This window comes from Spermophilus citellus (assembly GCF_964194105.1).
Source record: "Spermophilus citellus genome assembly, chromosome: 7".
Lineage (NCBI taxonomy): Eukaryota > Metazoa > Chordata > Mammalia > Rodentia > Sciuridae > Spermophilus > Spermophilus citellus.
In genome coordinates, this window is record NC_138188.1 from 127,382,605 (window position 1) to 127,526,783 (window position 144,179).

Consider the following 144,179-nt stretch of genomic DNA (forward strand, 5'->3'; position numbering starts at 1 on the left):
GGCAAGCGCGCTACCGCTTGAGCCACATCCCCAGCCCCAAGGTGGAATGATTTTCAAGATACAGACTAAGTAGTGTCTTGATATTTTTTTTCTTTCCACTTAATTATTTCCCAACTTGGATTCCTTTGTTATCAAATATCTACAAAGTACACTAGATCTTAAGAGCCATGAAATTCTGCAACTCCAGTGAAGACTACAAAAGCAAAACAGAAAACAAAACAACAAAAAGGCACTCAACAGAGAGAGCATCCTTTGTGGCTCAGGAATACCTTCAAGGGTTAGAGGTAGTGATAGATTGTAACAAATGCTGGCTGGGTTTCCAATGAGTGAGGTACTGTGTGAAGTAAGGGATGACAATTGCTATGTGTCTTTTGGGTCAACAATATATATTTAGTCTCACTATTCAGTAAACAAATCAAACTATGAGAATTAAGAGCATCTTTATTACTAATTGCTACAGATGAAATCCCAGCCTCCGAGTCTTCAGATGAGCTCTTCAGTTTGTAACTAGCACTTTGGAGTTCAATACTACAACATTACAAGAGGAATTAATAAAAGCAGGCACCACTTTACTACTGTTAAAAATTATCAGGATAAAATATATCATCTTGAATCAGAGTACAATTATAATCTCTGCAAGAAGTACTATCTAAGAAATACTTGCATGGGTTTTAAAAGACAATTACAAGCTTGCCTATTAAATCTTACCAGGCTGGAGAGAATAGAATAATGCAAAACATAGTAGGCATGTGACATGCATTACACACAAGTCTGAAACCTTAGATTATTTTTAATTGACAAAACTAAATAGTGTGCTTGTGAACAGTTCAATCAGAACTCTTAAAATGATTCCCAAATTATACTTTTAAAAAAGGTTTTTGTTGCCCCACGATTCTAGACCTTGGTCTATTCCACAACTTTCCAAGGTAGTTATTTTAACAGGAAAACAAACAAATGTTTCAACATGGGTCATATTCCACACTACGAGTCTTATCTACATTATTTATCAATCTACAGAGAAGCCCTATTAATATTACTATCCCCATTCCGAAATGAAATATATATAAGAGGATGGGGAGATAAAATTTATGATAAAGAAGCAATGTAGTCAACATTGAACCCAACAGAGAATAAAATTAATGTGGGAGATGTGAGTCTGTCATTCCTTGAGTCATCTAAACTCTCCCATGCCTCTCCTACATTATGTGTATTGCTAAGCTGAATGAGATTTTAGCATTAGCATTTTTTAAATAGTATATATCTTTAAAAATGGCTTCTAAACATGAACCAATATTTCATCTGGTGGTGGTCAACCACAGAAAATAAAGTCTTTTCAATGTTAGAATCCATGTGAAATTTATTGATACACAGTATGAGTGTATTTAACTCTTTGTAAGGGATTGGGAAAACTTTCAATAGCAAATCGAAATAAAATAAACATTTGGGTGTGATGGCATATGTCTTTAATCCCAGAGACTCCAGAGGCTGAGATAAAATGATCACAAGTTTAAGGTTAGCTGCAGCAACTTAGTGAGATCCTGTCTCAAAATAAAAATTAAAAAGAACTGGGGATGTAACTTAGTGCTAAAGTGCCCCTGGGTTCAATCCCAGTACATTTTTATATTATAATACATACAAATATGCATAAGTAATAATTTATAGTATATTATTATATATAATACTACATATATATAAAATAAACATATAAAACAAAATACTCCTTTGGGCCATGCATGATTATATTTGCTCTTATTTATTGATTTCAGAACCCCCATAGGGAAGCATCTCTTCAAGTCATGTGGTCTGAGGAACCCTCTGGGTGGGAGGTTAATTTTCTAAGTTATTGTATATAGGGGTAATTCAAAGATGCATGAGATCTCTTAGGATGAGAGTATAGAATAAGATGAGAAAGGACCATATGCACTATGGAACTCTATATTTAAAGTTTAGGTAGTGAACAAAGAAAGCAGAAAGAATGTCAAAGTAGAGGAAAACAGATTAAAAGAGGAGGATGTCAAAAACAGATGCCAGGAGAAGAAATTTAAGGAGAGATTAATCCACCATATCAAACATTATGAAGTATCAAATAGGATGAGGTTTAAATAATCAACTTTATATTTTTTAACATGTGAATTACCAATGATCTTACTGACTTTTGGTGGTGAGATGGGGCAGAAGAGTATTGTGAAAAGGAAGAAAGTGAACAAAAGTTAAATGTTAAAGATTTGAGACTGGTGAAATAAACAGGAGGTGACAAATATTAAGAGGATATGCATAAGTACCATGAAGTTGTGGGCATTGAAGAGGACCGTTTAAGGCAGGGGATGTGAAGGACACAAAATAAAAAGCTCTTATTTGCCTATACATTTTGAATTCATATTTTATTTTCTATTGCATTGGTACTACCTTAAGATCCAGGCAATCAGAATCCCTCCCTGATCTCTGAGATTCAGAGTCCCTCTCACTAACCACCTTCCCATTGCGCATCTCCTCATGGAACATTGAAGGACCAAGGGAATTTGCTCCTCTAAAGCCCTCCTTTCTAGTGACCCTTGACCCATGAAACTATTGTATCATTTTCCGATTGTTGCCATAACCAGTAACCACAAACATAGTGATTTTAAACAAAGCACATCTATTATCTTACGTTCATACCTTGTCAGAAATCCCAAGCTTCAGCTTGTTACTGATGTAACATGCATTTCTGGAGACTCTAGAGGACTCCATTTTCTTCCCTGTCCTGCTTCAGTTGACTGCCTCTTTTCCTCTGCTTTTGACTCCCTTCTTTCTGCCTTCAAAGTCGGCAATGACCTATGGAGTCTCTTACCTTATTTCCTATCAATGTGAGTGTGACTCCTCTCTCTCCTACCTCTTTTTGTTTTTTTGTTTTTTTTAAGAACCCTTAGGATGACATTGGGCCCACCCTGATAATCATAATTATCTTTCTATCTTAAAATTTTCTCCATAGCAATCTTCATTTCATCTATAATCTCAACTCTCTTAACTATGTAAGATAACGTGTTCATAGATTCCAGATATTAGAGTATGGAAAACTCTAGCAGATCATTTTTTCTGCCTAAAATAATCATGTTTTTATACTCCTAACCTGATGATCCTCTCCACAAATGATGGACATCCATATCCTCAGAGCCCAGAGCAGGCTGTTTTATCAGTGGGCTCAACTTAGGCCAGAAGTTGCCTCAAAGTCGCTGTTTAGTGGCTGGAATAGGTGGGGAGGGGATTTGGATATATAGCCTGGGGTAGCCATGCAAATGTATTTACAGGTCCTCTATGTTTTCTTACATTGGGACCCTACGCTGAAAACAGGCTGGCTGTCACCACTCAAAAAAAGAAGTTCCCCCACTTTTGACCCTAACTTATCCCAAGAGATAATTGAAAATTCAGTTCAAGGGCTGGGAATATGGCCCAATGGTAGCGTGCTCGCCTAGCATGCGTGAGGCACTGGGTTTGATTCTCAGTACCACATAAAAATTTTAAAAAGATATTGTGTCCACCTAAAACTAAAAAATATATATTAAAAAATAAAATTAACTCTCTAAAAAAATGTAGTGGCTGTAAATTACTGAATCTGAAGAATTGGGAACATTTCAGGTCATTTGGGTATTTTATTAGTATTACAGTGACTGGGATAGAAAAAAGTAGAGGGATAAATATCAGACCAGGTAAGATTCGGTTCCATATATAGATTCAATCAGAAGAGAACGTAAATAGTGCTAAAGAAAGAGAAGAAAATACCAGAGGGCAAACTTTGAGGAACACTGGCTGAGAAGTTCATAAAATCACATTACCTTTCATTGTTCTTTCCACGAAATTGTGACTCTTGTACATAATAGCGATGACAATGAATGCAGTGGTCAGATAGTATTATCTGATCTGAGTGACTCATTATACACAGCTAAATGCAACTGGTCTGCACTCTTGCCCACACATTCCAAGGTGACCAAAGGATAATGTAATAGGAAACCTCTTTTTTTTTTCATGTATGCTTGCTTGCATTTGCATAAATGAATATGCATACACATCTATAATGTGAATATAAATGTGAATAGAAGTGTTTAGTCATATATCCTTATTATGTGGTGTTTATTCATATATCCTTATCATGTGATGATGGAAAGAAAATTGAATCAAGATTCAAGAGACTTGGAGCTTTGGTTCTACCACAAGTCCATTATGAGACCTAACTCAGGTCATATGTTTACTTATCTATGAAACAAGATGTTTTAAACTAAATGACTCTTATGATTCTTTTCCATTCTAAAACCCTTAACATCCTTGGATAAGTCAGACATATCTCCTTTTCTACCAGAATTCTAACTTAGTTCTAACAGGAATTATCTTAATTTTTACCAAGGAGACAACTAATACTACAGCCTTGGACAAGATATTTTCTCTCTCTTTTCTATGTATTATTCTCTAGATTCTAATTCTAGACAAAATTTATCTTTACTTTCTCATTTTCTTCTTTCAACAATAAAAAGGGAAGCTATCAAAAAAGATATTACATTGTAGGAAGATTTTATCAATTACTTCCAGACATTTGTGTCCATGACTTTAGGACCTAAGAACAATATCTTTGTCACAAAATGAAGATTTGCAAGACCTTTGGGCACTTGGAAAGTACCACAAGTGGGGATATCATATCTTTAATCTAGCTCTGGTTTCTCAATCAACAAATATATACTTGAAACCTCCTAAATGTTAATTGTAGTAGTAAATAAGATAGAAATGATCTCTGCAAGATTCTAGAAGAGATAGACATTAAACACATCATTGGAAAAATGTAATTAATTATAATTATATTATCTGAAGAAAAAGTTGGAGCTATTAAGTGTTTTGAGAGGCTGTCCTAGCTTTGTGGTTGAATTCAGTCACTTTATCCTCTGGGTCTTGAATTTTTTCTACCACCAGGAACTTTTCATTCTCTTATTTGAGAGAAAAGCAGAAACATGTTCACCGTTTTAACATTCATTGATTTCATATATGCTTGGATTTTTTAGATTCTTCTAAAATGTTTTTTATTCCTTCTTTTTTATAATTTATTCAATGAATATTTATTAAGCCACACTTTATAGGGTTGAGATTCAGAGGTAGAAGTCACAATCTCAGCTCTTAAACAGTTATTGTCAGGACAAGCACATAAGCAGTTTCAAGTCAAGTAATTGATTATTAGTAAAATAAGATCAGTGTCTATTGAGAATAGAGGCATTAAGGCTAGCCTTCATTGAATCTTCTAAAAAATAGTTCCTTGAAGAGCAAGAAAGAATTAGCAAGTGAAGAAGACAGGAAGTAGGCTGTTGGATCAGATGTTCTGCACACCTATAAAAAGACATAGTGGTAGAAGATTCTATGGATCCTACCTAGAATGGGAGCACTTGATTCAGATGACTACATGGTAGTCACAAAGGCAGAGTCCATGATTGGAAGATTAAAAAAAAAAAGTAATGACAGATTTTATGGAGCTACTATGATTTTTTTTTAAAGGAATAAAAGCTCATTGCTCTGTTTGATTTGCTGTGTTTGGATCATAAAAGAATAAATAAAAATTGCTCAGAATGGATCTGTGCATGAGGCCTGAAAATCAGCAAGGAGACTCTTGCAGAATTCTGGGGAAGAGATACTGAGAAACTCAAGATCATAGCAACAAGAGTCAGGAAAGGAGAGGAGATTGTCAGCTTGTCAGCGTCAATGTAAGATTTGGGATCAACTGGACTCCAAGACTGGAGGTAGGGACTCTGAGGAGAAGAAAGGAGTGTGTGAAGATTCTAAGTTGTCTACTGGTATAGTTGATCACTGATGTTTCAATATCTGGGATAGACATGAAAGCAGGATCAATTTGGGGTGTGGGGGGAGCAGTGCTATCATGACCAAAGTCCTTATGGAGCACCTGTGTAGAGTGGTCTAGAAAGAATCCAAATAGATGAGTCTGGGGTATAACCAAGGAGAGTAAATTTGGGGAAATACAGTAATAAACAGTTGAAGTAAATTTGTATTTATTTTATTGATAAAAATGCTACAAAAAGCATAATTTAAAAGTCTAACAGTGTAAGTCTCTGATAAATATATTTTTAATAATCAAGGGATGATAAAATGAATGAATTAATAGGAGATGTTATGGGATAGCAAAATGTTCCTATTCAATTTTATACTTTATGTATAGTTTATGTCTTTGTGTGTGTGCATTTGTGTGAGAGGATATAAAGATTAACAATATATTAGAACTATACATGTACATTGATATGCTGGGTCTGGCATAACAAAAATACCACACACAGACTGGGTGATTTAAACAACAGAATTTATTTTCTCTCAGTTCTGGAAGTTACAAATTCAAGATCCTCCTGCAGTGTTGATTTTAAGTTAGGCTTTTCTTCTTGGCTTGTAGAGACAGCTACCTTGGCATTGACTCTTCATATGGACTTTCTTCTCTGTCAGTGGAGGGGTGGGGGAAGAGAGAGAGATATCAATCTGAGGTGTCTTCCTCTTGTAAGCACACCAGTCTGTCCAATAAGTTCCAAAGCCATGACTTCTTAATTGCCTCCTTAAAGGCCTATGTTCAAAGACAATCATATTGGGGGCTGGGGTTTCAATTTGTGAATTTTTGGTGAGGGACGCTATTTAGCTCATTTGACATCCAAATTGACTTTCTTCTGAGAAAGGACAGATCAAAAACAAAGAGATCACTGTGTGTCATAAAAGAGGTGAAGGTCAGAACTAGAGTTTGCTCATTTATAAAATATGTATAATTCTTTTCTAAAACTGATTATATCGGAAAACAATTATATTCCTACAAACATTTTTTTCCTTCTTTTTGGAGAGGATTTATAAGCCAATTGCAAATCAATACATCTTTAAATAGTAGCTGAATGGGTTTGATCAATTTTTCCCCCTAGAGCTCTATGGAAACCAGGTGGTAAGAGCCAGAAAAGGTACACATCCCACAGGAATGTCTTACCATGAAGATTAAATTTAAAGCGGAATTGCTTGTAGAAAACCGTGTTACATTCTTGGCATGTGAACACTTGGGATAATGTTAACTTTCACTTCGGGGTATTTTTAATGTTTGGAACTAATCTCAGTTTATTTTGCGCCTGCGAGGTTTTACCTCTTTGTACATTTGACCTCCATTTGGCTCTAGTGTCTGAGTTGATGCGCCCCGTAAAAGCTTCTTGGAATTGCGAAGCTCTGGCCCTGGTGTCCAGGTGACAGAGACAGGGTGGGATCCCGTGGAACTCTGAGGGCGCGGAGCCTCTAGCATACCATTCTCCTCCCACCACCATCCCATGCTGGGAGGCGGAGAGGGCTGCAAACTTCGCTCCAATCCGCAGCCAGCCCTCCCCAGGGTCCCCCTGCTGGGCGACCCGCCCTGCGCAGACAGAGTTGAGGGAACTTTGCAAAGCTCGGCGTCAGAGCCTGGGGAGGTGAAGCGTTCCCCCTCCTCCCCAGCCTTCTTCCCTCGGTGCCCCCGCCTCCCGGTCCTCGCCCAGCAGCTAGCGCTGGTGATAGGACGAGCCCCGGGCGTGCATTGTGTATATGCAAACCAGTGTCCCGGCTCCCCAGGGCTACCTAACTCGGGCCAGGTCTGTGGCTGCTGCTGCCTTGGGCATCTCTGCCCTCTCCGGAACCGAGCACTGTCATGCTCCCGTTGCAGGGCGGGCGGCTGCGTCCTGGAGTCGCTATATAAGCGCGGGCAAGGGGGCACCCGGAGGGGCTGAAGATGAAGGTGCCCGCGCATGGGCCGCAGCTGATTGCCAACCCCTCCCGAGCTCGCTCCCGGCGCGGAGCCGGAGGCCGCCGAAGACCCGCCTTCGCCGCAGTAGCAGCTGGAGCAGCCACAGAGGCAGCAGCTGCGGCGGTGGCAGCGGCGCCCCTCGCGCCAGCGCGTAAAGCGGCGGCTGCAACTCGGGGTCCGCCGCTGCCCCTGCTGCCATGAGTTGTGCGGAGGTGATGTATCACCCCCAGCCGTATGGAGCGCCCCAGTATCTGCCCAACCCTGTGGCAGCTGCAACCTGCCCCACAGCCTGCTATCATTCGGCGCCCCAACCTGGCCAGCAGGTGAGTCACCGAGCAGGCAACCTGCCGGGGGCGGGGGCGAGGGGCACCGAGAGTATCGGTCTGGGGCTCCTGCGACATCCCGTCCGGCTGGGACGGGTGGCGCAGAGGATGCTCTGGGACCTGCGGAAGCGTCCCTGAGCAGAAAGCTAACAGAAGATAGGAGGAGAGGCTTGGGGAGGGAAGAACAGCCAGGTGGATGGGTGGGATAAGAGGCATTACCTGGCTGGGGGCTTTATTGAGCTGTTGTCACCAGAGCTCAGAGGCTGATCCTCAAAGCCACCCTGACTCTTAGGACTCAGTTCTCTGAAGCTCATCAAGGGCATCTGACTTAGGACTATGTGAGTAAACTTCCTTTAAATCAAATATTTTGTTTCTTTGGAAAGGTAGAGTGTGCCAGCTAGGTTTTTCGGGATTAGGAGAACGAAGTGTGCCACTGAGGTATAAGAGGCTACCTCAACAGTGAGCTCATGACATGAACTTTTTGGGGAATTTTAGGGTGGAACACTGGCCTAATGCAACCTATATTGAATGTTTCTATAACTTAGAGCTTTTTCTCTGTGACTGTGACTTAGATGGCAGGGATGTCAAGGTTCTTCATTCATTTTCTAATTCCATCAAAGCACAGAGCCTGTTAACAGTGTTTTGTCTGTTGAAACGTGTGTTCCCCATTCCAGAGGTAATCTTGAGTCCCTGGAAGCTGGGTTTCCACCATGCTAGGCGACTGAATGCGTCCTTAAAGGGGGACTCAGAACCAGGAGATGATCTAGTTTAGAAGGGAGACTAGGGCTGTGTAGAATCAGACACTAGGTGTCCTTGAATATTACTCACTGAACACAACAAGGTTTAATTAACACTACATTAAAAAATATATGTGTGTGTCAAGGGACTGTACCAAAATAGGATCCTCCTCAGATTGTGGGGTTTAGGGTCTTAAATGCAACTAGATATGGTTAGGGGTTAGGGCTTTATCATTGACAGAATTTACTGATTTCCTTGACTTTTGTTTCTTAGGAAACAAATGTTTTATTGTGGCTCTATGTACTTGACCCTTTAGTTAATTCTCACCTCGAGTTTTTATATTTCTTTTTCTGTCCCTTTCCTGGATTGATAGGTTTCTTTTGAAAGAAAGTATGACTTTCTGTTTAAATTTTAGGGGATGTAAAATTCAACTGATTCTGTAAGGGTACATGCCCCAGATTCATCTGCAACACAGAACCAACTTAACTTGTACCAGATAGAGTGAAAAAGGAAGAAGCCCTACTTTCTTGCTATTATTTATTTATTTGTTTATTTGTACTATTCAACAGCTTCAGCATTTCAAGGTGAAATTACTTTTGAAGAGGAAGATGGGGAAACATTTGTAATTTGTACTGAGGATGAACAGATTAAAACATTTAGTTTAGCTATTTGTTTTTCTTTGGTATATGCAAAATATCAGTAATAGAGAAACCTATGGGAGTTCAAGTGGGATAAGTGAGGCAAGGAGACCCTGGGTATTTTTAACATCCAGTCTAGAATGAAGCTCTTTTCCTCCATCTCTGAAACTCTAGAGGACTTCAGTTAACAGTTGGAGTGTAGATAAGCAACAGACTCAAACTTTATTAAATATTCAGAAAGATAGTTCCCCCTCTTAAAAAAATCTGGTGAGCTAGAAGTTGCAAATAAGATCTTTTTCTAGAGTTGTGAAATTAATTCAGTGAACCTCTGTAGAGGGGTTAGTATTGTAATACTTTATTTGTGCTAGAAAATGCAATCCATTATTAGAAAAATTATAAATTACCAATCATAAAATTAGTTTTCCTTGAGGAATGAATTCATTCTTTTACTAAAAGCTATCAACAAGCTGAAGAATGAGCTTAAAAAAAATGTTTGTAAACCTGAGTTGTCTACATTTAGGTTGTACTGTGTTCAACTTCTACTGTATTTGAGCTCCTGTAGACATTGCTTAAGTAGAAGTTTGGCTGAGTTGATCATAAGAATTGAGTTGAAAGGGGTGCTTGGAATTTTCATGTTGCTTTTACTAAAATGTCTTGTTCAAATCTCTCTCTCTTTTTCTTCCCCCCCCCCCCCTATTTGACATTTGACTGGCTAGGGAACTAAAGAGAGACTTGAAAGTATAACTACTGTTCTTTTACTGTCAAGAGTTTATTTTGATGACCTATATTTTCTATTGGAGAAAAGAGTAAATCAGGAAATTCTTATCAGGCTGACAGCATTTTTAGACTATGCGGTGCGTGGGTGAAGTGGGACTAATATTGACTTGGCCCTAATGCAGTCATCCGAGAATACATATTTTGGTTGTTTTTGCATTCCATAAGGTTTTATCATTATTGTCCAAGAAGATTGTTTTCACCGTACATGGGAAGTGACCCCTAATAGCATCTTGCCTGTGAGACAAAAATATGGGGCTTCAACTCCTAGTGCTCTTGAAAAACTTATTTATTGAGGAAATAAAAAGGAAAGGAATAAAATGTCTGACAGTGTAATTAAGAAAGTTTAATGGTCATTTATAAAATTCTAGGAGAGAGAACATTAAAGTTTTATATTTTTTTATTCAGTTGTCCTAATGTATCTTTGCACTGATTTCTCCTTCAAATCTGCATAGCTCTGAGATGTTTTTGCCTCACACATGCTAGACAAGTAATCTACCACTGAGCTATACCCCTAGTTGTGAAGTCCTTGTAAATTAATGTATCAACATGGTTAATTATCATTATAATGAATCTTAAGCATAGGTATGCTTTTTTTCTCAATGCCTGATCATATACTGAACATTCTTTGTGAACTAACAGAACTTTATTTTCTAAGCAAGTGTATTCTCAGCCTTTCCCCTAACAGCTGATATTTTAAGTTTAGGTTTTTATAGAACATATTATATGTTGTTGGTGAGTGTCTTAAAATATAGAAAGCTGCACACACCTAGGCTGTTCTATAATCTGTTATGGAGGCATATGGTAGACTACATGAATCAAAGTAATTTGTAAGTGTCTGAAGAGTAAATTAAGTCCTATAAATTACATGCTCTGCATATATCTTACAGTGAGTTGTACAGTGCCAGGTATTTCTGAGAGATGCTAAGTCACCTATTCCCCATGCCCACCATCTCATCATTGCCTTCACTCATCCATCCTAACATCTCCTCAGGAGAACTCTTGACTCGTGTTTCTTAGCACATGCTCTGGAGGCTGATGACACTGCAGAACGTGTGTGGAAAGGAATGCACTTGTATACCAGCAGTGACAGTAGGAATCAACAGAAAATTTCGAAATATGTGTCAGGAAAAATTGAAGGCAATGATATGAAATCATAGATTCCCTTCATACCCCGTGGACTTCTCATTTAAATGCAGACAGTCTGTTGTCTACCCACCCTACACCATGTTCATAATGTTCACATTAGGAAGATTCTTAAAGGAAAGTTTTCAGAATTAAGTAGTTTATAAATGAGATGACAAAAGCAGAAAACAATCACCAAATTTCTAATTACGCTCAGAAGTTTTTAACAATCACATTTCCGGCTTTTTGAAAGTTAGAACATATTTACTCTGTGCTTTTCAAGGGTAACAGCTGGGTGAATCTGCATGAGTGCTTTCACTTAAAAGAATTCCCTTGGGAAGCAAAGCTCCAGTTATAAGTTTGTAGAGTTTTTTTTTCAAACTCTTTTTCTGGACTCTGCCACCTTGGTTAAGTCATAAAACTGCTCTGAGATTGTTTGCCATGGAAAAACCCTGGAAAAAGTACTTCACCCTCTCCTTTTGCATATGGGAAAATGCATTTTCGCAGAGTTGAAATGCCTGGCTAGAGATTTAAAAGCTGATTGGAGAAAAAATCAAGGCCACCAGATCCCCTTGCCTCAGTGTAGCATCTTACCACCATACCATGTGGTCTCTCAGTCTTTTATATATATATATTCTCTCTCTCTCTCTCTCTCTCTCTCTCTCTCTCTCTCTCTCTCTCTCTCTTTTGCTCTTGCACAATAGGCTTATTTTTGTCTTTAGTGCCCCACTCCACTTTTTTTTTTGATAAAGAAGATTAATATGCAGTGGATTTTTGGCCTTGAAGTTTGAGATTCTTTCCAAGTCCTTGGTAGTGTACTTTTTTAAGTTTAGGCATTCCAAAGGCCTTTTGCAAGCATTTGTATTATGCTCATTTTACTATCCATGTTGCATCTTTTATCTATGAGACAGAATATTCACTTAGCAAATGAACATTTATTTATTGAAAAGAAATTACAGGCAGTGGCATTAACAATCAGTTTTAAGTGCCTTGTATTTGATTGCTATTTGAACATAAGTTTATATTCATTAAAAAGAAAGAATACAATTATAACTTAAATAGTTTCAATATACAGTCAACTTATTTAAGGCAGAGGATTTAATTTTCTTGCAACTGTAAGCAAAGACTTAAGTGGATTTATAAGAATTAATACAGGACTCCTTTGAGAAAAAGCAGCCTCTACCATTCCACACTACACAAATTAACTTGACTACAAAGACTTAGATTAATCTGTTCCATGGCTTTGCGTTCTCAGCAACTTCCTAGCCAGAAAAATTCAAAGACAGAGGAAAAGTTAAACTTTCAAATAACTGAATTATTGGCTCTGGCAGTCAACTAGAATGGAGATTACAATAATTATGGAAAGAGGAGGATTGAAATCTATCATGCGGAGTGAGGATATGTTGGCTAACAAGCCAGATACACCCACATGGTGATCCTAGAAATTTAAGTGAAAGATACTTTGACTAAATGCAAGGGAGTCCTACTTCACCTAGCACTTGGTAAAATCTCAAAAAGTTTAAGATGGCAGGGAAGCAAGCCATGGCAAGGGAAATGTGGGTGTTCAGAGCAAGAACCTTGCTCTTCTGCTCAGCATCTCTTCAGGCTACTGCAGAAGAGACACTAAGCTGACCCCGCTGAGTAGTGTGTGTATTTCTGTCTTGTATCCATCTATAAAAAGAGAATTTTCAATGAGAGTAAAACAATTATGCATATGATGCCTAGGGCAGATCCTTAAGCAAGTTTATCAATGAGATGAGCATAATTTTAAAACAGCGTGCTTAACTTGAATCTCATTCTCACAGGTCCTATTTCTAGTTAACCTCTTATTTTTTTTTTTAATACCTAAAGGAATACATCAGCTAATAGATAATAATTTAAGGTATCTCCAGAAAAATATTTTAATTCAAGAAACAGAGGCTCTCTAATTGTTGAATTTCAGGCTTGGGCAAAGATAGTGAAGGCAATAATTTTGGGCAAAGCTCTGCCCTGAGCCTTTCAAAATGCACCTCTTTAAACAGCTGTTTTTCTGCTTTAACTACTCATTTAGGAAGACCCTGAGAGTGCTTCGAACCATTAGATCCAAACAGCTGTTGCTAGAACAACTCATAAATGCCATATTTATAGATATTTCAGTGGATACCAGATTTGTGCCAGTAATTTATAAGTGTGGTCTGAACTGGGGTAACTGAACTATTTTTCACTTGTCTCTTAATATTTGTAGAGGAAAAAAAATGACCTAAACTCAACAGGTGTCTTTTCTTCTTAAAGAGATACCATTTTAATATGCCAAATTACTTGTCCTTGGGGACTGGAGTAGGAGGATTCTGAAGACCTTCTTCTTTCTTGTTTATATGAAGATAAATATAGGAAGCACCATAAATAATTGCTAGGAGTTGGGCTAGATGACCCTTGTCTAGAAATGAAGTAGTTTTTTTTTTTTTTTTTAATGATCTGTAGATTTCTTTTCTTTTTCTTTTTTCCTTTTTTTTTCCCTAGTGTCCTGCAATATCAGAAGAGGTAGCCAATGTAAAATACATCTAAGTGTGAATCTGTCTAGAGCTCCAGTGTGTTGCTTATTATGATAGCTTTGGATGAGACCGCTGAGATGAAATCGAGTCAAAATTCCTTAGTTTCTAAAGGGCCAGAAGGCTCAGTGGCTTGCTCAGACTCATGGAACTAGTTTTGGTCAAATCCTCTTTGTCATTTCAGCCTCCTTTGAAACTAGAGAAAAATTTATAGTTTACTTCCCTACTTTTTTTTATTGTTGAATATTAGCTCCTTGGAGAAATAACACAATTCACTATGTAGTTAAACCAGGAGGCCCACTTTATATACTATCATCCTTACTATCTCTTCCAACCACCATGAGCAATTTCAGTTTAGGCACCGGCTACACCTTTTGTCTTTGTATCTCCAGACCTCTTCGCAATTACTGACACAAAATAGGAATCAATGGACGATTAGGTGAATTAATGAATAATAGATAATTTGTTTAAAAATCATACACTAAGTCTAGACAAAGGATTATAAAAAACATACCAGAAATTTATACATGGAAACTGTTGTTTCATTCAAAGTAGTTGGTTTGAGAAAAAACACATACCCTAATGATGTGATCATTGCTTAAAACATTTTGGGAATGCAAATTTTGAAATTGCTTCTAAGCCTGTGGCACATTTTTTTGAACATCATAAAAATGGAAAAGTTTTCATCTTTGGAGGGGGTAGGTTGGAGTTTTGATAATAACCAGAATCATTTAGAGGCACAGTGCTCAAAAGTAGTTTGTAGTGCTAAGTAGTAGCATTTCAGATTAAGAAAAATAAATAAAAAATAGAGGATCTTGAGGTGATTGTTTCTTATAAGTTGACTCTTCTCACATTTCCAAAATAGGATTTCCAGAAAAACTGTAGGCCAGTGGATTATGTGTCTGATTACCAAGGAGACAGTACATTTTTAGACACTACATTTCACCCAGGCATGCATTTTTTAAGAGCATTGCATTACTTAATAACTATATCCCTTATATGTTTATAATGTAATTTTTAATGCTATAAATAACATTAGACTATCCTAATTGCCATGCAATGTCATATTGACCGTGGAGTTATGTTTGTTTATTCCATCAAAATAAGTTATGTTATTGAGACTCACCTTCTCCAGTCTGTTTTCCTAGCGCAGTATTTGTATTAATACAGAAATAGGTTCTAATCCCATGTCTGCCTCTTATTACTTGGGTGATCCTGGCTAAATTAGCCAGATTTTGCATATGTAAATTGGGAATTCTGGCAAAGTATTTCTGCGTGTGTGAGAGAGAGAGAGAGAGAGAGTAAATGAAATAAAATGTATAAAAGGTCTGTGGCATGTTTCTACTAACCTAACCCAGCCTTGCATTTCCTGATCCATTCACCTCCAAACAGGTGAAGATCTCAAAGCTCAAGTCTCTCTGAGATATTTTTAAAACTCTGTTATTAAAGTAAATTTTAAAAAAATGATGAAAGAGCAATGAGCTTCATAGTTTTGAAACATTTACTAAAAGCCAATGGTTCTTTCTAAAAGCACTGCTCATGTTTTTGAACCCCCCCCCCCAAATCCTTGCATTTAAAGAAGACAGCTAGTAGAAGAAATTTTTAAAAAATAAGAAAGGAAGAAAAAGAAAAAGCTATTTCTAAATATCCAATGATTGCAGTGATTCATTAAAATACTTTTGTTTCCTTAGGAAAAAAAGTTTCCACATATGCACAGTAATCATTTGGCATTTTTCAGGCTTAAGCCTTGGGGAGTTAGTGGTATTTGGCTCCTGACATGGAAGTCTTTCTCTTGTCAGACAAATCCTTTCCCCTGCACATTCCTGCTGCAGTTTGTTTCTGTTGCGCCCAATGGCAGGCATTGAGGTGGTGGCTAAGGCTTGCACTGCCTGGGCCAACTCTCCTTCACTCTCCTGCTTTACACCTTTGTGAGTTAGCTTTCACTGTGTGTCAGTTAACCCATTCATTGCCTCACCTAACTCCAAAGTAATACTACCTGGGGAAATATTGTCATTACTAGGCAGTGACAGTGAGACATATATGTGCATTAGGTGAAGTGATTCTAGTCTTTTAAGGCCACCTTTGACAGCTTCTTGATTTCTGTTAACAATTCTTCAGAGGCTTATAAGGGAATTATGAATACTTATGAGATTGAGTTGTTATTAGGAAGTGATTGTGTATTTGGGGAATAATATAAGTGGATTACATTTCTAATTTGATTTTGGAAGTTTAGGTTCTGTGATTATTAGATTCCATATCAATATTTTAAATTTCATATGATTCTCAAGAAAGAATGTAACTCTAGGGAAATTTCATTCCAAAAAATAAACATTGGTAAATACAGAGTATGGCAAAAGCACACACAAGTAGTATGCTGGATTTAAAAAAAAAAAAAGCAAATAATTGATTTATAATCACCAAAGCACAGATATAAGAAAGTAGTTAAGCTCAAGAGTCTATAAAGAAGAAAATTAGCGTGGTGTGAATGTCAGCATATGAGTTCATTTCTATTTCAATTTTGTTTTTGTATTCTTTATGCTCACAATTAATGTTGAAAAAATTATACTAATTCAGATTTAGCATTTCAGGTAGTTATCAGGTCATTTGGATACTTTGAAATTTTTCTTTTAAACAGTGATGTTAACTGTGAGGCTATAAGTATGTGAGTTTTGGAGATATAAATATTTAAATTGGTTCTGCATATTTTATAAAAATTTAATCCACTTTATTCAAAAAAGTGCAGGTGGGAATGATAAATATTCTTAAATACTGCTTATTGATAGGAACATCATAGGCTCCTTTTTTTTTTTAGAACCACAGGTGTTTGCAATATCAAAATGAAGTATTTTGACATGCATATTTATAAGAATATAAACAGAGATATTACATGTGTGTGAAATATAAAAGATATAGAGAATCAATGCATGAATGGGCAGAAGAATGATTTCTAAAAACTAGACTGACCGCTGTTTTGATACAAGGGCAGATTTTGCTTACTTTTCGCCCATGTGTATTGAAAAGTATATGCATTCAAGCATTAATTTATTTGTACTCAGTCATTCAATAACTGAGAGAAAAACCCCCACAAAACTAGTGCAGCATTTGGAAAATTATGTAATCTTAAATAGATTGAAAAATCTGTATCTCGAATTCAACAGCCATCAATTACAAATTAAAATATTTTATGATTGCTGTTATTGATCACGATATTTTACATTTGTATCAGGATATGCAGTTTTCAAATTTTTTTCAGTATATATAACTTTAAATTTATTTTTCTTAAGAATTAATTGTTGCTAAGTGAGGATAAAATAAACTCTTGCCTTTATTTGGATAATTAACACAGCCAAGGCTATTTTACTTGAAGAAAAAATATTAGAATTAAACAAGTGAAACTGTTATATGCATAGCCTGATTCTCACAAATTGTGCTGAGAATCAGTTTCATAGATTAGAATGAACACTATGGACAGTGAGTGAAGCTGCTCTGTAGATTAGTTTTAATATCCCTTCCATAAAAATGTAGTGCTTCTTTCTAGTATGCCAGACTCTTCAAGAAAATGTGTGTGCATATCCTTCAACAAAGCATGCTTTGAAAATATACATATATATATATACACACACACACACACACACACACAAGAAAACAACACTGTGGTTTGACTAATTGATCACAATATCTGTTTAATTTTTTAATGGAATTTGAAACTAACTTTAGAGCTGATTTAGTTTAACCCCCTCCTTTTATACATAATCTATGTTATTATGTTGTTTTTACCATTCAAGTAAAATTAAACAGGCTTAAATCTGTGCAAAAATAGATTATAAGAAATATTTTAGGCAGTCTTTGCAATTACCTATTCATTATCTATTCATTAATAAATGATACCACAATAACACAAAGTTTAAATAAAAAAGCAACACATATATTGTGTAAATAAGAGCCCCAACCTAATAACCACACCTCACAATGTGTTTAAACATTCAGGGTCCACCTCACCAAAGAACATCATTTATAGTTTGGTGCTATGGATTTTGAATCTAGTAATTACATTAGAAACATAGAATCTAGGTTACATGTTTTGGTAACATTTGCAGAACTAATGAGTAGTATTTTTTAATGATTTAGTTTAGTTTTGTCTATTCACACTCATTTTCTAGCATGTGTTTTTTTTTTTTGTTGTTGTTGTTGTTGTTTGTTTGTTTTTTTCCTGAAATAAGAAAAATGATATGAGAAGGGATGGGGTTTTACAAATAAACAGATGATATAGAAAGCTTATTTGGTCACTGAAATAATGCATTTTATAAGCTTTAACAATACAGTGTATATTTAATTCATATTGAAGTAGATGATAATACAAATAATACGTGCTCAGTGAAAAAATATGTGGAAATATCAAAATGCAAGAATAAAAAAATAAACTACAGCTTACTGTTCAAAGAAACAATACCAAATACAACATCTTGGTGACTTTTCTTCCACCCTAGATATTCCTCTCCTGTTCCCTGTAATGCATATGCATGCACATCTCTCCCCATGGATGTTTTATTATGCATTTTGCCTCCATCACTAACATGCTCTGTGATTTTTGAGAAGTCACTTAACTTCTCTATGCCTTAATATCTTTTCTCTAAGATACAGATACTAATAATAACCAGGTAATAGAATTGTCAAGATTAAATGAAGAACTAAACACAAGGTTTTTAGAAGAGTATCTGGCTTAATATGTATTAATTGTTATTGGTGTTATGATCATATATTTCAAAATATTTTTTTAAATTATAAGGCTTTTCTCATTTTTATTTGGAAAGTTAGTCCTTTCCAGCATTTTGTATTATTTTCAGTAAACCACAATAAAATCTTTTTTTCTCTCTATGTAATGGTGGTAAGTGGAACATCTGAAAAATATGTTCCATGCAAAATGGATCTTCACACAGACTTATTTTGTCATTTTAGTTTGATTTTTGAGAAATGAGTTCAGCACATCTGCCAAATCCTTTTATAAGATGCTACATTCCTGTTTTTATTTTAGTTTATTTCGTTTATGAAAAGCTCTTTTCTTTTCCATCGTGCCCTGAGTAAGTTAGATCTCCTATCCGCTGTTCTTCCCTGTTTAAACTATAATGCTACTGTAGATTACATCTTTAAAAGTCAATCAAAAGTGGGAAGAAAAAAATATAAGGAATCTGTCACTTTTTTTAAAAAAATTATTATCTTTTGTAGTACAACTAAATTAAAGAAAGACAAACAAAAAATGAAATTCTGACACTGAAAATATACAATTTGAAAAAGGCTTTTTTTTTTTCCTTTAACTGATTTGGAATAGTAGATTTTTTTTTTTTTTTTAGTGTGGGAAGGAGGCAATTGGTTTGAGGAGGGAAAAGATGGAATAAAGCAGATGAAGAAGAATCAATTTGCAAACATATGTTAATATTTAGATTCTTTTTTTTAAGTGAAAAGTTAACTGGTTAATGCTTTTTTACAAATGGTCTTTGATACTGTGTTTTGTTTATTCCATCCCAGAAGAAGTTAGCGGTATACAGCAAGATGCAGGACTCTCTGGAAGTCACCCTTCCCAGCAAACAAGAGGAGGAGGAGGAGGAGGAGGATGAGGAGGAGGAGGAGGAGAAAGACCAGCCTGCCGAGATGGAGTACCTTAACTCTCGCTGTGTCCTTTTCACTTATTTCCAGGGAGACATTGGGTCAGTAGTGGATGAACACTTCTCAAGAGCTTTGGGCCAAGCCAGCACCTTCCATCCAGAATCTGCCATTTCAAAAAGCAAGATGGGGCTAACCCCCCTATGGCGAGGTAAGAATTCAAAAGCAGATGCTCTCCAGGGCACTGTCTCTGTTTCGCAACTGCTTGTACCAGGTTCCAGCTGGAGACTTGCCTCTGGAGGACGGATATCACTTGCTTTTTAATTTTTAAGGACAGCAAGGAATTTCTTTCAGACAAACAGCTGGATCAGTTTTGTCACATGTGGAATGCAGGGTTGGAAAGGATGCAGTCACACCCCTTAAATTCCTCATGGAAAGTAGCAATGCAACCGGCCTGAGTTTATAGTGGCCGAATCAAAAAGCAAAGCACCATTCCTGAAGCCCCGATGGCCCAATTTTGGATCTCTAAATAATAGGCGTGCCGGAATCTCTTCTAAAAAAGCTAGCTATTGCCCATTCCTGTAGGTGTTTCGTGGTGACATAGTGGAGATTTGAGTCTGACCCAGGGACACAGTCTGTGTTCTCTCCATAGCTTGCTTTTCAGCCAATTTTGGATTAACTCTTTAAAGTGTACAACTAGGCATTGTTGGCAGCATTTCTATGATATAAAGTGATGTTTCACCATAATAAAGAAAACGCTGCAGATTGAGCATCTTCTTATTTTCTTCTATACTGGAGGACACAGAGATTTATTTGAGTCTGATTTCTAACAAAATAAATCATTGGGTGACATTTTCATGGTAATTACAAGGTTAGAAAAAAAATAATACATCATTCCAATGATAACTTCAGAGAAATGTGGTACAGATATTTCTTACAAATTCACCTGGTTATGAGAAGTGCATATAAAATTGATCTCAAAGTTCCTGATCAGAACCCTGAACATCACAGGGAACTTGTTAGAAATGTAAATTATCCACCCCATCCCCTAATCTACTAAATCAGAAACTCTGGGATAATGTCCACTTGTGTTCAGCCAATATGCCCAGTGATTGAGAGGCAAACTCAAATTTGGTAATCATTGATTTAGTGTTGTTGAAGTCAAATCAAAGGCCACTTGCCTCAAGTCTATTGAAGCATAGTAGTTTCTGGAAGAAGACATGGGGAATCACATTTTAACAAGTGTCTTGAGTGATTCCCATAATAAGGACAGGCTGGCCATCTTGGAGCAGGTCAAGTGAGAGGTAACTAATATCCTTCTCAATGTCAGAGGAATGGTTTTGCTCTATTACAGCCAGAGAAGTGGCCTGGAATTGCTGAGCCTGATCTGTAGATCTGTAGATACAGGGCTTTTCTCCCTTCCCTTCTTCCACCTTTTTAATTCTTGTCCATTCTTCCTCCTTCCCTCCCCCCTTTTCTTCTACCCTTCTTCTTTCACTCTTCTTGCTTTCCTTCCATCCCTCTCTTCTTTCCTTCCTCTCCCCTTACCTTTTCCTCTTTCCCTCCTTCTTTTCCCCTTTTTCCTCCTTCTTTTTTTTTTTTTTTTTTTTTTTTAGCAAATATAAACTATTCTGTCATGACCATAGGGGAAGGTGGATTACACTCAGATAACAAGATTCGATAGAAGTGAATTGGGAAACATCCTGCTTATTTGATTAGTAAATACTATGGATTTCTTACAGGAACTAAAACAGTCCTTGGAAAACCTAAAATACTTATGATATCAATCAATGTCTTATTTGATAGCACATGGTAAATAATTTTTAGAGGGTGAAAATAAGAATGTTTCTGTGAATCAGATTATTTAGTAAACAATATGATGCTTCAATAAGAAATCTTATCAGATTAATTAGTTCCAGGAGAATAATTATTGCAATATCTTCTACTTTAAGTTTATTGGCATATAAAGTCTAGTAATCATTTAAACTCAAAAACAAAAGGGCACCAAATTGTCTAGAGCAATTGTCTATAGTATCATAGCCAGAAACGTTTTAAAGGGGTTGTTGTATTATGTGCAAAAACTCTATAATATTTTCATGACTCATTGGAAACATTTAGAGAAAACTTCTGATCAGGTGGCACATTTTAGTATACAAAGGGTGAATAATGGTAATATTTTAATACCATAATTAGAATTTTCTTGGCATAATCTTCAATTCAGTCTTCAAATCTATCTCCAGTTTCATTCATTGACTTATTCAACAAATATTTATCAAGCTCCTAGCATATCTAGTTGATGTTCTTGGTACTGGGACTATATGAGACAGCCTGAAGCTACACACTCGTGGAGCTTATGTTTCAGGGGTAGCAACAGGTAATCAAGAAAAAATGTCATGCAACGTCTTACTTTACTGCAGGCCATAATGGAAGCTCTGTCTGAAACAGTTACATTTGGACAGAGACCTGAAAGAAATAAGGATTCATCATGTGACTATTTAGGGGGAAATAATTCTACACAAAAGGAACTGCTAGTGCAAAGACTCAGAAGATTGACCCTAGCATGGGCAATGAGAAGCAAAAGTCTTTGTGTATGTGGAGAGAAGGGAAAAGTGGTAGTGTGGAGCATATATTTTAGAGCTTTTTAATCTCTTTCCCACTAGGTTTATGAATATCACACCTATTTATCTCACATCATTTTTCCCGATGCTCAAGATAATGCATTTCTATGAGGAAACTCCAAAATAAATATAAATTAAATAACTGAATGACTGAATTAAAGGAACCAAATTTATACTATGTTCTCAGGATTTGAAAACAAGACTTCAGTAGTGAAACAAATCTTGCAATAAGTTGTATGAAACCTTTGGATACGCTTTTCTTATTTATAAGATAAGGCGGTGAATTAAGTAATTGTGAAAATCTTTTGTTCTGTAAAATTCTTTGATTTCAGATGCATGATTTACTTTCCATTTGTGAACAGAAGTTTACCTTGGTTGTTTCTAGTTCTGAATTAGTCAATTTTAAATAAACATAAAAAAGCTGGGTAGGATTCATAGGAGAGCCCCAAAATGTAATCGAAGATACAGAAAATTAAAGAGAAGATAAAATAAAATGAGATTCACATATCTGATGGAGATAGTTGGTGACATTTTTTTTTTCAGTAGTTGAGACTGAACCCAGGAGTGCTCTGCTAGTGAGCTACATCCCCAGACCTTTTTTATTTGAGACAGGTTCTTTCTGAGTTGTCCAGGCTGGCCTCAAGCTTCTGATCCTTGTACCTCAGCCTCCTGAGTAGCAGGGATTGTAGCGTGTGCCAGCAAGAATTTAATATTAATTGAGAAAACTATATGAAGTTGAAAAATGCAGTCTTTGGAGCCTATTTATTTTGGAGTCAAGTCCAAACCTTATTAGTTTCTGGTTGTAATGTGATCTTGGATTAATAATTTAAAATCTCTCTGAGATCAACTTCCTCAATTGTAATATGTGTTTATTGATACTCAAGTCCTAGGGTTATTGTAAAGATTTTGTGATAATGTATATGAGTAATTCAGCACAGAGCTTGAATCAAGGCATTCAATGAAAGTCAGATGACATTTCTCTTTTCCTTAAGTAAGTTTCCACTCATTTGGTAAGTAGAAAACCAATCTTGAGTTTTTATCCAGAAGTATTGCTTTCTGAAAGTTTATATTTCTGGCACAAAGCAGAGTGTTTTGGACATAATAGGTGCTAAAGGCTATTGATCATGTTAGTAGTAGTGACTATGACACTTTACAAAGGAGCTGCTGACCAGCTCCATTAAAGGGTCTAGTTTATATCATGGAGTTATTGCAATGCTTCAGATATGCTACAGTGCTACAACTGAATTATGTCTGACTACAAAAGATATTTCCATATTAGATGAAAAAAGTCAGGTGACAATCAAACAACAGCCATAGTTTGAATGTATATCTTCTAATGAAGATAGGAGAGTACTTTATGTGTTTTGTACTTAAACTAATTAGAGAAAATATTTGTACATTATTTCACAAATCATCTCATCAATTAATTCCAATCTCACTATACTTTTTATCAGGAAATTAGAGATTTTCAGTTAAGAAAACATAATGATCTGATTGTAACCTTATCCCCATCCAAATAAAAACATCGGCTTTGAATATGTCTGTGCATTAATTTTCACACACACACACACACACACACACACACACAGAGAGAGAGAGAGAGAGAGAGAGAGAGAGAGAGAGAGAGAGATTGTGTGTGGAAATGAGTAACAAATCAAATGATGGCAGATAGGTCACATATTTAAAACTATGCTGAATGGAAAACTTATTGGTGTTTTGTTCTCCTTTTCTTGTAGTTGCAAAGCAACTATCTTTTGGTTAGTTGAGCTACATAGGGTGTGCTTGGGGCAACTCAGTTTTGGAAAAAAGGACGAGGAAGGCATATCTCAGGAACAGTCTGGCTGGAAAGGACAGAGTTGAGCAGAATGTCCAGGAGGCTCTGGAGGTTGTTGCTTTCAGGAAGTTGAGGAGGAACACGTGAGAAGGAAGCAAGGCTTGACTTACCTCATTCTTCTGCCCCCAAGGATATGGGCATCTGATGTCACTCTTTAAAACTCTCATTGTAGAGTCACGGGGCCCATTTTGAGTAACTGTGCAACAAAGTAACTAGAGGGCAATCTTTGAACATGATGGTAATGCATAATTCCTGAATGACAGAAAATGTTGAAACATGTTTCATTTCACCTCTGACCTGACAGTTTGTGTACATGAGAAGCTGAACAGGAGAGTGGCACTTGGATTTTATCAGTATCCCTTTAGGTTAAAAATGATTGATTGAGCTGATTTTTTTTCTTTACTGAGATTAAGCTGATAAATATTATCATTTAACACTGATGTGTTTAATCAATATTTATTCTAAGAATGTGTTTTCTGGAGATTATTAAGATGACTTAAGATAGAGGTCCTACAGCATTTCATTTTCTCATTTTGTCTTTTAATATTGTTTTCAAAATTAAGTAATATTTTTTAAATTCTTTAAATTATAATTTGAATTTTCTCTTCAATTTTTTATCATTATTATTTTGCTTTCTTTTAAGAAACAATTTGGGTTACTGTAAAGAGCATCACAGCTATTAAACTGGAGGAAATACTGTAAGAAATTCCTTAGATTTTGTAAGATACATTTCTGGTTGGAATCAGATAGATTTACTTAGTATGCTTTGGGTTGGTTGCACTGAACAAAAATTTATCAATTTCATCATTTTCTTTTTTTTGTTTAGAAATAAACTGTGGTGTATGTGTGTGTGTGTGTATGTGAGAGAGAGAGGGGCGGGGGGGGGGGAGGTGGGGATTCTTTAATCCCAAATGTAAAGTGAACCAAATTATCTTTTGGCTTTTCATATGTGTTAGGCTATCAGTGTTAACATCATTCAAAAATTGTTTAATATCACCCAAATATTGAATAATATTGAATCCAGAGTCACCAGAGAGTGTTAATATCATGCAGTTTTGAATTGTCTCCACTAACCTGAAAAGTAATATGGCACAGAAATAGCTCGTGCTGTTTTTCATATGCTTTTTCATCCAACAAATGTGGCTGTGATTAAGTACTCGTAAGCAAAGAGTCATGTAATGAAAAAAATTTACATACATATGAAATAAGCACAATGATTCTCCAGCATGAAACAAAGCATATCATCTGTTTCTTTGTGTCAAGATTTTTTTCTTTAAAAAAGATAGCAAATAGTGATTCTGAAGTGCATTTTTTTTCATACACATATTTTCCATTCAATATTGTTTCACTTACTTGTAAAATGCAACAGTGTTTTTGAAAAAGGCTGCATAGATCTTTGTAAACTTTATATTGATCTCAGGAGACATACTGATTGGGAATATATTAAGTTGCTTTTAATTTTTTTTTCCTCCCTGGACATTTTAGTACTTTGTTTAATCTTTAAGGAGTGTATTTGTAAATGTCTTCTTTCAATAATAATGAGTACACTAATCACAACCTGATACTTCATAAATAAGAATAATATTTTGGTAGGGAATTAGTTCATTATTCACATTTGTGTATGTATATCCAAAATGTTTAGGCATGTATAAAATAAGATTTGTTCCATGTCCATATAAATGAGAATAAACAAAAGGAAAGCAACCAGAGAAACAGTCTACACTCTGTAATTTTGAATTTTGATAGGCTACTTTATTCAAGGGAACTCTATCTGTGGCACATATTTGTGAGCTGGAGTGTGGATTCTGGCACACCAAGAGATAAAGCTTGAGAGTAGAATGATTTGGTCCTAAAGATGGGAATTGCTACAGCAAAATGACAGATTGATGGTGGCAAAAGCTGCACTATGTAATTTAGAGAATATCTATAAATTCCCTGTGTAGATTTTAAATACTAGTGGCTTTCATTGTAGATGTGACAAAAATATTCTACAAATGGCCATCCCTTAAGGCAAATTGTATTTTCTTCTCATAATTTATATAACTGTCCTTTGTTTCATCAGCAACATTTTTTTTGGGGGGGTACTGGGTATTCAATTCAGGGGCACTTGACCACTGAGCCAAATCCCCAGCCCTATTTTGTCTTTTTTTTTTTTTTTTTTTTTTTTTTTTTTTTTTTTTTTTTTTAGAGAAACAGGTTCTCACTGAGTTGCTTAATGCCTTACTTTTGCTGAGGCTAACTTCAAACTCATGATCCTTCTGCCTCAGCCTCCCCAGCCACTGGAATTACAGGCATGCAACACTGCACCTGCCTTCATTAGTAGCATTTTTCATAATTGGAAACAATTATTAAATGAAGTATATTTGCCGCAATGCGAGTGAGTTTGATTTTTATGTGGGATCTTTTGAATAGATTGTGACAAAACACAGTCATTCCATTAGGTTTCCTGGAAAGGTGGGAAGACTTGACAATTGTGCAGCTCCATCCTTTGCCTTTTGAAGAACAAAAGTTTCCTCAAAGCTTTCAGAACCATCATGGTGCTGTGATGGATATGCTTGACAATGAGACTCTAAATGGCTGTTTATTCACAGGATAAATGGAAGCACATGATGGCTGCAGGGAAGAGAGTAGAAGTGCTTGCACTGCTGGTGCCAGTGTCTTCAGGGAAGTTGGAGAAAATGCTTGAACATGATGGTGATAGCCTAATTATATTCACCTCATGATATACAGAGTGGTTAATTCAAGTTATTTCCCTGATGCAGGGAAAAAAAAAAGTTCTGTAAATTAATGAAGTGAGATCATGAACACATTATACTTTGGATACTTTTAATTTTCAGAGTACTTTGATATCCTTTCTTCAGTGGAATGATCTAGAAGGTTCTCTTATGTGGAACCCAGTATGAAAATACTATCTTATTATACATGCATAACTAATATTTTTGGCAATCTGTATCAGTAGTTAGGAATAATTCATAGAACACTCATCTGGGTCCTTCATATTTCTGTAGTATCTTTCTTTTTTTCAAGTTCTGCCTATTGATTTCATTTTCCCTTCAGTATTGCTATTACACCTGCTGCTGTATGCATGTGTATGTGATAAGTGGTCTTTGTTCATGTGCTTTTTCATTGTCTTAAAATGCTTTGTCCTACCTCTTCACAAAACTAGCTTCCTCTCAACCTTTCAACGTAGACTTGGTTTCCACTTTATTAGATTGGTTTGGTGTTCTTTCTCTTGGCTTCCTCTTGTGAGAATGCCTGCCATGTCTTTTTGCTTATGCATTTTGACTTATTGTCCTCCTCCAAATGGTGATTGAAAATGACATTTGTCTAGTCATTCCTGACCCCTTTATGTTTAGCATACACTAGGTTAGGTCATTCAGAAATAGGTCACGACAGTTGAGCCACTGGATTGATGCAGAGTTAGAGGAAGAGTCCCCTAACTCTGCATCAATGGTGTTCTTTGATATTATCTTCTCTTTCACACACCTCCTTACACCCATGAACTCTACTTATATTTTTCAGCAAATTCCAGATGTTCAGGTTGTAGTTATAATTATCTCTTTTTGCAGCATATTATGAAGCATGCCAGCCGTTGATTCTTAAGACAAATGTCTTGGGCTGGGGATATAGCTCAGTTGGTAGAGTGCTTGTCTCACATGCACAAGACCCTGGGTTCAAACCCTAGTACTACAAATAAAATAATAAAATAAAGACAGATATCTTAGCTTCAAAGCCCAGCTTTGTGCTTGCCATTGTAAATCTTTGGTTTCTCTGCCTCCATTCCTTCATCTCTAAAATGTCCATAATAAAATAACAGTCTCATGGGACTAGAGTGAGGATCTTATGGGATCATCCATGCAAAGCACTTGACCTAGTGTTGGGTATTTGGTTACTCTCATTAAATGTTAACCATTATTATCACAATTGAAAGACTCCCAGTTCTGCACAGGGGGTAAAAAGAGGTTGGAAGACACTCCCCCGCCCCCCACACACTTTTTTTTGAAATATTACTTTAGATGTTGATGGACCTTTATTTTATTCATTTATTTACCTGAGGTGCTGAGAATTGATCCCAACACTGAAGGGAAAATTGATTCACACATGCTACCACTGAGCCAAAACCCCAGCCCCAGGAATATACTTTTCTTAAAGGAAAATTAGAGAGCACAGTAAAATGTAGTCATACTTACATGTGTTACTTTTTGAGTTGGAATGCTTGGTTTGAGTGAAAAATATATTTGTGTTTAAAAGAAGTTGGTCAAAATGATTATTTCCAATCCATACACGACTCATCTATGGCACAAGTTTTCTTTACAGGAAGAGTGTAGCCATGACCTGTGCTCAGGCCTAAAGGCACCAAACCTCCCAAGAGGAAATGAAGCTTTTCAATCCCCAAACTGCAAGCCTCAGCACAGACTGCCACAGCACAAACTAAGAAAGCAAATGCTGGGGGTGAAGAGGGTATTCAGCACTTTGAATCCTGCCCATTGTCTTGGCATGGGAGCCCACAGGCTAACATTTTATATCAGTTCACCCCTGTGTGGGGAGAGGAAGAGTGCATGCTGATTCACCTGCTTGTGAAACATTATCGGACAAGTAAAGGCAAGTCTATCCCAGAATTGAATCTTATGTAAATAATGTGTTTTCTGTCTTCTCAGACAGCTCAGCTCTCTCAAGCCCGCGGAGTAGTTTTCCAACTTCCTTTTGGACCAGCTCCTACCAGCCCCCACCTGCACCCTGTTTGGGGGGAGTTCATCCTGACTTCCAGGTCACTGCTCCCCCTGGCACCTTTACTGCTGCAGAGCCCAGCCCCTGGCCAGGACATGGCCTGCATCAGACTGGCCCAGCCCCTCCCCCGCCTGTGTCTGAGTCCTGGCATTATCCCTTGGCATCTCAGGTGAGCCCATCCTACAGCCACATGCATGACGTGTACATGCGGCACCACCACCCCCATGCCCACATGCACCACCGTCACCACCACCATCACCACCACCACCACCACCCTGCTGCTGGCTCTGCCCTGGATCCCTCATATGGGCCCCTGCTGATGCCGTCAGTGCGAGCGGCCAGGATTCCTGCTCCTCAGTGTGACATCACAAAGACAGATCCGACTACAGTCACCACTGCTACCTCAGCGTGGGCCGGAGCCTTTCATGGAACAGTGGACATAGTGCCAAGTGTGGGGTTTGACACAGGTGAGCTGGTAGATTTCCTCCTTTTCATACAAAGAAGAATAAGTTAAGGCATTTAAAAAGATGGATTATTTAAAAAAAATTTTTTTGAAACATTTTTTTTCCTATGTACAGTGAAGCTTTGATGATATGTTTGTAGAACCTAACCATTTTGCAACAATTCCTACATTCCTGCAGAAACTGGTATGACGAGCTTATGAAATCCAGCCTGAGAAAGATCTCATAAATTTTCTCCCGTCTCTTCGGCTAGTGATTGGTTCCTTTGCACTGGAATCTCTGGTACCTTAGGTTTATAGGGACTGGAACATATTCTTTAAATCTTATCTGTGCTCTATTCTGTGTAATGCCCAATAGAATTCATGATTAATTTGTCAGGCCCTTCCCCACTCTCATTTCAGTAACACAGACTTAATTTGACTACTATAAAATCTACAAATTCAACAGATTCAGAAAAATATGGCGAGGAAAGGATTTCTTCCTCTAGCATTCATCTCCTCTCTAGCTTTGAAGGTCATGGTGTTAAATGTTTGAGCTTGGTTTTTTTGGACTAGATGCGTGATATTAATAGTATTACTAGTTCTGAGTTCATGAAATCACAGGTGCCAGACTAAAAATATTAAAAATTTAAGAATTGAACAAAAATCAAGTTATCAATTCTATCCCCAGAGTCAACATTCCAAAGTCACCCATCTCCACCTCCAATCACAACTTCCTTCCCTGGAACACTTTGTGATGTACTAGAACTTTCTTTTCACCAGCTCAAAGAGATTTTTTTTCCCTTCTTTAGCTTTTCAACAGTGGGAGGGATCTTTAATCCTGTGCTGTCTCATGACAGAAAACTCTCCAGAGTGGGAAATACCCAGCCTCAGGCTGCATTCACTCTGGCATGAGTAGAACTTTCTTATTTTGGTCAGAGGCCTGTCTCTGAGCTTTTCGATGTTGGTCAGTGCCCTGCCTCACCCATTTCAGCTTCTCATCCACTCTCAGGGATCAAGCTTATTCTCTAAAAAAACTATCAAGGAGCTGGGTTCTCCTTCTTCGACAAGAGTGGGTTGTGGGGCTGGCTGTCATAGGCTGCTCTTCTTCTATTACCACACACTAACAGAATGAGGATGACTCTTGAGTTGTTGATGCCTGGAGCCAGATATTGTTGGAGTCCCAGGTTAGCAGCCACTGTCATGGACAGTGGCCCTGATAATTTGTTCTGTGTTCTAATTCTGCCATCTTTTGCTTACTTTTATACTGGTGTATTTTGATGTGAGTCTGATTCACTAATTGTTCATAATTCAAACTTGAAATAGTCTTGTCAGGATGAAATGCCCTGTTCTCACCTTCTGGAAATGGACAAGAATGGATTTTTTGTTCTCTGAAAAGTCTTGAGAGGATCTGTGTATATCCAGGCTTGGGAAACCCATTTGCCTAAATAAAATTGTCCTGTGTCCAAGCTGAGGTTTGAATCTGGACGTGTCCTTCTCTAATGGAGTGCTGGAAAAGCAGCTCCCTGTGTGCATAGATAAAATTAGGTAACTAAGACTCATAATAGTTCATAGCGAGGAATGAAGACTTCCCTAACTCGATGCATGTATTGTTGCGCTTTGTCAGTGTGGACTTGGGGTCATGATCATGATCTATCCCTATCCCATGAGTTTTGAGTCAACTGAGGAAACAAAGGTATCAAGCAGTTGAAAATGGCATTATTGGCATAGTCATTAAGGAGGTAGACTTGTATCCTAGATTAGGTTAACTGCTACAACTGGACTTTTTACTACCTTCAGCTAAATTTACATTTTGGGAGATGCAGTCCCAGGGAAAATCTGAACCTCAGAGAAGATTCCCATAAACATCTTTATCACAGTTCAGAACCCAATTACTGGGAAAAGAGACTGATGAATGCTCAGACTGTTCTCTAAAAAAGAATAATTTGAGGCATGAATCTTGTGTGTTTACCCTACAAAGGGCACTAGCAGGAGGAACTTCATGGGGCTCTCTGTGTGGGGTTGGCCCAAAATGAGAAGGCTGTAAGCCACATGTAGTCATTTTCTTCACCTAAATTCAGACATAAAGTCAACTATCACATGAATTAGAAAGGGACCATTTTCCACAGGAAATTTTATGGGGTAGTGTTATTTGTGCATCACCTTTGTGAGTTGAGATAAGACTTGGACCAAGAAAGTCTTGCTTGTTGAATTAAGGTCAGTACAGACCTTACTTCACAGAGAACTCTGCAGCTGGATGGCCCTCCATCATTGTCGTTGAGCCTAGGACATCTGCCTTTCCTATTTCTGCATTCACCAGTTATTGCTTGTGATCTGCCTCTAGTAGAAGGCCATAATAAAGTTGTCTCCATTGAGCTGAAGGCAGTTCCCAAAGAATCAACTCTTAAGTCATGAACTACCAACGGGAGGAGAATGAATGCCTCAGTCACAAAAGGCACACCACAGTATTCACTATAGAAGGACAACAACCGGATAGTAGCTTTTTTCTTACAACTACTTGTAAGAGATCATAAGTTTCCATGTAAAAGATACAAGCTTGGAAAGGATAAGGTAGCTGAGAAGAGTGAGGGACAGTTTCCTCTATGTGATTGCATCACACTGACCTGACTCTGCAGCTCAGGTCTCAGCATCAATGTTGGAGGGCTACTGAACAGCCAAAGAAGAAAGCTTTATTCAGGTGAGAAAGTCATAACGCTTCTCAAAGTCTAGATATCTAGACCACCAAAATATAGGTCGTGTTAGAGAGTAAATAAATTAATTCAACTTTTTTACGGTAGTTTGTTAAATGACATGGTGTTTTTCTTAGCCATGGTGTTTCCATAGAGAAGTGGTCTTACTCATTTTAGGCTGCTACCAAAAAATGACATAATCTTGGTGACTATTACTATATAATATCATTATATAGCATTAAAAACAAGATATTTTTTCCCCCAGTTTTGGAGACTACTGAGTCCCAGATCAAAGCACAGTGGCTGAGCCTGTGTCCAGTGGGGACCTGTTTCCTAGTTCATAGATGACCATTGTTTTGCTATGACTTCATATGGTTGGTGGTAGGGGCAAATGAGCACCCTAGGACCTCTTTTTTTTTTTTTTTTAAGGCACTATTCCCATTCATGAGGGCTCCATTCTTATGACCTGATCACCACGTTAAAGTTCCACATTCTAATACCACTACCTTGGAAGGTTAGGATTTCAATGTAAGAATCTGTGGGCGGAACATAAACTTTCCGTTCTTTGCAAATGACTTAATAACTGTGGGTATATTTTTATTTTGCAGACATTTAAAGAAAATAAGGAAATCTGAAAGGTTCAACATAATATAGCATGAAATGATAAAAGAAAGTTTTGTAGTAACATGTACAGTTTGGTGCAAATGTGAAATTTTTCTGTACAGGACCAGATAATAGTTTGTTTTGCTGGATCATGTAGTCTTTGTCACCACTACTCAGCTCTGCTCAAACTGTCACAGCCCAAATTTAAATGATATGTACTCTGTTTTAGTCAGCTTTGTTGTCACTGTGGCCAAAAGACCTGACAAGAACAACATAGAGGAGGGAAAGTTTATTTGAGGCTCATGGTTTCAGTGGCCTTGGTACATAGACAGCCCCCTTCATATCTCTGGGCCCAAAGTGAGGCAAAACATCAAGGCAGAATGACTCTGGATAAAAGTAACTCAGGATCTGGAAAGCAGGATGAAGAGACAGAAACACATACACATACACATACAGACACACACACACACACACACACACACACACACACACATATGGAAGGTGGGGGGGAGATCTCTTCATGGATAAAATATAAACCCCAAAGGCACATGCCCAGTGACAGCCACACACTACCTACCTACACTTAACAGCCAGTTAATGCACATCAATGGATTAATCTCTCCATTAGTTCAAAGCTTTCATAATCTAATCATTTCTCTTCTGAACCTTCTTGCATTGTCCCACACATGATCTCTTGGTGACACCAAACTATAGCATACTTCCTCAGTGAAAATTATTTAGAATTATATTCTCCCAACTGTTAATGGTAGTTACTCCTGGTAGCTTAGCACGTGACCTGAGTTTTAAAGTCAGACAGCCTGATTTCATAAACTCAGCTTAGTCATTTACAAAACAAAATAAGCAGACTCTGAGCAAATTGTTTAACCCCCTCCCAGTGCCTCAGGTTTCTTATGCATTAAAGATGCCTAATATACCATCATTTTGAGTGTTAAATGTATCATTTCAGTGAAACATTTACAAATGCTCTAGCATATAAGAGATAGTCTCTAAATTCTAGTTACATAAGAAAAGGTAAACAGACTCACTGTTTTTAAGTTTAAACAATTATTATGTTGATGTACCTCACAATTAATGAATACAATTCAGTAGCTTTAAGTCTATTCACCATATTGTGTAACCCTTTTCAATATAATTCCAGAACATTCAATAACCTCCGCAAGATCCTGTGTACTCATTAGGAATCACTCCTTATTCTACCCTATCCTATCAACCACTAGTCAATTTGCTGCCTCTATGGATTTTTCTATTCTGGTCATTGTATATAAATAGGCTCATATATTATCTAACCTTAGGTGTCTCCATTTGCTTAATGCAATCTTTTCCAATTTCATCCATATTGTAGTATATATCATATATTTTTTCCTTTTTTAATGGGTGGATTTATTGTATGAATATACCATATTTTGTTTATCCATGAATTAGTTGGTGAACATTTGCTTTGTTTCTAATTTTTGACTAATATGAATAATGCTGCTATGAACACTCATGATGAGTATATGTACATGTTCTTAAATCTCTTAAATGTATATCTTGTGGGATTGAGAGGCTCTCATTTTTCATTTTATGTTTCTGTATTTCTGGAAGTTTATTTTTTAAAAAATCATTTATCATATCTATAATTAATTTAAATTTCCTTTATAAATTTAGAAGTTTCATTTTTTAAAATTAATTACAGCATTTCATTATAATAGAGCTCTGTAGTTTGGTAAGTAAAATTCTTCCATAAGAATTAAGTGAAATGTTGCATCATTTCTGAAGAACTGAACTACAATGAGTTCAGTCAAGTTCTCTGGCACACAAAATGTAAAGGCCTCCTTACTGTCAGGGTTGTGTGTATGCACACCTCCTTAGAATTTGTATCCAGGGAGCCTTCTCCCCTTCACCTTGTACTGGCACTATCTCACTTATTACTCTCTTGTTGAACAGGTATTACAGTTACCTTGAGATAATCAGTGTGTTGATATGATATCTGCCCTTCTTGGGAAAATATATCTTTGCCAAAATGCTGTTATCACAAATCTTCTATTATTCTTTCTCCCCTTTCCTTTAGCAATCTCAAAACCAGGTTCTGTGACCTCCATAGAAGCACTGATTCTAGCATGTGGGCTTAGTTGAAAAAAAGCTTTTGGACTCACTTAGCTTAATTTTTCTTCATAGTAAAAGCCATTGCTTTCAACTTTCATAAGTTTCCTCTCCCATTAAGCAGCTATGAAGTGGTTTAGTTTCAGGGTAGGTGGGACTGGAGATAATATCTAGAATGGTAAAATGAAGGGAGGACTAATTTCAAACAACCTCTGGATATTAAATGAGCCTGTGTGCATCAGAAAGAAGAGAGTTAAGTGTGGGAGGGTTTGTGGTTGTGTATAATATATTATCAGACATGCATATGAATGCAAGAAAATGCATCTTCTTATTCACAGATTTTTGGGTGATGACATTAATTAAATTCTGATCTAGTAATCCTCTTTCACTGGTCATAACCATTTACTTCATTTCATTGAAATGCTGTCATTCCTATTTCCTGTTATTGTCCATAATTTACCTTATGTAAGACATACAATCTTGCGTTTCCCAGCCAGTTTGAATTAATTTTTCAAGTAGAATTTTGTCAATGAGTTTTTTTTTTTTACTAAAATACAAAGTTGACTATATTTATAACTTCCACTTCATTCTCTGTATTTAAACTTACCCAAAGTAGAAGGAGTCATGTTTTGTCATGTGACTTCTTCTCTGTAAACACAAGCTGCTTATGGCTTGAGAATGGTATTCATCTGTAGATTCACAGATTTATTTTTCTTTGTAGACCTCCTGTTATTTTAGCTAAAATTTTGTTATGAATTTATTCTCTTTTACTTTGATAAATAGCACAATAATGCAACATTTTATATATATATTTTATATATATTTATATATATATAAATATATTACATATAGATATATATATTACATTATATTATATTATATATAGATATATATATTACAGTTTAGGTTCACATATTTTTTTTGAGATACATTTAGGTAAACTAAAGTTAAAACACAAAACAACATTTTTTATTATAACATAGATCATGAAATGTGGAGCTAAAAAGGAATAGAACACGCTAATGTTATTCTGACTTTTCCAAAAACCTACCTGAGCTTTGTAATGTTTTGAACAACCAATAAAAAAAAAGGAAAAAAAAGAGTATTAGTCATAGATGTGTATAATTAGCCCCGGAGTAGTAGGTTCAGTGAGGGAATCATTATATGAGACTGTTCCAAACTATGGTGTTAGCTAGATAATAAGTATTATCTAGTTGATTTCTCACTGACAAGATATATTCAAATATCAAGTAAAATCAAGATTATGTATCACAGGAAATTGGTTTTGGTCAGACAGAGAAAAACAGAACTACAACAATTATCAGATCTACAAATTACTTGTGAAATTCAGATAATGAAATTTTTCTTAAGTTCAGAAAAGTATTTCTAGTACTGTGTCAGATGTTGAAGAATGAACTAGATTATTTCTGAAGAGAAATGAATGTCAATGGGCCTAATTCTTTGGCCTATGAATGGAATTTCTCTGTTAGGAAATCTGCTAAAAATTGTATGAGGAGAACCTACATTTTGATATTAGATAGGGAATACTGGGCATCACTGGGGGAGTTAGAAATAGAAGAATGTCTTTATTCATTTATTTTGATGGACACTTTGTGTCTGATAAAATCATTAAAATGAAATCACATTAAGTAGATTTCTGAAAACTTATGGAGTAAAATACATTTAAAAACAAACCCTGGTTTACTCTGAATCTTGCAATGTGAACATCTATCAGAAGGACCATGTTTACAAATGACAAAATTATAATGGAATTCAAGTGGGAATTATTATTGCTCAAAATAGATACATAGTAGGGCTCGGGTGTAGCTCAGTGATACAGCATGTGCTTACCATGTGTGAGGCTCTGGGTTCAATACTCAGTACTAAAGCAAAATTCAAGAAAAGTTTTTTTTAAAGTCACTATAGAACATATAGTGTTTCATTTGAAATAGGTTAAACTCCTTCACTGGTTAAGATCATGGTAGTCAGTGCTATAAGAATGCTTTGCAATGAAATCCATTAGTAGAAACATAAATATATTTGATTTATTAAACACAGGAAACAGTAAAGCAGGACAAGAAATAGCTGATATACAACAGCAGTAAATGGAGAATGGTTTCTCTGCATAAAAGACCAGTAGATGTCTAGTTTGACATTGCTTTTTCATCCACCATGTGAATTGTTATCTCTAGATAATATTCTGAGAGCCATGCTTTTTTTGTAGCTGGTCTGATGCTAACAAACCTGGATCAAAAAGACTGTCATTGAAAGTTCTCAAAATAACCTTGCTAAACTCTTCCAAAAGCTTTAAAAAATATTACTAGGGGCTGGGGATGTGGCTCAAGTGGTAGCGTGCTCGCCTGGCATGCGTGCGGCCCGGGTTCGATCCTCAGCACCACATACCAACAAAGATGTTGTGTCCACCGAGAACTAAAAAAAATAAATATTAAAAATTCTCTCCCTCTCTCACTCTCTCTTTAAAAAAAAAAAATATTACTAATTTTGTAATTTAATTGGACTATTAAAAGGTTTAAAATTATGGAGCTTCATATCCAATCACTGCTGAGAGATAGTTTCTCTTTTTAAACATTTTCATTTATAAGGAAGGACTAAAGAAAATCATGAGTTACTTAAGATGCTAGAATATTCATTCGTATCACTATGCTCCAATTCCAAGCTTTATCATGAAAGAGAGATGTAGTAAGTTTGGAGAGGAATTATCAGAGATCCACAATAATAATTTAGAGGGTACTCTAGGTAATATTAAAATATCATGGCCCTATGATACTTTTAACTCTAGGGAAGAGAAGGCATCAAAGTAACAAATATTATGTAGATGCTTCATTAAAATAATTTCTCCTTTTCACTTCACCTCTTCCTATGGAACATATATTAGACTCCCATGGCTAATACATTTATAAAAGGTGGCTGAATTGTAAACAAACATCTATTCTTACTCTTGACAATATTATTAACTTTTATCAGTGATTAGGAAATTATGAAATCTTATTTATTGTATATTCAGAAGTTATTTCTGAATATTTGATTTCAGCAGATAGAAAAATTAAACAGCGTATCCATACAGAATCCAGTGTTAGTCAGTATTTCTCAGTGGCAGTAATGCTGTTCAGTAAATATTTACAGAATTTTGAATACCTACATTGAATGTGTTATTTCAGTAAGGAAAGTTAAAGTGTCACAAAGCAATAGTCGCAAATTAATATATATATATATAAATGTCTGCCATATATATATATATATATATATATATATATATATATATATATATGGCAGACATTTGTGAACTAATGGAAATACTTTCTTTGGACCTTTGTAATTGTTAAGTTTTTCTTGTGTGTGTGTTTTGGTTAGGGTTGCGTGGTAATCAACAACTGATTGCTTCACCCTTTCTACAAAGCTACCCCTGCCTATATATCATAAACCTATTTTCACTGAGAGAAAAAAAAACCTATCACACATATAATAAAATATTTACACACTCTTGAATGGTGTTAGTTGACTAGGGCACATGTCCAGAATGACAATTTCATGACCAGAAGAGTAATGGAAACCATGTTTGAGAAGCATGCAAAATGCCAGGAGATCCCAGCCAGATAGTGAGATGTGCAAGAAAAGCAACTGGGTGGTGAATCAGAGGGGAGAAATGCATTCCAGAGCCCTGCTGTCAGTTTCATGTATCCATGGCTGGATTTTGCTGGACTTTAATGAAATTCCCCTGTTCTCCCAGAGCCATGTAGACATCATGCCTGTGCTCTTCCCTGGGCCTCTCGCCATAGAATAGTGTGATAATGTCATGATGCCCAATCCATGGGAATTTGCCTAAGATCCTTATCTTGCTTGATAGGACAAGTTCAGAAGCCTTCTGAGAGCATTATGAATGTTTTAGGATGAATTTGTATAGTAATGGAAATAATTGTGAGTGTATAAATTTGAATCCTTGTATAAGATATCTCGGTTAAGGGAAAATTCTATTTTCCATATATATTGTTGGTAGGAAATTAAAGAGTTGTAACCTTTAAAAAGTAGCCTGGAAAATGGAATTAACATCAAAAGTACTCATAAGCTTTGGCTCCACATTTTAATCCCTGAGTCTTTTACACATAAATGCGAGCATTTAAGGATGTTTGAATAAAAAAATGTTTAGTAATAATGTTCATAATAAGACTAGATAAGACTAGAATTCAGTGACTGTCACCAAGAGGAGAATCTATAAGTGAATTATGTTCCATGTGGAATTGCTGACTGGAAAAAAAATGTAGGAAAACATATATATATATATATGTATATATATGTATATATACATATATATATGTATATGTATATATATGTATGTATATGTATAAGAACATATATACATATATTAGATATATATATACATATACATATATTTGTGTATATATATGCTTTCCTTAAACATATATATATGCTTTCCTGCTTTTATATATATATACATATATATGTAAATATATATGTATACACATATATTTACATATAAAATATATACACACACACACACATACATACATACATATATATCTCCTTTCTTTTTTTTCTTTAAAATCCAGAATGTGTTGGTCTGTGTGATGTGTTCATGTACATGTAATTTAATGAAAGCAGAGAAAAGTAGTTTGTCAAATCATGTTTACTTTTGGGGCTGCAATATTGGGCTCACTAATAAGAGTTTGAGGAGAATGAAAGAAGGGGAGTCCAGAAAGAAGGAAAAAAATTATATAAGTACATCTGTGAGATATATATATATATATATATATATATATGTATATATATACATATATATACATATATATATATATTTTTTTTGATCTGAGCAGGGCCTCATGCATGACTGACAAGCACTCTACCACTGAGCTCTATACCCTCCTTCGTCTCCAAGAAAGAGGTGAACAAGGAGGAATAGAAAAGAGAAAGAGATTAATTTCTCCCCAATCACTTAGTGAATCTTAAAAAAATAATGGTCGATGCAGGGATTTTTAGTTTTTACAGAGATGTAGCAATGTGTGTCCAGATATATGCACAGGAAAAAAAAAGCAAAAAGATTCTGGGACCCATACCACCACTTCATAGCTGTATCATGTTGAGCAAGTCTCATAACCTCTTAGCTCCTCCTTTTCCCTGGATTCAAAACAGAAATTATAGTTTCTGACATGACCCAGCTAAAAGATTGCAATAAACCCATACACATGGTTGTGTTTTCCAGATGTTGACAAGTAAAACAAATGAAAGTTCTTGTGATTTTTGATTAAATATGGTGCATTTTAAACAGAAAAAAGAAAATTACACTGGAGGTGTGAAGCATCAGAAATAATTTATATGCAAGCTTTAAATACCTTTTTTTGTGTTTTGATCGCATCTAAGTTAGTTTTTGTTCTTGACTATAAGTTGTGATATTTGTTGAAGCCAAATTTCGCAGTAGTGGTATTCACTGGTTGGCTATACAGTGAATACTGGGTGCTTTTTTTTTTTTTACTGGTTAGGCACATAGTGGTAAAGTGTGGTAACAAATGAAAAATAAAACATGTTTACATACATAAGACATATATATGATAACAATTACTATTTTATGTATCTCCAAGACATTTTTGAACATATTTCTCTCTTTTTAGAGCACTCTGTCACATGGAATGAGAGGGGAATAAAAAAAAGACACCATCCCATTGTGCCTATGTATTGTCAAGGCATTCATTCTTTCACTCAGATGGATCAGAAAGAAATTTTAGGTGCAGAAAAGAAAGTCAGACTAGAAATGAGACTCCACAAGACTCCATTAACACCTGTTAATTTTTCAAAGTTGTGAAAGATTTAGTGCATCTTCTATTTTTGCATTAATTTTGATTAATGCTAATGTGAATGAGATTCAAAACATGTTTACTGTATCAGTTGCTGTGTAAATTGGATAGAAACTCTTGCTTTCTTAATTGCTTTCTCAAAAACAGTGAAATTAAGCAATACTATTATCTTTTAACTGTTTTCTTTAAAATTTATTTTTATTAAGTAATTATATAAACTTATGGGACACAGTATAATATATAAAATGTATATAAAATATTTATTGGTGAATAGGCTAATTAGCATTTTCATCTTATCATTTAATTATGTTTAGAGCCTTCTTGTCAGATTTCCTAAAGGAGTTGTCATTCGCTAGCTATATTGAAAGTTGGGGCCTTTTAAAATGATACCACGGCTTCCTAAAAGAAACTGATTCTTTGTGTGTGGCGAGGGGCATCTGTAGAGGTTTAAAATGCTCTTAGATAGTTTTGGTATGACCCTTAAAGGTGGAAAACCACACAAACCATTGGAATGTCTATTTTCAGGTGTCAGGGTCTTTCTGTACCAGCAAATCATCTTTTCACTAGTGCTCTGCTATTTTTTCCCATCTCATATAGAGAATCTTCCAAAAGAACAGCTTGAATGAAGAGCTCTGTTTCAGAATTTTTTCCCAATTTTGCATCAGTTTTCAAATAGGCTGCAAAGATTATATACAAGAATTCCACATGGCCTGAAAAACTTACAGATATTCTTTATTCTCTTTCAGGCCACCTAACATTTCTCTTATTATTCTAGTTATCAACAATATAGGGTTTCACAAACAGTTGTCTGTAGCCAACATGTTCCAAATTCCTTGGCAAAAAGATGACCAAAAAAAAAAAAAAAAAGGTCTTGCAAAGACTGATGAGAGGCAAAATATGCCATTAGATCCAGCTTGATATACTGGAGAATTAAATTCATAAATTTTGTTTGACCACAGGCATGTGTTCTAATGCTTATTTTCATGCTGGCTTTGCTCGTGCTATATCAGGTGATGCTTAGCTTATTCATAATCATTGAAGTCCGATTCATGTTTGCTAGGATTGAACAAACTCTTCTGGAAATTGTCAGAGAGTAATCTTGTGTTCATGTCACACAGAAATGACAAAAAAATTTAACCATGTCAGAGCAGGAATTGAGATATAAAACATATCTCATTCTTACTGAATTTTTTTACAATAAACTTTGTTTTAATAAAGAGATTGGTTTTTCCTTTTATTGATAATGGGGATTGAACTCAGGGCCACTCTTCCCTGAGCTACATCTCCAGTCCTTTGCATTTTTTAAATTTTAAGTCATGGTCTTTCTAGATTGCCAAGGCTAGTCTCGAACTTGTGATTCTCCTGCCTTAGCTTCCTGAGTCACTGGGATTAGAGAAAGTGATTATTTAAACCAAATGCACATTTAAAAGATGTTTGTATTCCAGCAGTTCTGAAGTAATTTTTAAAATTGTGAAGTTTTAAATATTTGATACTCCTAGATACTGTGTTTCCTGTGTGGTTATTGTATCCCTAATGATATTTTTGTGGATCCTGATTAGCTTTTCCTCTGGTTGGATTATCTATTTTCTGAATTGTAAAGCTGTCACTGCATAACCTAGAAACCTCTTTAAAGATGCATGTTTGGCTGCATTTGTTATCCAACAGATGTCTGAATAGTTAGAATCTCTTGAGAGTATTATAACTTGTGGTTTCAGTTACAATAAGTGATCCAAACTTTTTTTTTTTTTTTTTTGTCTTGCTCCTCTCTGTTCTGGGAGAAAGTCTGTAGAAGAAATTACAAAGAGTATTCTATTTCACTCTTTCCCATTCCCTTCTTTCTTCATTCTTTGTCTTCAAAGTTTCTTTGTATCTGCTTTTGAAGTTGAGGTCACTGAATTGGTAAATAGTTGCATTCCATATTGTGTCTCATGGTCCTCAGACTCTATCACCTAAGAGGTTATGAATCAAATTTGAGCCTGGTAAATTGCCACAATGATCAAAAACCACCTCACTCTGTGATTTATATTTTATGTTTGTCCACAAGTTCAGTTTTCAAGTGACTTCTTGAGATTGGTAACTCTGTATCATGGTGCCTTAAATACTCGCCAGTTTACCTTCCAGCTGCACATTTTAACATGGGCCAGTCTGAGGAAGCAGCTGATACTTAAAGGCAAAGGCTAGAGATTTTGTGCTGAGAAGGGCTCATGGTTTGAAGGAAGGAAGGTTCTGAGAGGAGAGACAGATGGCAGAGGATTGCTGTCTAGATCTAGGAAAACAAGAACTAGTGGAAAACACCTGGGCAGTGAAGAGCTTGTCACCTGTAATGCTCGCCTTAGGTATGCAGGTGCCCCACTTCCAATGACACTGTAAATTATGGCCTACTGGTAACATCAAGTTTTCTGGAGTTTACATTTCTACTCCTTTTTTTGAATTTGAGTTTAAAGACATTTTGACAAGTTCAGACAGTTTTCACCTGATTGTTTCTGACAGTGCTACTACGTGGAGATATTTAGTGGATTTTAAATTGCCTCAAGAAAATCTCTCTATAGATAGAAAAATATCTTTCTGCTAGAAAGTTATGCAATCACAACTGGGAGTCTTTTATTAATATTTTGGTGTGCAAGAGTTATAATCATAAGAAAGTCATTATCATTAAAATGTCTAATAAATAAATTTTATCTTTGATCTGGTCCAAGAGGAATACATCTTATTTTTGATGATTTTAAAAGGAATTATTGTCCATCATTTACATATTAAATATGAAGATAGATTATTAAAAAGGCAAAAATATTTGTAATACATGAGAAAAAATTTTTCACATACCTAATATACAAAAAAAATCACACTTAGAAGCCAGTGAACAAATTGCTTTTTAAAAAGCCCCCCAAAATTGGCCAAAGATAAAGTACAGGGAAGAAACATAATGTCTTATCTTCACTAATTGTGAACGAAATCCAAGTGGAAACAATTAGATATTTTATATAAATCATAAGTAGTAGCAAAAATGTAGAAATATAGTTACAAACACACATTGAGCTTGTATTTAAACTGATTGCCCTGAGGCTCAGATGCAAATGCAGTTGTAGGATCATTTACAAATATATAGATTAAAAGGTCGAATGTTTTCTCTAATATGCAGAACATAATCTAAAATGGTGGATGGGTTATATAGAAGAAAGATCAGTGGAGTAGATCAGGGTACTGAAGGGAAGGGAGGAAGGATGGGATAGAGACACAATGGAATGAATGTGACCTAACTTTCCTATGTACATATATGAATATACCACAGTGAATCTCTGCATCATATACATTCACAGGACACTAATAAAAAGAACTATAAATTAATAACAGATCAGTAGATTTTAGGAAGGGGAACAGAAAGGAAGGAGGAGAGAGAAAGAGGAAGTAATGGGGACTGAATTAGAGCAAATTATATTCCATGCCTTTATAATTGTGTTAAAATGAATACTAATGTTATGTATAACTAAGAATACTAATGTTATGTATAACTATGAAGAACCAATAGACAAGTATGTATGCTTGGATTCAGCAATGATACAAATATATTCTACAGAATTTATAACTACTAAAATATTCACATAAGTGATAAATGTGTGTGTGTGTGTGTATGTGTGTGTGTGTGTATGTGTGTGTGTGTGTGTGTGTGTGTGTGTGTGTGTATATATATATATATACACACACACACACCTGTATATGTGTATATGGGTGTATTCAAATGATGTATTGCTATGGAAAATTGAGTAATGACATACTGTGGAGTAAATACTGTGACGCTTTCAGAAGGATAGGGTGACCTGTGCATACTGAAATGTTATGGTTTTCCAAGATAATATTGCTGGTGAAATAAGCTGCAGCACAGTATAAATGGTGGCGTGTGTACATAGATCCAATATATACTCAGCATGTTGTCTGATGACAAGAGGATATTATGTAGAGTTTTTCTTTTATAAATACTACTTATATTGAACTTTTAAACTAGAATTTTATGATGTTTTAAGATTCAAAAAACAAAGATGCTTTAAAAACATTTAAAGGATATTTCCATGGTGGGTGAACCTGATCTGTTTTGACAGTCACCTACAATAAAATCATAGTTGCCAAAGTGGACAACTTTTTTTTTCTATATTTTTTGCCTGTAAGTTGATAGTAGGGTGCTATGTTCACATAGGTCTTAATTAGAAATTCTTAGTTTGAACTTAAACTGATTGTCCTCAGGCTCAGACACAAATGCAGTTGTAGGATCATTTACAAAGATATTTTAATAAAGTGATAGAAAATAGCATGACTGTTTCTTGCATGTCTTTGTGTTCATTTGTCACTGTGTCAATATGAGCTATCAGGTTGCTGGTGAAGGTTGGCTGTCTTAATGCAGTATCCAACACAGTGTTGTATTTATTTAAGTTTGCACTAAGTATGACTTACCTTTACTAAAGCATGGGTAAAGTAGGGGATTCATTTTGCTAAAATACAGGAAAAGAATTACCGTCTTATCATTCTAATGGCAAGCATTCTTTTCTAAGTGACATATAAACTTGTAATATCTACAACCTGAAAGTTGATATTTATTCATTTAAATGCTTTCTTCACTTTTAGGTCATGGAATGTTCTACACACACTCCCAGAGTTTATGTTCCTATTTCTCTTCTATTTTTATCAACAGTGTGTTTCCCATTTTATGGTTACTTCTTTTATCTCCAGCAATAAAAATAATTGGAAGCACATTCAATGTAAAGAGCTGTGGTCAAGTGTGTTGTCAAGTGATTATGCTTCCTTAGAAGTAGAACATGTTTCTCTAGTGGAATGTGACTCTGACAATCAAGATAGTCCCCACAACCCAGCTGTGCAGAGGTGCAACTTTTTCAGTTACCTAATTGATTGTTTCTATGTAATTGCAGAAAATTTTGCTTCATTTATTCTGATTATTATTGGTCCAATCTGGTGATATCTCCATTGCTCTCCATTCAAAAACAGCTCCCATTTACAGCTGACACCTCTTCTCAAATTATTTCTTTGCGCTTTCCCTGTGGTTGCCCCTGTATTTCTAGGAAGTTATTAGATTGAAAAACTTGTCAACTAATAGGTTGCTGTTTACTTCTGGGTGTGGTCATTTCATTTCTATTCTGATCCTGCTTCTTGATCTACCTCCTGAAGTATGGTCTGATTCTCTGTGCACTCTCTGTACTGTGTCTCCCCCTATTAAACTTGGTGGTGAGTTCAGTTTCCTTGTGTTTGTGATCATTCAAAATGCTCGTCTGATGTGGTCTGAGCCCTTTCTTATGCTTTAGGGTACTTATGGAAACCATCAGCAAAGCCCACCATCATTCCCTCTGTGCCAGTTTCTGTACCCTTCTTGATTTGGGGTACATGAAAACTTTAGGATGTATTCACAAAACTAGGAATTGGAAACTGAAGAGCAGGAAGTTTCCAAGCTTTTCATACTTAGACACAATCTGTTGCTATTCTCTATCCTTATTCCTATAGCCTTTTGCAAATCTGTGAAGATGCACCCTCCTAAAATCATAAAGAGCTTATGATTTTTCCTGTTCCCAATAATGGTAACTTGTTATTTGTCATCAATTTTATAATCTGGATGTTTGTGTCTACTCCTAAATTCACATGTTAATATTCTGTCCCTTATGGCTATGGTATTAGACCTTTGGGAGGTGAGTGGGCTTCCGGGAAACAGCCCTCAGAAATGGGATCAGTGTCCTTATAAAGAGGCCTCTGAGAAACTCCAAACCCTTTCCACCTTGTTGAGGACACACTGAGAAAATGCCTTCTTTGAATCAGAGAGTCCTCTACCAGATGTTGTGTCTCTAATTGCCTCAGATCTTAGATTTCCCAGACTCCAGAATTATGATGAATAAATTTCTGTTGTTTATAAGCTACTCAGTTTATGTATAGTGATTTGTTTTAGCAGCATGAACAGACCAAGACTCAGATTTTCTAAATTTTGAAAGGAAATCAAATTTTGAACCTCTTCTTTGACCAAGATTTCTCTCTTGTCCCTAATTTTCCCAAGTATCTTTTCTTGTGTCTACTTTTTTCTTCTGTTCCTTCTCTGTTGGTCAGGTGGTAGTGCTGGTGGTATTAGAGTTGAAGTGAGGACATGCAACTATGAGCTTTCATTTTCTCTCAGGCTTTTCTGTAAACTGAACTTCAGACTCAGGCTCTGAAGCCAACAATTTGATGTCTTTGTTCCCTAGTTTATTTCTGACACATACCTCAGGAGTCAAATAAATAACCACTCTATGTTTTAAAAATTCACAATGGTGAAGTCTGGTGGTGGTAGTGGGAAGAGTGGTCACATTAAAGAAAAACACATAGAAAAACACATCCGTTGATAATGGCATATCCCATTATATCACTGAAGAGACCTTTATCTGAAGCATAATGCATTACTGTGTATCATTTATTGCATCTTGGGAAAAAAGTCACATGTTTAGCTGTTGCAAAATCACTGTGACCTATTTTGTTAATTCCTATATCAATTCTACTAAATGAGGATGTTTCTAAACAGTGCAAAATAAATTAAAAAAGAAAACAGCAACAACAAAAAAACAGACTGACTTTTCCTTGAATTGAGTTTCTTACTTGAAGAGTGGAGAGGATTAGGGCAATGCCACAGCCCACAGCCAACATATACATATAGGTGAGCATATATGTTGTGATTAGGGCTGCTGACACTGACATCAAACACCTCTTTTAAAATTCTCCCTTCCCACCTAATAGTTGCATAACTTCTCTTAGTTTCAAAATTCTCATAGACAAAGTGGGTATTATCCCAGCATGGTTGGGAACATTGAAAGAGACATTTCATGTAAAGCAATTAGTACAGCACCAGGCATATTCAGGCCCTAAGAAAGTGTCTGCTAACATCATTTTTATGTTGTTTATTTTCTCTTCTAGATATCTTACAGGCTAAAACAATAAAATTAAAACTGAATTACCATAAAAGAAAGTAAGCATAGTTGATTTCAAGTAGCTAGTAGTCTCAGGAAGTGGTGTGAACTCATTCCATGGAGGCTTGAGTTAAGAAGTAAAGAGGCAGCAAAATCCTAAATAGGAGCAAAACTGGTGGAAGACTGGATTCCGTTGTGGCAAGAACATTTGGGAAATCCCAAATATATATGGACCACACAAAGATCATGGTTTAACAGTTTTGTCCCCTCCTTTCTCAGGAATGCTAAATGTACTGGCTAACCATTAAATATCTTGATCTACCCTTTGTGATTGTCTTTTAACTAGAAAAATTATAAACCCTGCTTATCTGTTGCAACTTAGAAGGGTCTTTTGTTGGAGGTTGCTCATTTTCTTGTGCATTACTCATGCCTGTTTTGAAATTAAGATATGAATTCCTGGTAATTAAAGCAAAGTTTTGATTTATATCTCACCACAAAAGAAACGGAACTCCAAGTATCTATTAGATATGTAGTATCTTTGGGGCCACAGATGAATTGATTATTAAAGGGGTTTACATTGCAGTATTGCAGAGATGTGGAAACAAAAACCAAAGAGATGAATTTATAATGAGAGGATGCCTTCTGTTATTCTTGTTTGAAAAATCGGGGCTATCTTAAGTAATCCAATACTTGTGTATGGCAAAAATCTAATGCAATTTTGAAGGAGTCATATGTCTTTGCAAAGCAAACCAGGGATAGCCTTTATTTAAAAAGAAAAAAAGATAGTCAAACCACTTGATGATTACAATAATATTCATGACTTGCAGTGCTGACATCCTATAGATTGATGCAGTCTTCAAGTGTGGAAACACTGAGTCATACAGAAGATGAGACGTTTTAATAATGAAAAAAATATTTATGTAGTCAGCAGATTGTCAGTAAAGGTGGTTTAGATTATAAGAGTCACCCAACAGAGACTATGTCAGGTTGCAAATTATTCTAACCACAGAATCATTTGAAAATGAGTAAAGCAAACTTCGAGTGACTTGATACAACCCAGATCCTTTTATTTCTTCTTCTCCTCCCTTTTTCTTTCATCCCCCTCTCTCCTTTTGAAATTGGAAAAGAAAAGTATTGATTATGCGTCTAAACATAATGCCAGTATGCCTAAGGGAAAAAAATAAAGACCGTATCTTTTTTCTTCTTTTTTTTTTTTTTTTTTTTTGCATTTGGGATGTGTTGCCTTTTCTTTTCCCAGTGCACTAATTCGAAATAGAATGTAGACAGACTTGAAATTCTCTGTGTTGTCTCTTGATCTCATCTTTGCTGTTCCATTTTGTCTGACATCTGAAGGCTTGCATTCAATGACTAATTGTGTCTGGTTTTGACTTATTTGATAAAATTCTTCTATAAATTGAGATACAAGGAATATTTTAGTAAAAGGCAAAATATTTATATGATCTGAAGAGAAACCAGAGTAAGTTGGAGAATATCATGCTAAGCGAAATAAGCCAATCCCACAAAACTAAAGGCCGAATGTTTTCTCTAATATGCGTATGCTAGTTCACAATAAGGTAGGGGCACTAGGGAAGAATAGTGTTATCTTATATTAGGTAGAGGGAATTGATGAGAGGGAAGGGGAGGAGATGTAGGGCTAGGAAAAATAGTAAAATGAAACAGACATTAATACTGTGTATATATGTGACTACATGATCAATATGATTCTGCAACATGTACACTCCAAAAAATGAGAAATTATATCCCATCTATGTATGATATATCAAAGTGCATACTGTCATGTATAACTAATTAAAACAAATATAAAAAAAATTAAATAATAAATATTTTAGTAATAATAAACCCTTAAAACCATACGGGTCATTTAACGCTTTAATTTTTGATGTCCACCCAGATTTATAACAGTTTTGTGTTAAGAGTCAGGAGAATATCCTGAGACCCTCACACCCACATATCTGCAGTCAAATTCCATTCCTCCCCACTTGTTTCTAAGGCTTCCATTTATATTTTGATGTTTGATTCTAAAGGATTTAAGAGTATGTTTGGGGTCTTCACTCTTCCAAACAATATGCTTTAGATAGAAAAATAAGGGGAAATGAAAAGGTGATGGATATGTTAATTAATTTGACTGTGGTAGTTATTTCACAGTATATAGGTACATCAAAGCCTTGTGCTACATGCATGCCTTAAATATATACATCTATACTTGTCAATTATACTTCAGTAAAGCTGGAAAGAAAAATGCAAAACAAAATCTAAATGACTTCAAGTGGATATAAGCTAGGGATGCTATGCTAATTGCTCCTATCAGATATCAGTCAACTGCATTAAACTTACATCAGAGTCATATTTTCTGATTTTATTCTTTGATAAACTTTCCAATTTGAGCTATAAGTTGAAATGAAACTATGTTCTCATATCTTCCTTTAGATACTGTTTTTTGTTTTTCCACTGACAATTCTAAACTCCATTTTAGCCATAATTTATTTATTTTGAGACTAGGAATTGAATCAAGGGTACTTAAACACTGAGCTACATCCCCAGTCCTTTTTTTTTTTTTTTTTGTAATTTTTATTTAGAGAGAGGATCTGGCTGAGTTGCTAAGAGCCTTATTAAGTTGCTGAGGCTGACTTTGAACTTGAGATCCTCCTACCTCAGCCTCCCAAGTTGCTGGGATTACAAAATCTGTGCCATTGCTTTTAGTATAAATTCATATAAATCTGGCTTTTAGCTATAATTTATACTAATTTCATTGTGGAACATATTTCAAAACAATATAATTTGTTTATCATTTTAGTCCTGAAGTATCATTTTTTTTGATAGTGACTAAACTATTAAAATATTGCTAAATATACCCCAAAGTTTGGCTATCATTTGTTTCTTCAAAATATCAGTTCCTTTTGAAATTACGAATAAAATTATTGTTTATGTTTTTGGATATATTATTCACTCAATACCAGGAGAAAAACCATAGCTAATATATCTATCTATATATTTTATAATATATAATATATATTACTGCACAAATGACACTTATATAGAATTTTTGTCACATATTGTGTTGGTACGCCTTTTGAAAATTGTGAATAGAAGCCCAGGATTTTCTTAGAGACTAGGTTGTCCTGAGGTCATTTCTCACAGCTGCCTGTATTCTTTTTGGCTTTTACATCCAATGCATTGCAGGTTGTGCACATTTTTTAGTACAGTGTGTATTCATATCCACATTCTTCTTTTCTAGGTCTGCAGCATCAAGACAAGAGCAAGGAATCACCCTGGTACTGAAGCATCCAGTGTTAGCAAGTCAGGCTGCAGCCTGAATCCAAAGGCCCACTGGAGAAAGATGCCATTGGGATTTTCCATTCCGCAATGGGACGCAAGAAACGTGGAAGGAGAAGCGGAAGTGGCAGGCAGTTTACTTTGGTTTTGAACCTTTTCTGGAGAAAGCAGAGTGGGTCCTAGTCATTGAAGAAAAGCAGTTTTAATTTTTCCCTCATCTGAGCCTTTGTCAACTGTGCAACTCTTCCTTACTTTCTTGCTTTTACCAGTACTTGGGATAGTTTTTGTGTCATTTTTTTTTTTTCCAACTGGCCACCTTGTCAGGAAAAGATGAACCACAAATGAAAATGTTCATTCTTTCAGGAATACAATTTTGTAGTTATGTGTGCATCTATTTTTGTAGAAATACAGAAAGTTTGGTTTAGCATTGATGGGCTATTTTGGGGGGATGTATTTTTTTTTTTAATATCGTAACAATTGTTGAGTTCTGTTTAAAGAACTTGATCTCAGAGAAGCACTGGCAAAAATGTTTAAATGCTTATCTTTCAAATGTGTGTGATATGTTCCTGTCTGTGCTTTCTAGGTTACCTCAAGTATTCAGTATTTTCTCCTTTCAACAAAAGTAGCTATATCACAGCCAAACCAATGCAGTATTGTTTTTACATTAAATGTCAGTGAAGATTTAATTCCATGCTAGCTCACTTAGTTTTGAGTGATATATATATAACTTTGAAAGGGAGATTTTTTTTTTTTTTTTTGGTCAGGGGGTGGAGCACACTAAAGAAAGAGTATTTCATTACTTTGATTTCTTCCAAAGAGTCCTTAGAAGTTGACTAAGAAGAAAGTTTGCACAAACTTTCAGTTAGATGGAAATTTTACTTATAGTACACTCCTCTTTTTAGTCCATCCAACTTTGATAAATCAAACCAGAGTTTTAATACAACTACTTATACTGGGATAAAATATATTTAACCATGAGATCTGTGGGTGCCAATGACTTATTTTCTGTGTTTCTTATTACTCATTAGTGGCAATTTCAAAAGTTATTTTTAAGTGATTTTGAAGGAATAATATCTAGAAAGATACTAGACATATCACAAAGCCCTGTCTATTTCTGATCATGCCACTCATCATTGCAAATTGAAAAAAAAAATCTATAAGTAATATTTTCAATAGCATTGTGCAAGCCATTTTTTGTTATTGTTCAAATTTAGTTTTACTTGCTTCAATCCTTTTAAAAATTTAGGGCAAAATATAATTTATATTGGGATTATTTATGTTTATACCACAGTTACTGAAATTGGGCTAAAATTTTTAAATTTGAGGATACAATTTGATGTGGCCCTCAGGATCTAACTAAGATTTTAAAGTAAAAATTATCATTATGACACTATTAGGGAAAGGTTAGGATTAAGAAGTTGGCAGCTATTGATAATGTAAGGAATTTAAAGACAAAATTCTCTCCTCTTTTCAACTGCTTTCAGGGCTTCATATAAAAAGTCAATGTAATATAGGTGTTTTCATTTGATAAAAAGTTTCTCAAGTTTCTCCTATCTCTCTCTACCAACAAGAAATCAGATTTTCAGTGAAGTGATACTAGCATCTTTAGTTGCATATATAATATGTGTGAATAAACATTGACAAGACAACATGCTTAGGTAGACAGAGTTCTCATATGTAATTTTCAAATATTATCTTGGCTATGTTTTCTGCATTAGTCTTCTTTCCTGATGCATTCTTTGACTTGTAAACCTGTACACTCTTTTGTATTCTCATCACTCCATATTTTGCTTCTCCTCAACAATATACACAGTTTTACCAATGTGAAGTCCAAACTTGAGGAAACTTCCACTCACTTATAATATAAACTTCACTTTCCAGGGAAGTGGCTTGATTAAACTATGTACATTTTGACATATAATTTGATTTGATGTAATTTTTTTTTGTAATCTGCCAAATATGTGGAGCACACAGTTTGATGAATCTATACAATTTATTTTGTCTTGAGTTCTCTTGAGTTTTCAAAAACAAGCCTTCAGTAGTTCCCGTGGGATGACTCACTGGGGATTATTTATTTACCTCCTCTTACCTAGGAATCTATTAACTTCCTTTGCAATTTCTCTTAGAACAGTGTCATACTTGAACTCATTCAGATCATTCAATTGGATTTTCTCAATTAAGAAGGGGGAAAAAAAGCATTAACTCTTTGCTTCTTTCCTTTGCTCCATTGAATTGAATTGAAAGAGTAACAACTGGCTTCATCCTGATTTTAGACTTTGTTCTATCTCTCTCTGTTAACTATGGACAAAACATTTCTTGGCTGTGGCGACCTGAGAAAATGAAGAACCCCAATTCTTTTTTACATAGGAAAATTTCCATCAATAAGCTATCTCATTGAGAACAGGCTCAGGTATTGTTAGCACACTGTCACCAAAGGAGTGGATCAAATTTGAGTAGAAAGAGGCAGAGCCTACTTACAAATTCTCTTAATTGTTTGGCATCCCTTAGTCCTGCCATGTCACCATTACTACCAGAAGTTATAAAACGGGATGGTTTGTAATTTAGCACAATGATCTGAATTTCCTTTACACTTAAAATGCTATCATTTTCTAGGTCTGTTTTTCTCCCATCAAAATGCTACAGTTGAACTTATAGGTTTCTAAATTACTTTACTGAAGGCTATCAGTGGTCTTCCTAACTTGACTTAGACCCTTGAATATTTTACAAAGGATGCTCCACTGCAACTATCTAAAACTCCTAAGAAGTAAATACTGGAAAATCTTCTCATTTATTCTCAATCTAATCTGTGCTTCCACCACTAAATTGCCAGGAGCTAAGAAACAACATAATGTTGGCAAGTTAGGATCCTAACAAGAGATGTGATGCTTCATTGTTAATTTGAAAAGAGACTGTGTAAACTTTTTAAAAACTAGTATGTTTTCTAAGATTAGCCACCCTCTCTTCACTGTCTGCTCTAATTTTTCTCTTACTCTTTGATCATAAGTTTATTTACATTATGCTAAACAAAAATGGCCAAGATTGTTCAAAAAATGTACAAAATGAGAATTAGTGAATTGCAAATAATTAAGGAATTGATTTCTTTGATTTTATAACATTTGCAAAGAACTCTAGAAACTATTATAAATGATACCCCTAAGGTGGTCATTATTTATTATGCCAATAATGTTTGCCCATTTTTATTCTGAGATTTGCAGAATATGTGACAGAGTCTAGTCTTTGAGTTTCTGTCTGGCTTGACATTTTAAGAAGCTACATTCTATTCCTCAGTGTCCTTTTATTAAATAGTATTTGCTGAATTAAGCCACTGGGAGCAGTGGCATTTTGTGGTGGAAAAGGAAAGTACACATGTTTGAGTTTTGAGTGGGAGATGAGTAGGGAACAGAATAAGTTAATGGAAGAAAGTTTGGACATTAGGCCTTTCTTTGAATTCTGGCTTAGCCACAATGTAATGTGAGATTTGGGACTTCACTTATTTACCTCTTAAGTAAAATGGGGTACTAATTTCTAACAGGCTGCAGAAGTGGTAAATCATACATATATAAAAATAAAAGCTGGCTCACATTATGTGCTCAACAAATGACAGCTACCAAAAAATGTCCATGAGTTGAGTAATTAAGTCATTAAATTGACCTGCCAAATGTCCCTTATCTTTACTTTCCATATGCATTTCTTTGGCAACCAAATAGATACATGACTGCTTTTCTGAAGACCCAACTTGGAGTTTTCTCACATATTTCAAAATGTAATTCATCTAGGGTCCCTATGTATTGCTATCTCTAAAATTAAGAGGATAGTGACATTAAATCATCAAAGTTTATATTTTTCAGTTACAAATGAGTTTACTTGGCACCTGGAATAAGAACGTGTCATCTGAAGTTATCCAAGTTTTTTTTTTTTAATTTTCCTTGGAGGAAAAGTTGCAAAATATGGTGGAAAATATATCCCCCCATGAACTCATGAAAAGGAGGGGGAAAACAACCCTTTACAATCTCAGTCAGCAAATTTACTCTACTTGAGAAAAAAAGAAACAACTTTATTGGAAGCAGATGTTGACACTATGTCAGTTATTGAAGATGAAAAGAGTTCACTCAAACCATTGCAGTTACAAAGGGTATTGATGGCAGTTAGAATCCCTGTGATGAATCTCCTTCGCAGCTGACAGGACAGTAGAAACTATGGGACCAAAATGAAATCAGCCTGCCAATTTTAATGGACAGGACCATAAAGACTCATATTTTTTTTTCCTCCCAGCAGGATAAAAGATATATATATATATATATATATATATATATATATATATATATATATATATATATATCTTTCAGAAAATATAAGACTTGTTTGAGAGAGAAATTATAGTTTACTCTCTAGAAACATTGAAAGGCTTGAGAGCTCTTTCAATCCATTATGAAGGCATTAAAAATGTGGTTAAAATGTTTTTAGAAAAATTAGGATCATATTTTGATCCAAAATTTATGTTGAAAATGAATATATAAGCTATAAAAGAGTTGGATGACTCTGGTGATGGGGATATAAGTGGCATCTGCAAGGAAACCTCAATCTCAACAGCTTCAAAAGGTTAATGTCTTGGTTATGTGGTCGTAGACAGCGGTCAAAGAACAGATTTTTTTTAGAAGTTTGCATTAAGAGTTTTCTTTTAGTGGTTCTGGGGATTTTAAACCTTTAGAGTAGCCATTATTGCTAAATGTCTTAATTTTCTTATTTCAGTTGTGCTTTTTTGTTTGCTTGAAAACTATTTTTATGATTTCAAATAATCAAACTAATATTCACTTGAAATCTCAGATTAATTTGATTCAATAAATTTATGTAAATCTCTTAAAATTCCATGAAATTCTAATACATTTAAGTATCATTCACCAATTCCTTTGTCTAAGGACACCATCTAGAAAAAGGCAGGTCATCATCAATTATCTTCCTTTTTAACAATTTCTGGACTACTAAATTTAGGTCTAAGAATAATTTTTTTAGAATACAAGACTCTTTAGTTAGTTGTTTGGTATATGCATAAGATGTGAAGTTTTCTATTGATCTCTTTATACTAATAGAGTTGTACATTTTCTATGTTGCAGCTAGAGCAAAAGTTAATGGTTATTTACACACTTGATTTAATTTCTTAGGCTATGTACAATCTTGAATATTCTATCTGATTTTAAAATATTCCATTCAGTTTTTTTTCAGGATATACAATATAGGGAAATGTTTTCATGTGAATTATTTGTATAATTTTAAAGTGCATATATTTAAAGGGGAAATATGGAGTAAATTTGGTATTGCATAAACATAGGTAAAGTCAAATTTTTCATAGAGGAAAAAAATACACAGTATGCTACACTTTATTTTATTCACTTGATTAGGTAATCTGAAAACTCATAACAAAAATATTATCTTATGGCATTGAAATACATTCAAATCCAGATTTGTTAGTTTTGTCAGAAATTATCCTACCTTAATTATACCTGATTTCAGAGAGGAAAATTAACTAATATTAGTTATGCTGTCATTCTTAATTAACAAAAATATGTAATTCATAAAACTTTCGGCTTTATAAAATAATTATGAAATCATATGTTTTGTTTCTTTGTGGGAGGTTGGGGAAGAGACTTTTTCATTTCTATTTGCTCTTTAAATGCAGGACTCATACCTATGTGTCAATGATATAAAATGATGGAAATTTTTGTAATGAAAAAGATGTCATTATCTTCAATTTGTTCAATAAATAATTTAATGTGAATTTAAAGTTTATATTTTAATGTAGTTTTAATGTTGATTTGATCTGAATTTCTTAAGAATTGGCTAAATTCTTTTTTTGTTTCCTTCATTTTTAAACAACTTATAAATATCTTTCAAAATTGCATCATAGGCTTTCAAATTATGAGGTTATTATTTACAGCCAAGACACTTATATGTTGCAGTGTAGAGTGGTGTAGAAAACAAATGTTTATAATGAAAGGGGAAGTGGGATGGCTTGTGCAAATTATTTAACAGCGGGAATCAAGATTTGTTTTTAAACAGTGCTTCTGAGGTATTCATTTGATCCTTGGAGGGATATATATGTGTGTGTGTGTGTGTGTGTGTATATATATATATATATATATAGAGAGAGAGAGAGAGAGAGAGAGTTGTTTGTTTGTTTTTCAGTTGTTGACACAGACATGCTATAAGTAGTATGAAAAGACAAACTGACAAAAAATTTTCTATGACTCATTGTCATTGAACAACTGCCACAGAAGAATTCTAAGACCTTGTATTTTTAATGAAAAAAGATGTGGATGTGGGCCCTAGATGGGGCTCCTCTATTTTCTTATTAAGTGAATCTTTAAAGTGAAAATGCAAAAGTCTGGAAATCAGTATTTAAATAAGTATACCCTCCAGTATCCCAGTGAAATAATTTGCATGGCCATCTTTACTGTCTGACATATAAGGCTTGACTAGCATATGAGGTTCTTATAGCTTTTTTATAAATTTACTAAAAATATTTAAGTTGTCTTAAAACAAGTTTAATATTTTACAATTTGGTGAGTCCAACATTGGCCAAAGTGTTGTTTTGGTGGGCTACAGAGAGCAGGCAGTTTTCTGTCTTGATTCTCCTGGAGAGTTTCCAGATTCTAGAATCCTTCACAAGGCCCTCTTCTCCTGCTTCAAAGCCTCACTCTCACCCTCCCTTCTGCCTCTTGCTTAGGTATTTAAGGATCTGTGAGACTATGTTGGTTTCTCCTGTACCATTCAGAGCAATCATCCCATCTCCCAGCCCCTTTTCCTTGTAAGACAACATATTCACAAGTTCTGAAGATTGGGATGTCAATATCATTGGGGTCACTATTACAGTTATTGAACTGAAAGAATTTTGTTTTTTATCAGCTCTATAAACAGGAGGATTTAATGTTTCACTGCAACTAGCAAGGCACAATGTTTGCAGGGGCATTCATGTTCATCTTCATTCACTTGAAAAACTGTATATAAAGGAACTCCTGTTGCATTTTCAAAAGTTTCAAGTAGTTATTATGGTGATTTGGAATCCAAGGGGTTATGTGGTATTTATATAAGACAGGCACTTGGGGTTGAAAAGCTGGTCATCTACTGCAGATTCTTCCTAGCTGAAGTGTGTTTTCTCTGGGGACAACCAACTATAACTCAATTGTTTTGCTTCCTTTTTTGGGGACATATGCCCATCCTGTGATGTCCTAAGTCTCCAAGCATCTCATTTGACCTGCCCATACACATTTGACTCAATAGCAACAGATGACCACATTGACATGGTAAAGCTTTAACACTTCTGTTCAGATTGAATCATTCCATCTGTTATCAGTTAAACAGTGGAAAAACTGTGACAGCAAAGTGAACATGTAATGTTCAAATTAAGTATCCACACTATGCAATGTTACTAATCAATAGACGAGAAGCAAATTTTTGTTAGAAACAACATTCAAACACAATTGTTTTACTTTCCATACCAAGTTTGGCTATAGCTGAATGAAGAACACCAGCATTGATCTTTGCTTTGCACTTGTACAGAGACTATTTGTAGAGAGCCAAATATAGCAACAGAGGATTTAAGATCTTGCCAAAAAATACAAATCTGTTTCCCTTTAAGCGTGATACTCTATCCTTTTCTTGTGGATCTTGCTAAAAGGAAAATATAGTTTTAAAGTTCCCCATTCCTTGTGTTGAAAGTTCACTAGTCTTTTTTAAATGAGCTATGTGTGGTTTTGTAGTGGTTTACGTTTCCAAAAGTAAACAGCTACATGAGAAATCTACTCAGTATTATAATTTTTCTTACCAAATGAAATATCTCTAATGGTGGAAGTATTACTTAATTTGTGGTAATCATTGTACAATGAATATATATTAAATTATCATGTATACCTTGAATATACAGTTTATTTGCTAAATATACCTCATTAAAGCTAGGGAAAAATATTTGTAACTCAAAGAGGAGAGTTAAGAGCAACTAAGAAAATCCCATTTTTGGCAGCTCCAGGAGGAATCAAGGATCACTGGATAATATTCTGTGTTTCATTTTAAATTGAACCACAATTCCATTTTTTTTTAAATTAGCTTCAACTAACAAGGTGCCTTCGTTCCTTGTACAACATGGGTGCTTTTTTTTAAGAGTTGATGAGTAGATGGACTAGTCCACATTTCTCTATAATGTAGCTAATGACAATGGCTGTTCTCAGCTTCAGATATATGTATATGTCTAAGCAATTTGAAAACAATTTTGCAAACTTCACCAAGAAAATAGCTTTCTACAATAACATCTTTACCAGACATCTCCTTGGGGGGAGTTTAAACAAACACAAGGCTGTTTGGAAATACTTGGTATATGCAAATATGCAAAATATGTGGCACAGTGCTAACAGCTGTAGGGTGTACTCCCTCATCCCTGAGCAGAATATTTTGGTGGCAGTGGTGGTTATTTTTTCCATCTTTGCTGTACAAATCCCCCGTTGCCCCCCTCGTCTCCACCCACTCACTCCTCCACAATCTCCTCCAAAGGCAGGGATTTTCCTCCCACCCAATACATCTATGCTATTTCCAAGAGAACGGTTTCACTAGATTCCCACTGGGAAAGGTGGGTGGTGGCTTGAAGGAACATTTGAGTTATAAGATGTTGTAAAGACTGTGCATCAGGGGAACTTGCTTGGACTCGCTTTTGACACCAGCCTCATACACAGACCAGATGGTTAGAAGGCCAGATTCCATTAATGCTTGTTATTGCAAGGGGCAGGAAAGTCCTGTTGTGGGTGGCCTTCCAGTGATGATGATCCTAGAGATCATGGAATAATCATTTTCAGTGTATTATCAGATTCTGTAACATTAAGGCACAGATTAACTTGTGAAAATAAATATGAGCCTTTCTCCTCAGAGCAAAGAAAGTAAGGGAGCATTCAAAAGATGTTAAAATTGAAAGTGTCTTCTTACAGGATTTAAACAGGCTGAATGAAGGTTTAGAGAAGAACAGGTGACAAATGTGAAGAGAAAAAGCCCAGATCCTAGGAACAGACACCATGGTAATTTATTGATATCATTTAGTCCCATGGTGCCTCAGTTTCTTTATCTGTCAATGCAAACCAAATAAAATAGGACGTCTTAACTGCTTTTGAAAGACTGAAAGTACTGTGCAGATTCAAAGAAATGAGAACCAATATTTATCATGAGTGTTACATGAATTTATCTTAAATCTCATGAGTAGCAGTATGTAGATAGCATTATTTGAAAAAATTATTAGCAATATAAATGATAGAGACTCAAGTTTTAACAGCGCTACTTAGAACACAATACATTCTTGGATAATTTTCTTAATTTCTTTAAATCTTAGAGTGGTCATTTATAAAATAAAAGCATTAAAGGTAATACTTCATATAAAGTTGTTGGAGGGACTAATCAGAGCATGTAACCTGGTTATCACTAAGCAAAAGCTAGTGATTCTGTTTTAATCTTGTTTTTCAGTAATTGAGAAAGTCACTAGTTAAGGACTCCCTAAGGGCACCCAACTGCAAGTGATTGAGCCCCAGAGTTTAAACCCAAGTTCAGTCTAAGAATCTCAAGAGCATCACACCATCCCAATGGTTTTTGTTATTGTTGCACCTAAATGTATTTTCTGTGGGCAAATTTTAATAATCTCAGCAAACTAAAATAAATAGCAGGAACTATTAAAAATGGCCAGAAAGAATAGGATAGTTTGAGAGAGTTAGAAAGAATAATGTGACTTTCATGAACCAAATAAACCTATGACAAGCTTTGGAATTGTAGAATGCTATTTTCAATTTGGGGATGCAGAATCAATTCCTTCAACATATTCTTCTAGTCTAAATGACTGTGGCTCTTTTTCTACCGAGGTTAACTTCAAATCTCATTAAAATAGTGAATAATGGGTTGAAAGAGTTACAACCTCTTTGATTTACATGTTATTTTTCATCTAAATTGTCAATTACTGATTTGTTTAAGTGATGAGCTCTTGTTTAATCTTCTAAAAAATCAAACTTTATTTTAATCCTAATTTTATTTTTTATAATAAAGAAAATATTTTAAGCATCTTCATTTATCACATCTTAAATATGAGTTGGGGCAAGATTGGAAGTGATAGAATAAATCATTTAAAAATTTATTATTTCAACTTCCAGTTTCTCTGTTGCAAAGCTGAGGTTGAAGGAAAATTGTTTAAATCTTACCCTCTACTTACCAGTAGTTTGACATGGGAAAATTAATTAAAACACATAGAAAGACATATATCTCAGGATCAATATATTAATGGGATATATTAATGGGATAATGTGTAAATGGTTGTTGAATACTAGATGTCCTAGGAGCTTAGAATTTCACAAATCCATTTGTTAATTGGTTGATATTGACCTCAATTTATTAGGTATCCATAGCCTAGAACTTTACAAGTCAAGTTCCTGAACCCTCAACAAACCTTTCCAAGGTGAGTTTTCCTTCCTTCATATTATGAAGCAGAAAACTGAGTTGCAGAGATTTTAAATAACTTTTCTAAAGTAGAGTCAACATTGAATTCTCAGTCTGCTTAATTTCTGTGCTCATGTCTCCATCTTCTTAACAGTTAATTTTGAGTGTCTTCCATTTGCTCACATTCACATATTAAATTATGCAAAGCAAAAGCATAAACATTCTACTCTAGGTATTTGGAAGACTGGCTTTAAAACTGCTTATACAACAACTTGCTGTATCCCTGAATTGAATTGCTGGTGATCTAAATAAAAAACTAAGAACATGATAAGTACTTTGAAAATATATTTCGACTTCTGCATCAGAAATCAGATTGCTACAAATTTATGAGAGGGAAATAATCAGGCTTTCTTTTTCCTCCAAATCCCATGATAATAGAGCAGAAGTAATCTCTATATCTCTGGAATTTGTGTGTATGTGTGTGTAACCTTTTCTTTCCTCCATGTTTAAACTTTCTACAGGGTCAACTGTATATGCAAGCAATACTAATGCAAGTAAAGACAGGTAGTGATTTCAATCCCTAGGGGGTAATGGTTTAGAGTTATGTATATTTAATCATTTTCCTTTGACAATTTAGATGGTAGGTATAGAATCTGTACTGACTACTTGAATTATGTTAGACCACCTCCTATTTAGTCAATGCACATTTATCAAAACAAGACTTAGAAATGCCAGCTTTGTAACGGAAATATTCTTAGATGGTATGACAGCTCCTTGCTTTCTGCTGTACTGTAGGCCTGAGTCCTCTGAACTTTTCCAGATTTCCTCACTTCATTACCTATTCTCTTTGACTTGTTAACAGAATTCAGTATCTCTGTTGTTGATTTGTTTATAACTGCACTTCTTTTAACATTTTTTACCTGCTTTTAATTTTGTTTGAATAGGTCTTTTCGGTCTCAGTCCTGGTAAGTTTTGGCTTCTGGAGTGAATGAAGCACACTCCAGTGAGGCCTTCTATCCCTCAAAAACTTAGACAGAACTTACTTATGGAAATTTCATCACCTAGGGGCAGATCCAGGATTGGTGGGGGTTGGAATTGAGAAATTTGAGAGCAAGGTGAGTGAGTCTTGAGTTTTGTATGAAAGCCAATACTTAGAAACCACAACTGATACATTTTGAAAAGCTAATACCAAATTTTCAGAAAAATAATAAAATTTTTTGATTGTATTAATTTGCTGTTAAAGACACATGGATGATAGAGCACAGTACTTCTCCAAAATCTAGTTTAATCTTCTGCACCTTTCAAACTCATTTCTTTTTTGCTGCCCTCTTATGTTTGCTAATAGGGTATTCATAGAACATGTTCATAGAGTGATATAGTCTCAGGCCCACTTGTAGCAGCAGGAAGGTGTTAAAAAGTGTTAAAGAATCCTTAGCAGCCATTCAAACACTGAAGAGTGATTACTTTATTACACAAGGGTGCCTCCCTGAGCATCATGAGTATACGCATAAATCCAAAATCAGCTTTCCCTTAGGTTTAAGCCTATTGTCTCACAAGAGGAATACATGATAAAAGAGACACTGAGTGAAACAGTATTCATAAACCACAGGGATTTAAAAAGCTTGTTAAAAAATTCACCAGGCACAGTGGCACACACATATAATTCCAGCACTTCAGGATTTTGAGGCAGGAGGATTGCAAGTTCAAAGCCAGTCTCAGAAATTTAGCCAGATCCTAAGCAAATTAGTGAGACTCTGTCTCAAAATGAAACTATAAAAAAGAGCTAGGAATGTGGCTCAGTGATTAAGCATCCCTGGGTTCAATCCCCAGTACAAAAAAGATATGTAAATTTCCAAATGATCTCTAAGATCTGTTCCCAAGGCCTGTCTGGGAAGGTCCAGTGAAGGCAAGGGCCCCTGAAACTTTGGTCTCACTAGGTTTAAAGAAAATCTGCTTATGCACATGCTACTACAAACATGTTCCTCATGTTTGTAAAGGAAGTTCTACAAGCAACAGCTTTGGATTGTGGCTTTGCATTTTTAATTTCTGGTTTCAATTTGTTGGAGTATATCAAACTGCAAATTCACAGATGATAAGAGAATTATAAACTGAATAGCTAAGATTTAAAAAGAATTCGGGTTAAAGGAAGGACTCAGAAGGGAAAGCTAAAATGTTTTGGAAGGAATTTTGCACAGACAAACAAGGGAAAAAACAGTAAGATGATCCTGAACTGAAGAATTTATGTGCAAATAACCTGAAGCTAAGTACAGGAAGGAATGAGTTGCCTCTCGGGTAAAACAATCTTGTTTTACTTAAGAATAAAATGATATGGTATTCGCAACTATATGTGACCGTGAATTGGAACTATTTTTTTAAATATTTTTATTAGCTATTGAAGGATGTTTATTTATTTGTTTGTATGTGTTTGTATGAGAATCAAACCCAGTGCCTCACACATGATAGGCAAGTACTCTACCACTGAGCCACAACCCATCCCTGGAACTATTATCATATACTTAAGGCAGTGAAATCTTACTGAGTGATGAAGAATTACTGAAGGAATGCACACTGGATCACTTAAAAAATGTATTCCTGACCTACTTGTGTCATTAACAACACGTGTGTTCTGGGGAAAAAATTACTGAATTTCCTTGTTGTGTTTCCTCATCAATAAAATAGGGACAATAAAACTAGATCATTTCTAGGGCTTTTTTATGATTCTAAAATTTATGTCATTGTATATCTATTGTCTATAATTATAATACCATACACTGTTTAGACATCAGAATTAATATTTTCCTGGAGCTAGAATAGTTTGGAAAGAATAATCTAATTGGAAAAGATTATTTGACAACTTCTTTAGATGTTAATGGAAGTCCAAGTTATAAAAATTCAATAATGACAATGTTGTGCAAAGTGGAACAAAGAAAAATTCCAAAGAATCTCTTTGCAACAAATGCCATTGGTATTTATGTAATACAAAGAAGAAGAAAAAAATAATAAGCAAGAAAGACATAATTCCCTTAAGGAATTGACATCCTGGAATTTGTATTTTTAACACAGTTTATCCTTCAAGGAGCCAATATTCAAACCTGTGTGTAATTTAGATTTTGCTCATCCCATGTGTCCCACATGCTGGTTCAAATTACTCAATGATGGAAAATAGAAACATAGGGGGGGAAAAGCCATTCACAGCATTCCTATTACTAATTATGTGCAGCACAGTAGACAAAGTTACAGATACATCATTGAAGACACAACACTTTATCCAGCCCTGCCACCTACTCACTTAGCTTTGCCTTGTTTTAAAGGACAGAATCCTTGTGGTGTGTCCAGCTTAATGTTAACAGTGCACTCTAGCTTCTATAGCTTCCACTAGGAAACTAACAATTGGATAAATTTCAATATTGTTTTTCTGCATTTACTAACTAACTCCCTTGTGCCCAAATGTCATGTAATTATTCATAGTCATTCACACTTTCATCAGGAAGAACAATTTATCATTAAAAAACCCAAACTATTTACCACCTACTTATGATGCTATCTGTAGTGCTAAACAAAACAAGTTAAATGCATCTGGCTCTTGTGCTCTAAAAAACAACCTTAATCTGCATGGTCTGGCCGTCCATGCAGATTGTATTGTGTTTGGATCTCTATTGGGTTCTATCAATAACCTGGTTGTGTTAATCATATTTGACTTCCTTCATTATTCATAAGTAAATGTCTATTTCTTCTTAAGTACTTCTTCCTCATAAATTGTCCTAAGGCATATTTAATCCAACTTCATTCTTCTGATAACTTTATTTTATAGAGCTAACACATACAGCCCAATGTCCTGCTCACTGGACACAGGGGTGATTGATTTCTCAGTGTGACCCCAGCACTCTGTCTACCCTGAGGTGGAAGGAATTGTTCTGCCTCTTGAATAAATTACTCTTCTGCAAAACACATTTGTTTCTTTTCAGGCCCAGGAACTATTTGACCTATATGATCAGGATTGATCCCTTTTTAGACTTTCTAAGTGTTCCAGGTTAAATCAAAGGAATATTGACTTCTGGCATTGACATGAAAACATGGGGTGAGAGCAGGGGGCAGAGGAGAAGCAAGGGTTTCTCTTCTCCTCCTGCTTTGCTTTGGACAGTACCTCTGGCAGAGGCTGTGTCCTGCACAGACTATGATTTCTCTGTGGTTTTGGCTCCTGCCACATTCTCAACTACCTCTAGGTACCCTGGATTTTGGGTTCCCTTAATATTGTCTCTCCTTTCCCCCTGAGGGTGGGAGTGGCTCCTCGTGTTGCTAATCTCTAGTTTACTTCACCATAGCCTTAGTTCACCTTAGTTCTTCTGCCACTGTGTAACTCATTTTCCACATTGACTTGGCTCTTTTAAAAACTCAGGGTAGTTTTTGTTTACCTGGTTCCAATATGGCAGATAGAATTTTGCCTAAATTGAGTGTTCCCCAAAAAGCAAAGCCTGAAGAAATAATTATGGCATAAAGTTGTTTACATGTTAGAGCACGACAATAAGAATGATCCATTTGTAGATAGAAGGGGGGATTTTAGTCATCTGTGTAATGCTGTAGCATCACAAACAACTGGACCATTAAGGCTCCAGAAAGGTAAGAATGGCTGTACTCTGCCACTACAGCAACCACTGTGATTAAAAGTTTCACTGAGGTTGAGAAAGTATTTGAGATAGCACAAAAAGACTTCAGGAAAAAAATTTTAAAAATCAATTCAAGGATTTCAACCCTCAGTTCAAATCACACAAAAAATCAGAGAACTTCTTGACAGTTTTAAGTAATTTTTTTAAACAAATACATTGTAGACAGTGGTAAAACATGACTGAAGATCAGGACTTAAGTCTTAAACTTTGGAAACTTTGGAAGCAAATTGGTCAGATAACTCAACTAAAGTTCTTATGTTGATATTAGAGGATTATTGAGAAAACAGTGATTCTCAGGGATAAACATGGGGGTGTTCTCAGATAAAGCTGGGAGAACCATGTCTTTGCATGATTTAGGCATACCATCTTTCATTGTCACTACACTCAAAACTAGAGTCAAAATTCAATAACACCAGGGGAGAGTCTGAAGTTATTTTGGAAGGAGACAGCATATAGCATAGGATTACAATAACTTGCCTATGTTTGTCATTTGAAATCTGTATATCACATACAGGAGTGGATGCTAAGCTTGTTAGTCTAAAAAAAAAGGATATGGAATATATAAATCAGTTGGTATATTTAGATACAGTATTTAATGTACTAAATACTGTGTCTAAATATTATATTTTAAATAGGAATTTCAAGTAGCTAGAAATGGCCCTAATATCTTGCTTGGTTGACTGACCAAACCATGGATTCCATAGTGGGCTATGTGTAATGACATCAAGATGATAGAACTTCCCGAAGTAGTTCTGAGGAAGGAAACTAGCACATTTACAAAGGTGGGAATGTTTGAACAAAATTACATACAACTTTTTTCTCTCTCTGATAGTGTTTTCTGTAAGTTACAGAAAATAATCTCATGCCTGGGGCACTGAGAAATGCTTAAGGAAGATAACAGTAACCTCAAAACCTTGATGCTAGTAGACTGGAGTTGATGGTGACAGTTGCCACCATTAAAGTGATCTGCAGTACTCTAACAGGAATTGTTGGAACCCTAGAATGACAGAACCTAGGTGACAATGTTACTGAAGCATCAGAGACAAGGATGGCTCAATTATCATAGCTGAAGGTAGACAGAGTCTTGTTATACCTCATGTTTTGCTTTTTAGAGTTCTGGGCCATGGATAATTGATTACTAGGTCTTATGAATAAAACAAATAGGCATAAAAGGCTAATTGATTTATATTATGAGAAATGCATTTAAACTCTAGAGTGGTAATTTTATTTGCATCACTAGCATAAGACATCACGGCTTCTCCCCCATATCTCTCACCAAGCTAGTACATAAACCTGAACTCCTTGTTTGAAGAGACCAAGCCTCTTGAGGAAGGTCCTGCAACACTGTCATGTGTCCAGACTAGAAATCTTACTCCAACAGGAGCCTGAAGGAGTTGATGACCAGTTTGTTTGTGACTATGAACTGAACACAGGGAAATACCAGACGATATCTCTCAGCTGAACACAAATCCCTAGGGATCTTCCTCCAAAAATATTCAAAGATGTAGAAATAACAATTTCAAGGTCCGCCAGAATTAACTTGTAGAAAAGCAGACAGGATTGTGGAGATCGATGGCAAATTGTCTTAAACTTCATTTCACAGTTCACTGCAATTGTAGTTCCAGTTCCAGATATGTACCCTGAATAAGATAAATCAAAGCAGTCTTTGGAGCTTAGTACAGTTAACTTGCTCTTGGTAGGAGCATCAGAGCATTATGTATATATCATATATTTTATGGGTACTGCCATACTTTAGAGGTATTTCAACTTTCTTCTCTGTCATACTACAGTCCTCAAGATCTTGATTAGAACATTCCATAGAATATCCCATTGGTCCATGACATTAATGCTAATTGAATCTCCTTAGCAGGGAGTACCAATAATTACTTATAATGCTTTGTAAGTCATTTCATCATGTCAGTGAAATTTCTAAGAATATGTAGGAATATTCTCTTTTAGGTGAAACACAAGTTACTACCACTTGAATAATGTGCCTCCCAGAAGAAGAAACAACTTTTGTGAAGCAAAGTTTAGTTTTTACTGGAATACATACATATTTTAGAAGTGCATTTACCTTCTCTGGTACATTATTGCTTCCAGCATGATTAGAGGTTTCAGTCCATGGATGGTCAACTCCACTGCCCTGGGCCCAAGGTGAGGCAGGGCATCATGGCAGAAGGGCATGGTGGAGGAAAGCAGCTCAGAATAAGGTCAGGAAAAAAAAGGCACACTCCCAGTGACCTACCTCATCTAGCCATACCCTACTTGCCCAGAGTTACCACATTGGTGGATTACTCCATTGATTAGGTAACAACTCTCAATTCTCATAATGTAATCAATCATTACACATGGGCATTCTTGCATTGTCTCACGCATGAGTTTTTGGGGACACAAATTATTCAAACAATTGTAATTGTTATAATTCCAGGACCAGAATGTTAGAGGGGCAACTGAGAAGCCACTATGATAATAAGTTTTGGGTGAGGGAACAGTTCATTATGGATGGTCTTAATGAATGTACTAAGATCATGAGCCTTTCTTTTATATGGAGTAGAATAAAAGCAACTGCTTCAGGAATGTTGGAATGATCCTTACTGCAAGACTGAAAGATAAGAGCAGAAAGTTGAATATACTTTCCTATTTTATAAGTACTCAGATCTTGTGGGATGAACTGGGTCTGAATCATTTCTCTGTCCTGAGAACTAACCTCAAGGATCCACACAAAGCAGGAATACCTGTAACACCATGCCTGAATACATATTATAAGCCAGTGCTACCACGACTTTGGTGTTCAAATTATTTTCTTTAACCTTCAATAGGACCTTGGGTGGCCAGGTATATTATCTGCTGGATCAATCAAAATTATGTTTGCAAATGGGTCATTTATTGATTTTATATTGATTTCCACTGATTTTTACTGTGAAATATGGATGTAATAAAATGCATGCCTTGGAGTCCATTCATATTTATTCTTGTTCTCATTAGCAGCAATCTATTTTCCTTTTGCTTTTGTAATCTCTCTCCATCCCTGATGTTCAGGTTAGGGAGCTCAAAAGAAAAGATGTTAGTTTTCACTCCCAATTCAATGAAACAATTCTCATGTTCCCTAGTGAAACCATTCCTTCCTTCCTAATTAAGGGCCTGTAGCAAAATGGCAATTTTTATTCAAAAGCGTTAATTATGCATGCACTAAGATCAACATGTATGCATACAGAGAGTGTATCCAAGAAAAAAATATGTAGTATTTATTGGCTAAAACTCCAACTAGAAAAGCAGAACAGGCAAATTCTGTCCCCCAAACTCATTATTCCACAGCCCAGGCAGAGTATATATGGCCTGATATACCCTGGTTGCAAATCTACCAGAGGGACCTACCAGGACCAGAATGCTGGAAGAGAGACTGAGAAGCTACTATGACTGTGAATGAGCCTCATGCCTACACACATTACGTTATCTATAAATTAGCCTAACGGGAGTTATCAAACACCTATTTTCATGACGAAATAAAAAATATGTAGAGATTGCTGTGCCCAGGAGTGATTTATACAGAATGCTTAGAAATCACATCACTTCTGTCTGGAAAACTTTGGATGCTAGGAGTGTAGATGTCAATAGAAGGTCTTCTTTCCCTCTGTAGGTGCTTTGTCCTCTTGGAAGAAGCTTCTAAAAGGGAGAAGAAGATGAGCCTATAGCACCATGCAGACTTTATCCTTAGTTCCTAGGTACAAGACCAAGAGGGGTCACTTCTATCAGTCTTTTTTTTTCTGTTGCTATAGACAGGCTAATTTATAAGGAAGAAAGATTGTGTCCCACCAAAACTCTTGCATGAGACAATGCAAGAATGCCCCAAGTGTAATGATTGTGGTTACATTATGAGAATTTAGAGTTGTTACCTAATCAATGGAGTAATCTACCAATGTGGTAACTGTGGGCAAGTAGCGTATGGCTAGATGAGGTAGGTCACTGGGAGTGTGCCTTTGTAGTTTATATTTATTTCTAGTGAATGGAGGTCTCTCTTTTTTTCCTGACCATGTTCTGAGCTGCTTTCCTCCACCATGCCTTTCTGCCATGCTGCCCTGCCTCACCTTGGGTTCAGGGCAATGGAGTTGGCCATTCATGGATTAAACTTCTGAAACCTGAGCCAAAATAAAGTTTTCCTCTTCTATGTTGATCTTAAGTCATAAGGATGAAAAAACTGACTAAAACAGATTTATTTTACTCTTGAATTCTGAAGTCAGGGAGAAAGAAGAGTACAGGGACAACATCTGCTCAGCGACTGGTTAGCATCTCTTTATTGTCTCACAACATGGTGGAAAGCTTCACTTAGTTGGGCAGGGCAAACAAGCCATAAAGAGCTTATTTATATGACAAAGCCACCCCTTCTATACCCATTAAGCCATTTATGGATAAATCCATTTATGAGGGTAGTAGGGCTCTCATGATACAATCACCTTTTAAATTCCTACCTGGTCTCACCTATTAATTCCTCTTAATAGGAATTAAATTTGAAAATGATTTTTGATGGGGATATCAAACCAGAGCATTTTCCAGACATAATTCCCAGACCAGTGTTGTGACTATGAGGAAAAAAATGGAACTACATTGTCAATCACTATTTCAAAGCAAGTTCCTCATTCTCTTGACAGTAAATCCAACATTGGACAATGCAGTGTATTTCAGTGGACAATAGGATATAATAGTGGTTGGAGGCTGTATGTAGTTATTTGGAAACATCACTAATTACTCTTATTGAAGGGTATTCATGGTTCTTCACAGTTTTAGACCATATAAAAAAATTAGGTGGAGATAACAATGAACACATCTCAGAGTTCAACACATACACCTTTATTTCATACTCATACTACAGAGCTCAACAGGAGACTCTTTTTCCTTTTAGATCCTCCAGAATCCAGAATAAGAAAGGCTCTGCTTCTTGAAGTTGCAACATCTAGAATACTTTTTCTTTAGTTTCTACTTAAAAAAAAGATTCCATTTGGCAATTGTGAATGTTCCTTCTGCTCACATTTAATCAGCTCAAACTATTCACATGGCCTTAGTCAGCTGCAAGAAGATGGGGAAATGTGAGCAAGAAGTAAGAAATGTTTTGCTGCCAAAGTCACCAACAATAACAAATTTTTTGAGTACCTTTACATGTGTATATCACTGAGCAAAAGGCTATACACAAAGTGAGATTTAATTCTCATTTGCTCCCAGGAAGGAGGTCTTTAAGCATATTACAATCATCTAATGGCATGATACAATTACTCCAAAGGATTCCAAAACACAAATATTTATTCACATTTGGAAAAAAACCCCAAAATACTAAAACTATTTTAGAATATTCTTCTTATTGATAAAAGATACAGTTACAGGTTTTTCTTTTTAAAAATACTCAGAATATCTGTATTTATATATACATTATTGTTCTTATATATTATTTAAATCAGTTATAGTTTTAAAATGATAAGCCAATGATTTGGAGAGTCTAAAAGACTTACTCAAATCATGCAGCCACAGAATAGTGGAGAATGGGAAAATGGTCTGAGTCTAGCACCCAGACTTTTTAACCTCTTATAGCAGTACTTGGTAGTCCTCAACCTCAGACTCTATTCCAGCTCTGCCAAGGGGTTGGACAAAATTACTATGAGCCAAGGCAAAAGTCAGGTGCTACAATGGTAGTCTCTTATGATACCTATGTCACTCTCATGCTTCCTGATAAAGCATGGAGAAAATTTTCTTTAGAATAATCTATTTTGATGGTAATTTATCAGACATGTAAATACATGGTTCATTAGACAGGTTTCACCAGGGAAATAATGAGGTAGAGTGTGGGAGTATATAAAATGGTATATATTATATGTTCATATATATATATGGTATTATGACATATTCTATACATATACTTCCCACTCCTCTCTAAATATGTATATTTAATATACATATATACTAGATACCATATACACCTACATTTTATACAATATCATATATATATATATATATATATATATATATATATATATATCATACCATAACACCAAATATCATACACAAATGACATATAATATCTTAATGGCATTTTATATAGTAGATATATGTGTATATATATATTTTAAGAAACATATATAATATTTATATTATATCTCCCAGTCTCAGACATTCCATTAAAGCAGCACAAAAGACAAGAACATACTCTATTTATATATGTATATAATTTTATATAATATCTAACATTACATATATAATATGTAAAATTTCATATACATGTAATATATGATATATAATATCTAACATTACATATATAATATGTAAAATTTCATATACATGTAATATATGATATATAAGCATATATTTATATACTACACATATATGTAATATATGATATGTAATATATAATATATAGATATATATTATATGTATACTATATGTAAAGTATATAGCCCTCTATTCAATTACTTTCCACATATATGTGTGTATATAGAGATAAAGAGGTAGATAGTGATATATAAAAAATATTTTATTTTATTTTATTTTGTGATTACGTAACAGATTACCTGAGAATGGATAACTTCTAATGAACAGAAATGTATTGGTCCACCATTCTGGAGGCTGGAAAGTCCAATATCAGGGTGCTGGCCTCATGTTACACCATAGCATGGCAGAAGGTGGGAGGGGAAGAGACCAGGAAGAGGTGGCCAAACTAATGCTTTTATAATGGCACAAATTACAGTCATGAAGCTGGAATCCTAATGATCAAATCACTTCTTAAAAGTACCACTTTCTAATACTGTTATAATTGCAGTTGATTTTCAACATGAGTTTTTTTTTTTTTTAGAGAGAGAGAGAGAGAGAGAGAATTTTAATATATATTTTTTTTTTAGTTTTTGTTTTAGTTTTCGGTGGATACAACATCTTTTATTTATTTTTTATTGGTTGTTCACAACATTACAAAGCTCTTGACATATCATATTTCATACATTAGAATCAAGTGGGTTATGAACTCCCATTTTTACCCCAAATACAGATTGCAGAGTCACATCGGTTACACATCCACATTTTTACATACTGCCATATTAGTGACTGATGTATTCTGCTACCTTTCCTATCCTCTACTATCCCCCCTCCCACAACATCTTTTATTTGTATGTGGTCCTGAGGATCAAACCCTGGCCGCCCACATACCAGGCGAGCGCGCTACCGCTTGAGCCACATCCCCAGCCCTCAACATGAGTTTTGAAGGGAAGAAATATTCAAACCACAACCAGAGAGGATGTTTGTGTATATATAGAGATATATGGTGCAGGTGCACACACATATACAATCACACACACACAAACACAAATTATATATATACATATATATACACACATACATATACAGAGTTTATATATGTATATATACATATATATAGAGAGAGTATATATATATATATGTATATATAGTATATACATATATATATAGATGTATATATACATCTATATATACGTAGAGATTGTATACGCATACACATATACACAAAAAAAAGAGATTTATTTTATGCAACTGGCTCACATAATTGTGGAAGCTGCTATGTCCAATATCTACAGAGTCCATTGGAAACCTGGAGTCCCAGGAAGAGTTACACTGCAGTTCAAGTCTAAACGCAGACAGCTGGAAGGATTCCCTTTTCCTTAGGAGATGTCAGTCTTATCCTACTCCTGCATCATGAGAGCAATTTGCTTTCCTCAAAGTCTACTGATTTAAATGTTTATTGCATCTAAAAAATACCTTAAAAGAACACACAGACTGAAGTTTGAGAAACTATTTGGGTACAGTAACCTAGTCAAGGTGACATATAAAATACATGTATGTTTTGTACCTATGAACTTAGGATAAAGTCTGATCAGAAAGCTATTGGTAAAATACTTAGAAAATTATTTGAAGGAAGATTTTTCTGCATATTGATATGTTCTTTATTTTTAACAAAAAGTCTTTTAGAATGAACAAAAAAACCCCAAATATCTTTCCAGTCTCATTCTACAATGAAATATGTCTAAGCAAATACCCACTATTTAGCCAAAGCTACAGAATTCATACAGAAAACCAATAGCTGACGTTGTTTATTTAACCTGCTGTTCTCCAAATGAACATGCGTTTTCAACATGAGTTCTGAAGGGAAGGCAGCTCAGAGCAACTCTATAAGCATTTGCTGAGCACTTGTTGAGAGCCTGGGAGAAGCCCTGTTCACTCCCAAGTCTGCTGTGCCATTCCTTTTGCTTCATGCACAGCCTTACAGCATTAATTATCTTTTTACATGTGAAGGAATTGATTCTTCAAGATAAGCTTCCCTGAGCATGATGTTGAGGTAAGGAGCATTGTCTTGACTTTGTAGGCTCTATAGAATGGTGGACAAAGCAAGTGCTCTAAAGCATTACCTTGATATATTGAAAATGGAATTTCTTACACTTCAGAGACTTTTACTAGAAATGAAGTCATTACAAAAAATGATTTATGTAAGACCAGTGATTTATGTGTGCCTTAGGTGTCAAAAGTGCATACTCTTGATTTTGGTATCAGGAGAACAGGTATTTCCTTCTGCCTCTGTGGCAAACAAAATGAATGACTCAGGGCATGCCAACACTCTGCACCTAGCAAGGAGAAGATTAGAACTAGTGAACTTTAAGACTGCAAAGAACTAAAACTTGTAATTCTTTGAAATATTCTAGGATCCTTTTCACACTTTCATTTCTCCTAAATTAGCTTGATCCTGTTATTTATACTGAGATAATCTCTTCAAAGTACAATGAACATTGAAGTAATATCTTTAAAAGATTCACAATTCTGCAAAGAAAGGTCTTTCAGAAAAAAATTATTTAATTAATAAAGGAAACCCAGATGGCACATAATAAACAGAAACATTCTGGTGTTGTATCATCCTGTTGTAGTTGAAAGATATTTTGAAAAATAAAAATAAAAGCAGTCCTAATAGTTTTAAAAGAACTGACTCCCTTCAGTATTTAAGGTTGATATTTCCATTATCTATGTCATTATAAATGTCAGTTTGAATAAATCTAAATGGAATATTAGCAATCCAGCCTTAAACAGTGTAAGAACATCCATGTCCAGAGTGAGTGTAAAACTCTCAACAGAGTCCACAATTACCAGACTCTCCTGCAAAATCACAGTCCTGTCAATTCTTGAGAAATCTCTAAGCACAATAATTAACTTGGTAGAATACTTTTCGTTTTTGGAAGGGTCAAATTCAAACCATCTGTAGACAGATGGAAGGGAAAGTGGAATTAGGACGGTTACCAAAAACTCTGCAGCTGTCAGGGTGTGTTTGAGGCAGTCCTAATGGTTCATTAGCAACAGGCAATACTACATCCTGTGAGAAAGAAACAGGGACAGGGTGGGGGCTTGGCAGGAGATGGGTGTCCTTCTTGTGGCTGGTCATTTTGGCAATTGTGGTTAAATGACGGCTGGGTTCATCACTACAGAACAATGTTCCCATGGACCTGGACCACAGGTTCTACTCACCATATTTGTGGTTTTTCCTGGTCATCAAGCCACTTTGTGATTCTCAGTCATTTCATAAAAGAGCCAAGTCAGGCTGCAGACACTGATTTCCCACACCTCCTACACCCACATTCTTCCTGTTGTGTTCATCACGTGCTGATTCTCCTGCTTGTTTTAACCTCTGAAAGGGAGTAGAAAATAATTGAGTCCAACACACCAGAGGGCTTGAGTGTTTTATGATACACAACAAAGCTGGGTGGAAGCAGAAGCCCTCTGGAGAGACAGCACCCATTTCCTGCTGGATACACCACCCAGACTCTTCTCGGTGTCTACCTTTTTCAGGTGACTATCATTTTGGGGTTTATTTATTTGTATTTTTTTTTCTTTGTTTTGTATGAAGAAATGAACATTGGTGTTTGCTTGGTACATCTTTCAGCTTGATAAAATCAAATGGATTCTTGGAACATTAGGTCTCCATTAGAACAGATAAGATAGACAAATAAATATTTGTTCACAACAAGAATACTCATCTAACAGCCACAATTTGTACTGTGTTTTTGTTGACTTGTGGAGGTTTTTTTTCCCTCTTTTCCTGTAAACTCTTCGTATGTTTTTCTGGTTAGAAAAATTAGTTCATATTAAAATTCCTTCTCTCTTAATCAAACGTGCAATGTACCTTCTCAGCTCCACATAGGTGCTTAATACAACACTACCTATTGTGGATGCTGTGATATCCTTCCATCATTTGTCTCCATCTTGCTTATCTTTTAAAACTATTTAAAGCTATTTTCTACTTTCAACATAGCATTTATTATCTGATGTACTTCTAAGCCAGATGGTATGTAAATCTTGTCCAGGATTACAATATTTCTGTTCTTTTGCAATTTCCCTAAAATGGGTTCTTAACCTCTCAGTGACCAAAATACATAGACATACATCTCATCTCAGTATTTAAACTATCTTTAAGGCACAGAGCAGGAGTTCATGAAATGATGATAATGGTAATAATTTGAGGTCCCATTTGGAATGTTACATTTGGAATAGAAAAACAATTTAAAAATACTTGTGGAGATAATTACATCATATAATATTTTCAAGATGTCAGAGTGAAAATATGTTCAAAGATAAAAGTCCTGTGGGCTTAAGTTTCACCATTTATCATGAGTAAGTAGTATTCAAGCTTGCCTTTGATTTAAAGGCAGAGCCCTTTTTCATCAACAGAGTGGAATTCAATATAGTTCTCAGAGAAAGAGTGAGGAAGTAATTTAACCCTTACAACTTTAAAAATCAAAAGAGTCATTATTGCAAATGTAGGCAGAAGGGCAATGGTAACCTGGCAAAAGGGATTAAGTAGAGTCTAACTTTCTCCAGGGGTCCACTCAATTGGGTGTGAGTTGGCAATGTTTATGACTGCCAAAGAACATCAGATAAGTATCTTAAATGTCAAAAGATTCATTATTACTAAAATAAATGAATATGAGAGCCATTGGTACCAATACGTAGATACAATGATTAGTCAGCCTTTCATTAATTTCTGGAAGAAAAAGAGATAAGAAACTGTGGATGGCAGTATTTTCTTTTATTGGTACCCTTTTGAGGGCTTAACTTATATTGAGTCTTTAATTTTACATAAACTTAGGAGGTATGTGTTTTGCTATATCAGAGAGTGTTAAGTTACACCTTCAGAGAGAGAGTGTTAAGTTACATGTTCAAGCAAACCCTAGAGCCAGTGAGCAGAGGAATTGGAATTCAAATGGAGCCTGTGTGGATCCACAGGGCAAACCTACAACCAGTACTGCACATGTTATTGGATATTTCAAATAGTTGTGGTTGGTCAAGAGTAGGACAGAGTAAGATTAGGATTGGCACTCCTGAATAGAACAATTGGCATTTGAGAGTAGTTGATGAAGGCAGGCTCAGAGATTTATCTCTTGTTTGCATAAATTTTGGCACATCTCTTGAGGCCTTGCTTGGTCAACATGCCTGTTCTCTAGTCACTGGCAATTTGGGTGCTGGAAGTCAAAGTTATCGAAGATCAATTCAGGAAGCCACAGTTTTGTCCACATCCCTAGTTCTGATATAGTTGTAGCTCTGAGACTGATATGGAGTCTCAATCATGTAAGGTTCCCTTCCCAAGGTAGAGCTAAAAATTAAGGCTATTATAAGAACAAACATTGAGTTCATTTTGGAATAGTGAAATTGAAGTGAAGTTATTTGACTGATACATCATATGAAAGTTACCCAATTTTAGGACCAATGTAGAAGAAAACTATAAGATAAATGAGCTGCTATGGCCCAAATATTTTGGGAAAAAACTCATGCACACAGTAACAAACTGGAAGTATTAAAATTAAACTTGAAGAATATGTCCAGGAAATTATCAGAATATACACAAAAAGAGAAAGAGATGGAAATATAAGAAAGTAATATGAGAGATATAGAGGATTAATCTGAAAAGATCAGCATTTCCAAAATAGAAATTCTAGAAAGACAGATGGAAAAGATGGAAGGTGCACTAGAAATAATAGCATTCCCATAGTTGTGTGTTCTAATTCTCCTGATATCAAATTCAAGAGTATGCACTTTTAACACCTAAGGCACACATAAATCACTGGTCTTACATAAATCATTTTTTGTAATGACTTCATTTCTAGTAAAAATCTCAGAAGTATAAGAAATTCCATTTTCAATATATCAAGGTAATACTTTAGAGCACTTGCTTTGTCCACCATTTTGTAGAGCCTACAAAGACAAGACAATGCCCCTTATCTCAACATCATGCTCAGGGAAGCTTATCTTGAAGAATCAATTCCTTCACATGTAAAAAGGTAATTAATGTTGTAAGGCTGTGCATGAAGCAAAAGGAATGGCACAGCAGACTTGGGAGTGAACAGGGCTTCTCCCAGACTCTCAACAAGTGCTCAGCAAATGCTTATAAAGTTGCTCTGAGCTGCATTCCCTTCATAACTCATGACAAGATACTTTTTTTTATTTAAATCTAGAGTAAGATTCTTTTTAATTGACAAATACAAATTTTACATGTATAGTATTTATGTTATACAAAATGATCTTTCAAAATACGTATGCACTTTGGAATGGTTGAGTTAATTAACATGTATTACTTAAAATACTTATTTTTTATAGCAACAATACTTAAACTACTCTTTAAGTAATGTCCAAACTTATAATACATTGTGTGGGAAGCCATTCTGACACGTGATTGGGTGGCTCCCGTTAAGGGCCTGAGGCGCTTTGGCTGTGTCGAAGCTTTCCCGGCCCTTTCCTGATGAGAAAGCCCATCCGTGTGGGGGTGTGCCTGACCACTGACCCCAGGGGCCCAATCACTGACCCTGACCTTGGAGTGCAGCCCCCCCTCAACCTTCATTGGATGGAATTCTCCCCTGAATCTCTTGTTCCCCAATAAAAAGCTACTCCCAGGTGTGTTCGCTCTCTCTCTCTCTCCTGCTAGCCCTGAGTAATCCTTGCTGCCCTGCTGGGCGGTTAGAGGAGGGAACCAGAGAGGGGAGCCGTCTCGGATCTGGCAATAGAAATAAGGTAACTGAGTTTGTGTGTTTTATTTCGATCTCATCTAGCTAACTTTATGCCTAGAACCTCATTAATGAAACCATTGCGCAGGCCGCATGGTGGAAACATTGTAATTAACTACTGACACAATGTGCAATGGATCTCTGGAAATAATTTCTCTTGAAAGAAATTTTTAGCTACCAATACCTGGTCATCACCATTCTACTCAATGTTTCTATGAAGAAGAGATCTTCACATTGGCTGGCAGAAGGAGTCAAGTAAGACCTAGAGTTAAAGTAAACAATGAACTAAAAAAAGATCAGTTTTAAGATGGACCTTATATTTCTAAGTATCACTGGTTGGTAGATGATGGAATGTGGCCTTAGATTTCTAAGATAAATGGTATTTAATCTGTGGCAAACTGTTAATCAAAGTGAAAATCAATAGCATTTTGGAAATGTAAAATCGTAATTGTCAACCATAATCCATCCTTAAAGAAACACTTAAAACTATGCTGTAGCAATTTAAAGCCTTAGAGCAAAAAAAGAAAATAGAGAATCCAAGACCCCATTTGTTGGATGCAGGAAATTAAATAAGAGAAATTTATGGATGACATGTTTGTGTCAGTGTCAAAACCAATCAATTAAAGTTTAAATAGGTTATAAAATAAGTTTTGAAAATAAAATTTTCAAGAAAAAAGAAATACACTAGAGCTAATTATATGAAGAAGAAACTGGATGGCCTTTGAGACCAATGCATATTTTAATATGAAAAGTTGGAAAAAGTATACTATACCATCACCATCCTACTGAACTTCAATTTTTCTTTATTATTTAACTCTTTTCTTGTATATTAGAAAAATACACAAAAACAAGGGTTAGGTCATACCAAGAAGCATTAGATTAGTTGAAAACAGGGTTTTATGTTGTTTTTTTCTTCTGTAAAGCTGAGGTGGGTTTAAAACCAGAATTTGATTTTTAGTTAATATTGAATCTGATACTGTCCTCACTGTGTTTTGTTTTTATCACTTTTAAACTGTACTATACATTCTAATTTATATGTAGGTATGAATTACTTTATATGAGAAGGACTTCAATCAATATATAATGCAAAAAGCCATTAACCTTATATAGATATTTCTTACAGGTTACTAAATGTTATTTACATTGTATCCTATCCCTGGAAGCAAATATTTGGGTTCTTTCATTATTTGATGCTCCCAATAAAGCCTTCAGGTCTCATACTTTGTAGGAGTCTAAACTTATAAGTTTATATATACTTCCATTCAGAGTCAAGAGTCTCTAATATATTCCTTGTAGAGTCTCTTCAGAAGAAGCTCCTATTTCAGGGACTACTTCCAAAGTCAAAATTTTACAAGCCATCACTGACTAAACATTTTTTCACATTTTAACATAAGAATGTTTCTTTTCCTTAAGGCAGTTAAATGAATGCATGTTTAGGGAATAGAAAGAAAAAATATTAAATTCTTTTGCAAACTTGTTACTATGTGCACCTACTCCTACAACTTATTGTTCAGAGAGTGGGAAATAATATCCCTGGATATTTTACAGCATGGTTCCAAAATTTGTATCAGGTAAAATGAGCCAATCATTTTATAAACTTTTTGCTTTCAGTTGAGTTTTTGAATTTTCAACATTGTTTGCAGTTCCTGGAAATACTTTGCATAACAAAACAGAGGGATCTAAATTTTGAAAATGTTTCTTTAGCTTATTTCTCTTTAGCAATTTGTAGCCTCCCATTATCTGACATTCTAAGAAATAGATTGTTTTGGCATTTCCTCCATTTAAGTGTTGTATTAATATAGGTTTTTGCAACATGATTCTTCAATAGAAGGTGCATCTCATGTGATGTGCCCAATCACAAGCTTTTTAAAGAGATGCTGTGATCATACTTCTATTGGAGAGGGGCATCAACATTTAATCATTACATGTATTTCAAATCAATAGTTTTCCCACATAACCCTTTTAGTGCATTGGTCTGGAATGGAGTTTGTGAGGGCCTGTGTTGGACCATGAGGCCAGCTTACTCTCCTGTGATTCTCTGATGTTGTCCGGGGTACTCATTGGCACTGTTCAGGGTTGTTTTTTCTACTCATGGATCACCATAAAAGCACTACAACAGGAAGGAGAGTCTTTATTTCCTTTTTCTCTGCCAGATCCCAGCCAGAGAGTCCTTTTGAATGTTTAAGATACTCAGATTGGGCTCATTATCACCTAATTAGAAGAGCTTAACTAGAGTTTTGCTGTTGTGAAGTTTTCTTTCTTTCATCATTAGATTTGCACACTAGAATACGTGACCCTTCTCTCCAAATTGTGATGATATGCTGGAAAAGATCATGGATGCCCAAATCAGACTGCATGGGGGTGAATTCCTGGCTTCCCCACTCAATTAGCATGTAGTGCTAACATATGTAACATCAAAGACTGGCTGATTCCAATAACAGAAATCAGTTTTCTCAGGATACTGAAGGTTATAAATCCATAATCAAGTTCTTGGAAAATTGGGTTTCTTCTGAGGGCTGTCTCCTTGGCCTATATACATATAGCATATATAAAGTATATCAGATAATTTGCAAAGAGTATATATAGATACTTTATATATCTATATCTATCCCTAGATGTATGAGTGTCCAAATTTCATCTTCACCTAAGGTCACCTGTCAGATTGGATCAGGGCCCACACAAAAGGCTTCATTCAATGTTAATCATTTATTTAATGGCCTTGTCTCTAACCACAGTCACATTCTGAGGCACTAGGAGATAGAATGCCAGCATTAATTTCTGGGAGATGCAATACAGTGCATAACATTCACTAACTTGATGATTCTGGGCCAATATTAGTTAATCATTCTGAGCTCCAGTTTCCTCATCTCTAAATACAAATTCACTAATAGTATAATGTACCTAAGTACTACTTCCTATTTTTGTGCCTATTATTTTCAATTTAATCTTATATAAAATCAGGAAACTCTTTCCTTATTATCATAGTAGTTTTATTGTTCTCAGCCTTCCATTATAACTCCTTAGCAATGCAAAAGTTATTTACTTATAAACATTTATTATCATCAATTTATTGGACTAGTAGTTTCCAGCAATGTTAAATATTTGGAAAATAACTATGTCTTTTTTCTTCACATGGACACTTTTAATTTATTTGAGTTTAATTCAAAGAATCTTATTTACAAATATACCCCCCAAATAGGTTTGGTGTAGATGATAAATACAAACCTGTTTTATGAAAAACAGTTAAATATCTCAAACTAATAATATACGTATAACTCCTTTGAATTTAGGCAAGTGAAAAATAAGACCAATGGACTATTTAAAAACATTTTATATTCCTATATTTTTCTAATAAATTATGTTGGCGTTTTGGGGTATCATTTTCAAGCACAAAGTTAACATTTCTAATTCTAAATAATATTTCACAGAGCTGCCCTTCATCTAGGTCAGTGCTTCCAGAAGCAAACTGGAAATTCATCCCTTTAAAGCCCTCAAAAGCATTTTAAGAATTGTTTAGTATCCTATACAACCCCTCTCTCACTTCAAAGATGGTTTTAATGTGAAACATAGTCAAGAAAAGAAGTCAGGGTAGTAATTTCCATGTGAACTTGCTATAATCTTGGATATATTGCTAAACTTTGTTCAGATTTCTTTTTTGAAAGTTTCTCCAGTAATTTGAATTTGCTTCACCTCTACCTTCATTCTCTCTGTGCTTTCCCAGTCTCATTCTGGTCATGCCTTTTTTAAAAAAATTTAATATTTATTTTTTAGTTGTAGTTGAACACAATACCTTTATTTTATTTATTTATTTTTATGTGGTGCTGAAGATCGAACCCAGGGTCTCACAAGTGTGAGGCGAGAGCTCTACCTCTGAACCACAACCCCAGCCCTTTGGTCATGCTTTTTAAAAGTTTAATGTTGACTTTGCTCAGGACATCAGGGCTTCCCTCCCTCAGTGTACATTCTTTCCCTGAGTGTCATCCACTCTGGTTTCAGCTCTGTCACATGATGACCTCTATCTCCATGTTCAACATGCATTGCAGTTAAGGTGTATAGAGATATTAAAGCCCCTTTAATTGTGCAGGTTAATTTTAAATTCTATCCCCACAGACCGGAGGACTTCCCACAAGGTCTCCTTACCCTAAAGGAATGGGAGGAGCTTGAATACCACTTGTGTTACAGCAAAGGATTCAGTTCACAGTAGTTCCTCTCGAATTATTTCAGATTAGAGAGTGAGTCACAAGTCCCTCGAATTTAATACTCTTTGCAAATTATCTGATATACTTATATATTCTCGTATCAAGGGCAGAGCAAATACTGAGATGCAAGTTGAACAGCCCACCTCATTCTCTGACCAAACTTAGGCTAGAGTGAAGAGTTGTGTATTTATTGTATGGTCACCTTCCTTCCTATGCTAAATTCAGTGGATAATTAATTTCTCTAACCTTGGGGAAACAACTAGTTAAGCTCTTAATTTTCTAAATAAGAACTAAGGAATCAAAGTAATCTTTATTTTTCTTGAACAATCAATAAAAAAATTTAAAAGAAAAAAAATAATGTTGGAATTTAAGAACATTGTTGGCTACAAAAGTATTATTGCCATGATAACCATTACCATCTTTACCATCTTTCCTTGTTTCTCTATTACTTCTGAAATATACTTTAATCTTTTGGGTTGAGGTACTCAGGATTGAACCCAGAGAATTTGAACCACTGAATCTCCTCCCCAGTCCTTTTAAAATATGTTTTATTTTTGGGACACGGTCTAAGTTTTTAGGACCTCACTAAGTTGTTAAAGCTGGCTTTGAACTTTAAATTCTCCTGCCTTAGCCTCCAGAGCTACTTGTTTACTGGCATGAACCACTGTACCTGGGTATACTTTCATCTTCTTACCCATCCGGTAAACTGCTCCTCTCTCTTTAGGACAAGCAGTTTGTGGGTTGTATCCTCAGAAAGGAGAAAGTATGAAGTTCAAAATGACGCAAGTGGAGCAGAGGGAGGAGGGGAGAGAAAAGAGAAGTACTGGGGAATGAAATTGATCAAATCATGCTATGTGCATGTATGAATATATCACAATGAATCTCACTATTATGTATAATTATTATACATCAATTAAAAAATAGAAGAAAGACCATTAGAATAGAGGAAGAGGATGTGGGGGAAGGAGGAGGGAGATGAAAGAGGAGGTGCTAGGGAATTAAACTGATCAAATTCTTATGGATGTATGAATGTCACAATGAATCCCACTATTATGTACAATTATAATACATTAATATAAACATCTAAAAAGAGTAAAGTAAATTAATACATTTTAATAGCTACTTGCATTGCTATTCTTATCTTGCTCTTTTCTGAATTTAGATGCATATTTTCAGTGCCTGTCTAAAAGGTCTACCAAAAAAAGTCCCCAAGTCAGCACAGGATCTTTATGCAAAGCCTGAATCACGGATTTTCTCCTTTTCCTCTCAAGCTCTCTTATCAATCTTACTTAACAGTACTATTTCTTCTCTAGCACCCTACACCGAAAACTAGCTTCATCGATTCCTGCCTCTCATCCTCTACTTGAATCAAGGTATTTGTCTTCAGCCACTGCTGCCAGAGGAATCGTTCCAAAATTCTTAGGAAAGTGACAAAACTCTAAATGTTAGCTTCAAAAGATACTATTAACTTAAGAATATTATACGTTAATGGGGAGGGTTAAGTGAGATAATGGATGGATGTCAATTTTTGGTACATGGTAGAAATTATTCACTTATTTATTCATAAACCTCCACAGGGTTCTCTTTTTCTTACCAGGTACTGAGGAATTATGGTCAACCTTCTAGGAGAATATACTGCCCATCACCTGCACACAAGGGCTCAAGCCACCCTGAACATTTTCTCATCTGCCCTGCCTCCTTTATACTTCCCATTTCTTAACTCACTGCTTAAAATGCATTTCTTCCCATGATCACTTTCTAGTTCTGCCAAATATTCCCAAGTAATCTTGGGAAATTATCATAGTCTCCATGGACCTCAGTTTTCTGAGCTAAAGGATACAAAGAAAAATGAAACTTAACTCATGGGTTCTTTCCGAGGATTAAACAAAATAACACATTTGGTTATTAGAAGTTGTATGACCTATGATAAGTATCTGGTAAATTTTTAATAATTTCCTAAAGATCATATTACTAATTTCTTTATTTTTTAACACCATTAATAGTATTAACTTCCCAGAGAGTTCCTCTTTGGCTGGCAAGATGTGATTAGAAATATCATCTCATCTGTAAAGACTGCACCAGGATAATCTGTTCATTTATATTGCCCAGTGTCCTGTGTAGTCTTGTACTCATCTCCAACTTCTCAGTATCTTGAGGACAGAGACCACAGATCATCTTTACATTTCCAGTGACTTGTCAATGATTATATGTACTAGATGCTTGAAGAATCATTACATTCTTATAGTGTGCAAAATTCTTTTAAGATGTCCCACATATTGTCAGTTTTCCAAAAGCTCTGGATTTATGTATGACTATTACCATACATGTTGTACTGATGAGAAACTGAGATGGAGGTCACCACCAGGGATAGATTCAAGGTGGTCTAGCTCCAGATTCTGCCTGTGTAACCTCAACAATACACAGGTTTCCCTAGGCAAAAAGAAGGACAGGATAGAGGATGGAAATGTATAATCTCAAAGATTCCTTCTGTTCTAACAGTCTGTGAACTTAGGATTTCTCTTAGAGTCCTTGAATGTAATATATGCAGAAGTAATATATAGAAATACCTTTTATTTCTTCTGAAATTTTATAAAAGTTTTTTTAACTATTCATATTTATTCACTGGGCATTTCTAGTCTGATAAAATGATTATGTTTCATATCAATTAACCATAGCATGCCTATTCATACTCTCCCCTACTTATCATTTTATTCAAGTTAATTTTCTTGAGATAAGTGGTTCTGTTTTAAATGGAATCAATTAGGTAGGAGTCACCTTGAATCCAGAATTTCATAGTTCTTAAAGTTTAAGCTCGAACTGAATTCATCTCAAATAAAAGTTTTACACCATGTTTGATGACTTTAGAATTATATATTTTAAAACACACTGCATTGGTAACTGTTCCTGGGAAGGTGACGGTATATAGCAAAGGACAGGCATTTCTTTTAGGGTTTTAACTTGCTGCAGTATTTCTAAAATGAAACAACACTTGATTTTTGTCAATATAGCCATTGTAGAAGTAGTGATTAAGGACAGGTTGAATGATGGAGGATTATGATATTCTGCTGTCATGTCATTTCACTAATAAGGAACTGAATCACCAGTTAATTCGGAGACAACATCCTCTGTTCCATCCCAGGTTATGCAAACCTTGAAAAGTAATTGATGACTAAGTAAAATTGAAAGAAGAAAGAAAAATGTACTGAATGGAAAATGTGCTGCCCAAATAATAATTCAATTGCAATAATTTGATAGGTTCAAGATTTTTTGTTTATTTTATATTGTTTTGTTGGTACCAGAGATTGAATCCAGGGGTGCTTAACAACTGACCCACATTTCCAGCCTTTTTTACATTTTTTTATTTTGAGGCAGGGTTTCACTAGGTTGCTTATAGTTTTCCTAAATTGCTGAGGCTGGCTTCAAACCTGAGATCCTCCTGGCTCAGCTTCCCTAGTCCCTGGGATTATACGCATGCATCACTGTGCCCATCTTCAAGTTTTTATTAGGAGTATTAGTTTATATAGAAGATAAAGGATTATGAAAACAATTAACACCAATTGTCACCATTCATAAAAGGAGATAAAAATCTTAAGGAGACAAAAATTTCTATTCTGTAAATAGTTAAGCAACACTAATTCACTAGAATATCATTTGAGACACTGTACTAAGTTGAATCTTATCTCTACATAATTATTTGTGTTATTTTATAAGAATTTTCCTAAATCCTTTTCTTAATTTATTGTTTAAAAAATTTAATTATTCCTTCTAGAACTTGTGGAGCGAAGTATGATATGCATTTTAGGCATACTGATAACTCCATGAGCAAATATCTCACTTGGATTGTTCCGTGACACCTGTAGAAGGATCAGCTGGGTGTCAGTGGATAAGTAACTGAAACTTAACTGCTCTCTACTCACTCATGTAAGTCTCCATGAGATTTACATCTATATCTTGCAAATATGTGGCTGTATGCTGAGAATTCATCCCAACCTCTTTGCAGCAGTTGGCATTGTTTTTCAAAGAAAGCAAGCCAGACAAACTAAGATCATCTCTAAGCTCAAAGAAAGTGGCTTACATTCTTTGTATAAATTTGAAATATGATAACAGATAAATTTGTTATAAAGTTGGGTAACCTTTATCCAAAATTTGTGGGACCAGAAATGTTTTGTATTTGGGATTTTTTCAGATTGTGCAATTATTAGGGTGCACATAATGAGATATCTTTTGGAATATAACCCATTTCTAATTATTAAACTCATTGATACTTCATATCAACTTTTTATACAAATCCTGAAGTCAACTGCATAGAATATTTTTAGTACATGCATTTTGACTGTGACTTAACACACAGAGTTAGGTGTGTGAGTTCCACTTGTGGCATCATGCTGACTCAAAAACTTTTGGATTTTTTGGAACATTCTGGATTTCAGATATTTGGATTGGGGATATTCAGTTTGTATAAATCTTTCAAATTGCCTAAAACCCAAAGAAGTACAACCAATCCTCCTAAAAATAGTTTTTGCTCTAGAAATGAGAAGAAACGATATGCACTAACATGCGTTTAATGTTTTTCAGAAAATGTTATATTGAATTAGCTAACTAAATAAGAGCTATCTCTCCATGTGATAGAGAACATACATAAGTGCAATAAGATAGTTCATTTTTTAAAGCATATTTGCATTTAGAAGTTCATTCAGACTTCACATCAACTGGGAAACTAGAAGAAATTACAACATTTTAAAGATAATCTTTCAGTGAAGATTTAAAAGATAAAATAAAATCCCAGTAACAAAATAGAGTGGGATAGAATCTATGTCTTCAGGTTGTTCTATTGCTACATAACTCTGTATTTTAAACTCTGAAGTATGGCTGAAAAATATCAATTGGAGACATACCTGACTTTATGACAGTAACCACATTTGCAGAGTATGACCACTGTTACATATAGTACTTCATTTTAACCATTATCTTCTCCTAAGAATCTTGGATATATTAAGGCAAAGGAAAAGACTGAGGACAATTATTGAGTGCAAAATACATACCAAGCAGGATGCTGGGAAATTTATATCTATTTGTACTTCAGGTTTCCTGGACTTGTTTAGTAGTAGAGTGCTTGTCTAGTACTCTTGAGGTCCTGGGTTTAATCTCCAGTGCCAAAAAACAAACAAACAAACAACCACTACAACAACATAAACTTTACATTTCTTTAGAGACAGGGACTGTTTGGGCAGAGGATTTGGTGATTTAATTGGCAGATAATTCTAGAAAGCAGTGTTGAGTGGCCAAAGGTATAGAATATAAAAAGAAGAAATGGCAACAAAGGTTAGATTACCATTGAGGGCAACTGGAGCTTAGTCCTGCTGGGGACCCTCAGAGTTGTTTCTCTCCAGAACAGAAAACTGAGGTCTTGACCCTGACCATGCTCTCATCAGGTTTTTATTAATGAGAGTTTTATACCAGGGCAGTGAATTCTCTCACTCTACAAGGGGCACTGTGTGCACAGTGAGCAACTTCCACAAAAAAAAAAAAAAAATCCAGAAAACTACAAAGCAGAGAAATGAGCCCTTGAGGTGAGGTATTGCCAGAGAGTACAGCATCTCCCCAAGAATGAGGCTGAAAGTATAGGCTGGTTTACGGATATTAACACAGAGTACAGATGTTTTCGCTTCTCAGAAATGTTACCACCTCACATTATATTCAATTTGTAAACAATTCTTCAAAGTATTGACTGATTACCACCTATTTTCAAAAGAATTTAAAATAGTTCTAGTAGAGTAAGCTGTAGTTCCTGCTATAGTAATGGGTCCCAAAGCTACACTGGTATTCATCAACCACTCTGCCACATGTTCCAAAGCCCCCTCACCCTTAGTCAGCTGTCTGGCCTCTGTGTGGCTGATTATCTAACAGAAACACAGACCTTCAGTCCTTAGTGGTCTGAGTCCATGGTTGCCCTGCCTCTCATCAGGTTACTCTTAGTGCAAATGCCTGTTTTCTGTTATCACTGAGCATAGAAATACTAGAAACACTGGAGGATGCCACAGTGATCCCCTCAGTGCCAAGCACACTCATCCACACCTTGTTTATGTGGCAGCAAATGTAGAAACTCATGATAGGCTCAATAATGCTGTCAACAAATGACTAGGCTAAAGTTGAAGCTTTAGCTGGGCATGGTGGCACACACCTGTAATCCCAGTATCTCAGGAGGCTGAGGCAGGAGGATCACAGGTTCAAAGCCAGCCTCAGCAACAACGAGGTGCTAGGCAACTTGAGGAGATCCTGTCTTTAAATAAAATACAAACTAGGGCTGGGGAGGTGGCTCAGTGTTCGAGGGCCCCTGAGTTCAATCCCTGGCACTAAAAAAAAAAAATGTTGTTGAAGTTTTAGTCTTAGCAAACCCCTCAGTGTATTTCCTACTAGGTACACTTACTTCCCCATTGGGGTTTAAGATCTCAAATTCAGAGTCTAAAGTCCTAGGCACGAACTGGGTGGGAGGCACACAGCTGCATTCTCAGTTGAGGCAGGATGATCCCAAGTTCCAAGGCAGTCTCAAAAAATTTGGCAAGACCTTCTGCAAGTTTGCTGAGAGCCTCCTTTATGAGTCACTCTTACATTGCATCAGATTGTTTATGTTCTGTGACCATATACTTCCACCTGGGATGTAGCATCACTTCTAATTAACTGTTGTGACTAGGGGAAGGTAGAGCAACCTCGGTTTCACTCTTGGTATTTCATCTGCTACCTTTTATTCTACAAATCACAAATCTCTTGAGAGGGTTTTACCAGATGACAAATATTTGTGACCTTATTAGAAGGTCAGAATCTTGACAAAAACAGCGTGAGTCCATGGAAAAACTAGATCCATTTCAGGAGCGGATTCCATCAGAGATCCATATACTACCTGCCATAAAAAATTTTAATTTCAATATGAAATAAGACTCAGTTTTCAATGCCTCTTGAAAGAGTTTATGTGTTCTTCCTCCATATGTGGTTATTCTGTTGTACAAGGTCAGAGATCATTTTGAGGAGAGATTGGTATAATATTTATTATATATGCTTTTGGTGAAATGACAAAATCTCTTCTCAAGAGAACCTATCTCCTTGTGATAAATGGGCCCTATGTCTGAGGCTATCTCAGATTGGGAACTGGGCAAGGAATAAGGATTTTTTATTCCAGAGGCACATAAGTGATGTGTACTACTAGGCCTTTTGTCTTTTTAGATTATACACATCAAGCAACATCCTGTTTGCTGCTCATTTTTTTTTTACTTCCCTACTTACCATAGTCTCTTAGCCATTATCACAATTTCTTGTAGGTTAAAGATTCCCTTATATGCCAAACTGGCATTGCTGTGCTTTCTAGTAAAGGCATCTATAGTGTTTCTGATTACTAGGTGCCACCACCTGGTCTTTGCTATTCTGGAACCATGCTGTTGACAATAAGAACTTCTCTCTCATGGCATCATCTCCTGTCAGTTCTCTTCTTCATAGGACAGGCAGAGTGAGATTTTCTAAAGTGCAGGCATTCTCCTCACTAACACCTGCTTTATTGGTTACATCAGCCCAGGAATCCCCATTCCAAACCTCAGCCTGCCATTTCTTCTGTATGTTATCATTGTTTCAGCACAGAAACCTCAGTAGGGCTGAACATTCAGTGTCCTTTGACCTTTAATAATAAATTCTAGGCTTAAATTTCAACAAAGTCTATTCCCTGCTGAATAAAATAAAGATCTTTGAAAGAAACTTCCACAAAATTCTTGTGATCTTCCCAATATTCCCTAAGTTGGCGTTTATGACTTGAGGGCAACATTTTATTTCTCCAAAATTGTCAATGCAATTAAAAAATGTTTATACACACACACACAAACACACACACACATATATTTCCATGACCTTCAAAATTGCCACTGTCTCCACATAGTGCAACTATTAGAGCTAACTTCATGAGGCAATGTTATCCTCTGTCTTGCCCCTTTATCCTACCCTAAAACAGGTGAGCATATTTGTAACGTCAAAAGTAGAGTTTGAAACAAGGACTTACAAAAATGTAGTTTATCTGGAAGCTGAAGTCAAGAGATAGGGAACATGGCCCAGGAAAGGAAAAAAAGGTTGTTACCACTAACAACAACAGGAATTCAATCCCACTGTGAGCCCGAATCTCCCTAAATACAACTATTGAATCCACTTCTGAAGGAAGAACAAGAGCCTGGGACTTTCACCACCAGCTCTTCAGCACTACTGTGTGATGGATTCATTTAGAGGCATTTAAACCCCTTCACTTATTCCTTTGCTTGTATATTGTTCTTTTCAGTCAACTCAAATAGATTTGCCTAAGTATTTTCCTTTTCAAAACTTATCTAAGAATATTGTATTAAGAGGGAAACATTACAAATAATTTAAAGATGTTTATGTGAATTAGGGTTGTACTGGAAAGTGATACAGAAGGTGTTATTGTCATGGAATGATGTGCCAATCAGAGGTGAAGAAATGATGATAAACATGGCCATAACCCAAGACCCATACTCAAGGACTATTTACTAGTTCATTGTTGCTGCATTACCATAGACTTTATCACAAACTTAGAGTAAAACCTAATTTATCTCACAGCTCTGTTACTTTGGTAATTTCTCTGTTCTAGGCTTCAGACGTCCAAAAGTTTGAAGTAAAATTATGGGCCAAATGAGCTTTTATCAGGAAGATATGGGGAACATATATTTCCAACTCATTTAGGTTCTTGGCAGAATTCAATTCCTTGTGCTTGTAGTACTGAGGCCTCTGTTTTCTTGCTGGCTGGCTGTCTTTAGCTCCTAGTAGCCTTTATAATATTTGTATGTGGATCTTTCTACTTCAAAGCCAGCAATCACGTATCCATTTTGTTCATGCCTGGAATCTTTCTTTTTCTTCCCCCAACATATCTCTTGCTTCACCTTCTGTCACCTTAGCATTCTGTCATTTAGCATTTCAGCTAAATAGGTTCTTTACATTTAAGGCTAAGGTAATTAGACCAAACCTACTTGAGTAATTGGTACTCTCTATATATTAATATGTAGAACTTTAAGTAATATGTAAAGTCCCTTTGCTATGCAACATATCACATTTTCCCAACAATTAGCAGATAGAGAGCATTGAAGAGTCATTCTACCTACCAGAAAGTTTGGTTTGTGTGCTTTAAAATGTACTGGAGGTGGTATGGAGATAGGTTTTAGGGGGCCATGAAGTAAAAACAAAACAAATCAAAACAAATTTATTCCTTCAAAAATATTTATTGAGTCAATACTGCTTTCTAGTATTCTAATATAATATTTTAGCTTTTCAATAATAAGATATAACTTAAAGTTGTAAAGTAGAAAAGTAGTAACATAAGTTTTTCCTTGAGATGCTGGGAGTCAAACCCAGGGCCTGTGCCTGCTAGATAGTGCTTTACCAGTGAGCTATACCTCCAGCCCAGTTTTTTTTTTCCTTTAAAAATGTTAAATTGTTCTCAGTGTGATATGGGAATATGCTCAGATTAGCAGAAAGACTGATGATTTTTCTCCTTTATAACTATGGCTGGACAAAGTTGGAGAGATAAGGACTTACCTTAGGAGATGGATAATGGGAATAGAAAGAAAAGGATGATGTTTTTGTCAGCTTTAGTAAGCTGAGAGATTCCACTCACCAGGTACAAACTATACACCTCAAAGGCACGCCCCCTAGGACCCACCTCCTCTAGCCACACTCTACTTGTCTCAGCTACCACTGAATATTCTTGCATTGTCTCACACGTGAGTGATTGGGGGTCACCTAATATCTAAACCATAACAGATAACTTTGAGAAATGGTGCTAGAAAATAATTCACGGGACTCATTGTTCAGTATAAATGGGATGAGAGAGATGGGGATAAACCCTGATGACTGGGAGTACTTAAGGATTAGCAAAATTCTCAGCGTCATACTATTTTTTTTTTTTTTTTTGTACAGGACAAACAAATCAATGACCCCAATTTTCTAAATTTCTATGTTTAATTAGAGATACTAGGTGAGTGACGAGTGGACGATCAAAATGCAAACTGATCTTTGTATCTCTATGTTCCCACTTCATTGATTTTCCACTTGAAGGCTATCCATATGGAGGTTGACTGACTCACTCACCAGTAAATCTCACAATAACCCAGCATCCAAGTTTCTTAATAATTCTTGCCTATTTACAGGAACAAAATGTCATTCTTAAAGAGTGTTTTTTTTAAACAAATACGTAAAGATAGATTAGATTTAAATGTGGACTAAGAGTATTAAAAACTGACTGAGTTCAGAACTCATTTGAACCAATTGAATAATACAAGTTGTGGTTAAATTAATCCTACCACTTGGGAGAGTTGACATTTTTCTTACATATATTCAGATGTTGTCTCCCCTACTATGAGAAATAGAAACATCATGAAGAAATAATGGAATAGACACAGAGCCTGACACATATGGTGGGCATTTGTTTGAAATCTTAGGATTGGAGATTATTTTAAAAAAGAGAAAGAAACTCAGTTAAGTCCTTATAAAATTGTCCATTAAAATCCATACCTTTGTCTAGGGTTTATTGCTTTAGCTCTCCTTCCTAAAGACAGTGCTTATTTTTAGATTAATACAGAAATGTTAAAGGTTATACTACAATCTGAAACTGTCTTGAATGTTTCTGGTTTGGCTTCACCAAAAATGCATTGTGCCAAAAACTTTTTTCTCTTTAATTTTTAAACCCTTGTGTATTTTTAAAGAAAATACAATCCACATGTCTCTTATGCATTTACACTTAACTCATCAAATTCCTCTCGTGTATGAGCAACTTGGTGACCAGAAAGGCTTTGGAAATTATTTCTTTTTCCTTGAAGCTCCTTTTTACTAGGAAAAGAATAATATATTCCTTGCTATAATACATTAATTAATATATTAAGGTGCTCCATTCTTTAACTATGCAAATAATATAATCTAGAATATTTATATTTTCTTTCAATTTTATTTCCCTTAGTCTATTAATATAGTGATAATTATCATCATCATTACCATCAGTCCTAATATTATTACTGTTATTATTTACTATATTTGTTGGTAATGTCAGTAGTTTCATAGAACTATATATATTTGCTAGCATTTTCACTTGCAAAGGTCTTTGTCTCACTCATCCTTAAAGGCTTGAGTAGATAAAAACATCCAGGTTTTGTAATATAGCTGCCTATTTCATTTTCTGTGTGCCATCAGTAAGAGAGAAGGAATTTGCCAATTACTTTATATCTTCCACAAAGTATTTTTAGAGTTTTACCTGTTTCATTTCCACTTTCATGACTTTAAATGTGAGGTACATCTTCCTTAGCTAGTTTAGCTTTTTCTCTTCAAATCTTGCTTGTCTGTCTTTACAGTGTGAATTAAAAAATATCTTTCTGAAATACTTAATTGTTAAACTAAAAGTTCTTGTCCTACTTATTCCATTTATATTTTCTGTATAAGTATGGGTGCTACATTATTTTAGTTTGTTTATTCTCTGTGTTATATACTGTTACAGTTCTCCAGCATTCATAAGCAACCTTGTAGAAACATGTTCTGAAGCCCAAGAGAGTCACAAGCATCCTGCAAATAGGTCTGTCTTTTTTCTTCATGCCTTCTCATCATATTGTCATCATTTGGTTCCAACAGTTATAACCCATGATCTCAGAAAATGTGGCATGTTTGTTGTTCATTTCCATTGAATTAATTATATAACATGTGCTACTTTGTTTCTTCATGAAAACATACTGTAAAATGACAAATAAAAGTGGATTTTGACTGTCTTTGTAACATTAGATTACATGTTTGCAATTAATTATATTAAAATTATAGTTATTTAATTACAATTAATTGTAATTAATTAATTATATGAGGCTCAGTCCTTAAAGTGCTTTTTTTATTTAACTAACATCTTGAAAGCAAACTGTACACAAAAAGCACAAGTAATAAAGAAGACCTTAAAGAAAACTGTCAGTTATCAACCATTGTTACTTGGCAAAACAGATACTGATAGACTACTACTAGTTGGATGGACATAACTCAGACTTTGTGCTAGATGCTGGTGAGAAAGAGGGGACAGCCAAACTCTACTCACAGATAGCAGAGATGTTGGTTTTGGGACTCATCAGTGCAGACAATTTCAACACTGCATAAAGTGTTGAGGCAAGTTTTTCAGAAGAAAAACTTTTGGAAAGATCTCAAAGTTTTATTATACAAGTTAAGCATACAAAACCCAAAGGCTTTATTTTGCACATATTTGCATAGCTCTTACTTGTGCTGGTTACTCTCCAAAGCACCTTACAAATAACATTACAAATGTCATTTGATTCTCATTATTATATAGCAGTTAAACACTACAATCAGCCTAATTTTACTGGTGGGGAAACTGAAAATGTAAAAGTTAAATGAATTGCCCAAAGGCAACAGCTGCCTCAGCAGGGACTTAAACATAGGCAGTGCATCTCAGTGTCCCCGATCTTAGCCCCATCATGTGGTTTCTGTATGAAAGTTGCACACTCATGAAAAAGCAACACACAAAGAAGAGAAAATTATTTCAAATCACCCAAGGGCAAGCTTCACCTTGGAAAAGGTCAAGAGAGGAATAAAATTGAATAAGTGAAAGGGACAGAGTCATACTGAAAAACGAGAATTTTATCTTAAGTGAATCATAATATTATGAAAATGACATTGTTTTTATTTCAATATTAAAAAAAAAAAACCACCAACAACATCATGGAGTACAGGCTGTGAGATGCTGGATTGAACAAAGAAAGAACAGCTAGGAGACCCTTGCAGCAATGCTGATGAACTGAAGTTTGCAAAGATTATTCTATAGGTGAACGTTTGTGGGGCTTGGTGAGCTGTTTTATTACACAAGAGAAAGATCACGTTTGAAGTGATTTGCAGAGCTCCAATTAGGACAACTGGGTAGATTGTGGTGACTATCTGAAACATAGAAAAAATAAAAACAACAAAAAATTAAAAAGTACTCATCCTACACTTAGAAAGAGGTAAAGAAAGAAGAACTTAAAACTTTTTATTATTTTGTAAAAATTATACATTTAATATACATGGATACATGGATGGGAAATGCCACTTACTATGAATGAAGGGCAAAATTTTTCAGTATTCTTTTGCATTTTCTCCTGTATTTTCTAATTTTTCTTCCATAAACATGAAATTGTTATATTTCCATTGAGCTAAGGATAAATGATACTGGAAACATTATTTTTATTTATTTTACTTCTTCTTTACTGAGGTATAATTTACAGAAATATATATGTCTAAGGTACAGAGTGTGATATGAAATTATAGATATGGTACTGGAGATATTTTAAAGAATAATGCAGTTATTTTTTTTAATATTGACTAGTACAATATTCATGAAAAGCAAAATATAGATCTTACCCAAAGTAAGGCTTTATTAAATTCAGATCAGAATTTCCCTTTCTAATAATCTGCTTTAAAGTAATAAATAATTTTTACATACTTATTTATAAATAGATTTATTTATTTTCTATCAGCAATACTAAAATATTGGCAATAAAATTATGTTCTCAAAATTTGTTACAGTAGAAGAAGTTTAAGTATTACCCACCAATTATATGTTTGGTGATAGTAATGTTGTTCATTGATTTTGTTTTGCTTTTATCAAAATCTGTACAATGTAGTAATTTAGTTTGTAACCTGAGAACTATTACTTTCCTTTAATAAACTCCAAATGGTCTTATGTTGGATGACTTGTAGTATATAGCCATAATATGACCTTGGGTTCAATTATTCCCAGAATCATCAAAAAAAAAAAAAAAGGCCATGATGACATTGGAAACTATGGTCTTTGGGGATATTTGAATATACACATGGAGGGCTGACACCACCAGTACTGCTTGTGTTATTCTATTTGTTTCTTAGATAAATTAACCAACATTCAGAAGTGTTGGTGATATGACTTGATTTATATGACAAATATGAAACTTGAGCTACCATTTTTCACTTTTGACCCCCAAAGTAGCAGAATCTGTGAAAATGTATTCTATATTGTCACAATCTTTTTTATTAATTGTTCAAGAAAACACAGGTATTTGATATTAATTTGACACAGATGTTTAGCAGCCCAGAATGTTAAAATTATTCAAATGATTGTATCCAAATATAAATATTTTAATCTATACAAATACTTTTATATCAATCTTTTAATATTAATAACCTAATGATTTTTGAGTGACTGCTCTGAGCAAGTACTATAAATGCACTATTCCATTTCATTCTCAGAAGATATAATACTTTGAGAAAGCTCAGCACTAGGCTTGAATTATTTAAATTAGTTTTGGTATGTCACATCACCTGGCTAGTAATAGAGTCACTAGAGAAGAAGGTAGAATTACTTTTATTTGAAAGACTAGGAAATTAATATTAGGAGGTATATATGTGGCCTAAAGTTGTATTATAGCAGTACAGTGTTAGAATCAAGATTAAAATAGGATTCAGTCTGAGCCTCCAGGGCCACAGTTTCCAGCACACAATGGAAGTGGTGTGAAAGGTTTCATCTTTTAAAGGCTTTTGAGAATTTGACATCTTTATGATTGATATTTTCTCTTTTAATTGCTCTTGTATACAGATACCTGTTGAAATTTTTTAAATTATTTAATTAATTATTTATTTTTACTGTTTATGCTTGTTTCTTTTGTGGTCATACTTTTCATATGCAGCTGTTGACAATTTAATTTTTATAGTATGTAACTTTCAATATGGTTCTACATCCTGTGCAGCTGCCATAATTGGATTTAGTCATTTTGGATCAGGAAAAATAGTTCTTTTCTAGAATTAAAAGACATTTCTTCCTTGCCTACCCCCTTCCTCCTATCTATCTTCTCTCCTTTTCCATCCCTTCTTATTTTTCTTTTTAATTTGTCTGTAAATTTATGCTCTGTAGGATTGAGAGAGAGCCAATTTTAGATGTGGTAGATGGGAATTTTCTCTCTACATAGTTCGTTATCTATTAAAAGAAGAAAAATAATGGGAGTTGTTTTTGTCTTAACAGTTTTAAGAGAATATTTATGTTAGAATTCATTGTTCTTCATTTTTCCTTGTCCTAATGCAGTAAGAATTATTGTGTTCATTTCATAGATGAGTCAGCTGAAATTCAGAGACCAGGGCATCTGAAGCATCTAGCAAGTGAGTTTTCTGAATGTAGATTTTAGTCTAGACCGTACCTGTGTCGATGTCCATGATTTTTTTTCCTATTCACATTCTGTCTTTTTTTTTTTTAATTTTAAAACACAGATTATGAAATGCCAAAGTGAAAGAGCATTTTAGATTTTATTCCAATTCCTTCAATTACTTTTTAGAGAATTGTAGCCCAGAAGATTTAGAACACTTACTCAAGGCCATTATCAGTCACCACAGTAACCACAGTATGAATGTGGTGGCTTTTTGTCCACTTAAAGGACTTACCAGTTGGCTTATATTCTTTGGCTTACTGGGTTTGGTTGAAAACAGACTCCTGAAGTGGGGAGATGAATTAGGAGAGAGAGTCACTATTTGTATAGATGATTATTTTGTATCAATAAAACTGTACTTCTGCCTCAATATCAAGTACTGGTATAATAATTGAAGGTGAACTTTAATTCTCTCTGTTTCTTTTAGGTGGAAAACCTGGGACTGTATACCAGGTCATGAGCCTTTTCAGCAGCCTTTTAAATACAGACATTGCAAATACCATTCACACATGGCATTTACTTACTTTACCATGTACAATACATCAATTTGCTGCAACCATCTCTATTTGGGGGCTATTGCACATGCATTACTGAAACCAGGTCACTGACTGCTACTTTAATTATTGCTTCTAAATACAACTTGGTTTTATGTCAATAACAACAGGGCTTTCACCCTTAGGGCTCTAAGCAGACACTCCAATACATAATCATATAAACTCCAGACTCCACTGTTATAAATCTTTCCTCCAATAAACCCCTGATTATACACCCTTTCACTAATGATTTTGATATTGAGGACCAAACAGGCTATCCTCTTCTAGTAACTATGCCCTTTCTACAGAAAGAACTTTCTACATTCTGCATTTAACTTTAATTTGGTAGTATTACATGCCTCCATATAATAATGATATGCCTCTAACTCCGTAATTCTAAAAGTGTGCTCCCTGAGTCCAAATCACAAATATTACCTGGTCATTTGCTAGTAGTGAAAATTCTTTGGCCCACCCAGGACTCATTGAGTGCCTTTATTGTTTGAGAGCAATGAATATAAATCAAGAAGACTCAACTGCTTTCCTCTTTAGAATCACATAGGATGACTTGCTTGCTTCCTGTTTCGTCATATACTGTCATGTCTTTGAACCTTTGCTCAAATTTTTTTTCTGCCTCAACAATCTTCCTCCCATTTTTCAGATGTTTATTCATTCTTTCTAGTTGCATCATAGGCCAGTTCCTTACAGTCTTCTCCAAATAGTGTCACATGCTCTTCCCTCTCTGCGAGGGTTTTGTTGTTGTTGTTTTCCACAGAGTTCTTGAATGGGTTATACTTAGTCATGCTCTCTGTGTTAACTGCTTTGTGTTCATGGTGACCATCCACCATAGGAGATTGCAAAGTCTATTGAATGCCAGCTCTGTCTTTGTGCTGTGTATTCCTTTGGTCTTAATTTCCTTCATTCTGATGGAGAAAATATCTTACTGTGTTCTTTCCAAAATGGAAATGTCTACTTAATGTGAAATGATGAATTAGAGTCAATAATATTATTAACGAATATTATGCAAGTGTTTGTTGAAATAAATGAAATTTTTGGGCTCCTAGAATTGTATATAAGGATCAGTATTCTTGTTAGCACTAAAGAAAAAGGAAAAAATAAAGAGAAATTATAAGAACTTCTGGATATATATATATATATATATATATATATGTATATATATATATACATATATATATATATATATATATATAAATTCAGTAAGACATGAGCCATTTGTTTCTGTATTTATAATGTAATCTCAAAATTAAATCTATTTAAAATAGGATTGTCAAAATATGATAAACTACGTTTTTATATATAAAGCAGTGTTTTTTTTTTTAGAAAAGATACTCAAGCTTGTGGAGACTATCTTAAAAAAGAGTTGAAGGTCTCTGAAAATGTATCTGCACTTCTAAAGATGATTCAAAGACAAAGTGTTTTTTATATTAGATGTTGAGTTGCTTAAATATGTTTAAACAGTTAATTATTGAAACAATTCAGGTTATTATTGTAGAAAATGATGAATCCAAAAGCTCAGGTCAAGTTATGGCACCAACCACAAAATTTTATCTGAGATTGAATTGAATTCAAATATCAGCCTGATATTGGCTGTGTTAGCCACCTTTCCATCAAGGTGATAAAAATACTTGAGAAAATCAGATTTAAAGAAACTAAAAGGCTTATTTTAGCTCATGTTTTCTAAGGTTTCAGTTTATGGTTACCTGGCTTCATTAACTTTGGACCTGTGGCAAGTCAAAACATCATGGTAGCGAGCATATGGTTGAGTTAAGCTGCTCACCTTAAAGCACCTTAGAAGTAGAAATAGAGACAGAGCAAGGGTCTGTGGTTTCCTGGGATTAAATGTGATGATAAAGGAAGGGAAATATTTCTTTGTAATTGTTTTCTTTTTACTTGTAACTCTACAATAGAGAAATAGATAAGATACAGTTAAAACAAACAAAATACTACTAAAATAGTTTACATCAGCTTATAAAAAACTTTCTTAAAAACATTAAACTGTTATTTCCATTTTTAAAGTTCTAACGGCCTAATTTAAGTGCATTGTCCACTGAGCTATAAAATATACAAAAATAATTGCACAAGTCCAATATAATTAGATAGCTGATTACACTAACACAATCACAGCTAGTGGAGCCCTGTGGTAAACATAGTCATGCTCATTTCCTTAATAGAAAAAAGAAAAGGTTACTTATCTATATGGTGGTCATAAATTATTTTCTTATTTTTTTACAAGTGTTTTTTTAAATTTCAAGACTGAATCTACTTTTGCAACAAGAGAAATATTAATATATTATTTAATTACTAGAAAACAAATTCTTTCTTGAATATTATTGTCTTTGCTTAATGTAATTTAGAATTGTTTAGAAAGTCTTATCTTTGATTTGATTTATTTGGAAAGTGTTATCTCTAGTTTCAAATCAGTTTTACTCTATCTCTGCAGCTGAAATATTAATTAGAGGAATGTCAATGTGTGTGAAATTCTCTCTCTCTCTCTCTCTCTCTCTCTCTCTCTCTCTTTAACTGCCATCTGATCCCATTTGCAAGGAAGATCATTCATCATCTCTTCATGATAGTATAAAATGTGTCTTTTTAAGACTAGTCCTTTTGCACAAGCTGGTTGTTTCTCATGTATAATGCCTTTCTATTCTACAGTAGAGCGGGAGACATAAATCTATTTTCTTTGTGTGAGGGGTTTTCGCAAACATATACACTATTGGCTCAGAAAAATTTCTGTATGTTATAGAATATTCAGTAGTTAAAGATTTACATATGTTGGTAAACATATAATGAATATTTATTTTAAAGAGAAAAATACAAACAAATATACACACTAGCAGCTCACATGAGTGCATATACATGCACATACATCCACAAGACTATTGATGTTGGTTCATGAGACCGTAAGGAAATCTGGAGCGATAGCTTCAGTTTAGACATCTAATCCTATGACAGGTGCACACTTTGCTGCTTCTTTATCTCTGTGATGAACCCTTCAAGGAAATTTTCCATTTGCTATTTTTGGGTAGACATGGAAAATTCCAAAAGTTCAAGAAGGAACCGGCTAATGGGGCCTGGAATTCCATCTAAATAAAGTAAACTCCAGAAAACTTTCAACTTTCTATTAATATGGAAAACCTATTAGTAAGTTTCTTTACAGTTTACAATGTGATTTTTTTAGGTTATTTATTTGTTTATTTATTTTTAAACAGTATCTTTCAGATTTCAGTAGTCTCCACAAGGTAAATAAATCAATCAGAGTTTTAATAATCTCCATGAAGAAATGGGATCCAAAGTAGTTAAAACAATTGGAAGAAGGTCATTAGTCCTTACATGGCAGAGTCAACAAGTATCCTCTTCTCTGGCCCTAAAATTGATCTTGAAACCATAATTTTAATCAACACCAATTGCTATAAAACAAGGTTTTTTTTCTATCTTTTTAGCACTTGTAATATTCAAATGGATGGCTCTGATTGCACATCAAGGCATCACTGTTTCAGTTCCTTATAACCAGCAGAGATGGGCTCAGTTCATTCATTTATTTTTTCACGTATTTCACAAATGTGTAAATGAAGTGGAACAGATTGATCATTTCTACTAAAGATCAGGGATGTCTTTAATCAAAGTTTACTTATTGACTTATAAATTAATTTTATATATTGATTAAAGTGATCAATGTATTTGTCCATCTAAAGCAAAGCTGTTTGTAAGAATATTATGTTAGAATTGGGTTTTTATATTAACTTAACCTAAGACTGTGATTACATTTCTGTAATAATGAAAATGACTTTTTAGTTATGTAGTTATTTCGGTTGCTTTGGAAATAATAGTCACCCTTATTAATGTTCAGCTTTGAAAATAGAGACAACTTGTAAAAATAATGAAAATGCAAAAACATAAACATGGCAGGGCTCTGGCTGTTATTTTTCATGGAGGACTCTATTATGGTGTTACTGTTTTTCGCAAGAAACAGTCTGTTCTGTGGTCATGATGTGGCTCCTGATACACAGTAGCTAAGAGCATCCAAATGACATAATAGGAATATAATTACAGCTCTCACAGAGTCTGTTCCATCACTACTTATATCTGAATTGTACCATTTGTAGAAGTAATATGGGCACTTTTTGGGTAATTTAAATACATGTGTTTTATCCTCACTTGTGGACAATAATGGATTCCTATTTGTTCCATAGTTCAGTCTTTCTTATAGAATTTTTAGTGGTGTATTTACTGATATTAATACAAGAACAGTTTGAAAGAATAAAAGAAACTTTCCTTTGCCTAGACTATCATAAACAACTAGACCTGAATGGAGCACGACTATATAAATATCTGGGAAAATAGATAGACAAAACAAAACTGCCCAAGGAATTCACTGTATGAAAGACAAATCTGCTAACAAGTAACAAATTCTGTTTTTATTCCTCAGTCTGTAATATTCTGTCCTCAGAATGTACAAAAGTAAAAGAAAATGTTGTATATTGAAACCATTAAAACTAACAGATTTTAATAAAAATACTTTCAAAAACTGACATTTCCAGCTGTATTGTTCATTCTTAGCTGAGTAAATTAATTTGCTGAAGTACAAAATCTAAATAGTCTAACATTTAATGAAACACACACACACATACACACAGAGAGAGAGGGAGAGAGAGAGAGAGAGAGAGAGAGAGAGAGAGAGAGAGAGAGAGAGAGAGCCAGGAAAGTGGTACAACAAAGAATTCCTTTGCCAAAGACTATAGTACAAAAACAATAATTTAGGATTGGTTAAGTCTGGCCTCATTACCACTAGAATAAGTTAAGGCAGATTCTTTAACATCTCAAGATTTAATTTAATAGGAAAATAATTATAATTCTATATCTTAGGGTTGCTGTGGGATTTATGTATAATTTTGAAATTATTAAATGATGCTTAATTTCATAGAATTGCTTTAAGAAAACCTGCATATAATCATAGACATTATACATACAAAACTATTAATAATGCCTTAAATAATGGAAAATTCAGCACATAATTTAACATTTTCACAAAGAGAACAACTGTAAGTACAAATTTTCAGTTCTTAAGGTTTAACCAAAGATTTCCATAGTGTTTGCATATTTTGTTTTTAAAGCACGCTCTTGGCACCATGGTAAACTAGCATACCTATCAAAAATTTTTGGAGAGTTGTCAAAGGAAAATATTTGCTGCTGTAGTCAATGAGTATATTCATCACTCTAACAGTTTTAAAAATAACCTCTAAATGCTAAACTGGAACAGTTATGAATATTTAGCCATTCAACCTTTTTTTTCCATTCAACAAATATTTGTAACTGCCTACTATGTGTCAGAAATTGTGCTAAACTCAGGATGGAAACCATCTGGGCTCAGCCTCAGAGAACTCACAGTGTTCTCAAAAAGTACTGCCAAGATTGTATCTCAAAAATTCTTGCTTTTTTACATCTATACTTAGCATCAGTTCTTTTCAGATACCTACAGAGGTAAGCCTTTTATATTTATCAATTCATTGACCAAATGCTAAAGCTAAACAATGTCTAGCCAATATTGTTTACTTCTGAAGAAATCATAAGGACAACATATTATGAGCTCTAGTATGTTTTTAAAATAAACATTTCTTGAATTTACATTTTAGGCCCAAACCTTACTTACAGAAGAAAAATCATACAGTGTGACAGAAATGAAATAGAGTGTGAGAATAATTTTATATGCATACACTCCATGTTAGCAACACGTTGGTTAATTTTTGATTTTACAAGAGAACTTTGTCTTAACAAGTAAGAACAACAACAACAAAAAAAACAACAATTGTGTAGTATTTTATCTCGATATTTCATTTTATTTTATTTAGGAAATTTTCCATGTTCCATGATGATTTTTTAATCAAAAAATTCTCTTATAACTATGATTTTTAAATTATTTTAAAAATTTCATGAAGTGAATTTGTTTAACTTGAGAGTTCTCCTAAAATTACAATGCCAATTATATCTAATAGTATATGTTTGATACATTTATGAAGTTCAATTTCACTTAAATACTATGACTTTAAAGGAGAAGCAATTATTATTTCAGTATTAGGCCTTGATTTTTTTCCTAACAATATGTCAATCACTTAAAAGTGCATGCTGTTGAAGTTGAACATCAGAATACATGAAGTGCTTCTCCTGCTTTAAATATGATCTTTGCATCTTCTAGAATATTTTCATGAGATCACTAAAAGTAGAACATTAATTAAGAAAAACTAAGCTCCAAAATATAAAGTTTCTCATTTTCGTTGTGTTTTTATCCCTCAAGATATTTCCCAGAACAATGTAAGCTCTGATGGCAAATTTTATTTTAACATATAACAGTAGTGACAACACTTCCTTTGAAGATTTGTGTATGTGTACCTGTCCAAAAAATAATCGTATATTGTACATGAGAAGAGGTGGAGTGTCAATCATTAAATGAGGTCATGATCAAGTCTTCCTACATGGCCTGAGATGGTGAATTCAACAGAATCCATAGGCCTGAACACTTCAAAACTCCACAAGGACTCTTACCATGCAAATTAAAATATATATATTCTTCTATGACGGACTTTAAGACCTCTACATCTTTATAAAAAATTTCTTCCTAAATATAATTTAGAAAAGAAAAGCAAAATAACAAGGACCAGGCAAACCAAAAGGGATGATTTCAAATCCCGATTCTGCATTTACTGGCTTTGTGAACTTCTCTGAGACAGAACACCCATGTGAAAAAGGGTATGACCTCCTTTTCTATCCCAAAATAGCATTTTACCTGTAGGGAAATCATGGAGATTAAATGATTCAATACCCAAAGAAGCAGGTGAAGAAACAACTGGACTTAACTTAGTGCTCAGTAAAAGCGAACTCTTATTTTTTAATGCTTGTGGATCCATGGCTATGAAAAGAACACTTGAATTCTCAAAAATAAAATTGTAAAACCTAAGTATACATTCAATGCTATGAGTGTTTCCTATAAATTGCTTAAAGGTTTCAATGTTTTCTATAAAAATTAGTTTGTATCAAATTATCTCTAGTTAGATACACATAATGCTAACTGCCCTGGGGGTGCGGAGATACAATGTACTGGAAACAATAACAACAACAACAACAACAACATAATTTTCAGATATCTCCAGACAACTAGATCTAAACATTTCTATAAGAGTGATCTCAAACCAAGCAGATAATTATTTTCATCTCCAGGTGATCATATGGCTAGACACCTAAATGTCAGTGTATCATTTTTAATCATGTTTTTCAAGAAAGGAATTAAAGTGGTTATTAATTATTTGTACACCAATGCAGAACTGTGAATGCCAAAGAGTTGCCCAGCTGAACCACCCATTTAAAAGAGAACATATTCATCTATAACTTCCTGGCCAAGGTCAAATTTCACAGTCATACTTAAAGAGTGAGATTATTTCCTGAGGTCTGCACAAGAATGGTAAATAGTTTCCTTTTAAATTTATTTTAAACTGGCAGCATCTTTAATTTATTTCAATTTTCTAGTTTCTGAGTGACTTGTATCTATTTAATAAGCTAAATGCAAGAAGAGTTTTGTTTACCATCTCATGAAGATTTCTATCTTCCATGTCCTTTACCTTAAAAGTAAATTAAAACTTAGGTACTGGAAATTCTATCTTGTTTTTGTATTTCCTAATAACCCCTAATAGCAGAGGATATCAGATCGATAAAAAAAATAATCTGAATGAAGTATACTGCATCAAAATGAATGGTACCTAAAGCTCTTCTTAAAGGTGTATGTGCAGAAATAATAATCCCTTTTATGTGTCAAGTGAATTTAGAACAACTACAAATCTTGCTGTTCACAGAGATCATGTATTTGAACATTAGAAAACTGCCATAACATGGCCAACACTTTTGCTGGAAAGTCATGTGTTCTTACTTAAGTTATAGGAAAAGTTGGAAAGTATCATAGATAAAGCATTTTTACACAAAAAATAAGCTTGACTTAGAATATCAACTCATGGTTTCCACAATAAGCCAATTAGTATAAAATCTTATAGTCTTCAATATTAAGGATTTATATTACTATTGAAAATATTCTAAGTGTTCTTGTCTTTTCTATCACAGTAGACCTCGTGAATGAAAATTAATGAAAAATGTACCCTAGGAAGGAATATTGTTAGAATGATTTATTGCCACCATAGATGATTACCAATTAGGCCAATAATTGATTGAATCTTATTTATTTGCCAAAGGAGATCTCTGAAGCAGAGGCATACTGATTATGTTGATAATAAGAGTTTCTAAAGAAATAATTCTGAAGTTCATTCTCAAGTACACACAAAACAGCCTTTGAGTCAATTTGGGTCAAGTGAAATAATCTTTATAAAAATTGTACATATTTCTACTATGTAATGATTGTCAGTGGGATTTTAAAAATGGAGATCATCATGTTGGCATGTCTGTTATGTTCTTTATGTAAGAGTTATAGTACTCCAGCATCAATATATTTTTAACTTTCTTTTTTTTTTTTTTTTTGGTGGTAATGGACATCAAACCTAGGACCTCATCCATGCTAAGCAAATGCTGTACCACTAAGCTACACCCCCAGCCTTAAATTCAATTTATTTTTAAATGTGTATATAATCATAGTTTACAACATGGTGTTTTCAAAAATATGTTTATGACTAAATTGGGGTAACTAACAGATATACTACATCACATGCTTATCCTTTTTGTGGTAACAGCATTTAAAATCTACTCTGAGTGATTTTAAAAAATGTAATTCATTGTTATTAACTATAGATACCATGTAGAATTAAATAAATAGAGAAAAAAACAAACCTTTTAATGAAACATTTTCTCTAAGAAAAATTCCAATAGTACATTAGTTTTTGTGGCATTTTACAGATTCAAGTCACCATCCTCAACTTATAATGAAATGTTTCTCTGATCAGAATTTAATTTATGAAATTTGGGGTACAAGATTGGAAAAAAATCATATTCTTATAATAGCTATGCCATTTTATATTTAGTTTGTCCTATATTCTTAGAACACCCCCCACCAAGTAATATATTTTATAGAATTGTCCAAATGCTTGAGATGAATTTGTATTCTGGTCATTGTATTTGAACACTTTTTAATATATTTCATGGGCAGTGTGGCAGATTGTTGGGGTAAACACAAGTAAACACACAGGAAGTTGTTGCTCCTGAAGGTAAACTAAGAAGAATACCAAAGTGTTAGGAAGGGTAAAGAGAAGAGAAACTGGCAACCTCCCTTATCTCCATTCTTTTTTTTTTTGATAGTTGAAAGACATTTTTTATTTACAACATCAGATTTCCATTCCTCCCTTTGTCTGATTAAAATAAAATACCTTTTTAAAATTTCTACATTTGAACTACTTTGTAATGTGATAAGTAATACTTAATACCTATTCTTTTAGTATTCTTTCCTTCAGAAGAGAAATAATGAGTTTATACTAAAAGTATTTCTCTTCTGAAGGAAATAATGAGTTTATACTAAAACTCAATAATGGATGTTCATAGCCAACTATCCTTTCTATCTTTAACTTCTCCAGGATCTTCATTCATATATATACACACACACACACACACATACACACACAGACACATACACACACACACATACATTCTACCTTTTACCTTTCTAGAAAATAATTGCTTAGAAATAGATTTGTTTTTCTTCTATAGCATATTCTACTCCATTCTTTAGGTGAAGATCAAAGCAGAAGAACCTTGTGAAGTAAAATCATGTACTCACAAAACATCTGAAAAAACCCCTCTGCACAGTTGGTACAAAATCTATCCTGTATTATTTCCCCATACTTGTAGGCACAGGGTAATACCCTATTTTTTTTTCTGTCCTGCTGCCATCAAGAAGCATGTGAGTAATAAAATATCTAAATTCTCTCCTTAGAGTCTTCAAAATTCTTTTTATGGGACCAGTAAGTGGTAAGCTAGAACCTTTTCATCCTTGCTTGAACAGTTGATTTCACCATCAAGGTCTCAAAGAGGAACGTGTTAACTCTGGAGTCAGAAAAGGAGATGGGGGGGCTGGCCACAAGCCTGAATGTGGTTTGAGATGGCTTCCCTGTTGGAAGAGTAGGGACCACTTCTTGAGTATGGGCAGGTCCCCCAAATGCACAGTGGTGCTGTAAGTGTTGGAAACATCATTAAAAAACAGTCATGGAAAAGCAAAAGAAAATAAAGAATGTCGTTTTAGTGGCAGTAAGGTCCTGCTGTGTGCATTAAAATTAGCCACAGACTGGGAGTTAGCCACTCAAGCCTAGCTCCACAGCGTACAATAAGAATCAAGGGAAATATAAAACTTGAAGCAGAAAAGAGGAATCTATAAAACCCAGCCCAAAGTGGAAGGACCTTTTTGAGTCTCCCATAAACAGATGTAGGTGTACTTAATAGGAACAGCAGTGGATGAAAAGAAAATAGATAAACAACCTAATGCCACTCTGATACAATTATAAAAATAATTAAAAAGAACAGACTAGTTTTGCTGCTATTACCTTTCAAGAAGAAAAAGGAAAAGGAGTCAGAAAGATAAAATAGACTCTACTCCAAAGGGAGATAAAGATAAAACTCTCCTATTTGGAGTTACCATGAAAGAGCCTCTGGCTCCCCCTGAGGAGACTTTGGATCCTTGTTTGCAGGATGGGATGGTTAGGGGGGAAGTCAGGGTTTAAGGAGTTGAAATCATGTCTTTGTACTAAAGGTCATATATAGAATTGGCAATGCATTGATCTTTAGAAGATATTCAGAGTAACAGCAATGGTACACAAGGAAGCTGAATCATTGACACATGGGAACCCTGACAAATCATCAGGGATATTAATTGCTCTTGAAAAATATGGGGGAACAAAGGTGAGAGTTCAAGTAGTAACTGTTTCACGGCAGCTTGGATACATGCTGCCTACCCCCTAGCCTATGTTCATTATAGGTATTGATGTTTTATGGGGTAAATACCTGAAAACTATAATTGGGTAGTTCTACTTGCATTGCGGGGAGATTAATTAAGCATGTGTCAGCTGTAAAGCCAATATTAGGGGAGCATGTTAAACTCTCTCCCATTGGCCAAATAATAATTATCAAACAGTACTGGATCCCCAGTGGACATCAAGAGATAACAGAGGTCATACATAAATTGGCTAAAATAAACATAATTCATCCAACCTATAGTTCTCTTTACTTTCCTGTGTGGCCTGTAAGAAAGTTGGTTGGAATTTGGGGCATGACAGCAGATTATGGAAAATTAAATAAGATGATCCCTTCACTTTATGAAGCCATTCCCAGGATAAGCCATTCTGTAAGGGCTTAGCATTCAATTGGGAACATATCCTTGCATACTGGACCTTGCTTATACCTTCTTTATCATTGACATAGCCCTTGAGAGTCAAGACCCATTTGCCTTTAGGTGAAATGGACTTTCACCATGTTACTTCAAGAATATCTTGATAGCCCCACCGTGTGTCATAGTGGACCCCACCTCCTGGTAAAACTGTTTACAAAATGCTCAAGCCAGAATCTGTTTCACTACACACTGAGACTGCATCCATCTTTTGACTCATTGAAATTATTCTTGGGTTTTTTTATGGTCAGTTAAGAGGAAGGTTTACCTTAGGCTATAATTGGTAAATTTCAGGCATTTCCCCTTCCTAGAACAGTAAAGCAAGAACAAGAATTTGTGGAATTACTGGGTTTTTGGAGGGCTTTCATTTCTCATTTGGCTCAGTTATTACAGTCTCTAAATAATTTGTATAGGAGGGGGTGCAGTATGGAACTGATTTGAGCTGTGTACTGAAGCATCTAATTAGGCCAAATGAACAGTAAACTAGGCACAAATCCTTGGAGTACTTACACACATTGAAACCTACCAGGCTTTTCATCATCCATGTTACCCCAGATAACTCTGAATTGGGTTTATGACACTGAATCAAGAGATGTAAGCCCCCACTGAAATTCAGTCACAGTTATAGGAGGTGGAAGAATATTATACGTTGTGATAAAACAACTGTATAATTTTACACTGCCTTCCTTGCCACAGAGCCCATTACCAGAGAAGCACCAGTCAAGGGCATGCAGGAAGAAAGTGCTGGTCAAGGTCATGGAGGAAATTTCCACTTGGTTACAACATAGACTAAAGCATACAGGTCAAAAGACTATGAGGGTAGCTGTGAAGTTGAGGAGTGCCCATAAGCTGTTTGAACTCTTTTGCCTGCTCTGAGCACCACCCACGACTGCCAGATATGGTTGATGCGCATATCAAACAAGGTGGTGTCCCTTATCAGCACAGGTGGATACTACATTGACTCTCTCTGACTCAGACTGATCCAGCTGAGTGTCATTTATGGTAATTGAATAACCAAGGGACTCATTCAATAGGTCATGACATTTAATAGTGTATTTATCACCAAGACATATTATGAATTTTTCCAATGTTGTACAATCTAACAGGAGCTGGTTAATTGAACAAATGAATGATTTGCTGAAACAAGCCTTAAAGACTGAATATAATTCTATGCAGAGGTGGCCTGTTCATGTGCCTGAGACAATAAGGGCATTAAATGACAACAGCAGCCTGCAGCCATTTCTATGTTAAGGCACCCATGGCCCCCAATGTTAAGATTACAGATAAAGGACAAATCTATCAAACATTTTCTCAAGCTTTCCTGGGGCACTAGTAACAACTTGTGTTGGCTCCTTAGGATATCTCCTCTGAGAAACGAAACCTTAATTGGCCATTGACTGTACAAATAGTGAACCTGGTGATTCACTTTACAGATTCCTTGTGGAAGGGAAATAATCTAAATTTCAGTAACTAAAACCTAGTGTGTTGGTTACCTGGTCTTCACAATTACAAGTTATGTTATCTTTGGATGATGACACTTCATTGTTTGAACACTTTTATCAGTTTGCCACAGCTATATATTCCAGGAACATCTTATTCTTTCTAAACCTGCAAAGTGCAAATGGATAGATTGGTCTGGTTCACCTGCCTGGGTAAACTGACTGTGCAGGCTACTTTACAAACACTAGTTTGTAGAGTGGCATGTATTCTGCCTCATGAAACTGATTTGCCATTATTGGTGTCTATTATACTGTTATGGTTTGGATGTGAGGTGTCTCCTAAAAGCACATGTCTCAAATGTAAGACAATATGAGAAGCTTCAGAGGAGAAATGATTGGGTTCTGAAAGTCTTAACCAATCAGTGAATTAAACCCCTCATAGGGATTAACTGAGTGGTAACTGAAGTGGTAGAGTACTGTCTGAGGAGGTGGGAATTAGGGCATGGCTTTGGAATATATAATTTTGTATCTGAAAGTGAAGCCTGTCTCTGCTTCCTGATCATGATGTGAGCCTGCTTCTCCCCACCACACTCTCCCACCATGATGTTCAACCTTACCTGAGGAATTGAGCTGGCCTTCTATGAACTAAGACTACTGCAACCATGAGCCCTCAAATACATTTTTTCTCCCTTGCAGTTGTTCTGGTTGAATCCTTTAGTCACAGAAGTGAGAAAAGCTGACTAAAGCACAAACATATTATATTCTCTGTAGGTTAGCAAGAAGTACTCTTTTCCTGGATTGGGCCATAAAGATTGCGAATCATGACAATGAGATAACTGTCAGATCAGTTGAGAACTCCCTGTGACTGTAGCACAAGGACTTTCCTGGTAGTGCAATCTGCAAATGAGACAGAATGGACTTGGCTGAAAGAGAACTGGACCAAAAACTCTGACCTGCTGAAATGGCCATCATATAATTACACTAAACAAAAGTTTTTTGTTGTTGTTGTTTTTCGTTTGTTTTTTTTTTTTTTTTTTTACTTTAATTAGAGAGACACTGAATATTTCTTGAGGGCCTGGATAAACTTATAGATGGAGTAGACTTTCATGGGAGGAGGCAATTCAGGGGAAGGTTAAAAAGGCATCTTTCCATCCTGTTGCCCAATGTGGTCATTATTATTATCAAGACATGGACATTGACAGTGGCCTTTTTTTACAACTCTCTGTGTCAGAACATAGTCAATTCAACAAATATCTTTACCCCAACACCCAGTGTTACACCCTGTTCTGTAGGGTATACTATCTTACCATCAAACAGAATGATGGTAAGGCCTGAGTTTTGCCTCTTTTTTCACACACACCTAGTAATTCAGATAATATAGAGGTGTATCACACAAGGCAGTGCCACACCTTGTAGTGGTTCCATCCATTAGCTAGTCTTTTCTCACAATCTGTCATAATTTATGTAGAAACTTAGATCTCAGATCACTGTTCCAGGTGTCAATCAGATTAAGCATGCCTACCCTTTAATACTGAGTAACTACTCAAAGGAGAAAGACAGTGTTACAAAATACGATGTCATTCCATATGCTTATGGCTTCCCAAGATGGAGAATGCACATTCTTGGGGACAGAATGTTGTGTGTATAGGTACCTGATAATGAACACAGTATCACCCATGCTTTAATCCAAGTATCTAAACAAATTAATGCTATTGATACCCTTTAATTGATCAATCCTCTAGATAGCTAACTTGCCTTCCTTCAACAGGCTTCATGTATTCTATGCAATTTTAACTACTGTAACATGCCTTGTTTTTTGTATTGCTGCTGTGGTATATAGATGAAGTGTGTCTCTGAAGTCCTCTTCCAAAGGTTTTGTGGAAGATACAGGCAGCATAAGAATGTGAGGGTTTATGAAGCACTGATGAGGTGGAGTGTTGGGCTAAACACAAGTCAGTGCATAGAAAGTTGTTTGTTCTGAAGGTGAACTAAGAAGGAGCCAAAGAATGTGTTATACAGGGTAAGGAGGAGAAAAATCATATACTTCCCTTATCTTCAATCTTTAGGTAAGGATCAAAGTAAAACACACTTGGTTGTGAAGTAAAACCATACACTCATAAAGCATCTGAAGAAACCCCTCTCCACAGCTGGCATTCAATTTATTCTGTATATTCTTCCCCTGCTTGTAGTGTGGGGCTGCCCTCTATTTTATCCTAGCCAGCCTCTGCTGTAATAAAATGCCCAAACCTTCTCCATTGAGTTATCCAAGTTCTTTCCTTTGATTTGTAAACAGTAAACAGGGACATTTGCAGCCCTAGAGTTGAACACAAATTAAATACAGCTACCATTTCTGTAACTCCACTACTGTGAAGAGATGAAACTCCTGTCACACCCCTTGAAGCTGAGTGAGTGTTGTGACTGCTTTCCTAGATAATGAACAGCTCAAATGACTTAACAGGTGTTAGGTCTAGAGGGAAGAGGCTAGAAACCTCTATTGACTGTTACTTGGAACTCTGCAGCTCTGAGCCACCACATAAGAATTTTGACTTGAGAAGAATGCTGTGCTGAGGGAACTGAGTGCCCTTAATCAATCTGTTTTTCAGCCTCCTCCACCAAGGAGCTGTGTGTGAAAGAAGCTGCCTTGAACCTTCTCATGGGTCCATTCGCTGATAATATTAGAATGGCTTTACCAAAACTGCATGGAACAGAATAGCCCTACCAAGTTTGGACTGAATTCTTGATCCATGGATCACGAGATATAATACATTATAGGTGAACTCTAAATATTTCTGAGCACTTCACTTAAATCCCTGTTTTCTACATAAGTGAAGCCAAGAAAAGTATTTTTATCAATCTCAGATGTATATAGTTGAGGGAACTGGTTTGATTTCCTATAAATAAATAGAAGAACAAAATTTCTTTAGTTGTAATTACAATTTTGGGATAACATTGGTTCCTCCTCAATTTCAGAATAATAAACATATTAAAGAATTAACAAAGAAAGAAAGAAATCAAACAAACAGACTGCTTAAATGTCACCTCAGAGAGGCATTTCCTAGCCAACTTATTTAAACTGTATAAACTTCATTAACTGTATTCATTGAATAATCTGCTCACAGTGCTTCTCCTTCATAGCACTTACCACTACTGATATTGCATTAAATGTGTAATGTCTACATTTACTTTTGTGTATCACTTTTCTCAGTGTAGTTACTTTCATTTGTTTACTGTATAAGATGGTGACTAATACAGGGTAGCCTTAATAACTTTTTGCTAAAGAGATAAAACCTTGGCATCAGATATTTTATCTTTTAAGTATCATTGAAATTATTCATTCATGAAATCTTTTCTAAAAATGTCAATTAAAATTATATCATTTTGAACTATCTAGAGCTTGTTTAGATTTCCTTATGACAGCCATCATATGTTTACCCTAAACTAGTGTTTTTTTTTTTCCCACAAGACACATATACTTAAGTGCATAGGGTTCTTGCATTTTAAATTATACTGATATAAAAATACAAACTTTGTGTTTACAAATTAAAATACAAGGCATCACTAAAATTTTTTTATTAAATAGAAGGGTATTGTCCAAAACATAACTAATATGTACATTTATCAATGTTTTTGTTTTGGAGGATGATTGTTATAAATATTAATTTTCTATAAATGAAAGCCATTTAAAAATTAAGCAGCTTTTAAGTATCATTGACACCTTAAGCCATAGTTCTCTCTAGAGAGAATAATCAATTTTTTTCTTCTTTTTCCCTTGACTTGTGTCTAATTTACATGACAGTAAATTGTATGTGAAGAACTAACTTCCATAATCTTTATAATTATCTGTGTAACTCATGATCATGAGAGTTTCAAGACATTTATTTTAGCATATATGAGTTTTTAATGGATTTGAGCGTATGTTGGTAAAATTAATTGTCTTTCTTGACAAAGAGTAAGAAAAAATCTAAAAGGCATTTAAGAAAAAGTGAAATTAAGTTTTAAATGGCAAAACATATAGTGGCTCCCCCTTTGGTTTAAGTGAACACACTATTATCAATCTATTCATAAAATCTCAGTGTGGTACCATTTCCCTATTAAAGCTTTATGCAGAGGGAGTGAAGCTATTTTGTATGCTTTTCCTTTGTTCTTCAACCACTTTCTCTTCCCATGTTTACATTACAAGAGGGAAGTTAAGAAAATAAAAGAAGAAGCCAACTGAGAAAAGCCACATAGAAGATGTGAGGCCTCTGGAGTAGCACAAGGAGCACAAATCCTCCAGGCATGCTGCTTGCATGGCTAACAATACAATTCACTTTAAAATTCAGTTAAATGACATGAGAAGCTACATCATTATTTTCCTGAATTAATTTCTCTTTCCCATGCAACAATGGCTGTTCTTCTTATCAACCACTCTGATAATGGGGAATAAACAACCAACCACCTCAGCAACATATATTATTAAGATTCTTCCTTGTTCAGGCCAGCTGTCCCTGCAATTATATTTTACAAATACATTCTACGCAGCTCCTCTCAGTTGAACACAATAATGTAATTTTACTGAATCACTCTGCAGAAGGCCTAATTATTTCTTGAAGCAGGGCTCCTGATGTTATTTTGCATTTAATTCATGACCACATGCTGAAGGTTATTATCTCTGCAGCAGCCAATTGAAATGTTTTCTAAAAAGTATTCCACATACTTTTTAACCTGTGACTTTTTAAAAAACAGTTGTATTATGCTGCTCAAATACACCTTGAGAATTCAAATATAATAAATGGTTAATTCATATACATTGAATTAAATCTTTTTAATTAAAAAATATGAACTAATTCTAGTGTTATTAAAAATAATCTGTCGCCCAGTCAGTTATCAATTTTCCATATATTTTATATCAATGAAAAAGTAAAAACCTTGTAAAATTAACAAGATGTTATAGATTTCAATGTCATTGACCAGGAAGGAAATTATTCATTCATGAAATCTTTTCTAAAAATTTCAATTAAAATTATATTGTTTTGAATTATCTAGAGCTTGTTTAGATTTCCTTATGACAGCCATCATATGCTTACCCTAAACTAGTGTTTTGTTTTTCACAAGACACATATACTTAAGTGCATAGAGTTCTTGCATTTTAAATTAAACTGATATAAAAATTACAATAAAAATAATAGTTAACCTATAGCAAAAGTTTACCATGTACCAGGAATATACCACAATTTACGTACTCTGCCTTTAAAAATATTTCCAACAGATCTAGGTAAAATCTAATTTACAGATAAGAATTGCAAAACTTAAAAAGAATTAGTAGCTTGAAAAAAGATAAACAGGTAGTAAATGGAGAACACAGGATTTTGGTCAAAAGTTCTACTATCAAAGACGTAGTTCATAACATTGTACATGCTAACATATATTTAGTTTAAGTTTTCAAATTACTGAGGGGAGTATGTGTGTACTTAAGATGTACAGATTTATTTAAAATAAGTATAAGGTAATATTGAAATTGCTCATATGGATGTGTCTTTAACAACAAAAACAACATTAGTATTAACATTTCTAAATTCTAGAAAAAAGGGGGGGCATAATAAAATTATCTTTCTTTTATGACTTCTTTACCTAGGGGCATTATATATAGTACATTATTTTCCTATAGATGACAATATAAATGATTCACTTTTTGATATATCCCTTAGTTACACTTGAGGGGAAAAAAAGGTCCTGTTGAAGAACAAGGGTGAAAATTACATTTATAACTAGAATAAAACAAAAGATAAAAAGTTACAAATGATAGTGTAATAATGAATTTAGAATAATGATATTTCACAGAAAAAGATGTTATCATCTACATTTCAAATAGTTCTGGTACTCAGCAAACCATGTTCACAATCTAGGGTTATTATTCTCTTGCTGCAGAAGTGCATTGTTGAAATGTTATTATAACATACCTACAAACCTCACAAATTCTACTACAAAGGTTTATCTATGAGAATAATTAGCTATTAGTCAGCCTTGACTGCAAGAATATATTTATTAATATTAACTAGGAAGTATTTATTTCTTATTGAATTTGCTCATGGCATGACAAGTGTAATTCCAAACCAAGAAGATAGAAAAATACCTATGTTAATGAAGTTCACAGAGAAAATGTGTTTGTTATATAGAAACAAATTATGAGTGATTTTTTTAGCATGAAATGATGAAAGCCAGAGTTGTGACTTTTATAATATTTCATATTTATATGTCATTTAAATTTTCTAACATCAATAAGAACCTTAAGGAAATTTTATTACTTACTAGGTGCTATGCTAAAATATTAGCTGCACTAAATAATTGTCAACCAAAATTAAATCAATAGTGTAAACATAAATCCTGTGGTCTATTCTTCATAAACATGTGATTTCAGTGAACATTTTCAGACTGCAGTTCTGTTAATGATATGATTAATACAGTTTTTTTAATCCTTTATATTCAGGTAGATAAAATGATGATTAAAATTGATGTAGCCATAACACATAAATATTTAAAATGCCTTTTATCAAGGAGAGACTTATACCATAAAATAGTAGATGCCACATATGTGGAAAGAGGGATATCGTAAATAAAATAATTAGCTGTCCTTTTAGGTCTTAATATAATTTAGAAGCTTTATAGTATTAAGAAAAGATAAATTGAATTCAGAGATATAACTTTTATAACCCAGCAACTTAATATCTAATTTGCTTATAGGACAGAGTGATTCGGTTATGTAAGAGGCTAACTTTTGTCTATCTTACAGTAATCATAAAATCCTAGAATTCCCTTTTAAGTCATTTGTGTGACTTTACTATGAATGGAATATTCGGATTACATTTTAGAAAAGAAAATTAATTGTACCATGACAGACCATTACTTTGAATCAAAATATTGCACTTCTACAAAAGAGGTGATATTTTTGACAAAGATTTTGGGACTTGACCAAAGTTTAGTCAAGCTACTGTGAGTCCTCCACTCAACTACGCAAAAACTTGGGTTTTGGCCTTGGTCTTACTGAGTCCAGTTTTAGCAAAAATCCTGTTAAGTTAGTTTAGCCAGATCCCCCACTCCCTATATCTGAATACCTTTAATATCTGACCAAATTTTTCATGCCTGTCATCCCCCAAGTGAGGTCTGATCACCATGGACTGCCTTTAGCAAGAATTCTGATAGATCAGTTCATAAAGAATTGCTCTGTAATATTAATAATATTCTATTCGCTGGTCTACTCACCCTGCTTCTTGTTGTCCTTGCTGTATCAGAATTGAACTTCATTTCTTTTTCCTGCTGCAAAATCCCACTGAGTTTTTCCTTGAGGCTCTTTGAATAAAGTCTTCCTTACCTTGGGTAACTGTCATGAGTAATTTTTTTCCTTTAAAATGATACATCAGTTTTAGCCATAAATCAGGGTTATTAATTTTGTTACTTGCTAAAAACTTTAAGTAATAACTGGTATACAATACCTAGAATAAAGCAAAATGTCTAAATTATTACTAGGTTAAATTAAAGGGGAATCATTGAATCTAGTTTCTAACCTGAGAATACAACTTTAAGAGTTCATGAAAAACTTTTCTAAAAAAGTTCATTTAGATCATTTCACAGAGAAAACCCCAACTTTTCTTTCAAAGATGAATATTTAAAGTCCTTGTTCCTTAAATCAACAAAATAAGAAGTATTGGATAAAAGATGTTACATTGTAGACTAATTAATAATCTACATTAATATAAAAGATGCAAGAAGTTTCTAAAATTATATTCAGAAACACAAGCTTATTTTCTGTGTTTTAATAATAAAATGTTACTTTAGAAATTGAATTAAAATTTATTTTCAATTTTTTTAATTTTTTTGTTTTTTAGTTGGACACTGTCTTCTTTCTTCATTTATTTTTATGTGGTGCTGAGGATCGAACCCAGTGCCTCACACACGTGAGGCAGGCGCTCTATCACTGAGCTACAGACTCAGTCCCAAATTAATATTTTTAATAAGTTTAAATATAATAGGTTAGAATTAAAATATATAATCAAAATAAATAAATATTCACATTGGTTGGCAAGACAAAAAAGGAACAAATTAAATTAAAAAAAAATAGGAAAGCCATTCCAACACATTGAAACAAAATTCAATTATCCAAAGAAGTAGAATTTATAAGTCCTTTAAAGATTTTTTTGAAAACATTGAAATATGTGAAAACTTTAAATCTAATCTGCATTTATAACCAACATAGAAATACTGATTTCCAAAATATATTTTCTTCTTTCATACTTGCTGAACTTTGCTCACATCCAATGGCCAGCACCAACAACCCAGTGAGTGACAGCATTTTCTGGTCTAGTTGCTGTGGGTGATACACATTGAAGTAGAAATAAGTTATTCTGATCCCACCTAGACTGCAGAAGTGGAAAGAAATAAGCAGCTGTTATTTTTTAAGTTGCTGAATTTTGAGGCTATATTGTTACATAGCAGTAGATCATAACAAAAATAGTTAATTCCTTTGGAATTCCTTTACAATTTCTTTTATTCTTTTGGATATCTTTTTTTTTCTTTCAGTTAGTTATCAGTTGAGATTTTCGAATTCAATATTTTTTGGAAATATATAATGCATAAAAACACATTATGTACTGAAATATTTCAAAATAGTAGTGCATATATTATTTATAAGCACTAAAATAATCTATATAAAATATTTCATTACACAGGCAAGGGATTTAATGATATTTTTACTCATTAGATAAAATTATTTACAAGTAAATAATGCTAAAGATTTATTCCAATTTACTAAACCACTTGGGGTCTCCTTGCCAAAAATTAACTAACAATAGTTCAAATTATCAAGCCATAACTTTTGTTAAAATAATTCAAATAATTAACTTATTAAAATATTCTCATCAAACTATCAAGGCAAACTGAAATATTATTTTTTTAGAATTGAAAATCTGAACATTTCAGTCATGGGCCATATTTAGTTAGATTTTATTACCTTCTAAGTTATAACCACTTTGTATTTGCATTCATGGAATTACCCAATGGATTCTTTAAACTGATGACCTAAAGGACTTTAAAACTATAGGCTAGGCTAAACTAAAAACAACTCTTAGTGCTCTAAAAACTGCATGAGTCATGCACATTCATCATGAAAATGAGTATTGAATAGATCTGATAACATGAAATCACGTATGATTAAATTAGTCTATATGGCTTTTCCTTCTTTCATCAAAAGCCATGGGGCTTCTTGCTTTTTGTTTATCTAGATGGCCAATGCTCACTGTGTCCTCACCTACTAATCCATTCATCTATGCACACTCATCCCTGGTGTTTCTTTTCTGTCAAATTTTCTCTTACAAGAACTCACTCAAACTTCAATATATAATCCTATCTCCAAATACAATCATACTCTGATGTCAGGGTTTAGAATATCAATGTATAACTGTGGGGGGACAGTTTAACTCATAGACATTGCCATGCATGATGGTGCATTCCTGTAATCCCAATAACTCAAGAGACTAAGGCAACAGTATCACAAGTTTGAGACCAGCTGGGCAATTTAAGGTGACTGTATCTTGAAATAAAAAATAAAAAGAGATTAAGATGTAGCTCAGTAGCAGGGAGGAAGAGTAGGAAGAAAAGAGTAACATTAAACAGAGACATGAGATGGGAGGGAAAGGGAGAGAAAAGGGAAATTGCATGGAAATGAAGGGAGACCCTCATTGCTATACAAAATTACATATAAGAGGTTGTGAGGGGAATGGGAAAATAAACAAGGAGAGAAATGAATTACAGTAGATGGGGTAGAGAGAGAAGATGGGAGGGGAGGGGAGGGGGGATAGTAGGGGGTAGGAAAGGTAGCAGAATACAACAATTACTAATAGGGCATTATGTAAAATTGTGGATGTGTAACCGACGTGATTCTGCAATCTGCATTTGGGGTAAAATTGGGGGTTCATAACCCACTTCAATCTAATGTATGAAATATGATATGTCAAGAGCTTTGTAATGTTGTGAACAACCAATAAAAAAAAAAGAGGGGAAAAAAAAAGATGTAGCTCAGTAGTACAGTATCACTAGGTTCAATTCCCAGTGCTAAAAAACAGATATTCTAGACATTGTTATGGCCAGCTTTTGTTTCAAACACAAATTATTTATTATAAAGGTCCTACAAGGATGCTTTATTTATTTGTTTGTTTATTCGTTTATGAAAATTCCAAGGCTGAAATAAAGGTTAATTTCTTTCCAGAGACTAGAAAGTTGAAAGGTTCAAAATCCAGGTTTTAGTGTGTCTGTTTTCCCCACTATATTTGAGTTTATCATAAACTGATCAATTTTCTGCTATTGGTAAATTCACTCATCAGGTAATCTACAAGGCTGTTATGTTGTTTTAGATGCTGTTTTAAAACTTTGTTTATTTTTTAATTGTTTCCATTAGCAAAAATGTTTTACCAAATGGGTGTAGATATTACTTTGTGGAACTTCATTTAACTTTTCATTGGAGCATTTGATTTTTTAAAAACTTGGAATATTTTCAATGATTAGCAAAGTAAAAGTGGTAGTAGTATTTTCTACTAATATTTGCCATTTTTCTTCATTACACACTGGATCCACTTTAGGGCCATTTCTACTTAAGTGGTTACTTTGGAGGATGTAAAAGATAAAGTTTGTTAGGAATCCATAGAAGATGAAAAGAAGTCATACTAATGAATTGAAACTCTAGTGTGATAAGGCAGAAGGAGGGCATTCCTAATGCTTACTAATTAATAAAAAGAATATATACAATAGCTTGTTTTAAAAGAAGAGGTTCTTTGAGGGATAAATTAGACTATCTCTGTTTTTAATGGTTTTCAGAGGTATGGTGATTTTCAAAACAACAGTGATTTCACCAAGTAAGTATTATCTGTGAACTGACTCATTTGGTAGAAACTTGCTTACATGAAAATCTATGGTCTGACTTAAATGGATATCCTCCTAAAAAATATAAATTTTGAAAAAAACATTTTCATGCTATTAATTTTCTTTCCTGTAATAACATCCTCTGAACTATGGTGAAAGATAATATTGTAATTAATCTCAATAACAATAATTTTAAGGGAAGATAAAAGCTTCTTTTCTCCCCACACTGTTTTTTTCCCTTTTTGTTAATATGACTTCTTCAGAGACCACTCATACAATGAAAATGCAATAATGTCTCTGCTATATCTATATACCAGCATGTGACTGAAGATTCTTAAACCTGTGACAATTAGAAATTTAAGTAATTCATGACTATATATCATGTGACTATGTACAAATTACTCAAAACACAGAGAGTGAAAGAGAGCAAAAGAGAGAGTTCAATTGATTATCAAGCATGAATAGCTTGGCAAAATATTATTTTCATTTAAATTTTACCTTTGTTGTATAGTGGCAGTATTGGGGAATTTAGGAAATCATAGAAATTTGTTCATATGTGGACTATAATATACTCCAGGGAGAAACAACATTTAGTCTGTAACAATTTGTCAGTTAGTTCCCTCTGGGATCTCAGAGATGGAGAAGCAAAAGTGTATTAGACTACTGAGGCAAGAGGAACTTACAGAATCACACAAATCACAGGAAGAGAAACATTGGGGACTCAAAGAAAAACATCCCCTTTTACTTTCAATAATGCCTTGTCACTTCCCATTGTAACATGATTCTTGTGAGATTTTTTATTTTGAATTTTCCACAATTAATCAATTAAAAATACAAATAAGGGTCTGGGGTTGTGGCTCAGCGATAGAGCACTCACCTAGCACGTGTGAGGCCCTGGGTTCAATCAGCACCACATAAAAATAAATAAATAAATAAAATTAAAGTTTCTGTGTTCAACTATAACTTTTATTTAAAATCTAAAATATTAAAAATATATAAGTAAAAGGTCAACAATAGTAATTTGACAAAAGGGAAATCAGTAAGGCAGTAAATAGAGTAATCTTTAAAACATGCAAATGAGAAACTTTACAATATATTTTTTCTTAGAATGTTAGGAGTAAAATTTTGTTGAGGACAGGATCTCTGTACTATCAGACAGTCCAGGCCATCTATTAGTTATTCCCAACATACTTGTCTGTCTTCAGGCTGCCATAATAAATTGCCATGACCTGGGTGACTTGAACAATGAATCCTGATTTCTCATATTCTAGGGGTTGGCACGCCCAAGGCAAAAAGCACCAGCAGATGTGATGTCTGGTGAGGGCTCTCTTTCTGTTTGCAGAGAGCTATTTTCCCCTTGTATCCTCACATTTAAGGCTGGAAGAAAGATGGTACAAACAAATTCTCTCTCTCTTTTTCCCTTGGTAGTGGTGATTGAATCCAGGGGTGCTCTATTGATGAGGTGCGCACCCAGGCCTCTTTAAATTTCATTTTGAGACAGAGTCTTGGTAAGTTAGCCAGGCTGACCCCAAATTTGTGATTCTCTTACCTTAGCCTCCTGAGTTGCTGGGATTTCAGGTGTCTGCCACCAACCCCAGCTTTCATGACTCAATCATAGCCCAGAAGCCCCATCTCCAGACATCATGGAATCTTAAGTTTCAACATGTGAATTGCTGGAGAGGGCAAGGCATTCAGTCTTAACATTGCTTTATGTTATACAATTAAGTAAAATGACCTTTGCCATTGCTTCTTTTCCTTTGTTTTCCTTTTTCACTACCCAAGAACCACATTTTCCATTGCATTATTATCATTGTATATTTTCCTCTTATTCTTCTACAACTATTATGTGATTTGTTCTAGAACAACCTTCTCCATGAAGAATGCTAATGATTCAACATCAGGGCATTTCAAACCTTTAATTCCCATGGTATTTATATTTGCTTCCAATGGTCCATTAATTGATAATACATTATCCTATCTTCTATTTTTTTTAAGTGGGTGTTGCCTTTCTGACATTGTGTGTATGTGTTGTAATTCCCTACAGATCCTACAATACATAAAATGATTATAGGTGGATTTGACATTATGAGTATAATATCCACACAGTGCTGGTTCCCATGTTAAGTGGATCAATGTGGAGAGAAATACAAATTTTAACTGATCTAATTAGCTAGCATTTAGTAATATTAGGCAAGTTTCTATAATTTTGGAGACATACTGAATAATGCATTCTACATCAACATGAAGGAATTTCATCAGATAAAGGGTTCCCAAACCAGATTAAAGATCTATAGCTCTCATGTGGATCTGAAACTGAATGTAAAACAAATCTGGAAAATTTTCATATCTAGATAGAAGATGAGAAATTACTGTATTTATTCATTCACAAAGGAAACCAATTATAACCTCTTATGAAGATTTTATTTTAATAATTTCTTTTTCTTTCTTAAACACAGAGATTCATTGCTTAGGTTTAAATTTGATGGGAAATGAAAATGGCCTCCAGGTGAAAGCTACATTTACCTTGTTGGTTACCAAATACAGAAGGCCCAGTTAGCATTAAAAGCACTTTATTTCTATAATCCTTGATTATTAATGGCATCAAGATTCTTTATGATGTTCAGTTTCTTTTCCTGGCTTCGTCTACCTTTATTCCTTCTTTTCCTCTACCAAAAATCCACATCATGCTTCAATTTTTAAATGTTTTTTGTCCTTACCATGAATGCAGTCGTGAAGTGTATAGCCACAGAAGGGCAGGAGAGGGGTTTAACCAGGATTTAAAGGATATATTTGAAAGGGCAGTGCAAGAGAATTTGAGGCCCCAGAAGCTTTCATTTCCTGTACTTCTATCAGAAAAATAAACCAAGTGATGCCCCAAAAGAGAAAGGTAGCTGCCATGAGCAAGTAAATTTGATTATAATGAAATCTGCGCAAATACTCGGACACACATAAAAGCTACAAAGCATGTCTTTCCCCTGACTAATTCCCTGATGAAAAACGGGAATATCCAGATTGGTTTTTTTCACTGTCTAATTTACAAAAGATATGAGGGCTGTTTTCTGTTGGAGAAATTTATTAGTTACATCAGCAATCTAATACACAGCTAGAGGCAATAGCACAAAGTGGTGACTAAGAACATGAGCTCTGCAGTGCATACTCATTATGAATCCTGGCTCTGTCCCTTACCCAGCTGTGCCACTTTGTACAAGGTACTTAATTTTCTTTTGCTTCAGTTTCCTCATCTATAAAATGAGAACAATATTAGGGCTTCTCACAGGAATGTAGTGAGAATTAGGTTATGTGCATATGCACATATGGTAAAGACACATTAATGTATGGTGTAGAATAAGTACTATTTTACATCAGTCTTAGTTATTATTATCAGTGGGATGGGAAAGTAACATTTTACATTATTATCTTTCTTATAGTGTTTGAATTTATTCCTTTATGAAGGCTTAATTTTGTTCATTTAACCAAAAACAAACAAAACATTTTATACTTAAACTCAATTATAAATATTTAAAAGCTTAGAAATTGCTTATTATTATAAATTTAGTTTTTGAAGGGGAGTGATTTCCTTGCTTGAAGAAACAAACATAATCTTTTATAGTCCTAAATACTTTAATATTTTGTATATAATTTTAATCATGCCAAAGTTTAGATATCAAAATGAGATAACATATTATTCATTAATATACTTTAGAAATACGTAAAATTCTGAAACATACAGTTAAATATCTTTTGAGATTTAACATTAAATTTGAGACGAGTTACAATTCAGATACCCCCAAAGGTAAATATTCTAGGAGAAATACAAAGAAAATTTTGGAACCATACAAATGAGTTATAATAACATTGATGAACATTAATAGTTTTCTGTAAAAATTACACTTCAATATTAATTACAAATAATTTTAATTTGAAATTAAAACTTCTCAACATCCTATATTTTTATTAACATCATTGCTGAAATATTTTCAAGGCATTCTTCTTTCCATTAACATGGTCTTCTCTCTTGAGAAAGAAAACAAAACAAAAACAAACCCACTTTTGAAAATGGATTGTGAATCGGAGTATACTGAATCAAAGTTTGCATTGTATATTTTGTTACATCATGTAGTAATTAGGTGTGTTTTATTAAATGGTAATTATTTTTATTGTAATACAGAAATATGATCATCCAAAGAAATACAATAGCAGTTTTTAATTTCATCAATTTGAGTTCTCAAAGAAAGCCAGTGAAAAGGCTCCCAAATAAAAGACTACCTTAAGTACTTACAGAGCTCAATTTTCATAATTTTCTCTCAATTAAATGTAAAGAGCGATTAATTGAAGGGCTGATTAAGAAACAATTTGCAAAGTATGCAAGTGGACTTAGTCATCTAGTTAAGTACACAAATACTTTTCCAATGTACAGCAGCCATGGGTACAAATTGTTCCTCAAACAAAGGCAATTCATTTCCACACAGAAAGATTAATATGTTGGAGAGGAAAAATACCCACTAGTATTGCATGATTTCTAGTTCCAGAAATTCACATTAGAGTTATAACCAGCAATCAAATCTTACCACACCCTCCCATCATCTTCGGCTGATACTCATTGAGTAATATGTTCAGAACATTGTAATCCTAAACTTTTGTTTTCTATGGTATTGAAATTTCCCAGATTGAAGCCAATTTTTCAGATCTTAATTAATTTTAGAATTTACTATGCTTATTATCAAAGTTTCCTCTGGGTCAAAAGAAGGAATGAGCTCATATGTAAATAATGAAAATTTTATGTATTCAGTAAAAAAAACTAGATCTTCTAAACACTATGTCCAGAAGTACTTTTCCTTTCCATTGCATTTAATTTTATCTTTGAACTAACATTCCATAAATTATAATAATTAAAAGAAAAGTTGGCAAGAACCCTAATTTATTTGGGTTGCATCTTTGGGAAAAGGGACCTATATAGTTGAAATGATTTTCTTAGAAGAATTAGAAAAAATAGGAAAACTAACTTCCCAATTATAAATAATACCATTTTGTCTTAAATTTCTAGAAATTCTAAAAAAAATGCTATTTAGAGAAACAAATTGAAATTTTCATAAAAGAATGTTTCTTCATATCCTTTATAAAAGACTGACATAAATTTCCAATTTTAACAAATCAAGGACACCATATAGGAAGCACAACCAGCCTGATTATAACTTCTTAAAGGAAGAGTGAGGAATGTTCCCCTGACTCTTATCAAAAGATATATGTGCTATAGGGCTGCAATTCTGAGAACAGCTGTTAGCTACCACCGTGCTTAAATTGGCTGTGAATATCTGAAATAGTTGTCCATAGTAATAGGAAATTCATGGTTATTTTACACATTTAGAGGAGCTTTACTTCAGCCTATCAAAGCTTATTCTTTCCTGGAGGAAGCTCTGAATTACACGGTTTCCACATGTGCAGAGCATGTTGTGCTTCTCAATCATCTAACTGCACTAATGCCCGAGTTAGGGACATCACAATGAGATCACTGTTTGTGAGCATTTTATCCAGCCGTGTGTATTTTCCAGCAGGGCAGGGGAGGGTGAGCAACCAGAAACAAAAGTGCCTTGCACAGTCACAGCTTTAGAGTCCATTTTTCAGCCTACGTAAAACTGTTAGTGGGACCATGAACAAGAAACTCTTTTTGTTTTTACTTTCTTAACCAGCTTGACTTATTAGAAAAGAAAGGTCTCTGAAATTTCCTACCACAAAGGCCTCCTTGCTGATTTTTTGTAGTTATAGTTTCCTATAAATCTTTATGGAGGGGAATTCAATTCATGGAATAGCACGAAATACAATTTTTATGATAAGATGCTAATATTAGTCAAATTTTACTAAAAAGTACCCTGTATTTCCAAAGAGATTTTGAGGCTACTTGTAGATTTTTTCTCATTTAAAAGATTTTTATTTCAAATGTTAAAGCACAATAAATCATAAATATTTTTTTAGTCTTTCTAGACTATTTGAATATGAGGTATAATAGCTATTGTGTAAGAAAAAATATTGAATTATTTTAAAAGTATCTACATACAAAGTAATAAAATAATGGTTTATTCTGAGTTGGGGGATTTTTTGTTATAATTGCTACACTGTTTTTTTTTTCCTATTCATAATTTATAAAAACCACAGGTAAAATAATATTATAAAATCTGTCTTGGAGTACAAATAAACACTGATTATTCTCCCAACATGATTTTAGAGGCAATAATATTTTATTTTGGTGGTTGTTAAAATTTTCTCTAGAAGAACAAATTCTTCTTCCAGTAATGGAACTTCATCAAATGGAATGAGCAGTGAAACACAAGGTGTATTTGCTATTTTTTCCTATCATCAGCTCTAGATGAACAGTAATAACTCACATTTTCACAAGACTAATTGAATTTGGGTCGAAAAAAATGACCTTAGAAAATCAATTACAAGGTTGACAAAAAAGATTTCCTATCCATCAAAATTATTTTCCGCACAAGTTTTATGAGATATGCCTAGTATCTGCTCATTTGTCTTTAATGTGAGTTTTGAAACTTAATAGATAAATCAAACTCAGAAATATCATTAATAAGAAAATTTTAAGTAATTTATAGTGAAGCAAAAAAGATAATAATGATGAGAATTTATGTTTCTAGGCCAGAGTGCAAAATTCTTATTTAATAAATTGCTGACAACATGTCATTTATCTAAATAGAGTAGCTCATTTGATTTAGGATTTTCTCTCCATGATAGCCCCATTCAGAAGGGGAGGGGTTAAGAATGATTTATGGCAACGATTTGGTGATCATTTTAAAAAGTTCCAAATAATTTTATGGAAAGCAGAATCTACTCATGGTAAGACAGCCAATTCCAGAGTGTTTAATATTTCTCTAAGAATTTCAAGTGTGTGGACTAATAGCACAAAGATTAATATGTAAAACAATGTACGAAACAGTTCTCCAGCTTTGGCAAGCTTCTTTCTATACTACTCCTATGCAGTTCTAATTAGGGGTCTGGACCCATCTTGACTGTAGACATTCATCTCCAGTGCACACATATTTTTGTCCCTCCTTAAAAATCATCTTCCTATTATTATCTTACTGATTCATGTTTGGTTGTCCCTTCAAATTTATTTATTTGTACCAAAGTTTGAACCAAGAGGCATTAACCACTGAGAAGCTTCCCATTCTTGTTTTTTTTTTTTTTAATTTTTTAATTTTGAGAAAGGGTCTTGCTAAGTTGCTTAGAGCTCCATAAGTTGCTGTGACTGGCTTTGAACTTGTGATCCTCCTGCCTCAGCCTCCCATGCCTCTGGGATTATAGACATGCACCAAAGTGACTGGCCTCTTCACATTTATTTTGTGGCTAAAGTTTGACTTCTCACCCATTCTTCTAATCTACATAATATATTTTCTGAAGGCAGAAAAGATGATTTTTTTTTTCTGTAAAACTCTTTATTTATGTGAGCACAGGAATGGGCTTAAAGTGAGTGGAACTCATAATATGTGTCGTAATAACTTTGGCCTGCCCAGCTGACTGTGCTTCTTCATGCATTTAATAATTTCTATCTTGATTTTTTCCCATTTTTTAAAAATCTCATATTGGTGTCTTCCCACTTCTAGTCCTGAGGACTCTCAATTGGCTTTTGATTCCCTGGGGAGTGAAAACTCAAAACTTGGTTCCTGCAACTTTATGTCTTCAGAAGACAATACCTAGCCTTCTGCCCAACTTTCTGTCTTACATATAAACTTTTGCCTTTGTCCTCATCTTGCTAAGAAACTCTTTATGATACTCATTGAAATTAAAGAACAATAAAAACTCAATAACCTATAAATTAACTTTAAAAAGACCATGATTTTCTCTTTATAGTTTACTTGGAGTTGGAGAAAGAAGTATTTTGATCTGAAAAGGTCTCTCACAAATACTTTTTCTTGTCTTGGAGAATGCTTGGTTTTGTAAATGCAAAATATGGGACACAATTTTTAGTGTTTACAGCTCAAGTTATCAAAATAACACATGGATTAAGTCTTCTATTCTACACACATACTGTGTAGGATCAGACCACTTTAAGCAAAATCTGTATTAAACCTTGCATCTAAAATCAGTTTCAGGGCATTTACTGAGAAGGCTGGGTAAATGTCCAGTGTTCTTACACTGTGCCATTTACAGCGCAAGTCCAGGCTACTTCACAAATTCAAAGCCCTAATCTTCAATAGGACTAATAATACAATATCACTATTTATCACAAAGGTTTGCTGCATAATTCAACCTGTTGTATGTATCAGTCAGTTTGTTTAATCTGCTACAGGGAACAACTGGGCAACCTACCATGTACTCCTTTCATATAGTGAAACCTGGCATGGAGAAAAATCTGCTATAAATGCCCACATGAAAGTAATTGCTATATTATATGATTATTTTTGATTTAACATGTAAGATCATATTATACCTTCCATGGAAAAGGGTTTGGTTTTCCTGCAAGGTCACTATTTGAATAACTGTTCAATTCATTCTACCTCTTTCTTTTTTTTTTTTTTTTTTTTTCAGTGCTGGGAATTGAACCCAAGGCCTTGAGTGTTATAGGCAAGTACTCTACTACTGAGCTATACCCACAGCATCAATTCATTTCAAAACTATTAAATATTTGCTTAACACTTGTCAGGCATTGCACTAGATATTGTGCATATAAATAAGATACCATTTCTGTCCTCCAAACCTCACAGATTGGTTGGTATGACACAGATGGAAAGCACAATTTATTTTCACAATAGTAGAATATTTCTGTAATAGAGCTGCTCAGGGTATAAAGATACTCTATTTTAATAGAGTTATTTTCAGTAATAAAAGTAAATCCAGAAATGGCTTATAAGCTCATCATGACTGACTCATTCAGTGTTCCAGAAATGATCCTCTAGGACTTTGATTTACTGAGATTATGTTCACAAAAGACTAATGCAGACAACCAATATATATGAATTCATTAATTTATAAGAAGAAATGCAATTATCTAAAGCTTAGGCATACATATTTATTTTCCAAGCATTTTTCTCTCCCTCAGACAAGCTGTAAGGTAAGCAACCTTAACAGAATACTGCTTTGTAAGCAGAATATCAGAGCAAGGTACTGTCACAGTGTGGCTTTGATCTCTAGGAGAATCTGTGTTGTTCATTTCCCCAAACCTAGCGGACCAGAAATTGATGCAGTCCCACTAGGATAAGTCTTGAAAAGAGCATCTGTACTTGGCAAACACCATTTCATCAGGTTGACATGTATCTTTTCTCCATTGACTCAGCGTACTCTCATATCCAAAAGACTTGGGAAAAATTTAAACAAAAATGACAAATTATATGTCACCAAGTTGTCTCACATTTTCTTAGCTGAACCTGGCTGTTTCTTAAGGATGCAACTTTCTTTCCACTTTTCTCCTTTGAACCTGTTTCTATAATGATCAGGAGATAGGACTATGCCTTTTCTCCCTTTCTGTTGCAGCTCTATAATTATTACATAAATATCACATATAGGATGATTTTTATTAAAATATTATGCTACATCAAGACTTACAAATTCATTATGTTTAATTGTCTTTTACCTCTTCTTTTTTTCCTTCTTGATCTCTAAGTCATTTCTCCAAATTCACTGGAGAATTTGGCAGAGTTTAATGCTTTTGTCTTTGCCCAAACTTCTTCTTCACTATTTCCACCAGGACATTTTATCTTCTCCATCAGGAAGAAATTCCAGCATAGTGACTCTTACAATCTGGATTCATTATCATTTTCTGACTTTATTTTCTACCTTGTTGGTGACTCCAAGTTTCATTGTTTTAATAACTATCTTCTTGAGTTTTTAATAAGACAGGCATTTTCTTTGTTTTATACACAGGTATTTCTAGTGCTTGTAATGGGACTCTTTATAAAGTAAAAATTCAGTAAATGATTGTTAAATGAATGGAGACCCCATTGTTAAACGAATGCCCACTTTGTGTCTTTGTGATACATCCATTTAGAAAGGCATAGATATCTGCTTCTTTCATACTTGTTTTTCAGCACTTAGTGATTCAGGAGAGAAACTCCAAGAAGAACATCATTCTTAAGTGATGATCATCAATCCTGCTCAGTCTCAGCATGATCTAACATTTTTCTGTATTTAAAATAAAATTGTTCTAACATTTGTCATATTCTTATCAAAACTTTAACCAAGCTAATTTTCCACAAGTATGTACCATCTTAGCAGAAGACAGCAATTCTCACTTCCTAGAGAAAATACAAGTGTTTGGGTAAGAAATTTCAATATCTGGCCACTAGACCTACAAAAATATACGTAGATACACTCATCCTTGTACTTGAGTTTTTTGTTCTTCTTCTTCACTCTTTTCATCATCTACACTATTGATTTCCTTCACTTATGACTTCTAAGGAAACTTACACTTGAATTATCCCTTCTTTCCTCTCTCATTGTACAAAAAGCAATAAATAAATAAATCCTCTTTCCACTTGCTTTTTGACTTCCCTGTACTACCTTGAAAGAGTTTCCTATCCACTCTTTTACCCTTTCTCCATGACTCTCTCACTGCTCAACTATTTCTAATTGATTATCTACAACAAAAGAGCCCTGGGTAAGATCAATGGTAATTTTTTGCTATCAAATTCAAAGGGAATTTTTAGCCCTCATTTGATCTGTCAGTAGTATTGATCCTCTTCATTATTGCCTCTTTCCTGAAACACTATTTCCCCAAAGTTTTTGTGATACTATAATTTTCACAATTTTGTGCCGTCTTTCCCTTTTGTTAACTTGCCATCCTCTGTCACGACCTTCAGAATTTTCACTCCTCAACAGTAAGCCATGGATAACTTTGGCACTTTGTACATGAAGTCTGGCACTCTTTTTTATGTTTGGAAGTGGGTCCTACTTTACAAGTTACAAAATACCATTTTCCTTCCATGCCTAGTTTCCTGGCAGGTTTTTGGGACTGAGTGTGGTAACAGGGAAAAAGCATATGACCCAATTCAGATAATCAGAAACTTTCACTTGAGACTTTGAATAGAAAGCACATTCTCTATTAAGAACATAAGACTTTACAATACCTGACACAAGATTTAATACAAAATAAACCTAAATTTAGGAGGCAAAACCATAAACCTCTTAGTGGCAAGTATAGAGGAAATTTTTATGTTGTTAGATTTGGTGAACGTTTCTTAAATGTAATCTTAAATCAAAGCAACAAAATAAAGATAAATTTGACTTCTTCATCAAAATTTTCAAAAATTATGTGCATTAAAGACCATTATTAAGAAAGTAAAAAGACAACTCACACAATGTGATCAAATATTTGTAAACTGTATATTTGATGTGTGTATAATACCTATAAAATATAAAATACTTTAAAATCACAGCAAAGAAAAGGCAACTTGTTTAAAAGATGGGGAAAGGGATGTAAATGAGACAGTAGAACAGAGCTTCCTATCATTCATACTCTCACAGAAACATCAATTTGAGCAACTATCCATGCACAACATATCTTTACAAAAGCTAGGAAAGGAAGTCAGGTGAGAGAGTATAGCACCAGGGTATAGCAGAGAAACAAGAAAAATGCCTTGAAAAGGTTTAGGAAGGACAGTTTCACATGACTGTATTGCCTCTCCCACAAGCCTGAGCAGACAGCTTTGAGAGAATTCTCCACGTTGGGGAAGAAGAGTGAAATGAGTCTCACCCCAGTGAATCCTGGCATAAGCCAGTTCTGGATGGCTCCAGGTTCCAGACATAGAATTTAGGTCTGCACAGACTCTGAGACTAAGTAGACCCATATAGCCCTACATTCTAATATATTCTGGGTCCAGGATAAGCCTCGTGACCCCACACTCCAGCAGACTCAGGGTCTAATCTCACCCCAATAGGACCTATTTCTGGTCTCTAAGACCTGCCCTCAGACTTAAATTCCAGGCCAGTTCCAGAAGAGGCAGCACCTAGCTTTACCTCACAGAACTACCCTCAAGGTCAACAAAAGATTTAGGACAACAGTCATTCTCCAAGGCTGAAGGACCTGCAGATATAAGCTCCCAGCCTGCCCCATGTAGCAGTTCGGCCCATATGGCTTCAGATTTCAGGCCAGACCCTGTGGGTTCAGCTTCCAGACTTGTACCCACAGACCCATGTTCCAGACTTGCCCCTATAGCCCCAGGCTCCAGCATACCCAGAGTCCATGCACATCTTAGTAGACTCTAGCACTGGTCCAAGCTCTGTGAAACCAGGGTCCAAGACTGCCCCTAAGGACTCAGAGTCCAAGCCTTATCCCAAATTCACCCCAGCAGATCCAAGCTTCATGCCCACCTTATTGTACTAGTAGCCCTGGCCCAATACTAGTGGACCTAAGCATTAGGTTGGACCCTATGGATCCAGGTGTCAGGCCCACCCAAACTGTATCAAGCACTAGAATAGCCTGACTGAGGAACACAATAAAAAGCTTGTCCATTGACCCCACCAGATGTCCTATAAACGATTTATAGACAGGCTGATTAGTGAGAGCTTTTCCTGCTGATGTTAGTCTGTTAAGACTAGAAAAAGTATTTACTTCTTCACATGCATGAATACCAATGCACAACATCAAAGGAGTGAAATATAGTATAAATTACTGATGTTAAAGAAGTGGAGATCTGCAGATTTGTTGCCAAAAAATTCAAAGTATTCATTCACTGGTCACTTATAAATTGTTTTGAGTCTCAGACTGTCAGAGTCTCATCATGCTTCTGTTCAAGGGGCCTTTATTTTATTTATTAATTGTCCTAAAGGGACCTTTATTTTATTTATTAATGGTCCTAAACAACAAGAGGGTTGATACTGCCAATTTAGATATACCTCAAAGAATGCTAAAATATGCTTTTTTAAGTGACAAGGTAAAAGTACAATAAGATATTTTGAGAAAAGAACAAGTGTGTGTTTATTCTCTATTTCTATAAAGACTTTTCCTTTCTTTAGATTCTACATATAAGTGAGATAATATATTTGTCTTTCCGTGTGTGTCTTATCACAAGGATAATGTTCTCCATGTCTATCCATGCTTCATCCAGTTGCAGGATGTTGTACACTTAAAGGCTGAAAAATAGCCATTTAGGTTACCTTCCTATCTTGGCTTTTGTGAACAGTGCTGTGATAAACATGGGACTACAGCTATCTTTACAAACTTATGTCGTTTACTTTAGGTATATGCATAGAAGAGGAATTGCCAGAGCATATACGAGTTCTATTTTAATTACTTCAGAAACTCCCAAAATACTTTCCATATTGGTTGCAAAACATACATTCCCACAAAAGGGTGTAATGGTGCCTTTTGTACAACCCTTTATACCATGTGTTATCTTTTGTCTTTTTGATAACAGCCACACAGGTTGAGGTGATATCTCCTTGTGGTTTTGACCTGCATTTTGTGATTATTAATTATGTTGTTCATCTTTCATACACAATGGCCAATTGTATGTCTTCCAAATTTTATGTCTATCTGAATGTCTATTTGTACCTTTTGCCCCTTTTTATATCAGGTTGTTTTTCTACTGTTGAGTTACAAAAGCTCTTTGTAAGATTTAGGTAGGAACCCTTCATCATATATATAATATACACACAGTTTATTTTTCCCAGTCCTTTAGTTGCTATTCCAAATTTTTGCTTTCTTTGCTCTGCAGGTACTTTTTAGTTTGGTGCCGTCCAATTTATTTATTTTTGCTTTAGTAGCCTGAGATTTTTGTTTGATATCCAAAATATCATCCCCAAGTCCAATGTCCAAAAATTTCCTAGTGGTCCCTTCTGGAAGTCTTATATTTTCAGGTCTTTCATTTAACTCTCCTTACTGTTGTCAGTTGTTTCTTGCATATTGTATAATAATTCAGTTTCCTTCCTTTAAAAGTTTTCTAGCCTGTTTATTGAAGCAACGTCCTTTCTTCATTGTGTCCTTCTGGTACCCTTGTCAAAAATTAGTTGACTATATGTGTGTAGAGTTATTGCTGAGCTCTCTTTCAGGTTTCAGTAAAGATGATGCAATTCCTATAAAAATTCCCATAGCATACTCCAAGAATAAAAAAGCAAAGACTAAACTAAAATTTCTATAGATCCACAAAAGAATATTCAAAGCAATTCTGAGAATAAAATGTTGGAGACACTATACTTCTTGATTGAAAAATGTACTGGAAAGCTACTGTAATTGATATAGTATTGTATTGAAAGTGTCCTTTATATGTGCCTGTATGTGCAATTATTTTAGTGTAGAATTTCCATAGTCCTAAGGTCATTATCACTCCTCATTATGACTGTGTATATTTCTGTAGCAACACATTAAACATTAATATTATAGTCAACTCTTTCAGGGAATTCTTACTTTTATTATATGCACATTCTTGGGGCCATTCCTTTGTCTCCTTTGGCACTGCCAGTAGGTATTAGTTGAAGTGCTGGGAGAAAGAATCAAGTTTTCTGGGGAGAAGAATAATAGAAGAGTTAGTGAGATTTGATGGAAGTTTTTAAAAAAATGAGTAGGAGTTTAGCATGTGGGCTAGAGGGCAAAAACCTTCTAGTGGGTAATCGAATCTGCAAAGACAGAAAATGATAAAATATTAAATTAGATCATGAGGTACGTGTGAAAGAAAGGCCAGCAACAGGCTGTACACAGAGCCAGAGATCCATCTACTTTCTTAACTCTTGATTTCATGCCTCCACCTGCACAAGTAGAATAAGTTTTGATTTGGTTTTTTATTAGCAAACACGTCTGATTTGCAACCTCCATGCACTTTATTTGACTTCTTGAATTTCATTCTGCCCTTAAGGAAGTTCATTATTTTTTTTTTCCTGCCACTCAATCAACATGACTGCCACATCTCAAGCAAGTAATAAGCCAGGGTAAGACAGTTGCCAGATAATGAATGGCCTAATAAATACAGAATTTATTTTATCCTTTTGGCCAACAGGGTTTCATTGAAGGGTTTGGAAATGTAATATATATTAAAGACGTGAACTAATCAGCCTTAGGTGACTGAGTGGATGGCACTAGCATTGATTTCAATATACTTTGGTAACTATGTTAATAACATAGCTAACTTTAATCCCAGGGGATTCTTATTTTAAGTTAAATAATTTGTAAGTTAAAGATCTGCTAAAAAGGTGAACACCAGCATGGATAAGAGAAGACTGCTTTAATCGACTTGTCATTCAAACAGTTAACAAGTGATAATACTTTACTGGTTGAAAAGAATTTTCACAAAAAGCTTTAGGACTCTTCATTTAATGTTATGATTCATCATGTCTATATTTTATAATAACAGAGTCCTATATCTTACTAAGGAGTTTTTACCACAAATCATGAGCTATTTCTCTTAATTCCTGACAAGCTTCCTAAGTATTAGATCTCATCTTTAGCATCTAATCTATTTCTTTTACTGTGGATATATAGGAGTTGAGTCATCCATGATTTGCCAAGTATAAAAAATCATGATCTGGAAAATAATAGAAATAATAGGGAAATAATAGAAAAAATAAAATAATAGAAATGATAGGGAAATAATAGAAAAAATAAAAATATGGGACCCAGCTCTATGCTGTGAAGTGTCCTAAATTGTAAAGCAGTTTTGAAGTGATGTTGGAATAGATTTCTGAACTATATCAGATTAAAATATAACGGAAATTTGATGTATTACAAAAGTGGCCTTTAAAATTAGTAAAGATAAATATAAATTTGGTCATTCGATAAATGGTAGTAAAAATTAAAAATGACATTTTATTTACTATTTATATCAAAATAAATAATAGATTCAATGCAAACTATAAAACTACATAACTATCTGTGAAACTCCTGGATATGCAATCTATAACTTTGAAGAGAGAAAGGTCTTTTTAATCATGAATTAAACATAAATTAAAATAAGGATGTACTTGATACCTTTTCAATACAAAAAAAAAATCCTGAGGTAATTAATATAAAAAAGGCTTATGTAGCTAACAGTTTTGGAGCTTTTACTACTTGTACCAGTGGCCCCGTGGCTTTGGGCCTCTGATGGGATGCCAAGTAGCGATGATGGTGAATGTGTGGCAAACAAAACCCCTTATATGAGGAGTTAGGGACAAAAAGCAAAGAGAAATAGACTGATGTCCCACAATCCCCTTCAAGAGCACACCCCCAGAGACCACAGGGACCTCCTGCAAGGCCCTAACTCTCAAAGACTCCATAACCTCCCAGTAGTGCCACACTAGGGGCTGAACATTTACACAGGGAACTTTTGAGAACACTTACCCAAACCATAGCAAAGGGTATATTTATACATATTTATATGTCTCAAAAAGAAAGTAGAAATTTCATAAATTAACACTTGCAACAATAGGTTAAAAAAGTAAAATCAAGTTTAAGATAATACTAAAAATGAAAATGAAATATGTGTTTAGAATTTCTTTTAATAATCAGGAAAAAAAAAGCCATTCCCACTGGCTGTTACCCTAACTAGTTTCACTGAGCTAGGAGCATGTTAGGATCTTGGCTGCCTCTTATATTCAGTGGGCTTGAAAGGACAGCATCTTTTCATTTTCTTTCCCCACTATAGTTTAAAAAAAAAATAACAGAGTTCTTCCACTATATAACACCATGCTTTCATGATCTTTTCACCTGTTTCTATGTGAGACCCCCTATATGCCATACTTGGTTTGAAGTCAGATCCTAAGTCTCCAACATAAACATAAGGAGGATGTGCTTGTGTGGAACCGTTGAACTTCCTCACTGTAAGGTTTTACTCTTCTGGGTCATTGTGACCCAATCTCTGGCAGCACAAAAGCTGGAGAGCCAGTCAGCAATTAGAAAGGGACATCAGCATCTGTTGCTGATCAAGCAGAGGTTGAATGCCACTGCACTACTGAAGCCACACAAATCTCCTTGCTTGTCAACTTGTGCTTGCCCACCTAAGCCTAAGAAGATTTGATATGTGCTCTCTCATCTTTTAGACTTCCACACTAGATCTGATTTCTCTGTAGCAACTGTTGTAAAAAATACATTTAATATTGGATATTCGAGAAAACATATTTTATAATTTTTGAAATATTCCAAGTTCTTTATAATGCAATTATTAGAATTAATGTTTGCCCGTGACCTGCTTTATGATCTGTACTAAAGCACAGAGATTGCTTAATAAGATCTTTTGTGCATACATACAAATGCATTCCTACTAGCCCCACTTCTCCAAATCTGTTCCTTGCTTGTCAAAGGGATTAAATCCTGCTTATTGTGTATATATCCCTGTGTCTTTACCAACAACTTTTTTCTTCTACTGGAGAGAGCAAGCGTAATCCTGCTGGTTCAAACAGGTCTTACAATTAAAGTATCTCATCCAAACACTTTCATGCTCATTGTTTTTACTTAAGGAAAAAGTTAATCGAAGTGAATTTGAGGAATTTAGTTGGCTAAAATGTTCACTCTGATTTTGTACTTCTCAAAAAAATAATTCATACCACAAGTGAAAAGACCCCCTGCTTAATGCAGAAAAGTATTTGATTTGTATTTAATTTAAAAAATACAGATAACACTTAATAACAGATATTTTTAGGTACTTTACAAATATTGAATTACTTAATTCTTGTAAATGACTATGAGGAAGGTATTATTAATGTTATTTTTATAGTTGAGTACACTGAGAAACAGAGAGGTAAGCATCTTGCCTGTAATAACCATGCTTTTAATGGCTGGAACCAGGACTTAATCCTGAACAGCCTGACTTTAGAATGAGCTTTAACCTTACCCTGTATTGCAAGTATTCAAAAAAAATTATTCTAAAAATTTGATATTGAGCCCAAGAAACCAGATTATAGCATTGTAACATATATGTTTTGTGATTTGTGTTGATTTCTGAGGATGAAAGGTATAAAAGACAAAGGTCATAGAAATAACCCATTCTATATTTATTAGGTTCTGTAAAATTACCTGTACTGGCCTCATTTATTTCTAAGACACCTGCAACATATACTGTGACCTTGTCACCTAATTATTTTGTTGTAAAACAGAGGATGGGTACAGACAACTGTCACCTTGGGAAAAACAGCAGTATTATGCCTAGTCATGATTGTAATTGTTAATTTCATGGGTCAAGTTGGAGAGTATTTTGGGAACCAATTTAACATTTAAGTCAGTTTACTTTGAATGAAACGGTATACTCCATAATGTGGGTTAAACTCATCCAGTTGATTGAAGGTCTGACTGGATTTAAAAAGCTTTTCTCCTCCAACAAGGAGGAACAAGGGGGAATTCTCCAGCATCCCCTCTTCAGACTTCTGTACCCTTAGTCTCCTGGGTCTGCCACCTGCTGGCTGAAACAATAAAGTTTGGATTCACCAGTTTTCATAATCTCATGAGCCTTTTCCTTACAATACCTATCTAATCTCTCTTTCCTCTTTTTACACACACACACACACACACACACACACACACACACACAGAGTTCTCTTTTTTTGAACTTGAATATGTTATGCTTATAACATTAGGATTTTTTTTTAAAGTATATCTAAAGATTATGCAATGTTATACTGGAAAGAGAATTACACTGGATTATACTGGGAAGAGAAAAACACACAAATAAATGTACCAATAACACTACTCTGAGTCTATGGATTTCTCTCTTTATTAAAGGATACAAGTGATAGTTTCTGAAGGTCAGCCAAGTGGTGTTCTAAATGGGAAGAGGAGCATGTGAAAATGATTTACAAATTTGAAGAAGCCAATGGAATGGGAAGGGACATGCTAGAACAAACGGAGGAGAACTGTGACTGAAGGAAAATATGAATTAGGTAGAAACCTAGGCGAGGGGATGCAGTTCACCCAGTAAGTGGTAGAAACACTCCTCCCTAGCATTGTGGGTTGTAGTAGAGTCTCTACAACATGCAGGGACATCTTGACTGAACTCCAACCAGAAAATAGACTATACCCCAATGTTCAGGTATGAGAGTAGGAAAGCAATGCTAGAGCTGAGAAAATGATGTGAAGCAAGAATTGTTAAAATCTGCTGATTCAAATGTGGGAAATGGAAGGTTGAAGATTCAAGAAATAATATTTCAATTATGAGTCAAATGAACACAGTTTGGAATTTGAATTAAAAAATTCAGCTTGATTTTGAGGCTCCTGCACATTTTCCTGGAAAGAAAAAGAACTATAAATGATTTTCTGGAATGCATAGAATGGTATAGATGTACTTGAGGTAGACCATAACCCATTCTGCAATAATAAGTAGACTGTCAGATTTATTATTGTATTAGTGACAAAATATTACTAGGAACAAACTGTTAGGTTTCCCAATTTCTTTTATGTTGACATTTCAAGTTCTAAACCACAGTATGCAAATATTAATTTTATACCTTCCTGACCAATATCTATTTTCCCTGTTTTAAATTTTGTTATGATAACTGGTTTGTTTTAGATTTACTGGATGGAAATCCACTGCTACATTAATCTAAAAATGTACTAGACTTGACTTTTAAAGGGAAATTCAAGTATGAAAAAATATGTAGTTGAAAGTTAATAGGAATAATAAATATTTATTCCTAAATTATGAATGGATTTATTATTTACAGTTAAAGGCATATTTTACCTTATTGCAGTTGGAATAATCGAAGAAAAAGATGTAAGTCGGATTTCTTCCAGAGGTTTATTAGCAAGAATATAGTAAACAACAATAAATATATTCACATGACTTTTTGGTAATTATAGACTGTTGTTTTAGTTGGTTTTTCATCACTGTGCGACAATGTAAAGGAAGAAAAGTTTATTTCAGCTCATGGTTTCAGAGGCGTAGTCCATGGTCAGTGGATTTCATAGCTTTGGATCCATAGTGAGGTAGAACATCATGGAGGAAGGGTGCAGCAGATGAAAGCTGCTTAAAATATGAAGGCTAAGAAGCAAAACACAAGACAGAGCTGCGCTCACCAGGTACACAATATGAACCCAAAGGCACACCCCCCTACTTCTTCCAACCCTACTCACCTGGCTATATTTACCATGCTTTGAATTCATATCAGTGGATTAATCCACTGATTGGGTTACACCCCTCATAATCTATTCATTTCACCTCTAAACTTTATTGCATTGTCTCATACATGAGCTTTTGGGGACACCTCATATCTAAACCATAACAGATATTTTGGCATTAATGATGTTAAAATCTCTGTGGGCCTGGACCATAACTGTGAAGGAATAAGGTAACAGAAATCTCTTGTCAACAATATTTCAATTAAATAGCAGATCTAATTGCTTTTACAGCATTGCAAATTGTCACATTGTCTGTGTTCTTGCCTAGGATCCAAGACAGCATGTAGATTTTTTCATCCTCTCAATCATTCTTTCTGCTTATAGATATGAAGTTGACATGAGGTTGAGCTCCAAGCTTGCTTCTTGATGCAGACTATCATATGAGTGTGTTTAAATATGCATATGCTCTAGATTCAAACTGCCTCTATGCTGTTCTATAGCTGTGTTAACTTCAGTCTATTACTTAATCTTAGTGCATTTCAGTTTCTCACCTGAACATAGTATTTATTAGGAGAAAAATCATAGTATTTATGAGATTTTTTTTCTAAGATTAAAAGTATACACTATTCTTAAAAATCAGAGCTTGTAACAAGACTTAAAGAGCTTGCCTTTTATTTTGGTAATTCCAACCCAGAGTGAAAGATGAAAAGGACACTGAAATAACAAAAGTAAAATGATACAATGTTCTGTTAATCAGTCTGGATACTATTTCTCAACAGGTTATAGGGAAATGCAGAAGATTGCTCTTCATAAGTACACAGCAATTGCCTGGAAGGATTGGAATAAGAATCAGCCAGGGAAAAGAGTAAGGACAGAGAAGTAGAAAGGTGTCTTTGTGACTCTCCATCTCCTCTTTCTGTTGGTCAAGGTTCACCTCACCATACAGCTGGCTCTCCTGTGACTGTACTGTCATCTAGCCCTTGGTGTTTCTTCAAGAAATCTTGCAGAAAGAATCAGCTAAGTCTCAAATCAAAGAAGAAATCTAGTACAAGTAGTTCTCTGACCACAAGAGGAGGCCATCAGGGAAATCTGAGAAGGTGCCCACAGTGCTTAACACACTGAATTAATATTTGTAAAGCACTTAGAAGAATATTAATGATGGTAAATAATAAGTGTGATAGATGTTATTACTCTGAGACTGCTGAGGAGATTGTAAAACAAGAATAAGCCTTGTAATAAAAGAATTCCTTTTGAATGTGTTTCTAATGAGATTCTAATTGCCCCAAGATTGCCTCTGATGTCATGGGTTAAACTGAGACATAATTGCAATTCCTTTTAGCAGATTACAAACACAAAAAACTGACCTACAAATGGTCAATTCTCCTAGGTCTTTTCCCCAACAAAGACAAAGAGTAGATAGATGTATTAGAGTGATTTCAGATGAGGCTCACCTCTAATTTGGATGATGATCAAAACACCCACGAGTGCTAGCCACAGGAAGGAGTAAAATAATTCTGGCAGGACTTTGGAGTGAATGCCAGAACAATAAATGGGCAACAGCATTTGACTTTCTCTCTGTGAGTCCCCATTGAGTAGCATCTCTTTATAGCTCTAAGGCTTGTGAGTTGCTGGAATGCATTACTGAAGAAGGCTGGAGTCATGGAATATGTCATGAAAGGACAAACAGCTATAACTTTGTGGGAGAAAGGCACAGAAAGTTTCTAGTTAATGGAGTTCTGCCCAGAAACACAAGGATGAACCAGATCAATGCCCTGACAGTGAGGATCATCTGGTGAAAGCTATGGGATGCTTCAAGAACAAAACAATAAAAGTACGGATGTAAAAACAAGAATTATCTCTCTATCTATGGCACCTCTCC

General features: G+C 34.8%; 1 protein-coding gene and 1 long non-coding RNA gene across 4 annotated transcripts in view; both read left to right on the forward strand.

Annotated features, from left to right (window-relative positions):
• The first annotated feature begins 7,945 nt into the window (after window positions 1-7,945).
• On the forward strand, window positions 7,946-54,838 carry VGLL3 (vestigial like family member 3). Of its 3 annotated transcripts, none has more exons than XM_081300944.1 (4): window positions 7,946-8,076; window positions 19,403-19,688; window positions 28,588-29,124; window positions 50,497-54,838. In XM_081300944.1, the coding sequence occupies exons 1-4, from the start codon at window positions 7,951-7,953 to the stop codon at window positions 50,538-50,540; spliced, it is 993 nt and encodes a 330-aa protein (XP_081157070.1). In that variant the 5' UTR covers window positions 7,946-7,950; the 3' UTR covers window positions 50,541-54,838. The 3 variants fall into 3 exon arrangements, with proteins under 3 accessions (XP_081157070.1, XP_081157071.1, XP_081157072.1); XM_081300945.1 differs by having other exon boundaries at window positions 19,406-19,688; XM_081300946.1 differs by having other exon boundaries at window positions 19,571-19,688.
• Window positions 54,839-75,370: 20,532 nt separating this feature from the next.
• The window catches only part of LOC308653922, a 130,101-nt gene continuing 61,292 nt past the window's right edge, over window positions 75,371-144,179 (forward strand). The window contains exons 1-3 of the long non-coding RNA XR_014023136.1: window positions 75,371-75,481; window positions 78,609-78,694; window positions 105,973-106,111. This is a non-coding gene — a long non-coding RNA (uncharacterized lncRNA). The remainder of the gene's footprint in view (window positions 75,482-78,608; window positions 78,695-105,972; window positions 106,112-144,179) is intronic.

What these genes read in the sequence shown, in the direction of transcription:
- VGLL3 (XM_081300944.1), top strand. Translation starts at nt 7,951, where the DNA reads ATGAGTTGTGCGGAGGTGATGTATCACCCCCAGCCGTATGGAGCGCCC. An exon ending in CGCCCCAACCTGGCCAGCAG is followed by an intron (nt 8,077 to 19,402) that starts GTGAGTCACCGA and finishes ATTCCATCCCAG; the next exon opens with AAGAAGTTAGCGGTATACAG. An exon ending in GCTAACCCCCCTATGGCGAG is followed by an intron (nt 19,689 to 28,587) that starts GTAAGAATTCAA and finishes CTGTCTTCTCAG; the next exon opens with ACAGCTCAGCTCTCTCAAGC.